The sequence below is a fragment of the Uloborus diversus genome, chromosome 8 (assembly GCF_026930045.1).
Source record: "Uloborus diversus isolate 005 chromosome 8, Udiv.v.3.1, whole genome shotgun sequence".
Lineage (NCBI taxonomy): Eukaryota > Metazoa > Arthropoda > Arachnida > Araneae > Uloboridae > Uloborus > Uloborus diversus.
The window spans coordinates 35,275,008-35,397,135 of record NC_072738.1 but is presented as its reverse complement, the minus strand read 5'-3'; the positions used below and the strand labels follow the sequence as shown (position 1 = coordinate 35,397,135).

General features: G+C 33.1%; 2 protein-coding genes across 8 annotated transcripts; both read left to right on the top strand.

Annotated features, from left to right (window-relative positions):
- Positions 1-586: 586 nt before the first annotated feature.
- On the top strand, positions 587-39,606 carry LOC129227278 (phosphatidylinositol-binding clathrin assembly protein LAP-like; the record flags this gene model as incomplete). Of its 7 annotated transcripts, none has more annotated exon segments than XM_054861806.1 (19): positions 587-689; positions 2,128-2,167; positions 2,250-2,306; positions 9,043-9,154; positions 9,531-9,637; positions 10,208-10,249; positions 10,608-10,652; positions 12,832-12,923; positions 13,327-13,432; positions 15,939-15,989; positions 19,455-19,782; positions 21,069-21,140; positions 24,350-24,391; positions 27,668-28,609; positions 30,000-30,165; positions 31,524-31,680; positions 36,055-36,165; positions 37,212-37,410; positions 38,471-39,606. In XM_054861806.1, coding segments are annotated over 18 exon segments (2,768 nt in total), but the record flags the coding sequence as incomplete, so codon positions are not given.
- A 1,332-nt stretch (positions 39,607-40,938) lies between these two features.
- On the top strand, positions 40,939-100,600 carry LOC129228021 (kelch-like protein diablo). The gene is made up of 13 exons (XM_054862648.1): positions 40,939-40,988; positions 48,224-48,287; positions 51,841-51,963; positions 57,062-57,363; positions 63,668-63,839; positions 64,754-64,940; positions 69,526-69,672; positions 72,492-72,623; positions 75,496-75,672; positions 82,660-82,806; positions 87,942-88,107; positions 92,514-92,616; positions 100,592-100,600. The coding sequence occupies exons 1-13, from the start codon at positions 40,939-40,941 to the stop codon at positions 100,598-100,600; spliced, it is 1,779 nt and encodes a 592-aa protein (XP_054718623.1).
- The last annotated feature ends 21,528 nt before the right edge of the window (positions 100,601-122,128 follow it).

Below are 122,128 nucleotides of genomic sequence, written 5' to 3'. Positions count from 1 at the left end.
CTGCTGATAATTTTTGTATCTAATATTCTGAAACAAACAATGTACATGTCATTTTTATCAAAAAAATTCTCAGAAACAAAAGGTTAAAATTTGTAGCAAAACTATTTTTTTTTCCTTCCTAACAAGAACCCTGAATCTTGGGGGGGGGGGGGGGAGGGGGGCATTTTCTTGAAAATGATTGAAAAAGAATCATTTTGTCGATACTAAAGCAAAAGTTTTTGATTGTAAGAAACTACTCAATGTATCTACACTACTTATTACACAACTGTGCATTTTCTACATGCAACCTTAACTATACTGTAATATTTATAGACACAGAATTGAAACTTAATTCAAGAGAGCAGTTTTTTCTTTTTTTTCATTTTGAGATTTTGTTTATAACTCTAATAAATTTAATTCATTAATTGGATGCATGAATTCGGTACATTCAAATACTAATAATAAGTTTTTCCATTTTCTTTTTCTTTTTTTTAAATTTAGTTTTTTATTTTACTGTTCTTTAACTTACTATTTCTTAAAACCCTATAGACTAAAATTTTCTTCGTGAGAAGGTGTTGATTTTTCTCCCATTTTTTTTTTCTTTCAGCCTATGACATGTCAACTTTCATCAGGAGGTATGCAAAATATTTAAACGAAAAAGCAGTTTCATATAGAACAGTTGCATTTGATTTTTGCAAATGTAAAAGGGGGTAAGTATATTTTAGATTTTTTTATGAATATGACCGGTATTGGGTAATAAATTAAGTAAAAAGCTTAACACTAGAATTACGGCAGTCTTTGTGTACCTAGAAATACGACGGGGGTCATTTTGATCCCCGGGGAATAAATCTGCATAGTTCCCTACATAATGTTATATATTTGAAAAAATTGGATAAAAAGAAACTTATTTATAATAATTTAAGTTTTTTTTTTTTTTTCTTTTTGAAGAATTTAGATTTTAAGGATATGAAGTATTTAAAAAAGTTCAAAATGCCTTGTGAATAACCAGTGCAGTTTCAGTTGCATTTCAGAAATTACCGACTAATGTTCTTTTTATGCAAAAAATATTGTGATTGCTTCAAGTTCTTTCAATTATTCTCAAAAAGGCATTTTTGGGCTTCTGCTCTGTTTCAGCATCAATAAATGTATTTGCATTTCTTTTTTCTCATAGTGGTCAAAATGACACTTGTAGGTATAACCCTTTAGTAAAGTAAGAAAAAATGTCAAAAAATCGCAGATTGCAGCAGTCACGTGTTTCGACGTTACAGGGAACGCCTTTTTCGATGCAAAAAGTAAAGAGCTTATGGATGAAAAGACATGCGACAAAAGCCAATAGCAGATAAGCATGCAGTTTAAAAGATAAAAATAGCAGATTAACCAAACACAAATGAGAAAATTATAAACCAATAAGGAACCAATAGGAATGCAAGCAAAGGGAAAAAAAACAAGAAATAAATAAATAGTTTTATTCTTCCATTCAGCTTTTCCTTTCTAGTGGTTCACGGTTATTGACATTTTCTTTTTGTTTTTTGCTTTGGCTCAATCTTGGTCCAATTAAATTCTTTCGGGTTTTTCTGTACCTCAGCGAGAGCTCTTGGCCTTTGCTTGCATTCCTATTGGTTCCTTATTGGTTTTTAATTGGCTAATCTGCTATTTTTATCTTTTAAGCTTCTTGCTTATCTGCTCTTGGCTTTTGTCGAATGTCTTTTCATCCATAAGCTCATTACTTTTGCATTTGAAAAAGGCGTTTCCTGTAACACCGAAACGTGTCTGCTGTAATCTGCAGTTAGTGCTTTTTTGAGGTTTTTCTTACTTTACTGTTCAGCCCAAAGGTATTTATCTTACCTTTAGTTTAAGTTTGAAAAAAAAAGTTTTTAAGCTTTATATTTTAATAACACAGCAGAATGATTTAGGAAAAGTCGAGGAATGATTAGATTTTTTATGAAAATGTAGAGGAGCAGTTAACAAAAAAAGATAATTTAGAGTCAAAATGACCCTTTCCATAAGTCTAGTGATAATATACACAGTTTAAATGTTGATATTCTTTAATTATAGCTCAAACAGAATGAGAATAAAAATGCAACAGTAATTTTTTTTTTTAATTTACTATTTAAATATAAAACTAATATATATTTGGTGAATTTCCAGGAAGGAAGATGGAATTCTCAGACAAATGAATACAGAACAGGCAAGTATTTTAGCTCTTTGTTTTTATTAAATGCTAAAAGCAAATATTTTTCTTCACCATTAAAAATATTTTCTTTTTTTAGTTATTAAAAACATTACCAGCACTTCAAGCACAGTTAGACTCCTTGCTAGAATTTGATGTAAGTTTTAATTTTGTTTCAAATCCATTTTTGTGCTAATGAATACATTTCAACCTCTTAGATATGAAGCTTTTTTTAAATTTTAAATATTTCCAGTTTTTTTGTCCAAAACATAACTTTAAAATAAAAGAATTTTTTGATGTCTTGAATTCAAATTTTGTTTTTGCAATCATGAGTGTCACGCGTGCAAGACCTTCCGTCTCAGGACAGATTTCCGTCTTGGACAAATTTCCGAGACGGAGGTCGGGACGGAAAGAAATTCGATGACTTTCTTTCAGTTTTTACTTTAAAAAGAAAAATTGAGTGTTTGAAAAATATGCTTTAATTACTGGGCCGTTCCATAACCACGAATTTACATAGACATCTCTCGGTTTTCCGCCATGGGCTTGTTCTTTTTGCAACGTGCTTTTGAAGGAGTGGCTTTTCGACTCGCGCCGTTTGATTTTTTTTAGGTAAAGCTGTTATTTCCAACTCACTGCATTGCATACCGAGGAGTTGCTCGCTATTCTCCCTGATTTTTCAAAATAATCGGCTCTAATTGAAAATTTAGCCTTTTCTCATGCTATTTTCGATCATTCTTTGGTTTTTTTTCATTTGCGGGGTTTTTTTTTTTGCAAACTTTACACGCATAAATGAAAATTATGTACGCTCTTAAAATGTCTTAAGAGTTGAATCTGAATCACCAATTGAGAGTGATTGCTGACAAAATGATATGTTTTCGCCACAGTAAAGGACGACCACATACCAGGTAAAACGGAAACGATCGGGGATTTTGAAGATTTCAATGAAGATGGGAATTTTCGAAATAATCGAGGGGAAATTTCAAGTTGGTTGGAAACACCGATGGGCAACCGTTCCTGCATCTTTGACAAAGACTTTAGGAATCACTAAATTCCAATGTCATTGAATCTAACACTCGCAAGAATGGAAATATGGGAGGGGGGGAGAGAGAGAGAGAGAGAAAGGAAAGGAGAAAAATAACGGCAACACGAATTTGCGAAAAAACGCTGCTCTTGCAAAGAGGGTAATCAGTTCGCAAATTATCCCACGATACTGAGGTTTTAAAACGTTGCTATCTTGGCCAATCTAAGAGGGGGGGGGGGTGTTACTCAAGGGTTACAGTATAAAGTATCGAAAAACTGAATTAAAAGCCATTTTTGAACCTAAGAGTGGTTTGATATTTCTCCTCTGCAAACTCTTAAAAATTTAAAAGTCAAAGCTTTAGTCTGTCTTTAATGATGTAAAAGGGGGGAGGGGGAGGCTTAAAAAAAAATCAAAAATTGGAGTCTTCAAACTTTGGTGAATTTATGAGAGATGGTTTTGGTGTAACATGAAAATGTTTTGTAGTTGATGTATTAACCCTTAGTAGCCTGATTTATGAAAGTGATTTATTTTTCATATTACTGTGTTTGCTTGAGGGTCTAGATGAAGGGAAAAATAGCTAAAAAAATCACAATATTTATTTTACAATATTTACAATACACAATATTTTGTATTCAACAAAACTTTTAGTAAAATGTGTTTACTTGTTCACTTTGCCGCGCGAGTAATATGTCATAGATAAAATAAAACAATAATGACATTTGATTTTTTTTTAATTTTCGTTGGAAAGAATATTATACAACAGTAAAATACGTACAGCCAACCTATAAAAAAAACTAATAGTAATGTGAACATTCGGTTTAAAAGATTGGTATCAAAAAAGATTGATATCAAAATTGAAACTCTAGGTTATTAAGGGTTAAAAACTATTTGAGGCTATAATTAAATGGACTTGAGTGAAATGGCATTTTGGACCCTCTCCCGAAAAGTGTTTGTAATTGAAGTCTTAAAACTTTTAGGCTGTCTTTGGCAATGTCAAGAGGGTGGGAAGGGGCTCTCTTTAGGCGAAATTCCGACACTGGGCGTCTTAAAAGAGCAACTTTAGACCGTCTTGGGCAGTGGCGGATCCAGCCGATTGTTTTGGGAGGGGCCATCCGAAATTTTTGAACAAACTCCCCAGGACCAAATTTAGCTCCATGCCGCCCCTAGGCAAATTTGAAATCTGCCGCCCCCTCCCCCCCTAAAAGAAGCAAAATATCCTTGACTCAAAAAAAAAAAAAACTTACAAAAGCGTTCGCCAGATTCAAACTGTCAAACTTATGAAGAAATGATGGCGTTTCACATTCTGAGGAGTCCCGATGATATGACCACAGTGATCTCCCAAAAAAATTTTTTATTCGGCAAATTTTGCTGACGATTCGGCAAATACCATGATTGAAAAACATTTGACTTTCATAAGATGTGTGAAAGTAATCATTATTAAATTACAAGAAAAAATTGTCTCTGTGGAAAATGAAAGAATGCTAATATTTTACTTTCAAGAATAACAATTTAATTCAAAAAATGTGTATCATAATAGCAAATTTGCAGTCCTTGAAAAATTTGCCGCTCTAGGCAGCTGCCTACTCTGCTTATTGGGAAGTTGAGCCCTGATAACTCCCCAGAAATTTTATTAAAATGAAGTTTTAAAAACTCAATTTTCGGGGTATCGAGACATTAGATAAGGGGGTGGATTTATGAATCTCCCTCGAAATGTTTCAAAATTTAAATTTCCGAGTAATTTTTGAAAATTAGGAAACTAAAAACGTATTTTGTCTATTTTTGATGATGTACGGAGAAAGGTCGGGTTCGGGCGCTGGCCCCAAAATACTTTTTGAAAATAACGCTAAGAAACCAAAATATTCTGCATTATACATTGAGAAGTTAGAAAAGGAGGGTTGCTCTTCTAGCTCTTCAGCTGTCCAGCCTAAAAATGCACCTTTAGGTAATGTTTGCTTACATTAAAGGAAGTGTGAAGGTGCTTAGAATCCTTCCTTCCTGGAAATGTTTTGCCTTTGAGGGTCTAAAAAATTCGATTTTTAACTATATTTATACATATTTTAGAAGGGGATGGAAGATTCGTGATCTCCTCTAAAAAACCCCCTTTTAAAGCTATCATCACGATATAAACTAGGGAGGGAGAGGGTCCTATCAATACTCGTTTGTAATTGAAGTCCAAAAAAAATTCATTTAAGTTGCTTTTAAGCAATTTAAGTGATAAGGGCTGGATAAGCTAGTTTTCGTTGACATTTTTTTCCAAATAAAAGACTTAAAATGCAATTTTTTGCTACATATCAAGGTTCTCTCCTAATTTCGAAATCCATAAAAACGAAAATTTAGGCTCTCTTTGGTCTTGTGAACAATAGGTATACTCTGAGAACCGCAGCATTTAGAGAGCGTCCAAGTGTATGTAGTTGGAATCAAGAAATGATGTAAAAGATGGAGAAAAATTTTGGAAATAAAAATTTTGATTTGAGGATAGAGATATAATTTATCTCCCAATTAAGGCCTATACTTCTTTTTCAGTAAAATACATGTGTTAAATTTTGTTATCTTCTCATAATATTTTATTTTCCTTAAAAAAATTCCTACAATCACGAGGCTTCGGGAGGGGCCATGGCCCCCTTCTAGATCCGCCCCTGGTCTTGGGGTTCAGGGTTCCCTTTTCCCAAAAAATATTCAAAGCTGAAGTATTCAGAACTCAGTTTTAGGTAATCTTTAAAAGACTTAAGAAGAGGGAATTCGAAGGTTTTCTCTCAATAAGTTTTAGAATTTAAATTCTTAAATCTTTGGTGATGAAAATGGGAAACTGCAAATTTAAGTCAAATTTAGTGAACTTAGGGGAAGGAGTTCGGGGGGGCAGGGGTCTCTCTCCCCGAAAATTTCTCCGTGCTGAAGTATCAAAATGCTATTTTGGCTATTTTTGAGTGAGTTAAGAGTTAGGGAATTCAGGGGTCTTTCTCGAAACATTTTCGAAATTGTAGTCTTAAAACTTTGGGTTGTCTTTGGCGATGTGTGGAGGGGAATTGCTCTCTCAATAGAAAAATAAAGCTTAAACAAAAACTTACACTGCGTTTAGTAAACACAATGGGGGAGGGGGGTATTCCGCACCCCAGCTCGAAACAGCAGAAACGAAATATTTTCGTTTCTGAAATTTTGAGAGCTTTGTTTTGGGCTATTTTTGGATGACTTAAGGGGGAATGGTGTAGGAAGGTTCTTTCAAGAAGTTTCCAAAATTAAAGGATTAAAACTTTTAGGCTGTCATAAGTCATGTTTATAGGTAAGAGGGGTACTATTCCCCTACAAAACAATTTAGAAACTGAAGCCTTAAAAGTTGAAATTTAGGACATTTGTGGTGAACTCAGAGGAAGGGTTTTGGGAGTTCTCTTCCGAAAATGTTTTGATGCTGAAAATTTAAAGCGCTACTTTAGACTATATTTGAGTGCCTGAAGAGGGATGTGATTCGGAAACCCTGCCTGGGGTTAGGATTCAGTTCCCCTATTTCTTTTTTTAATTAATGAATATTGGAAAGGATACCTTGTTTAAAAAATATATCTACTTCACTGAAGCGATTTTTATTGCTAATTTCACCACCTGCTATCTTATAAAAGAATTCTTTTTCAAATGAAGACACTGTGGGGGAAAAGTGCCAATTCATTATCATTAGTCGGCCATACCCTTCCCCCACCTTTCCTTCATTTCTGGATTGTTGGCGCTACCTTATGTAGACATTCTGATCAGAACTGATTTATGTTGCAAAAGTGAAAACCTTGTGTCCTAAGCAATTTTATTGCTACAATAAAAATGTTTACGATCGGCAAAAACGAATGGTGTGGCGCTGCGAACGCTTTTAACCCTAAAGTTATCCAACATCGTCTAAAATTGCGTTTTTGGAACTTCAATTTCGAAATATTGCCGAAGGGGGGTTCCTGAACTCCATCCCTTCCATAGTGCATTCAAAGAGCGTATAAACATTATGAAAGATGGAGAACAATTTCATTTTTAAAACTTCGATTTCTGAGAGAGTCCAGAGAACCCCCCCCCCCCCTTTCTCTAATATTTTTGAAGGTTGCCCAATATTGTTATTCTGGGACTATCAGTTTAAAATAATTGATGTAAGAGTCCCTGAACCCCCTCCTTTCCCGAAACTTTACCAAAATGGCCTACCATAGCGTTTTTTGGACTTCAATTCAAAAAAATTTCTGGGGAGAGTCCCCCGGACCCCCCCCCCCCCTCCACTTATTGCCGGATTTTAGATTTTTTGGAATTATGTCAAAATGCTTAAATATTAGAATTTAAAGGATTAAAATTTAAATAAAACACAGATTCCAAAATTGGCATTGTTAAAACCTACAACATTAATACACATAAATTTTTCCTTAAGCCGGCAGGCGGGGGGGCCGAAAATATTTTCTGTCTTGAACACATCACCAAACTTGCACCCATGATGAGTGTGTATGCGTGTTTGAAGGGAATAGACGCCACCGCTCAGGAGTGGTTCTGCTCGAAGGGACCGGTAGACGTAGTTCGCAGAGTTAAGTTTTATACTTAAGTTAAGTCTTGAATAAACGAAAACTATTTGTAACCATGATGACGCCAATTTGTCTTTTTAGTAAATACAGTCAACTCTCAATAACTTGAAGTCCCAAGGGTAGGCTCAGTGGCGCAGCGAAGAGGATTTTTGGGGGTGAAAACACCCCCCAGAGCCATTGGTTTTACTAAAAATGAGAATTCTAATACAGTAGTTTATGCATATGAAAGGGCTGTTTTGATCAAACAAAAAGGTCCAGAAGATATTTTTGATCAAAAACAAGCCCTTCAGAAGGTATTTTTCGTCAAAAAATTGTTCCAGAAAGTATTTTTCATCAAAACACTCCAGGAGGTATTTTTCATCAAAAGAAACTCCTTCAGAAGGTATTTTTCATTTAAAAAAAACCTTCCACAAGGTATTTTTTCATTTAATAAAAATCCTGCAGAAGGTATTTTTTATCAGAAAAACTCTTCCACAAGGTATTTCTGGCTGTTCTAGTGACAGACTAAAACCTTCGAGTATGGGAAGTTTCCACAACAGTTTCTTTTGTTTGGGACTTGAAGAAAACTTTGAGATGAAGGAATATTAGAGTTGTAAACATCCGAGTTATCGAGATTCGACAGTATTAAAACAACGAGCTAAACTTATTCTCATAGTCATGGTAATCTGAAAAATGAGAGCAACATCAATTTGGTCAAGTGAGGAAATAAGCAATTAGTGATTGCTCCAAAAAAAAAATGCAGTTGAACCTAATTGATATGGATAATACGGATCACATTTCAGCTCTTTTTAAAAAATTTAAATTTGCATTGATACTTTAATTTGTTATAATAAGCACGTAACTATGAGTACACTAAACATATGCTGTTTATTTTGATCTATTAATAATAAAAAGTTCACCTAACCATGCTTCATTCAAAACGCCACACCTGTTTGAAGCAGAAGACAGTGGACTAATTCTTTAGAAATGACATGAAAAATAAGTTTATATTTTTTACTATAAGCAATTCTACATAATTTTTGTCATAAAAAATGGGTTGTTTTGAGATTTTTTTTTAAAGGGCCTAGCTTCTGCCGAGTTCTTTTGATTTTACAACTTTAATTTGATAGTGACTTTTCCTCAAAGAAATTAAAAACTTAGGCAAATCATTTTTAAAAAATGTAGGCTTCATATAACTGATCTCTTTATTCTTTTTGTATTTTATGCATCAAATGGAGCAATTTCGGATTTATGTTAGAAGGAAATTTGGTTTATATTCAAGTTTCTCAAATAATTAAATTTTCTCAGACATTTGTTCTGTGTAAAACGTTTTGTATGTTATTTACATTCTTTTTCTTTTCTAGTGTTCTACAAATGACTTATGTAATGGAGTCGTTAATTCCTGTTTCATGTTACTCTTTAGAGATCTCATTAGGTTATTTGCTTGTTATAATGATGGCATTATTAATCTCCTTGGTAAGTTACATTTATTGATTCTTTTAAAGGAATATTTGAGATATAAGCTTAGAGTTATCGAAATTAGACTGTATATGTAAAAATGTCTTTTTTTCTCCAAATAGATTCTAAATTATGTTGATAGCTCTAGGTAAAAAGGAAGAATCGAGGCATGCAATGATATTAAAATAAATATCTTAATGTTCGAAAAAGATAGCAGCTGGGAATTACATAGACTTATTTGTATCTCATAAGAAACAGTGTAAACAGTTATTCAAATCACAATGAATATTTGTAATATTTGAATTTAAAATATTTGCTGTTTAAAATGTTGCAGGCTTAACTAAAATATTATCAGCAACTAGATTTTTAAAAATTACTTTTGTCTCTTGTTTAGAAAAATACTTCGACATGAATAAGAAACATGCTAGAGATGCATTAGATATCTACAAGAAATTTCTAATAAGAATGGACAGGGTAGCTGAGTTCCTTAAAGTTGCTGAAGTAAGTTTCTCTTTATATATTTCTGTTTTAATTTTATTGTTGATTAATTTTAAGCTTTTTCAAATGCCATTTATTGAGAATAATATTGTATAAATGAAATAAAAACACAAAAAGCATAAACCATATTTTGGTCTCTTAAACTGCAGGGTCATGAAAGTGCTGTGTTTTTTATAACTAGAAAGCATGCACCATCGAGCATATGAAATTAAACTATTTTTCTTCCACATTTTATAGAGGTAGTGCTTTTATTCTGGATAATTTTATTCTAAATTATTAAAAATATTATTTTCGATTTGCAAGTTTTTTTTTTCTGCTTATAAAAGGGAGTGAATTATATCACCAGCATATTTCTTTTTCGGTTAGGAAGATTTCAAGTAATTTGAAAAAAAAATCCATCTTATATTTTTTTCTAATATGATTAATTTTTGGCATTTCTTGTGGGGTTTATATTTGATGTGAGAAAAGCAAAATTTGAATTTATTTTTTTAATTATTTGCTTTTACTTTATGTCCTGTTAAATCAATAAATACATGTCTGTGTAGAATTTATTTTCTTTATTTTAAATTTCAGAATATTGGAATAGATAAAGGAGAGATTCCGGACTTGACAAAGGTAATGCTAATTTATTCAAGTGTCGAGTAAAATATCACGCTTTTTAAATGCTTTATTTCCAACTCTTAGTCATGTTTCTCAAGTGCAGTTTTAATGTGTTTCTCATATTACGCGCTATGCAATCATGTACAGAAAAAGCATGAAAGTTCATTATTTTTTAGTTTCTTCTATTGTTCAATATTTGTTTGAATTTGCTGCCCATAAAATTCATACAATTTTGATCTCCTAATAACATCAAGGTAATGTTTATATGAGCCCATTTTTTAAGTAAAAAGCTATGACAATCAGATTATGCATGTTAATTGTATTTGCATGATTCTTTTTGTTATCTGGATTTGGTTTTTCAATCCTTTTTTAGTTGGCAAGTCGTTGTGGAGACCTCCCTATATTTTCTTCTAACCACGTGAGTTTTGTTTTGGTTTGATTTCTTAATTTCTCCACTTTGCTGGTTTAATTTTCTTTACTGCTTGTTTTTTTTCCCCTTGCTGAAAGCTCTCTCTCCTTTTCTTTAATTCAGCTATGCATGAAATTCGACAGGCTGGAAATTTTTGAAAATAAAATTTTGTCATTTCTATATATCTACTGTTATTTAATTTTTAATGAAAATGTATGGCGAAAAAAGAGTAGTGAGTTATTCTAAAACAGAGCAAAGATTTATTCAGCGTGTCTACAAATAGTAAGAAATTTAAAATGTCTTAACAACAATGATCATAATCGGATATTTAACATCTAAGAAAGTTGAATGAATAGTACACAAATAAATAAATTTTGTATTATCAAAGGATAATACAAAGCTTTTTAATTTGTATACTTTAGAACTATTTGTTGTGTATTTACATTCAGCTAACTAAAGATTGTTCTTTGCTTGAAAATTTTGATGTTCAAGGGAAACATGTCTGGGAAAATAAAGATGCTAAATTGCATGACGCTGATTACTCTCCTCTTAGTGTATTGGCTATACTTGTGCTCAAAATGGGATGTTTCATAATTACTGCCAGTGAACGCAACAAAATTTTTTATACTGCAGGTTTAGTTTTATATGTAATTAAATTATGTACTATACTCATGGGAAAACACTTATTTTATTAGATCCAATTCTTTTTGATTGTTATTCGGTTATGAGTCTTTATGTCATTGAAGTTTTTTACAACACCAGACATTAAAAACAAAACAAATCTTCAAAATTTTCTTCTACGCTTCTATAAACAGTGTGAAAATTTTAATTTTGGTGTTTTAGAGTAGTTTTAGAATTTATTTCAAATACAGAGAAAATATTGAAGTTTTATTTTTCTGAAATATATTTATTTCTTGCTGCATAACACTCTAATCCTTGCTGCTCTACTTTAAAAAATGCTTGCTTTTAAAAGTAGTATATGTTAAGTTTTCTCAAAGTGAGATCAATAAATGCTTTTATCATAAATTAAATTTGTTTCATTAAAAAGCAAAGGACTTATCTGATAGGGCTACTGACTCCTAATCTCCGAAAAACAATCTTATGTCTTTGTTTCAATAGCTTTGTATTCTTTAACAAACTTTTATGTTATATTGTATATATAATGGGAAATTATGACATAAAAGTGTAATTTACAATTGTGTAGTTTAAAAATTACTATCATTTATGATTCATTGTATAACTCAGCTCCACAATGTATATTTAAATTCCCCACTCATGTTTTAAGAGTTACATCTAACTGTATAAAGCTTTTTAAAAAAACTCGCCTAAAGCATGTATAGTTATCCAAAAATATGAAATTGTTATTAAATCCATTTAAAATGTACTAAAATATTGTTATACTAACACTTAAGCTAACGTAAAACCTTGTGACAAATATGGTAGAAAATAAATTGTTTTAAGTAAAGTAAAACCAGAAAAATAAAATATTTAAGAATTAAGAACATATTACTATCATATTTTTGTAATTTTTTAAGTTTCATAGAATATTACAATGTGTGGTAGGGGAAGGGGGGGGGGGGGGGGAGATTTCAGCAACTTCCAATCAATTTCTTGAATACTTCCAATCAATATTCAAGAGTAGCTTCAAGCATTAACATGTTACCGAGTTAGCAGCATGGTTCAAGTTATCCTAAATGACTGTATACCTTTTTTTAAATCCCCCTAAGAAATCCCCCCCCCTCACCCTTTTGCAACCAAATTTCATAAAAATGCTTCTAAAAATCAGATCATTTAATATAATAACATTTAAATGTATTTTCTTTTTCATTATATTTATGAAAAAATTATGTCCTTTCTAGTTGGTTGCTGTAAATTTTTAAAATAAATTCCGCTGTGATTTTCTATCGTTGAATTCTTTGTAAAACCCTTTGTAAGCTTTATGCTCTTATCCTCCCCCCCCCCCCCCAACCTCCCTAAGGTAACTGCAATAATGTTTCAGGTAACTTTTTTCCTTTACAATGCTTTTTAATACTTCTCATTTCAGAATTAAGTTTGTTAAAATATTTGTGAAATGATATATGAAATTTTGTCCAATTCATTTGTAAGTTAATTTGTTTATTTGTTTCAAATTTTCTGAATCTATTTGCATAGTATAATAAATTAATAATCAATTATTTTCAATGAAAAGGCTCCCAGTAGCCTTCTGGAAGCCTTGGAACAACATTTAGCAGCTTTAGAAGGACGAAAAGGATCGGCGTCAGCTGCTTCTGCTGCTGCTAGGTATGAAGTCTTTTAAATTACTTTTTAAGGGGTGCCTATCATTCGGCATCAGAGTGATAGTTAGCAAATATCTCCTGCATGTTAGTTAGTAATTATTCCTTTGTTGAACTAAAATGCAGTCTTATAAAATTTATATTTGAGTGATCATTATTGTGTGAAGATTATGTTATTCAACCTTTGTTCACTTTTAATTGCATGATTATGTTATTAATTTGTCCTGCATGTTATGATGCACGCATCCTGATTTTGTTTCAATTTTTTATTTTGCATGGTTTTCCTTCCCTGTTTGACATTAACTTAAACTGCACCCCGTCTGTGGTTTTGTGTAATAAAATACAATTAGAGCTACAAATTTGCAAAATGCTGTGTCTGCTTTGTCACATACGAGCAATGCGTTTGGTAGTGTTGGAGAGAACAACTCGCAGCAGCAAGAAGTAAATGGTGTCAAAGTTGATGAAAGTGTCAGGAAAGCCGTTGAAGAGGAGGCTGAAGTTATGAATCAGTTAAAGGTATTGCTTTTGAATAAATCAATATGTGAATGCATTTAAGTTGTTTTTTTACATTTTTTCTCAGTTTAACACATTTTTATGAATCTAAAGCAGAGGTTCCCCCGAAGAAATTTTATATTCTCTCAGCCCCTAATGTAATGAGGATATATGAGCTTGATGCATCAAGACATTAGCTTATGTAAATAAGATGGTTCCAGTACCTATTTTTTAAGTTGAAATGTTAGGTACTGTTATTTCAACTCCTCTAATTGACATAAATTATCTAATTAACTTATGTTAATTAGGTAAATGAAATTATCTCAAATTAAGTTTTAATAATGACTTCAGATTTTTGAACAAATTAAGGAAGGAGTTAATAAATGTATAACAAATTTTGGCTAAGATTTAAAATTTGCATAATGTGTTTCATAAATGCTATACTGGTCGTTATAATCTTCGTACAATGGCGGTGGAGGCTCGTGGACCACCCGTTGGGAATCACAGCTTTGGATTAAAAACTTGTATGCAATTATATAGCCTCTGCTATATTATCCTGCTGTATCAGAGTTTTCCTTTTACCTTATGTTTTTTTTTTTTTTTTTTTTTTTTTTTTTTTTTTTTTTTTTTTTTTTTTTTTTTAACTTATATGATACAACAAATGATTAGCTATAAGCTTTTTAAACAAGTTATACCTTTTCAGTGTCTTAAGATGAAAATTTTATAAAATGCTTTGATTCTATTTTACCAAAGTAGATCATAAAGATGGAAAACTATATATTTAGGAAAAGACATTTTTTATAAAACTTTTAAATCCATCATGGTTCTGATTTAAAAAGAAAAAAAAAAGTATTACTCAAATTCATGTTGTTGAACATAAATCTACAAGCAACTATTATATTCAATTTTTTTTTAACGTTTTTTCAGAAAAATGTCCTTGGAGAAATTTCTTATAAATTTTAAAACATATACCTATATAATTTTACTTTAATGTCCAGATCATGGTTTATTTTAAAAATAATTACTCTAGAATCGGAATTGTGCAGGCATTGATTGTTAATTATATTAAAGACTTGCAAAAAATGTATTTCGTTGTTTGAGCATTTTTTTGTAACTATGAATGTCTCGCATAATATATGACTGATACATCTCAAAGGTGTTAGAAAAATAGTGTATCAATGCTTAATTGTGTAGAAAAGGTTTTTGTAACTCTTGATTGAAAAACTTATAGGGCTTCATGTTAAATATTCATTCAATTTCTTAGAAAATTAATTTCCTATATTGTGTAGTTATTATATTTCTGTACAAGCTATATTTAAAAAAACATCAAACTGATTTCTTGTGATAAAGTACATGAAAAATTGCTGAAGATTTATGCATTATTAGGAAAGGTATTTTATTCAGTTTCTGCTTTTCCTGAAAATCTAGTTGGCAGTTATTACGAGTGAATTGTGCACTTAAAAATTTTAGCTTCTTGCTCTTGAGGAAATAATCTTCACGAAATGTGAACCTTTTACCTGTAAATTAACTATGCAGTGCAACTATCATAAAATTCTTATTTATTATGTAATCAGGTTGTGTTCTTAGTAATGATAGGCAACTTTTACAGGCATTAAATTTCTATTCTTTTAAAAAAAGAAAAAAATAAATAAATAAACCTAGTTTTTTTGGTTTGAAAAACAGAGAAAAGTTTAACTTTCCTTGTCTTTACCATTTTTTTTTAAAGCAAAATTATCTGTTAAGTTTGATCAACTATTGCTGTGTAACAATTAGATAGTTGCAGATTAAGGTTTTCTTGGATTTTAAATGTGATACGTTATGTTTGGTTTTTACTTTGTCATAATCATTTTATTTTATAAAAATAACTTGAAAATATTAAGAAATAAAACATTTTGAGACATATCAGAAGGATGCTCATTTAGTATAATATGTATATAAAACTTGACAACTTTAAAATTCCCTTAAATTAATTTAATACAAGTGTTTTTCTACTTTTGATGTCAGTAGAAAGTTAATATGCTTTTAATTATGGTTAAATGAAAAAGTTTTTATTTATGATTTATCTACTGTTATGTATGTGCAAACATTGTCATTAAATAATCCTACAATTGAAATACACTTCAGTTAATAAAATAAAAATTCCTTGTGATATTTTTGTTAAGAAATGAAGTTTTTTCTTTTAATATTTAAAAATGAAATTCAAATGTATATGTTTATATTTTATGATTTCTTGAATTTTATTCTTTTAGATTTTCTGCAGAAAAGAAATTAAATTAATGGCATTATCTGAGAAAAAAGCTTGTTCTGTTTAAAATGTTTCATTAACATGTGGATGGTCTTCTTGTTTATACTAACAGCACACAACTAATGGTTGAGGATAACTAATACCTGTTTCTTTAAAATTGTTATTTCTGAATTGCATAGTTGTAGTTAAGTAACAATAGTTTACCCTCTCTGTAGAATGTAGTTTGATGCCTCAGTAACATCATTAATTGTATTTTATATTTGCCAATTTACCTTTCTGCTCTAGTTTGACAATGATTCTCCTCTTCTGTGGGAACAGCCTGCTTGGGAAGATTCGGTCAGTATGCCGTGACCTTCTGCTGTATCTTTTTGTAGTGCATGTCAGGGGAGGCAACATTTTTTCTTGAGCTTTGGTTTCATTATACGATGATTCTTATTCTTTTCAGTGATAGTTTACATCCTTATTGTATCCGTCCCCTCCCCCCTTTTTTTCCCACTTAAAATGCAAGAAATTTTCAAAAATTTGAGAAATTAAAGGCAAATGCAGCTAGAAAATATGCTAAGGCATAACAAACCAGTTCTTGCAAATGTTCAAGGTGACCTTCCTTAGCATTCCAAAACCATCGGCAAATATATCAGCATCTGTGTATTTGCTCAGACATGATGAAACTTAACAGCTAGGGTATCTGTCTAAGAAAAATTTTCATAGAGTACATATGCATATTGCTTTGAAGCATTACCACATCCAGAATTCACGTTCTGGGGGAAGGGGTTTGGTCTTAAGTCCTTGCATGGATATAAACTATCATTGTGGGGCTAGCAATTTGTTTACATTTATTCTTTTAGAAGCCCCCCCCCTACCCCCGCCAAGCCTCTGTTGTCAAGATGAATTCAAAAAGTTAACTCTTGCTTCCAATTATGCCATGCTCTATTTCTGGCACTGTACAATATCCTACTTTTTGTACATTGTCCTTTGAATTTCAGAATCCCCCCCCCCTCCCTGTTTTTTGAATTAGTTTTTAAGACATACTGAAGTTCTTGGAAAATTTAATTGTAGCTAACTAATGCAAAATGTATTTTGTTTCTCTGGACCGATGAGTTAAGGACTTGCATTTTACTTGGCGATTTTGTTACAATGTGACAGGCATATAACTTTCCTGTTTTTTATATTTGAAGTGTCTTCAGCCTTGCTGACATATTTTCTAAAACTGAATGCAGTTTTTGTTTTGAATGAAACATGCATTTTACATTGTCGATTTTAAAAAACTGATTGTTAAGTTTTGAAAAGAAGCTCAAAGAAACAAATCTTGCTTTCCTTTATGATTAACTTATGCATGGTGTAGATTCTTGTACCTTTTCCAAAAACTTTCTTCCTACTGCTTAAAAAGCATGCTTTATTACCTGACAAATTTAGTGCGTTTCTTTTATTGGTAAATAATTCTAATGTAGGACTTAAACTTGTGCATGAGGTACTTTTTGAGGGGTGGGTATGAAATCGCAAATTCTGTTTAGGATAAAGCCATGTAGGTGTGATTCATTTTTATGCAAGATAGACTCAAAATCTAAAATATTTACTTGTAATTGGAACTTGTTTGAGTGAATATGTTTGCACATTGTTGCGGTAAATTCTACAAGACTTTGACTAATGTTTGGCATTATCCAGATGTTTTATAGGTGTTGCCACATTATATGTGCTACTAGAATATTTACAGTGCTGATAACTAAGCATCAAAATTTAAAATTTGATTTATTGATTTGCTAAAAACTTCCTATTGCTTTCTTATTCACTTATTTAATGAAGTAATCTGGAATTAATATTTAATTCCTGCATATGAAATGGACGTGGAAAAAGAAGTTTTTACAAACAGAAACTGAAGAAGAGAGACTACAGAATCATAAGATGCATGGAACATCTTTGATTCAACACATAATTAGCTGTAGATGGTATGGTGCTAAATGTTGATTACTCGACATTACTTTATGAATTACATGTTTATGCTGTAAAATCTCAAATTTATCAATCAAAAATACTATGATTTTCAAAGCATAATTTCTGTTGCATCAGGGAATAAAGATCTATTGCTGTTTGTATGCATTATTTCAATTCCAAATCCTTTCTGTATAATTTTTTAGAATGTTTAAAATGGTGTGATAGTAATTTGAAAACAAAGTTAATGTACGTTAAATATGTTTTCAAAATAATTTTTACCAGAGTTGACTTGTGCATCATGTATGCTTGAGATAATTAGTTGAACCATCTTCTAGTTAGTTCCATAGTTGCATGTTAAATAGATTGAATAATGAACTGCAAAGTTACTGAAGAAAATATAAAAACTGAAGCTCAATACATTTAGTTATTATATTTCTCAGGTAAAATTCATGAAATAAATAGCAATAAACTTGCCAAATATCTTGTTGCATTGCAAAGTTTTTAGTTTCATCATTAGCTTTATTTTTTCTGATGTTCTAACTTTAAATTAGTTTTATTACCAAAGTATGAAATTTCTTGCTGCAGTCAAAAATCCACTTGCATTAGAGATATCCCTAATTTCACTTTCATTGGCAGTTATGATAAAATGAAAAAAAAGAAAAAAATCTTTAGTTCTTGCAATAATATAAAAAATATTTTTGTGAATTGCATAATATTGCTATTTTAAATTCAGCTTTAATTTCCCAAAGCTGTCACAAATAATTTTAGAACTTGCTTTTAAAGGTAGAATTTATAAATTGATTTTTTAATCATTTAAATTTTAGACGTAGATTATTATTTTTTTTTTACTTTTTTGTATTTTTAATGTAAAATCTTAACAGTTGTGTAATCATCATTCCTTATTCAACAGTTATATTTTATCCATAGTGAAGACTCTTTAAAACAATCACTTTTGCTCCAGTAAAAATTAAGCTTGAAATTAAAGTTATCACTTAGGTTCTTACCAAACAAGTAATGTAATACTGTTAAAAATGATGAATAAAATCTTAACTTAAAATGTTTTAAGAGCTGTTAACTTCTGATGAAATTCACTTCACACCTTGTCCAAACAATATTAATGCCTTATTTTCAAAGCAAAATTGCTGTGTGGCGTTAATAAACTTATTCATGATTAAAATCTGAAAACTTTAAAAACTGGTAAGTTTGAATGTTCAAAAGCTCCAGGGCCATTCGACGAAAAAGTCAACCCTTTCTCCTGTACATGACAGTTCATATATTGCATTAAAAAGTAATAATTTTAAAGGGTAATGACGAAATTTTTTGTAGAGAATCACACAAGTTGGTAATTTGTTAAGCAGAAAAAATTTGTTCATTAATATTTGAAGTATTGTTTTAATGGAATGTATGTGGCATCACATGTGGGAAAAAATGACCATTTTTCTTGGAATGGCTCACCGACAAAGATTAAATCTATCTACTTGAATCAATTGAATTAAGAGTAACAATGCAATACCCTCAACACACCTCTAATCAGGTCCGTCATTTAGGCAATTTGGGGAAGTCAATTGATGCTCCCTCCCCCTTTCCTGATAGATTTTAAAGAGGTACTGTAGTTTCGCATTTTTTGCATACTTAGATGTTTTTTTCCAATAAAATGCATTGAAATGACGGGACTGCCTTTAATAGAGGTGGTTGCTCGGAGATGATTTGCTGCATTCTGCTACAGTAATGTGTTGTGCATGTTTAGTGGAACTGTTTTAAATTTTATGCATATCAACTTTTATTCCTTATCCCCATTTCCTATTTGAAGCTAATAATTAAATTTGCACTTGGCACATTCTCATTTTTTTGCATGTGATTTGGTTCTATCAGGAGAGGCGGTTAAAGGAAATGACCTCTAGCAATGAGATGGTATCTCCTCCTGCTGGTTCTGCCAAAACAAATCCATTTCTTTCTTCTCCATCTGAGCCCGCAAATGTCAGCGGCTCAACGCCAACCACCAATCAGAGGATAATAGATTTGTTCAACACCTCCAGCACAGAGAAAAGTTCGACAGATGGTGTGGCACCAGCCAGTGACGATTTATTATGTCTTAATAACAATCTTAGCAGTAATCCATTTGCTGATAGCTTATTTGGAAATCAAAAGCCAGCAGCATCTCCGCAGCAAGATCAAAATGCTTTTGCAGCATTTACTAATGGTAAGTTTTTTTTGAATTGTACAATGATGAACTTAGTGATCTTGGAATATATCTTGCTTTTTGACTGTGACTTGTACCTATTATTGAGATTACAATTATGTTGGGGAAAACATATCTGTACCTCAGAGCCAGAAGGAGGTAAGTCACATTATGGTAATTTTATAGGACAGAGAAACTTTTTTCTGGCACATGTAAAGGATGGGATGCATGCTCTTTTAACCCTGGTAAAAAATTGAAAAGGATTCTTTTTTAAGAATTGCATTCACATGGCTCAATGCGGAGTAGGCTTCTACATGCAATGCACTAAAAAACAGAAAATCGCAATTTTTGGACTTGCGTCAGTCTGGCTCTGAGGTACAAATATAGCATTTCTTATTTGTTGCAGGGAGGGGGGGGGGAGAGAATAAATGAATAAATTTTTAGAAAATATGCTTCATTGATACCAACAATGTCTCTAGATAGCTGTAACAACACCGAACTTGATTCCATCTGTTCATTCACAGTTCATGACTTGAGCCATTGTCATCAGAACTTTCACATCTACTCCCTGATATGAAAGGTTAAGACATGGTCTAACTTGGTCAAAATCTGTCCACACCTGTTAAAAAAAAATAATCACCAAATCTTTGGAGGCTAAGATCTGTTTGGATCCATGTAGTGTAAAAGTAGAACAATACTTTATTATCATTTTATTAAGTCTTCAACCTTCATCCAAATTGGGTTATTTGATGAATCATAATGATTCAAGTTATTCTAACTGACAGTCAAGATAAAAATCAAAAATTTAAATCTAAAATGAAGGGCAGCAATAGTCAACTCAGGAGAATTCTACTGATTACTGTTCTATTTTAAAGAATACTTCAACTTTTTTTTTCTTTGGTAAAATAAAGCGATTTCAAAAAATTAGAAAAGAAACCTCCTTTCATATTAATATTTTTTTATAACATTGCCTTCAGGGCAACTAAGCTCAGGAATATCAGTAAGATATCCAGCTGTTGCTTTGTAATATATCGTCTCAGGGCAAAAGTTAAGATATCTAAGCCCAGAATATCATTAAGATATCCTATTGTTGCTTTGATTCGAGGATATGATGTTTTAAATGTTTTTTTGTATGATGTCCTTTTATGTAACAATTATGTAATTGGGCCTTGAAAATGTTCGTCCTTGAAAGTCTTTAAGAAGTACTTAAAAGTTTTGATGAAAGGGTGGGATTCCTAAACTAAAATAACATACATTTGTCGAAGACATAATCATGCATTATTTTCAACTTAAGAATTATTTTTTAGGTTTTGGATCATCTGATGCGTTTGCTTCTGATGCTTCTTTTGCTGCAGCATTTGGTGATAGTCCAACTTCAGGTATAGTTAGTTTTTTTAATCAAAGTTGTATAAGTTGTGGGTTAAATGCTACTGGACTATTTTATTTTATATTTTTTCCAGTAAATTAAGGTATTTAAAAAATAACTTATGAGTAATTCTTTAAAAAAAGTTACTTTTCAGTCACACGCCTTTTACAGTAAAAACTTGAAAGAACAATTTAACAATGTTTTTTAATTTCATCAAATATATCTATTTAAACCTGCCAACATTTTTTAAATTATTTTTATTTTAATATATTTTGGTTTTATTTTTATATATTTCACAAGTGTCTCAAATACTAATTGTTTAAGTATATTTTCCTAATATTGTGCTTTAGTTCATTTTAGTAGGATAAGGAATTAGGTCACACAATAAATTCTCACCTCCATTACCTAAACACAAAATGTGATTTCTCATTAACACGTGGAAGTAATGAGATCACATTTTATTTTCCATGATACAAGGGAGCCCCCTTGTTTGTTTCCAGCCATAAAGAAGTTGGGAAATTTTTGTTAAAATACAAGAAAATAGATTTTGTTTTAAAAACCAGATGTGGTTATTGGGAATTCCCACGTCAGTGAACTTGAATTTCATCGATGTAAATTAATGTTAAAAAAAATGAACATGTTTTCATTGCTTAACATGTGCGGATTGTAGCAATGAAGAAAGAATTTCTTTCCCTGAAAATTGTATCCATTAGGCCGATATTAATGGAAAGTTCCTCACCTTCGTGAATCTTGCCTCCGTGACAGGTATTATCAATGTCAATATTTCTGAGGTGAAATTAAATGCTGGAGGGGAAATACATCAATTTTAGACAGTCTACCAAAATTATAAATTACCAGTATATTCTCAAATTTAATAATTTGGAAATCTTTTAATACTACACTATTTTTCAACATAAATTAGAACTAAAAGAATAACTAAAATTTTAATAACTCATTTGTTGCACAATTAACAAAATTACTACTTTGATATTAAATTGACCACTATTTTTAACACTTAAGTTTTTCTTTTTTTGTTTTATCCTTGAACAAAATGTTATTTTATTTTTGAGTAAAATAATTCGAATTTAGCTGTGCCATTGTTTATGGTTACATTTTGTAGGTAACAATTTCATATAAGAATGAAAAAAAACAAAAGGTTTTGAAATTCAAAAATATTATCGTTCAAAAGTTACACATTCTGGAGAATGACCCTTACCCTCCTTTGAAAATGGCTTTTTTTCAATAAGTTATAATCCCACTTTGTTCCTTTTTGCTTTAATAAAAGTCCTTATTCTGATTACTTTTCTTGCTGGAGAATCTGGATTTTGGAAATATCTCTGCAATCATGCATTTTTCCCCCAATTCAAACTGCTTGTTACTAAATTTAATTTATTTCATCATACTTCCATTTTTATGCAAAGCTTCTTTTATTTCTGAATATGACGATTTGTGAATTGCGTTCATTTGAAATTGGAAAATATCGCATTATGGAATCGTCAAATTTACTTTTAACTACAAAATGGATGTGATGCGCAAAAAAAAACCTTTTCATGTTTTTTCCCTACCACTAATTGTAAGAGTGTATAAAGAAATGGGTTTCTGATTAGCAGTAATATTGTATTTTGTTTACTTATAAAATATGTTAATAGTCAACAAATGGCATTCAACAATAACGTAAGGTACCTTTATAAAAATCTTTCATATATAGTTAAAAAGTAGTTTAATTCAAAAATTTCTCTCATAGATTGTACCGCTTCTTTTTCTTGGTTTAATTTCTAAAATATAAATTTTTATTTTAATGCACATCTTAGTTTCTCATTTCTGAAATTTTGATGCAAATGAATGCATTATCATTAGATGCAAGAAAACATTTTCATTTATTTTTATCTTTTTTGATTCTGTTAATGAAAACTAAGATATCTGTTGCAAACTTTTTGCCATTAAATTGCTTGCCATTTTTTTTGTCAAAGTGCCATTCAAAACGGTTCATTCAGCAAAATTTTATTGAAATTGTTCTTGAAACATAGTCTCAAAGCAAACTTATTTTCCGACGAACTTTTTTTAAATATCTTAATATTTTGCATTATATTTTGTTATGCTATGCCGAGGCTGTCCAACTAGTAACACTCTAGGTACATTTTTTGTATATTCTTTTTTATTTCTAATTTTCAAAGTATCTTAAAGCCCTGTGAATCAGATTCCTATTTTAAACCTTGCTTTATTTTTCTACATTGAGTTCTCGTAGACTTTAGTAACATTCTCGGTTTATCCCTTCCTTTTGCATTTAATGTAGTGTCATCCCTTTGCACTAGCTTTTTTTCGGCTATCAACTGCTCACTTTTTTTTTTGGGCTTTCTCTGCTTCATAATTGCTTATCAAGATGTCTTCATCAAGGATTTTCCCCTTCTATAAATAGATTTTTGTCACATGTAACACTATTTGAATTTTGGTGTTCTCTTCACTAGACCCACTGTTAGCAATATTTTTTCTTCTTCACTAGTAGAATGTTATTGTTATATTAGAATCATAACTTGATCCCCTCAAAGCAATCTCTTAATAATTTGTCCATAAATTTGTCATTGTCATGTTGGGATCGCTTCTTTTATCCTATTTGAAGCGATAACGAATAGTTCAAATTTTTCTCTTAAACAGTGTCCTGTAGTGTATGGATTGCCACTGTTTTGCATACATGTTAGGTGCATTTTGTCAATTAATGAAAAGTTTTTCTAGTAGGGCTTAGTGTGAAAAAACGTGAATTTAAAAAGGGCGATTTTCACATGAAGTACAAAAAGAATTAATTATTCAGAGCAAGATTTATGAACAGTGGAATGTAAAGGTGAGAAAAACCTACCCTTTTTCCTCCCGTGCAAAAAGCCACTCACTTTACATATTTTAAACTAAATTTTTCCAAGTTCTTTGATTGTATCTTGAGTGCAGTTATGTACTGAATCGGTGCCAATCCACAAACCAATTTTAGCTGTAGGAATATGGTTTGTGGGAGTAGTTTATTTATAACCTCCATGTAATATCAAAATGGAAGGCGCATGAAGTTGCATGTTTCATGCGATTCAAAATTTTTCTTAAAAAACAATTCGGTGATGATGATGAAGTTGGACATGCCTAAGCTATTATTGATCAATGCTAATGCTGCTATGTATGCGAATTGCTTGTGCTTTTTTTTCCCCTGCTATTTAATTATTGCATTTCCTTAATTTTCTTAAGCTAACCAAGCTGCTCCTGCTGACACTCCTATATCTTCCACAGGTATGTTGCTATTAAATTGAGTGAGTTATTTACTAATTTTAAGAAATATATATTTTAGATAAAAAATGGTAAGCATTTTATTTTTCTATTGCGACATTATTTGATGTTTTAAATGGCATGTGCATTTTTTTTAATTTATTTCATTTTTATGTATGCTAAGGTGACACAGAGTGCCCTGAAAAAGACTGACTGTTTTCAAAAGTTTATAACAGGAAAACGGTAAATGATAAAATAATTCTTGCAGAAAATTCATGTGGTGGGCCGTAAATTTTTTATCCCTGAGTTCCAAATTTTAGTTGAAAATTTTTCCAATAAATAATGCTGCAGATAGTAAGCCTAAATCCAAAAAAAAGATAGAAAATTACATCATAATTTTTCGAAAATAATGAACATAAGAACAAAACAATATTTTCAAACACTTGTTGGCTGTAATCCCATGTCGCAATCGGAGGGAAAATCGATGAATTTCAATTCTTTTTTGACTCGCAGGCTTGCATGTGCAGCGCCATCTATTGAAACATTTTTGAACAAAGATTTGGAACTCTGAGGGGAAAATATTAGTGTCCACCACATGAATTTTCTGCAAGAATTTGTTTTTTTATCATTAACCGTTCTCCTGTTATAAATTTTTGAAAACAGTCAAGTCTTTTTCAGGACACCCTGTAGTTAGTCCTTCAAACAGCAATGTATTGCTGACTAAGTGTTTCATTTGTTGAAGTTTTTTGAGTGTCATAATGGAACTTTTATCTAATGTGAATTGTCCTCAATAATTCAGAACATAATCGACATGTATTTTTTCTTGCTTTAACAGCAGGCTTTTTTTTAAATATTTTTTAGCATTAGTTTTTTGTCCTACATGTTTCTGTTAACATAAAACTACTTGCCAAGTTTTATCGGGGTTTTAATGTAGTTGAATATTTTATTTGAAATCTGCCCTTAATTTTAATCTTCTAAATATCTCAGAGTATTTATTTTGCTGGTTATATTGATTTATACACTGTCCCTATGCCGTTTATATGTGACACTTTAGAACTTCTTTAGTTCTACTGAACTTCTTTCAGAAAAATGTCACTGACAAATATTATCTGTGTACTTAATTTACTTACTTTTTGTTCACTTAAATTCTAAAAATACCAATGTTTTGAGCTTTACACCAGAGCAACTGCGCTTCCTATGCATGCTGCTGTTAGCCTTGCATTTTTGTTAGAACACAATTTAATCACAAGCATCATGTAAGTAACAAGAAGAATGTTCTAAAATATGAAAATAATTAAGAGAAAGCATTCATCTGAATTTAGTACAGATCTCATTTCATTCATTCAAGTATGAAATTAAGTACAGTGGAGTCTCAAAAATTCGAGGTAATTGGGGCTCACCTTACCTCGAATTACTGAAAACTTTGATTATCCGGAAAGTTCTTCCAGATTTACAATTTACACTACTCGGAAGATATAAAGAGGAGCACCTTTTACTTCCTTATAAAAAGAAAAGGAACTATTGTCTTCTCGAAAAATTTATCACTCAAACTTCAACATAAATTTCCTTGTAATTGCATCTAAACAAATGCTAACAAAAAATTTTCATGATCCATATGCATTTATGTAAGGCAATCAAAACATAACTGACTTCTCATTGTATTTTTATTATTAACTGTACTTAGTCAATAAGTTTTACAGCTGCAAAAGATTTTTATTTTCAGATTTTAATGAAAATAAAGTTTTTAGCTCCTAAAGAAACTTTAAGTATAAATGATGCTCCTCGAACTTTCGAGACTCCACTGTATCTGAATTTGTTTTCCAAGTAAAAAAAAAATTTTTTACTTTTTATTTTAAATTATTTTTAAAATGTGTTTTAAAACTTTTATTGCCATATGAAATGGGGTTGAAATGCACAAAGTAGAAGCAGTGTATTGTAAGTTGTAAAGTATTTTTATTTTTTGACTCAAGAGTAGTTCTTGTATCCAAATTTCTATGTAATTGAGTTTTATGAGTAAGATTTTGAATTTTAATAAAGGTCTCCTTTGTTTCAATTTGAATAACATATATAACATTTCTCTGCTTAACTAATTTTAAATTAACTTATACTAATATTCACCTTTATTAACAATATTTAATCTTTTGCATGCTTGAAATATTATAGGAGTACTGCATATAGTACCTAAATCATATTTGGATACCTAATAAATGTTCCAGTGCAGATTCAGAGGGGCATCATGGTGATCTTGATAGTCTAAAGCTGTATTTTGAAATCATATGTTTTGAAAACTTCATCCAGACCCACTATTTATGCCCAAAAATGATACTTATAACCAGGGTTGGCTGGATTAAACCCAATGGGGTTTTAAAAAAATAATTTAACCCACGTTTGAGTTTTTTTAATTTTTGAGAAGTTTTAAATAAAATAAATACTTTTACAATTTTAACTTATTTACTTTATTTTCACTACAGACAATTAGCATTAATTAAAATTTATTTTAAATAGCCTTTATTATAAATGTATTGTACTTAACTTTTAGTCAAATCTAAATACACAAATGTACTTACTTTCTTAAGTCGATTTTAAACAAGCACATCTTGCTTTTAACTATAACTGGTCAAGAAACAAGTCAAGATTCCTTGACCATGTCTGATTTTCTTATGTCTGAAGTTTGTAGGTTGTATAGTGAAAACTACACCAGCTAAAGAGCTTCCAGGTGAAGTTTTTTCTGCAAACCAACGCACGTCACAAGTCACGAAAAAACGAGAGATATTTTTTTAGAAATTAACATTATTTACAAACAGTGGAACAGAAAACAGAATAGGATGAAAAGTATTTTTTCTCATCTTAAAAAAAATGTTTGATATTTCTTGCTCTCTACAAAGAGTATTTCTGTAATTTCATTAATTAAATTGTGTATAATATTTACAGTAAGAATTATTATTAATGCTTAGCATTTTAACTTTGTTTAGGAAAACGTACTTCTTTCTGAAAAATAAACTTTTATTTAAACTAACTCCCCCCCCCAAAAAAACAATAGTTTTTAGTTTCTTTTCCGGGTTAAAAAACCTGGGTCCATGTTTTTTAACCCGGGTTTTTGCCAACCCTACTTATAACCCCCCTATTTCAGAAATGATCCCTTCTAAAACCAAAAGCTGGATCTGCCCTTGAATATGTAGACTGTCTTCTTACCGGTCAATCAACGAACGCAACATTTGATATGTCAAACGAATAATTTTTTGCAGTCCTCCTGTAAATTTTCTTTTAATCTGCCATCTAGAAAACTAATTTTCTCCTCAGCTCCAGAGAAAAACACAACTAAACTTAGTCTTCCCGTCATGGAACCCTTTGGAGGCCGCTCTACCTCGCCTTCGCCTACTGCTGAACTTATGAGGGGTGCCGGCACAACGCCGATCTTGTCCAATGTGCCAGAGGGAGGCTTCGGAGAAGCAGTGGAAACTGCCGAAGAAGCAGCTGTCCCTGCCACATCGGCCAGTGGGGAGTCGTCCGATTTCATCTGGGGCAGTGGCGCTGCAGGCTCTGCTCAAGCAGCTGTCACCACGACAACTGCGACTATGAGCGGGGACTTGTTCGGCGATCCGTTCGAACCCTCCCCTGCCACATCTACCGTTCCCACGGCTGTCGTGACACCCCTTTCAGTTCAGCCGGATAAACCACAGCAGACGGATGCGGCCGACAAGGTAGACCTGTTCGGCTTCGAGGCCAGCGAGTTGGGCGATTTCGGGGACCAGCCTCCCTTGTCCGCTCAGCCTATGGCCCCTCCCCCTTCGCCTTTCGGCGGGCTCGACATGGGATTGGGCAACTTGGGCAATGCCCCCAACCTGAGAGCGCAGGCCATCGCTAATGCGGTCGGTGTCGCCCTGCCCATGCCCGCTCAACCAAAACCTCCTTCTTCGGGTCTGGAAGACCTCAACTTTGCGATTCACCAGGCGATGCAACCAAAACCGTCTCCGGTTTTGGCCGCCTCTCCGACCATGGCGGGTGCCATTTCCGGCCCCAGGCCGGGCTACGTGGGCCAGCCCTTCCCCCCAGTTGGGCTTCCTCCGATGGGCGGTGCCACTCCTCCTCCCGCCTCTTCCCCTCTGACACGCATTGACAACCAGCCCGGTGGCGCCAGCACCCCTACCGGTCGAGCCTCCTCCACTCCTGGATATGGCACCCCTCCTTCTGGGATGAGTTCTCCTGCTAAATCTATTGCAGGCTTTGCAGCTACAATGCCAGGTGATCTAACGATCAAATGACTTCGAGCACGTAATATGTGTTTTGTTTTTCTGAAGCATCCAAATGTTGTCTGTGGAAGTTTTCTTTTTTTTCTCTTTGGTTGTTGGTTATATTACAGTTTAAGTTTTTTTTGTGTTGCATGGTATGACAAACTTTTTGTTCTGCAACTGTTTTATGTACTCTTTTGTTGTTTTCATGCATCTTAAATTATGTTTAAGGAAATCAAAAGGTTTCTTTAATTTTATTATTTAGATATTATGTGAATATATGACATTGATTATTCTTTTAAAATTTTCTACACTCTATTATTTTTAGTTTGGTCGTAATTGAAAGTGGGGTGTTTTGATAGAAACCGAATCTTTAAAGTTACAGCTAAAATTATCAGTATACTCGCAAATTTTCTGGAAAAATCATCCTTGACATTTCCTGTCCAATCAGAGGAAATAATCTAAAGCTACATGATGACAACTGATGTTTATAAATAAAAGATGAATAGTTTAAAATGAAACAAAATTAAATTTTATCAATTTAATTATTTTGTTGAAATATTTTAAAATTTGTATTCACTTTTTGTCCATTACCACAAGAAAAGAATTTTACCAACTTTGTTTTAGAAATATTTCTACTGCCCAGCAAAAGTTAAAAATATCTGTACATTTTTTTTCCTCTTGGGAAAAATTCTCATAAATGATTGATTTGTACAATTGTTTTGTACCAGTTAATTGTGCTTAAAAGTATTTTATTTAAAGATGTTTGCAATGAATGCAATCAGCAACATACTTAAGAAGTATAAAAATAAACATAATTTTTGTTTTCAGGTAGGGGGAGAGTTTAAAGCTATAGCTTTGTTAAGATAAATAGTCAACAAATACAATCCTAACCGTGAATCTCCAAATTAGCATTAATTTTTGAATGGCAGCCATTTACAGTTCAGTTGTGTTATCTTTTAGGGGAATTTTTCTATATTGCTTTGTCTAACAATTCTGTTCTCACTACATTTTCCTGTTTCTTTTCCTGAGATGGATTTAGACCAGCATGCTGTATATTTGAACTCTGATTTTCTTGTTCTTTTTAATATTAAAATTAAAAATCACTAACACAATTCCTTATTTCACTTTTGATATTTCTACCATACTTTCAGTTATGCTAGAGCTCTACATTTTCAAGCTTTTATGCAACTTATCATTTTCTATAGTATTAATATTGCTAGCACTATAGTGAAGTTTTAGAACTATGATTTGTATCTTTCATTTCTTGAAAAATTAGTTTTATGGTTTAATTTTTATTTTCATTTTTTTTTTACGTTCTTATTTCTTAGGCTAGATATCTTTTACAGATTTGCCAATTTTTCTGAAATTTTTTATTAAAAAGCTGAATATCTAAATTTCAGGTGGTTTTGATGCATTTGGTGATACTCTTCAGCCGCAAGCACCTGTTGGAAAATCAGCCCCAACTGAGAAAACTGGCTCCAGTATATTAAAGGGTGACCTGGACTCAACGTTAGCTAGTTTAGCATCTAATCTGGACATTAATGGTCCGAAACAAGCTCTGAAAAAGTATGCATTCAAGTTTCATATTCTTCATAGGGAAATAATTAGTATGGTTTAAACCCAATTAGTAGTTTGGAAGACTAGTGGCTTAAAATAGAAAATTGAGAAATCTTGACTAACAATGGATAAAATATGGAAATAAATCAATACCTTTGTTCAGAGAAGTAAAAGGAAATAGCCAATGTTTTGTAGCACAAAATTACAGATTACTGCACACACACCTTTCTAGGTTTTAAGGAACCCTTTTTCAATGGAAAAAAGTGAGCTTTTGGATGTTAAAACATCTGTATATCCAAAAGCTTGCTATCTTTAATTGAAAAGGGGCTTTGTTAACCCCAAAACAAGCAGAGGCGTGCACAGAAATTTTGGGATCCTCCACAGATTACTTTGGCGTGTCCCCTCCGTATTGTTTACCCCTATGTCCCTACATTATTTCACCCTTCATTTCAAAAATCTTGGCCCCCTTCAGACTTGGGCCCAGGCCAACAGGTGTCCCTTCTCCCCCCCCCCTCCCCCCACACACGCGCCTCTGTAAGCAAGAGTGTCAAAATCTGTATTTTTATCCCATGAAACGTTGGTTATTTCCTTTTAATAAACAAACTAGTTTATATTGATTTTTATTCCCTCCCCCCCCCATGTTTTGACGCTACGTTATGGTGATAGTTTATTTTGAATAGTTATTTTATTGTAAGGATTTAAAAAAGATTGCAATCATGCTCAAACTTACTTCAGCATTTTTAGCACAGCAAAATAAAACGTAATGAAGAGCGTTGTTTTATAAAAATATGGTCTAATGTTTTGAACATGCAAACTCATTTTCAGTCTATTTTTGCTCCATTTTTTCCTTTTTTAAGAGCTTTTATCTGCCTCATTGCAGTAGTTGAGCTAGTAAGATGACTTGAACCTGCTTAGATGGGCCCAAAGCATGTTTCTGGTTGCCATTTTTGTATTCAAATTAAATGGTTATCAAGCAACATTTATGCAAGTAGCTAAGTAAATTGTATGAATGTTAAATGAAAAGCTGGATCGTGAAACTTGAAAGCTAAAACTACAATAATACTTTGAAACTGTTGATGCTATCAGTTTTTCAAACTTCGACAGTTTGATATTAGTAAGTTGACAGAGTAGTTACATTAAAATTTTGTTCAATTTTTGAAGTGGTCACTTAAAGTTCACTGCATTGTTTCCTCCCCTCCCTTTTAATTCCACTCTCTTAAATGTAAAAAAAAATGTAATCACTAACTCTTTGAAAGGAGTGCACTTTTTTTACAAAGAAATTCAGTTTTCATGATTCCTAGCAATTCATCTGTATAACAAATTAGTGTGCGGATTTGCTATGATTTTAAATGTCCCATTGTTTCTAGGCCAAGTGGACACCAGTGGGGATCGCCAAAACCTCCTGTCAAAACTACAGGACCCGCAGGCTGGACGGCACCTGCTGCTGTAGTACCGGTGGCACAAGGGACTGCACCTTCTAATGTTGGATGGTCTGCTTCGCCTCAACATGGATTTCCCGCAATGGTAGCTATTTTTGTTCAAATTCATAACTTTTATGATGTACATTTGATTGCCAACCAGCTACTGTCAAAAAAAAAAAGTCTTACTTTCTGCTCTATTAAGGGGACGCTGGACGTTCAAAAGGAAAAAATTTTTGTCAAATTTTTGAAATTTTTATTTTTTGAATTTATTTGAATGTGAGGACAATTTTGTGAGTTTTGTTTTATTTATTATAGTATAGAGAATGACTTAAAATAAGTTTCAGTGTTGTGAAATCAATATAATTACGCAAGGGACTTTTTAAAGTTTTGTTAATTATCGTTAAGGCTATTTACATTTTTTTTTAAATAATTGGTCTTCTAATTAAAATTTTTCAATGAAATTTTATAATTAAGCTTGTACTAGTGTTTAAAGTATGTGGTTAAAATTTCATGCAAATCCATCAATAATTAAAAAAGTTTGTTTTCAAGGTCCAGTGTCCCCTTAAAGGATTCTCTAGGCCTAAGAGCCTGCCCAAAATCAAGAGCCTACTCTAGTAAAGGCTGTTTAAACTAAGAAGGGCAACAGGAAGTATGAAGTCTCCTGAGCTTCACATAAAACTGTTTTGTAGTTTTTACATTTTCCCTACTGCACTGGGACAACAATTAATATTGGGATGATTTAGATTAATAAATACCCTTGCACTGAAAAGTAAAGTAAGAAATAACAACGTCAAAAAGCACAAATTGCAGATTACTGCAGACACATGTTTCGGCGTTACAGAGAAACTCTTTTTTAAATGCAAAAAGGAATGAGCTTATGGATGAAATGACGTCCAACAAGAGCCAGATAAGCAAACGGCTTAAAAGATAAAAATAGCGGATTAACCAAACATTAATGAGAAAATTATAAACCAAAAAAGAACCAATAAGAATGCAAACAAAGGGCAATAGCTCTCTCACAGGCACGGTAAAACCAAAAGAAAGAATTCAATTGGACAAATATTAAGCCACAAAGCTAATTGCATTGTTATTTTCTTAGTTTATTGAGATAATTCTCATCCTCATATAAATAACAGCCGATGAGGAATTAACCCGCATGTTTCAACTATTAAACTCGCGCCACGGTATGATAATTTGATAATATGTTTTGGTAATGTTTGACATGCATGGAAAAGCTTTATTGTGACAAGGCTGAACTCGATCCGGCGACTTAAGTTTTACTGCTAAGACTGCCATTTTAGGAAAACGAAGGAACCAAAACAATTTGCAACTCCAATAAATTATAGGGGGCGCTGCAGCAACTGTCTAATGGCGGATGAAAAAGGTAAACAAATGCTGTAACTTAAAACTTGCTTTGAAGATTAGTGAATGACAGTAATTTATCATAGTGTTTGTAGGAAGCTTTCTTTTCTATTCTTCTGAAATTACATTACACTAAACTATCTGAAGCCTGTAATTTACCCCAAAGAAAACACGTGGAATGGAATGCTTTACCTTTTTCGGTAGTATTGTAAATCACAGCAAGGTAGCGTATTTGAGCTCTGGAGATGCGAATATACACTATCTACTGGAGTTTAGGGTTGATCCATTGGTCATAGGGTCAAAATTTCAACTATCAAAAGATCATCAAACAGGCAATTGCTTCATTCAAATGTAGAAACAATTTTCACCCGTCATACCATGATGGGCGACTTTCTAGTTTATGATATTTGTAGAAGTATGTGTAAAGAAGTTTTTTGTTAGTAGGATAGTTGTTTTAGTGTAGACTGAAAATTTTATTTTGCTGTAAGAATACAACAAAATTTATTATCTCATTACAAAAATGTATGCTACAGCATATACTCTTCTTCAACAGCAACTTTTCTTGATTTGAGTTAATTTAGTTATGTCTTTACTGAAAAATGTAGTGAGAAAGTTTTAGACACTTAACAATGTCTTAAATTAATTTTTTTGGTTTTTTAGGAATGACTTTTTTTTAATATTTTTCTTTGGAAAAGTTAGTTCTTCAGAATATGTTTCAAAGATGAGATCAGAGAATGTGGTCTACCTTATACAACATTTTAATGGTTTTTTCTGGTATACTTGTAATCAAGAGAGGAACAGTTTTAACTCGATTGTAAAATTTTATTGTTATTGCTTACTTTAACTCATAAATCATTCCATCAAAAGTTTTTCTTTACCTCCTGATTTTCTATTTTCCCATGGTTATGTTAAGTTACATCAGCATAAAAGTAACTGTAATAAGCAAATTGAAATGCCTTTATTAATAACAAGGATTGTTTACTAGAAGCACTTTGTCAGACTTTTTCTTGTAGTGGAGCAATTGAATTTATCATTGCAATCTGAAGGAATTGGTTCACTTTTGCACTGTATGTTCATAATGACAATGGTGAAAAAATGAATGTTTAGTGGTAGACATAGTTGTGCGCAGGGCTTCAAAAATGGAGTTACCACTGCACCAGGAGGTTGAAATTGCGCTTAGAAAGGCTCCCATACTTGCTTAAGGAAAATTTTCAAATATTGTGAGTATTTTTAAAGCGTATGATGTAAGAAATTAATGAACCTAAAAATGTAAAATTTTAGGCACTTTCATATTGACTTTCATTTCTATGTGCTAATGGGGGTACCATGGCAGGGGCGGATCTAGAGGGGGGCCACGGGGGCCATGGCCCCTCCCAAAACCTTGTGATTGTAGGAATTTTTTTAAGAAAAAAAAAAGAAAAAAATATTATGAGAAGATAACAATTTAACACTTGTATTTTACTGAAAAAGAAGTTTAGGCCTTAATTGGGAGAGAAATTATATCCCTATCCTCAAAACAAAACTTTTTTTTTCCAAAATTTTTCTCCATCTTTTACATCATTTCTTGATTCCAACTACAGACACTTGGACGATCTCTAAATGCTGCAGTTCTCAGAGTATACCTTTTGTTCACAAGACCAAAAAGAGCCTAAATTTTCGTTTTTATGGCTTTAATTTCGAAACTAGGAGGAGAACCCCCTTTTCCCATGCCCTTTCACGAATGCCTTGATATGTAGCAAAAAACTGCATTTTAAGTCTTTTATTTGGAAAAAGTGTCAACGGAAACTAGCTTATCCAGCCCTTATCCCTTAAGTTGCTTAAAAGCAACATAAATGAATTTTTTTTGGACTTCAATTACAAACGAGTTTTGATAGGACCTCCTCCTTCCCTAGTTTATATCGTGATGCTAGCTTTAAAAGGAGGTTTTTTGGAGGAGCTCACGAATCTTCCATCCCTTTCTAAAATATGTATAAATATAGTTAAAAATCGAATTTTTAGAGCCTCAAAGGCAAAATATTTCCAGGAAGGAAGGATTCTAAGCACCTTCACACTTCCTTTAATGTAAGCAAACATTACCTAAAGGTGCATTTTTAGGCTGGACAGCTGAAGAGCTAGAAGAGCACCCCTCCTTTTCTAACTTCTCAATGTATAATGATAGAATATTTTGGCTTCTAAGCTTTATTTTCAAAAAGTATGTTGGGTCCAGCGGCCGAAACCTGGCCTTTCTCCGTACATCATCAAAAATAGACAAAATGCGTTTTTAGTTTCCTAATTTTCAAAAATTACTCAAATTTAAATTTTGAAACATTTTCGAGGGAGATTCTTAAACCCACCCCCTCACCTAATAATATCTCGATACCCCGAAAATTGAGTTTTTAAAACTTCATTTTAATAAAATTTCTGGGGAGTTATCAGGGCCCAATTTCCCAATAGGCAGAGTAGGCAGCTGCCTAGGGTGGCAAACTTTTCAGGGGCGGCAAATTTGCTATTATAATACACATTTTTTGAATTAAATTGTTATTCTTGAATGTAAAATATTAACATTCTTTCATTTTCTACAGAGACCATTTTTTCTGGTAATTTAATAATGATTACTTTCACACATCTTATGAAATTCAAATGTTTTTCAATCATGATATTTGTCGAATCGTCAGCAAAATTTGCCGAATAAAAAATTTTGTGGGAGATCACAGTGATCGGAGCGCCTCAGAATGTGAAACGCCATCATTTCTTCATAAGTTTGACAGTTTGAATCTGGTGAACACTTTTTTACGTTTTTTTGAGTCAAGGATATTTTGCTTCTTTGGGGGGGGGGGGGGCAGATTTCAAATTTGCCTAGGGGCGGCATGGAACTAAATTCAGTCCTGGGGAGTTTGTTCAAAAATTTCGGATGGCCCCTCCCAAAACAATCGGCTGGATCCGCCACTGTACCATGGTACCCCTGGTGACCCCCGTGCACACACCTATGGTGGTAGAATAATGAACTTGAAACATTTATGCTAGTATGCATGAGTATTTGCTTACTGTTTTTGAATTTCTCGCCTGCATCATTTGAACAACTAATCGCAGTTATTATTCTTTATTAATAATGCCTTTGAAAAAAAATAATTTTTAGGGTCAGCCTGCTGCTGGTGGTCAGTGGGGAGGAGTCATGGGAGCTGGAGCTCCTGGTGTATTTCCACAAGGTGCTGCTCCTACCACAGGAATATATCAACAGCCATATATGGTACTTATATTTTATTCTGAAAGTATTTTAGTATGTTTTTTCATTTTGTCTAAATATGAAATGTGTATTCAACGTCGCTTATTTGGAACTTTGAACTGTGCAGCACTTTGTTGGAACTCAAAGTAGGTTAATTTTCTTAGTCATGAATGTATAGGATGTTATTTCTAAGTTTTACTGTTAATCAGAAAACTTCATTTCATTTGTGAGAAAATCAGTACTCAAACTGCACTCAGCTTGCAATAAACTGACATGTTTGGAGGGGAGTATTATTAAGAACTTTTTAAATGAAAACAAATAATTTCACAAAAAAGGAAAGGGGGGGGGGGGGAGAACTCGTTGGGACACCCTGCTCCTTTTTATCATCCAAATAAAATTTGAATGTGGATATTGGAGTGGATATAATATTCAGCTTCTATTGCAGCCATGATGAACCTAAAGCTCTAAGCTTTTGTGAATGTCCTGCTTATAACCTCTGTGAAAGCAGTCAAAAGGCTTATACAACATATCAGTGCCATAGTGAGAAATTTTTCATGTGGGGGAGTTCTAAGGGATACATTCATATGTGCATGGAGATGCATATGAACATGTGTTTAAATAGTTTAAGTTATTCTTGGGGGGGGGGGGGGGGGGGATAGCATCCTTGGTGTTTGCTATACCACTGCTTGTTATTAGTCTGATTTTGTGCAGGTACTCCAAAAAAAAGCACTTTCTTCATTTTTGCAATCATTTGCAGATTAGTTTTCCCTGTAAAAGGACTGTTAAAAACGGATTCAGCAAAATTATTAAACAATTATTTGCTTCTAATGCCCTGTATTTTTTTTTCATGTTATGGTACATATGAAATTGTTTTTTGTATACAGCCTAAGAGAGAGAGATTGATGGGGTGGTATTACTGTTATTCTGTAGTATTATAATTTATTTGTATGAGCATTAATAAACCTGTGCATAACTTTTATTTTTAAAATTTCTCGGGAAAAAACATATGTTTGAAATTAATGATATTATTATAATCTACTTTGAGTTCTGAAGCTTTCTTTTTCTGAAAGGCTGGAAGCATTAGACCCGGTGTTGCCCCATCGATGGTTGGGATGCCAATGGGTGCTGTTCCACCTACTAGTGTCCCAATTCAGCAACCCATGTATGGTGGTGGCTTTGTTCCTCAGGTGCCTCTTATGCCCACGGCGAGTCCTGGCATACCTGCGCAAGCAACAACAGTTAATGATCCTTTTGGTGCCCTTTGAAGAGGTAATTATTAGGAATATTTTGCATTGTTATTATTTTTTTTTAGTTTCAGGAAATAGGACTCTTCCCCGGAGCTACGTTTTTGAATTTTACTTTAAAATTTTATTTTTGTTCCACTTTGCTTCTAAAAAATATTCAGATTTATGTTAAACAAAGTTTCTAACGCCTCAAGAAATAGAGCTGGATAAAAAGGAAATGATGAGGCTGTGACCAAATCTACTTTAGCTGTAAAAAATAAAATTGTGCTAATTATTGCAAAGAAAAAAAATCTTGTAAATGGATTTTCTGTCTATGTTTAATAAAATAAAAGAGTAACAAATTATTGTTACCGAGACCTAATGTTAAGTTGATTGAATATTATATTAGACTGTTATATTATTTTTTTCATATTTGAAGATCAATAATGTTTTTTTAAAAAAAATTTTAGAGTTTCAATACTTACATGTACACATGTACTTCATGAATCCAAAAATACTGTAATGAAGTTCCCTCTTTTATTTCTAAAGTTTCACACCTGCTTTTAGAATTTGTTCGGAACAAAAATCATACAAAGTTAAACATTTCCAGTCATTTTTGAAACATGCTAATTACATTCCCTCCCCCCCCCCCCCCCCGAAGGTGGTAAAATATTTAAAAAATATATATATATGCTCTACACCTGGTGTATCTACCACATTGGCAGTTTACAAACTTTTTTCTCTCATAAGTGCCGCAATGCTTAAGCTGGAAAATATGGTATCTTCAGCTATCAGTAAATTATTTTTTTGAAAGTAGTTAGAAAATGTTAGCCCTTGAAGGGAAGTCACATCATATTGTGTCGTTAAAATTGTAGGGATTTTTTTTCTGGGATTTTAGTACCTTTTAAGGAGGAATTCATTGGGGGGGGGGGGGTACTCCTTAGCTTTTAAGAGGATGCGGCATCGCTCTTGGGGAGAATGGCGTACCCTCTGAGTTATAATGTTATGAAAGTTTTATTTTGATAAAAACAGATTAACTTAGCAAAGGTACAATCATTCAGTGCAGCAAGCATGATTACTAAAGTTTTGACCTGTTCTACTTTCAGGTTACAGCCTGATGACCTGACACGAACCGGCTAAAGAGCTTCGGCTTTAAATAAATCGTTGCCTTTATTTCTTTAGCGTTTACCACTTACTGAAATGTGATGAAGAATTATCTTGTAAAGTATGATTTGTTGCATTGTATTGTAGCTATCATTATTGTCCCTGTTATGAATGTTAGACCTCTCCCAATAATTATAAATACCTGTGAATATATATACACTATTTTGTTCCTACTGTATAGCTGCTGGCAGTGTTGTATTTTTCTGACCGACTCTGCTGTAAAACAATCTGTTTGTGGATGTTTAATGTTTATAAGGTGTAATCCATGCAATTTAGATTTTGTTGAAATTTTCTCATTTTAAATTGAATTATTTTCATAAAATTTAGCAAACTTGGACTTTTCTGAAAAGGGAAAATTTTCTCTGGTTAAATGCTAGTTGCAATATCTTGGACTCTAGTTGTGAAATTGCAAAAAAAGATTATCTTTACCGCTAGTTATCTGTTTGTTATTGGTTTATGCAGTGCCATTCCTTTACAATTTTTAAATATGTGTAATAGCCTCTTTAGGTGTGATCTCAAATGTTTTGGAAAATTATCTCTGTGTATCACTCTCTGCAACTTGCATTTATTTAGAGTATGTTTTCATCTATATACTTATAAAGACATATATGACGAAATCAGATATAGTACATATAAGTGATAGTGCATATTATATAGAATATCATTCAAAAAAGTGTAAAAACAATGTATAAGAGATCTGTGTGCAGAAAATTGTGGTGAACCAGCATGCAATAGCATCTTCTACAAAATGTAATATGATTTGTAGAGTAATATCTAGATCTTATTTTAATGTATACATATTTAAGATATTTATTTTGTTTGAATTTTTCAGATTGAATATTTATGAATAAATGCTTATGTTTGTAATTTATTAATGTAAATGAATTTGTATCTTTGTATTGATGTTTGGTTTAACATTCACTCCAAATTATCATTTGCCAAAACATGTTAAATTAAAACTACCATTCTCGCATCTTGTTTTCACATTTTTCATGTCCCAAAGATTTCATGTAATATAACTGTTTCCAATAGTAGTAAATATCTAAAGCACATGGTGGGTACATAATAAAAATATTATTTAAATATTGTGGTCTTATTTTTTTCGTAATTCTGAGTCCTATGATCATTTATGTGATTGCAAAGTTGCTTTACATTGATAACCATTATAATAATGTTACATGTTAGTTTGATTAGTTTTATTAAAGAATCAAAACACATGCTGATGTGCTTTTTGCAAATCTGTACCAAGAGAATGTGCAGTCTGAACTCCTCCCAAATTAGACGAAACGTTTTTTCAGGGTGTTGTAGCAGCACTTTTCTGTGCTTTCTCTGGAGTACTTCAAATAGTGGACACCTTCCCCACTTTTCATAAATATTTTCTTGTTATGGTCTTGGTATTTTGTGATTTTTTATATAGAAAACCTTATGGAAATGGTGCTGGCAAAAGTGACTTTCCCGGCTATATCAGAAGTAAACCATTATAATTTAGTAACTGAAAAGAATGAAGGTCATAAAACATAGTTTTACTAGTTCTAAACCTTGGTTGAGTCAAGTGTGGGAAGGAAAATTGTTAACAACATGAGTCTGTTTTAAATCTACCTACTTGCTATGCATTTCAACAGTATTCATTTAATCAAAATTATCCCTGAAAATAATTATCCAATTATCCATACCTATGACAATCCGTTACAAAAGCACAATTTGTACAGATTTCTTCTGTTTCTGGATCTATGGGCTTGGGTGCCTCCTCTTTGTCTATCACAGAACTATGTAAAACATTTGTCCGGGGCATATTTGGTACCTCCTGTGAAGCCGCGGTCGCAAGGTTATGGGGGATCTTTCACAATTGCAAAAAGGTAAAACTTCAGGGATTGGCACTCCATATTTTACAAAATTATATATGCAGTCGAACCTCGTCAATTTGAACATGCTTAAAACAAATTACTGCTAAGATAAATTGGGATTGCGATCCTCGTCCTATTGAATTTACAAATAAGACTTCGGATAAAACAAACTAAGTTTAAAACCAATTACTTTTAAAGTTCTTTTTTGAGTTCATTTCAACGATGTTCCACTGTGTAGCAAGGAAATACTATTTTATTGAGTCAGAATCGAAACACCACTGAATGAAAACAGCAAAAATACGGTTGTGTCATGGAAAATGAAATTAGCTCTACAGAAATTATGTCCGTTTTTAGGGTGGTTGAGAATCTAATTGTGTGGTATATTGTCGCATCTCTTTGATACCACAATTTCTACCACAGTTTAAGCAGAAAGATTCCTTGTTTCATCAGACCATCTTGACTTCGGACACTAAGTGAAATTTCAGATTTTTTTATTGTTGAAATTTTCTCAATTGTAGAGATCTTTCTTTTAGTTCCTACAGAAAATGCAGTCTGACTCAGATAAGATGACTTCAGAAGAACTAAAGCTTAAACACTTTCATTTGTTAGAACAGAGGTAAGAAAAGCCAGTTTGTGTTGCTGATAAATGAGATTGGTGCTGTGCCCAGGGCTGTCCAAAGGGGGGGGGGGGGCAATAGCCCCGACTGCCACAAAATGAGTGCGTGCCAGGAAGCGCCCCTCATTTTGTGTGTCACAGATGCACAGTCAGACACACAAAATAGAGAATCATTGTAATGATTCTTAGTCATTGTGATTCAGACATCAGTCTCGCACATCATAAGAGTGTTAAAGGATTTCACCTGAGCACCTTGAACTCTCCTTGCCCCTCCTATCGTTTTTCAAAAAAGAGCCGTCCAAACTTCACTTTTGGTGACTTTGGGGGGGGGGGGGGGGTATGCCTTAACGCTACTTAAGGAATCCCACTATGGCGTTTTTCAGACTTTAATATCAAAAAAAATTCCTGAGACAGCCACTAAAACTTCCCCAATTTCCTTAATGTTACCAAGATAGTCTAAAATTGTTTTTTCAGGAATTTCGACCTTGGAAGCTCCCAAACCTTCTTCCTAAAGATTGCCTAAAATTGACTTCAGTTTCGAAAAACAATTCGAGAGGAAGCTCTCGATTCCTCTATCGCAGTGGTGCCGAACCTACGACCCACAAAGCTGCTCCGTGTGGCCCGATGTTTTATTCCATGTTTCAAATCGAAAAGCATGAGAAGGACAACGTTGTAAATTTTGAGCCATATATTGATGGCTGAAAAACATGCATTAAATAAAATAAAGCTTCAAGTGATTGATAACTAGTTATTGGTTTGTAATTTTCTTTCCTGTTCCATATTTCCCCATGTTCTTTAGAGAAGAATAAAACATTTGGAAATTTCATTTCTGCTCTGGCCAGTGAGATTGATTCTATTATGAGATGCGGTCTTCGGGCAGAAAAGAAGTTGAGCCACCACTACTCTATCGTATTCTCCCTTTTCTTCCGACATTTCCAAACGTAACTTAAAAATGCGATTTTAAGACTAGTGCAGAGATATTTCTGGGGTAGAGCTGCCGGACATTAACTTCACTGAGATGTATAAAATTGCATCATTATTAAGACTTGAATTTTGAAAACTTTCCAAAGGAGACCACCAAAACCGACCTCTTTCTCTCATAACGTAACTAAAGATAGCCTATAATTGCATTTTTCAGAGTTCAATGTCGAAAAAATAGAAAATCCCTAATCCCTGAACCTTTCTCATTCTCTTAAGGTCAACACTCGACAAAGGTAGCCTAAAGTAGCGTTTTTAAAATTTTCGATTTTGGAACTTTTCTGGGAAGAACCTTAAGACTTCCAAAGACAACTTAAAGCTCAAATTCAGGAGAGAGCCCTGTCACTTTCTCTTTACGTTTCCAAAAATCTCCTAAAAATAGATTTTTGACTTATTTTGAAAGTTCCTTTGGGCAGGGGTGCCCCCCTCCCCCAAGATTAAGGGCTCACCCCCTCCCCATAAATATCGCGAAGACCCTCCCCCCAAAGCTAGAGCCCCCTGCTTAAAAATTTTAATGGCGCAGCCTATGCCATGACCGCCCCCCCCCCCCATCTGGACACCCCTGCCTCTGGTGGGAGGACTAAATCTCCATAGACTCTTTTCTACTACAAGATTGATAAAACCCACATTTTCATCACTTCCATTTCAACCATATTTCAGAGGAGATTCCCGATCCTCTCACCTCCGTTCTTCCTATGATGTTCCCGATGTCAGACTAAAATGCATTTTTAGGACTTGTAACGTTTGGTATCTATCCAGGGCCGATCCTAGGGTGTTGGCCGCCCGTGTGCAAAGACCTAATGTGCCGCCCCTCAAGAGTAATTTGCATATTTTGACTCATCTTTAACGTCCATATAAATCTTTCTTCAAATTTCTATACCAAGTTCCAATTTAAAAAAGACAGGAAAAAAAAAACAGAAGAATGATAGACTTATAAAAAGGAAGAAAAGTTTTATAGTAAGAAACTCCTTAAGTACAATTTATATCTTTGAAGAAAGTAATAGATACCAAAATTTACTAGTCTTAAAAACGCATTTTATAGTCTGTCGTCGGTGACATCAGCGGAAAGACGGAGGAGGGGGAATTACTCCGAGAAAATTATTGAAATTTGTGTATGAAAAATAGTTTTAGGTTATCTTTGGTTGTGTTCGGTTGCAAGGACAAAATAGTCGGGTATACTCAAGGTGCATGGAGAAATTTTCGAAATTGATGTCAAATATCGCAATTTTAGGAACTTTTTCGAGACTTCAGGAGATAGTAATGTTGATGTTCTTTCCTAAAATTCTTTTCAAATTGAAATCAGTTTGAAGCTATTTTTTGTGACCGTAGCGTAGGAAAGATCGGCGCTCTTCCCGAAAATTTTCCGAAACTGAAGTTTAAACACGCAAATTTTGGGTTACCTTTGTTGACGTTGAGAGGAAGGGAGATTCAATCGTCTCCCATCGAAGGTTTTCGAAATTGAAGTTTAAAACGCAAATTTAGGCTGTCTTTGGTGATGGTAGGGGATCTGGCGGCTTTCCTCCAGTAATTTCTCGGCACTATTGTTTAAAAAACCCATTTTGGGCTATATTTGAAAACGATAGGGGAAACGTGAAAATATTTCGAACCGGAATATTTTTCAGAACAAAAATTCATTATAGGCTATTTTTTAGAAGGAAGGGTTTTGTGGTTCCAAGCGGATGTTTCTAAAAGCGCAATTTTATACTGTCTTTGGTGACGTTAACAATACTGGGAAGCTTCAGTGGATCTTACGTATATTTTTCGATATTAATATCTGAAAAATATAACTATAGACTTTTGTCCACCTCTCCTCAACGATTGATGGGTATGCACTAGCGTGGTGAAAAGTTACCTAAGCCAAGCAGTTCTCCTCCGAAATTTTTTAGAAATGTAAGTCGCAAAAACGTATTTTATTCATTGTTTGATAACAATGGGACTAAGAGCGGGCGGGGGTTCAGTGTGCCCTAACGAACTGTTTTTAGAAACTGAAATCAATTTCATGCTAGTTTAGGCAGGAAGGGTTCTGTGGCTTCACGGAACCGTCTAAAAACGAAATTTTGAGGTATCGTGATTGCATTGGAGAAAAGGGGGATCCGGGTTCTTTCCCGAAAGTTTTTGAGACTAATGTCTGAAAAACGCAATTTTAGTTTGTTTTTCAGTAAATTAAGTGAGAGGTGTGGTATTAGGGGCTTCTCTAAAGACGCTAACCGAGACTGTCTTTGGTAGTAATTGCAAAAAAGTCCATCGCAAAAATTTTGAAAAAGAAATCCGAAAAATGTCATTAAGCAATTTTTGATGACATTAGGAAAGGCTGTTCTTTAAAAACATATTTTAGATTTCGGAGCCAACATTTTTAGGCTATGTTTGTTTAAGTTAAGGTGGAAGAGGTGAATCAGAGATTTAATTGGGTCCTTAAGATCGGTGGTTCAACCAGTGAAATGTTCCGAAATTCAAGTCCTAGAAACGCAATTTTAAGCCTTCTTTAGTCTCGTCAAAGAGGTCATGGCATCCTTTTGCATCTTCGTTTAAACTTACTACCCAGGGCAAGAGCCCTGTCCTCCTACCTGATCTGAAACCGAGCAGTTCATTTGGGAGTTTAATTAGAAAAAATTGCCGCCAAGTGGGAAAATTACAAAATTTTAGTTCGTCATTCATATTTATTTGACTCTCAAAGGAGCCGCAATTTTCCACTTCCTTTCCATGCATCCACGATTATTGAACACAGATTTTGGTGTTTGAAATGCTTATGATGAGAGTATCTAATCAGTATAGCTTTTTTTTATATAAGTAAAAAATGTCTTCATTGTTTAGGTCTATAAAAGCTTGGAGGGTAAACATTAGTGGCCGCCCTCGGTGCTCCTTTTAGAAGACACCCTTTCATGCTTCAGGAGGAGGCCATTTCCTTCATTTCCCCTCCCCTGTATCCATGCCTGATTACCGGTTCTGTCACAAATTTTGCAACCAAATGAAGCATGTGTGTAAAGAGTAGATATTAATGGACAATGAACCAACACAATGTTCCCAAACATTCTATTTTTCTTAAACTGTGCTATATGCTGTCGGGAAATCGACACTTACTTTGATAATTGAACATTTAAAATTCAGCATATTTATTCCACTTATTATAAGTTATCTTGTGAGAAATTTTTCAAGAATTTTTCTTGATTATAAGAACTACGTGATGCGGCCTGCGGCCGCCCCTTGCTTCGGCCGCCCTTGTGCGGTGCACACTCTGCACACCTGCTAGGATCGGCCCTGTATCTATCTTTTGTTCAAAGAAATATATTGTTAAGAGTTTTTTACCATTACAAAACTTTTTTTACGGTTTATGAATTCATTCTATTTCAATTTTCTGAATTTTATTCTTTTATTTTGTATTAAGTAAATTTCGAAATCAAAAGAAAGTAGGGAAGTGTGGCAGTTTCAAATTTTTGCCTTGCCTTGGTGCGGGGGAGAGGCAGGAGTGATAGAGGATTCAAGTGAAATTTTCGGAAGAAATGAGGAAGCTCGCCCCCCCCCCCCTCTCCCTTAAAAACTCTTGAAATATGCAAACAACAATCATTAAATAAAAAACTTCTTTTAAAAGGGGTTGTTTTTTTTTTCTTAAATTATTTTTCAGTTTTAGAATGTTGTCAGCTAAAAATTTTCGGATATTTCAGATCACTAACACTCTTCGGGAGGAGCGATGATTCTCCTTTCCCCTCCCTCAACAAAATCCTGGATCCGCGCCTGGAGCAAACAAACGGGTCAATTTCGCGGACCGTAGGTTGGGCACCACAGGTATATCTGTACCAAACTTTGGGTGAAGATATGATTTTGAGGCACAAATGTTTTTAAAATATTTAATCTCCTGAAATTTGGGGCACTTTTCAAAATTGGGGGCCCAGGCGAGGGAAAAAAACTGCAATATAAATTTGTTTGAAATTCGATTTTTAGAAAGAGTGTGATAAATACGGTTTGAGCATTTTTGGAAATGATTGTGTGTCTGTCTGAATGTCTTACTAAACGTGTATCACCAGGGATGCCCCCCCCCCCCCAAAAAAAAAGAAAAGCAATCCCTCAAAAAAAAACCTTCAATTTGCAGTGACCCCCCCCCCCCAGGTGGACTCCTCTGGTAACGCAAGAACGAGTCGAAAGAAATTTTGTGCATAAAGTGATCCCGAATGGCATTAACAGCTGATTAGCTCTTGATGCCAATAGTCACTCCTAGTGGGAATGCAGTCAATGCCGGTCCATCAGATCTAGTGAGGAGCAAGCCGAGGCCCATATAGGCGACTGGTACACCAAAAAAGTGGAGATTCAAAGGAGGTGCTGTGGAGGGCACGTAGGTGGGTAGTGGCGCTTAGCTGACTTGGTTTTAAAAAATTGGGCTGCTGAATTTAGACGTCTTACGTCAGTATTGATTAAATGACATTCTCTAAAAAATTCGAGACACGGCCTCAAAAAACGGCACGGATGGCTACAGTACAGATGGCCTCTCCCTCGTATTCAAAGCTGCAATATTAATTTTGTGAAGTACATGAGAAAAATATAAAACACAGTCTTATTAAGTTAATTCTTCTTGGACAAATGAATCGATTTTATCATTTTTTGGTTGATTATTAGTTTGTAACTCAGTATGAGGGTAAAGTTTTTTTTTTTTTTTTTGCTTTTGAAAGTGAGGGGACAGCTGTCCCCCCGAACGATCCGCGTTCTGCTGAGGGAGAAGGGGGGGGGGGTTCCTCGGGTGGCAAATTACTCTCTTCCTGTGTTTTTTCCATTGGAACTTGAAGTTCTTCGTTTTAATTTGGTGCCTCTCTCACAAGAAAATCTACATTTTCAAAGTAGTATAAGTTTCAAGAAAAAAAAAAAGAGCAGGGAGGAGGAAGCAGAAATAAATAAATGTACGCACCCCAGTTCGATTCACAGGACCGTACAGATTTGCCCCGACTCTGAAAAATCGAAAGCTTCCCTATATTAAAAATTATCACTATACCTCTCATGACTGGGCCGCTGAGAGGGCATGTCAGCCGTCGGAGATTATAAGGGCCCGGCTCGGAATCGAAGTAGAATATAAATTTGGCAAGTTTTAGGGTGGAGAGTGTGACCCGACGATCAAAAACTGACAAAGGGCTGTCGGCGACCTGCCTCATTCTCAAGAAGCAATTTCAAGAACCAGTTGATTGGTTTCAATAGAGCGAGAGCCATTATCGATTATACTGAACCAAACAATAATCAATCGGAACAAGTGCTGATCGCTCCACGGTGCATTCGAACTTTTTCTCGTTAAGTATGGAAGTTTGCATAGAAAAAAAAAAGAAACTGATGTACAGATGGATCCTAATAGGGGCTAGTAATGATTGCTTTGCGAAAGAAAAATTGGAAAAAAAAAAAGGTGCTAAAAGCTATGCAGGAGTCCTCAGTGGCTGAAGCACTTCGTTGCTCTGACTGCTACCTGCACCTCAATTTTTTATTTCCTTTTGAAACTTTTCGTAATTTTGAAACTAAGTGTTAGGATTTTACAAACAATCTAATTAAGGTTTATCTTGCTGATTATGTTTGGGTTTTTATCTACTTCGCAGAAGGCTGAAAAAAGTTTCGACTGCAGTGAGGACGCTATAGAGGGCAGATGGGACATGGGATACAAATGTGCTTTCCCACGTCTTGTGCATCGGAGTAGCGCTATTGATTTTGCAAAAATAGTCATCATTCTTTAAAAAGTGGGAAACTAATAAATAAATGCATCATAATTTCAGAAGGATCTTTAACTTTTCCGAAAAATTGTAGGAAGTGTAAGTTTAGATTACGGGAGAGGAGAAAGAACTCGAGCTCCAGAGTCTCGGTTTCCCTGTTTGTTTTCTTGAAATCTGTCGGTGCCATTAATTATGATTGGATTCTTGTTTCAATATTCATATCTTTTTTTTATAACTTATTTCCATTTCAACCATCTTGTACAATAGCAAAGCCTTTGTTTTAGGAATGCATAATTTTATTTTACTGTCCGCTAACTGTGACTGGAACTAGCGTAACATTTTTGAACTGTTAAAGAGCTTTTATAATGGAAGTAGTGACATTTGAAGTAAATAAAGAGGAATTCCATAATTTAAGCGCTTGAAGTGAACCATTGTGTTGCAAATAATAGAATCGTCAAATGAGTAGTGTGTATTGCGTAATAAAATGTACAATGTGCATTTAACCATATGCACTAAACGGGGAAGTGCGCGAGGTGATGCTATACCGAAACTAGTACATTTTAATAGTCAAGATTCGCTTTCTAGCGGGAGTTTAAGCACCCTGGATCAAGACGAATTTATCTACGTGGAGCATTCTCATGCTATTGAAGTAATTAAAAAATATAATTTTCCCGTGATTCATGCTTTATAGATAATTTATTTAATTTGCAGGATTTGTTTATGAACCACATTTTGTAGAAATTTAGAATTGTAAGAGAGACATTTCTTAGCTCGATTTCAAACAATTTTTTGGTTTTTGAACACATGTATTTTTATTTTTAGTCATTCGAAGCTATTATTCTATTTTGACTAATTTTTACCCATTTCTGCTATAAGATTCCAAATGATATTAATCTTGGGCAGCATATGTATATACAGTGGAATCAGTTTGGGGATAGTTCGATAATTGGAAATCTGGCGATCTTTCTTCATTGCATCAATTTTTGACTCCAGCGCCTGCGCAAGAGGTATTTTTCTTTGCAAATCAAAACTAAGAGATCGGAAACATGTATTCACATAGGGTTACTATAAATTAGCAGGGTTACCGAAATAAAATATTTACACCAAAAATGAGACGACCATGCCAGATTCCCAAGTATCGAAATATCCCCATCAGCTTAATTGAACCACCGGTTAATCAGACCAGCCACTTAATCAGTCCAAATCTTAAAGAACCAAAACAAATCCCATCACACAAGATTAGAGATGTACGGAGTCGCACTTTGGCTGAGTACCGAGTTTCAATTATGTTTTAAAAAGAACCAGGACACATACGTGACAAATTTTGAATAGTATAGACTTCCATGTCCAAATAATAGTTTTTAAAACAAAAATTCCAGCTGAAATTTAATTATGCATTTATTTAAAAGATTTTGTTTGTGTCGATAATTTTACAAATAAGTTATTTTTAAAATTAAAGATTAAGAAATAAATAATAGGTAGGATTAATCAAGTTGGAATTAAAACAAATTCACCAAAGATAAATAATTTTTAAAAACAAATGAAGTAACGTTAAAAGCACAAATGCGCTGGAGCACTACAGACACGAGTTTCTGCTTTCAAGGAATGTCTCTTTCATTGCATAAAACGTGAGCTAATGAGTAAAAAAAAATCCGACTTTTGTCCAATTATTTAAATCTATAACCTCACATTTTGTGCATTGCAAAAAGCATTCCTTGTAATGCCAAAACATGTGTCTGCAGTGTTCCTGCACATTTGTGCTTTTAATGTTGTTTTATTTTTTTTAGAAAGATATTTTTATGCTTCTAATAAATAATTTTGTTTGTGGCAAAAATCCATTTAATAATGTAAAAATTTCATATTTTCTGTATTTACCTTTTTTGCCCCATTTTAAAAGTTTCATTAACTTTGGGGCATTAAAATAAAAGATTCACTCCATTGAAGCATAACAAACTTCATTATTCTCAAAATGTAAATTTGACTTGTAAATGATTGCAGTATATTATATGCTTGTACTTTTTTATTAATTGTAAAATCTGCTTTGAGCAATATTCCATATTTTACAACTACTCGGTATTGGCCGAGTACCTGATCAAAATTTGGCCGAGTACAAATTTGGCCACGTCTCTACACAAGACTAATATTATTTGCTTATTGGGAAACATGACAACATGGTTACGTGAAAGCAGATTGGAAAAAATTTATAAAACTCCCGCTTGAACTGAGTTTCAAGTGGGTCAACGAACGTAGTAGTTATTGCAATAAAAATTAATAATAGTTCCTTGTAGACCCAGCAAAGATCAAAATTTTAAGTGAAATTTCTAATTTCTTCAGTTCAGTTAGCACTTTCAATAATATGAAAATTTGTTCAAAAAAGAAATTTAGTTGTAAAATATGTAATTTATATTTCATTGGAATTTTTAATGACCGATCAACACTTATTAGCACTCATTTTTTCAATCTCACATTTTTAAAAACTTCTGGTTATTGAATTGAATTAGTGTAGTTCAACTTTTAAACAGCATATACCCATTTTACCCCGGTGTATACCCATTTTATCCCAAAGCACGGGGTAAAATGGGTATACACAGGGGTAAAATAGGTATACCCCTTTACACTAAATTTAAAGTAAAAAGTTAACACAAACTATGTCCAAATTAGATCTACGATACACAATGTATAGAATATTGAACAAAAACACAATTATATTTCATGATATTTCTGCTATGGGTCACTGAAATTAAAAATACTGTTTTTTACACCCATTTTACCCCGGGTGACCCTATTAAAAAGATTGGATTCAACTGTACAGTAAACTCCCGATTATCCGCAAGTGGATTATCTGTTGGGCGGATTATCCACGAGTAATTAACCAATCAGGAACATGTCTTTTCGCAGTAAAAAAGCAAATACCAATGAGTTTTTTTTTTTTTTTGACGAAAAATTGTAAATAAACTCAGTTTTTGTTTTATTTATTTATTGTGCTTTCTTCACCGTACATACACTTGTTCTTTATTGATATTAAATACTGTTTTGCTAAAATACAAAACATTTTTACTGTACTGTATAGATTTTCACTGTTTGAAGGAAGTGTTATGCATCAATACAGTTAAGTTTTTGAGGAAAGAAAAGTTTTACCTTATTTATCTCTCTAGCCTTTTTATCCGCAATTTTTATTATCCGTGGCACTTGTGCCACCCAATTCTGCGGATAATCGGGAGTTTACTGTATAAAAAATCTTTATTAAATAAAAAATGTTGCTGGTGGTATATTAATAAAATCTAAAATATGGGGAAGAAAATGGCTTTTTACAAAGACTAAATCAATTGCATTTTAAAATTATGTTTGTGAATTTATTCAAGTCAACTGCAAATTTGAATCATGATGAGTCGTTGAAGGAAAGCTGTGATGAGATTTAAAACTTTTGACTTCAAACTTGGCACCTAGGTTTGAAAATCTAAATGTCAAATCAAAATTTTCGGTCTCAAAATGTGACTAACAGTTACTTATTTCTAACATGAGAGGCAAAGAGTGAATTCTATAAAGTGGCTGTATTCAATCTCAGGCTATGATTAGAGCAGAAATAAATATTAAATGCAACTTCTTGCATTTAATTATTTTGCTTCTTATAACCACATCCAGGGCCGTCCGAAGAGCTGACGCGCCCAGGGCAAAAGTTTCCTGTCCCCCCCTCTTATACACACAGAAAAATCAAGTTAGTTATAACGTCAATGCATAATACATACTTTTTTTTCATATTAATGAACAGAACAATCAGAGGGTCATAATACAAATTAAAACACAAGCAACGAATCTGTTCCGAATATTAGTAAAACATTAATGCCCCAAAAACTTTTAGAAAAATGGAAATGTTGAAAATCCAAACATTTATCTAGTAAAATGTCATCCCACTAGATAAAAAACTAACAATTAAAACTGAGTTGGTTATTCACATTGATCAAACTAAGAACATGAATAAATAATTTGCTGATTATAAATAGAAAATGTACTTTTATCGAAGTAAATTACATCAAAATTAAATTTCAATCTGCACTCATCCACTGATTCTTTTCAAGATTTTGTTTTTGGTTTTACTTGTACCAACTTAATACCAGCTTTCATATATGTTATAAACAAAGATGTTATTCTTTTGCATCATAATAAATCATTGTAAAAATTACCTAACTTTTTTTTTATCATAGGTGCTGTCTGGATTGAATGATCTTCGCAAGTCAAAAACATTCTGTGATGTCTCCCTTTGTGTGGAAGGGGATGCTTTCCCTTGCCACAAGGTGGTGCTTGCTTCATTCAGCTCATACTTTAAGGTATCATAGTTGTGGCTTGCAATGTTTTAAAAATAAAATCTTATACATAGAAAAGTTATAACATGAACTTTATTATTATGCCCCTGAAATATATCATTGCAAGTTTGTATCAAACCTTTCTTTTGACATTCCAGTCAAATAATTTTTTTTCCCCTTAATAAGTAATAAGTAGGGTTGCAAGTTTGTCGTTGAAAAAAGTGGCCAAAATTCGCTAGAGCATGAATGCAACAGAATATACAATGTCTGCAATAAGTCATCGTATAAATAAAAAAGTATTCAATTAAATTAGGATATGGTACTTTCTTTTTGATTTTTCATGATATTAAAGTTTTCAGTAAACCATAAAAATATCGTATTTAGTTATTTTTGTTTATGTTTCGTCAATCGTCACTTAATTCATTTTTAAGTTTGGAAAACAATCTTACAGCATCTACACTATCGTTGGAACCGAACAAAACGAATTGCTACTTCAGACGCTTTAGGATAACGATCCGTCTCCCATTTCTAAATAAGAATTCATTGCCGTCCTACACACTAGCGCAGCCAGAAATACCTTCTGGGGGGGGGGTTTCTGATCAAAAATATCTTCTGGAGGGGGTTTTCTCATGAAAAGTACCTCCTGCAGGGTTTTTTTTTTTTTTAAATCAAAAATACCTTCTGGAGGGTTTTTTTGATCAAAAATACCTTCTGGAGAGTTTTTTTTAAATCAAAAGTACCTTCTGAAATGGGTTTTTTGAACAAAAATATCTTCTGAAGGGGATTTCTTGGATCAAAAATACCTTCTGAAGGGGGTTTTTTGATCAAAACAGTCCTTTCATATGCATAAACTACTATATTAGAATTTGCATTTATCTTAAAACCAATGTCTCTGTGGGGTGTTTTCAACCCCCCCCCCCTGCTGCGGCACTAATAACTCAATGGTCAACAACATGTTAACTCATTCCTCATTTTTTTTGTAAGTATTAAAGTAGTCAATTTTTTATTCTCAAGTGACATATATAAATAATTTAACATTATTTTGCTCTTGAATTATTCTGCTAAATGTTTTGGACACATGTTTGTAATTTTGAAACTTCTGAAAAATATATACTAAATTGCTGCTAAAATGTAAGTAACAAGTTAAAAATCAAAAGAAATCTCAAATTTTGAGCAATTTTGCTCGCAAATCCTGAAACTTTGAAAAATTTGCCGATTTCAGGTAAACTCTTTAACATTTCAGAGATCCTCGGTACAGCAATCTTGCAGCCCTAGTTATGAGTTGCAAAAAGTATTTTTAAAAATCAATTATTTTGGTTTTGATCCTATTTAGAGATGAAAACAGTCGGGAAAAAAAACGGAAAATTTCCGAAAAAAAAAAAAGTTTTTCCGAAGGAACAAATTTCCACTTCGGAAAAATTGAAAAAAAAAAGAATTTTTTTAACTTTTCAGAGTTTTATGGAAATTTTCAGCAAAAAGTGATTAGAAATTTCTCACGCGTAAATTCTGATGCAACTTCCTCCCCCCTCCCGTTTTATCTTAAAATACTGTCTAACGTTAATGCAAGTTGTTGTATGACAATATAATTTGCATATAAACCAAAAAAAGTTAAATAATACTTTTTACAAAAAAGTTAACCTTAGTGAAGAATTTATTTTCCTTCTTCATAAAACAAACAAACATAGTTTTAATCACAAAACTGTTTCTGCTGACTGCGAACCAAATGTACAGGGTGCAGCAAAAAAAACCCGGGCAAGCAATTTTCCAAGAAACTTTATTAAAAATAAATAAACTAACAAAACACAAAAAAAAATAATATGAGAAGACCTTTAGCAATCATTAAATTTAATTTGTTTCAAACTAGCAGCCTTTTGCAGTAATACAGAGATACAAATGCTTATTGAAATTTTAATTCAAGGGCAGCAAGTCCTTTTATCAATCCTATTCCCTATAAAGCAATTGGTTTAGAGAGTTCAATTTTATGTGTAGTTTAGGGTAGACCTTTGACTCTAAAATAGGCCATACAGTGTAATAAACTGGATTGAGGTCGAACGAGTAGAGCGTCCACTCAAAAGATATCTTGTCAAAAACAATGCGCTTTGCACCACTCTTGTCTTTTTGGCCATATGAATCGGTGTGGAGTTAAAGGAAAATATCCGGTCTGCAACGCTGAAGTGCTCTTAGACCCACAGAAGTACAATAACTTCTAAAATGTCCTTCTGGTTCACTTTTTGATTCATTTTACGGCCCTCATCTACAAAAAAAAACTAGAGATTTTTTGTCGCTTGTACTGATTCCCATCTCAGACTAAGCCTGACTTCGGATTTCGGAGATATCTAACACTTTCTAAGGTGCTTGGAGTGTCTACCAAGGGCGTCTATATGCAAAATTTTAAGGGGGGGGGGCGACTCTGATATTTTCCCCATGGTTTAGCTGGATATTTTCCCCATGGAAACCGACTTTAGTACAGATTAGAGCTAATAAAATTTAACATTTATGATAACTAATTCATTAATGGCTGGAGAAAAAACATTTTTACATTTTTACAAAGAAAAAAGTATTAAAAGGAAGAGGAAGTTCTCATTTCCGAAGGCGGGGGGGGGGGGGGGGGGGGGGGGGGCTTGAGCTGAGCCCCCACTTTCTCTCCTATATGGGAGCTTATGGTGTCTACAGACCAAATCCTATGGTTCTGGGGGATATGAACCAGTTGAATGGTAAATCAGTGAAAGGTATCTCTTCCAGCGTAGACTTACGGGCCCGTCTCATCTACGGGCCCGTTTCTAGCATCTTTAGAGTCATATGAAGGCCTGAATTTTTGGAACTTGCAAAACTTCTGTTTGAGGTATTTTTTCCCTTAGTCGCACTTATCGGTCACAAATTCCCACAAACGACTGCTCTTGTGGAAACCTGAGGATTTCATTGAACTCACTTTTGGATGACCTGATGATTAACTGAAATGTTCACTGTTCGTTTTTGTACACTTTCTGGACATCGACTATCATTTCCAAGCCACTTGAAATGGCATGCTGTTTCAAATACTGTTAGTCGAGGCACAACAAGCAAGCGAACTGTCGTTCTACTTGGTTAAACAACTTAAAATAGCAGATATTTCGCTTAAAATTGTAAGAAAACCAAAAAATAATACATAAATTAGGTAATATATTGTAAATTATTTCCTAATAAACTGAGAAACAAAAATAAATTAGGTACTCATTAAAATGAAATTACCTTTCTTCCATTCGATGATACAATATTTGTCCGATATTTTTTTTACCGCAGCCTGTATACTGCCGTACTAAGCAAAAAAGGGGACTTTGCAGTTGGGCTCAAGCTGAGGTATTGTATTTTAAAGTGTGGCTCTTCCATATGTTTGATTCAGATGTCTTTTTTTTTTAAAGAATTTTTCAAAACAATAGCTCTTGATCAAATGACGCTAAAACATTTTATTTATTAAGTAAAATACGAAACAGAGAACAACTCGGTTATAATAACTCAAATTTGTTCAAAAGGGCTGGCAAGACTATTTTTACTACTGTGCTTAGCACGGCCGTATGAATAAACTTAAACTCCAGTTTAATTTTGGTTCAGCTTAAGAAAAACCAATTTAGTTTTGATTTGGACTTAGACTGGATTGGAAAAAATCAAAAGTCAATAGCTTTCATACTCAGACAGTAACATTCTATTATTTTTCTTCCTATATATATATATATATATATATATATATATATATATATATATATATATATATATATATTCATGTTTGAAAGTCGAAAATTTCAAAAGTTTCAAAGGCAATCTAAAATATTGTAATTGTTATGATTAGACACACATTACCCAATATTATTTGTTGTGTGACGACTTGACTTATTTTTGGGTTTGACCATGAAAGCCCTCTACTCAGTTATAAAACAAAAAGGTTTTTTTCTTCTAATTAATCTTACCTTTATGTGTATTTTTGTCAAGCAAAAAAAGAAGATGTGTGGATAGCATATATTTTTAATGCTTAACCCTTTATATGTTACAAGAAACACAGAGTTATTAAGAAACCCAAATTTTATCCATAAAGAAATCAAATTCTCCATTTTTTCCAATTTTTCCCGAAAAAACCGGTTTTTTTCCACCACTTCAAAATTTCCGGAAATTTTATATCTCTAATCCTATTGTTGTAAAACATAATTTTCTACAATTTTTTGAGCTTGCAATTTTGATAGTTTGAAACTGTTTTTGTTTTGATATGTGAATAATATAAAAAAACGCAACTCAAATCCATCAAAATCCTTAACCACAACTATTGAATCACTTCTTCACCTGGTGTATAGGCATATTTGTCTGTTAAATCAGAGACTTTAATTTTGAAGAATCATTGATAATCATAGTTGACATGCGTTAAGCTCATTCAAGCTTATTAATGACTTTTAATGAGTCACTAGAATTGAACGGCAGGTTTCAAACAAAATCTTATTAAGATTTTGTCTAGAGAAGGGGGAAAAAAAAAGAAAACGCGTAAATTTCCCAAGATACATTTGTAGCATATTATATTTTATTTTTATTTTGGAAACAATGAATTAATAATTATTTGAGATGAGTCCAGTGATGTACTCAAGGAAGGCTGTTTTCCTCCAATTTTAAACTAACCGAATTTTTTCCCTACTTTTGAGTTTTGGTGTTTTTTTTTTTTTTAATTTTAAGTACTTTTGCTGTTATGTTTGCATCTCTACCTTCTTTTCCATGTGATTATACTGCTGGGTGATTTAGATGGAGACTTAGAGATGTGATTTTTTAAAAAATAATCCAGAACTCATTTTGCAGTCATAAGTCAAACACCTTGTAATTTATCAACAATCTAGCCCAAATAAAAAAAAAAAGACTTTCTTTACTTGTGGTAAATTCTTGCTAATTTTTCTTTTTGTAGTCCTACTTATATTCCGCTTAATTGTTTAACGTTAGAATTAGGATAAATACCAAATAGATGTCTTAAGTTTCAACTCATTTGCAACAGGATGCCGTGTAGATAAAAATGTTGGTAAATGGTTTATGAAATTTGCCTTTTGTGGTTGGTGAAAAGAAGCTCCAGTACTGTATTTTGCTTTTGCCTGTGATTGTGAAATGTATTTTCTTTCAGGCCATGTTTACCAGTGAAATGGCAGAAAGTCAGCAAAAGGAGGTAACACTAAATGGAGTTGAGGCTCCCACCATGAAACTTTTGTTGGACTATGCCTATTCTTCAAGAATTCCAATCAACAAGCATAATGTTCAAGCTCTGCTCTCTGCTGCCAACCTTCTCGAAGTACTTCCTGTGAGAGATGCATGCTGTCAGTTTTTAGAGAGGCATATGGACGAAACTAACTGTTTGGGTATCCATTGTTTTGCTGAAGCTCATGCTTGTGAAGACTTGCAAGAGAAAGCCAAACAATTTGCCTTGAGGTATGTAATACTTGATGGGCTATTGTTCATTAAATAACTGAACAATTCTCACTTCCATGGTTCATTTCTCATGTAACTAGTTTTTCTCAATTCAATCTGTTTCCTGTGGCAAAAGCTCAAGAACAGGATTTCGTTTACAGTGCTCCATTCTTTATCAATCGATTTAAATATTTTGTGACTTTTCATTCTAGTCCTTGCCCATTTGCACTCAAGATCACATAACATATTTCCCTGTTCCAGGGATCAATAATATCCTTATGCAATTAACTATAAACTAATTTTTTGCTCATTTTACTTCAATTAAAAATAGTGTTCTCAATGTCACATTGCAAGATTTCATATCCATCTTTGCAGGGTTGTTTGGTTTATACCATGGTTTAAACCAAGTGGTTAAAAAAAAAAAAGTTTTTTTTTTTTTGAAAAATGTTTTTTTTTTTTTTTGGGAAAAATTTAATTGTTTCCCCCCAAATGTTTTCATAAATTTTACATATTATTGCAAAGGGTAAAATTTGGTCAATGCAAAGCTTTACAAATAAATTACAGACATAATAAATTTAGAAACTTATATTTTTTAAGGTAATGTAAGTTTGCTAAATAGTTTTTATTTTATTTTATTATTTTTTTTAATCTATGCAGCTTTCCTATAGGAACATAAATATACAAGGCGAGCAAACTAAGTTTTTCTAAAATTACATTTAAAGAAAAAGATCCAAATAGCTCTTTTATAGCTTTCTAATATCATTCTGTTTTAGTTTTTGCCTTTCTAAATTGTCCCAAATAGCCCGGTCAAAATAGACCAAAAAAAAGCGAAAGTTCGGAAAAATTCCCATAAAGCTGAAAATTGGTACAGACCTTAAGAACATCATTATACATGAAATGTCAAAAGTCCTCATCGATCCGAGTGGAGCTAAAAATTTTATGCAAGGTCAAAAGTCAAAAAATCAATTTTTCATATATATCTCTTAAACGATAATTGTTAGCGAAAAAATGGAGGTTACAAAGTTTGAAAGGTATGCAATTGTGTATAAACAAGTGGGGATTCCGAGGATGGGTCATAGGGGTCATACCTTCCACCCTAAAACTACTAAATATAGGTTAAAATGGCATTGGAGACATACTAAAAAAAAAAAAAAAATCCCTTAGACCCCCTATTTGGTACTTTGACTATGAAATTAACACAAATATAGTTAAGGACAACACTAAAGTGAGGTGTCAGAAGTCCCCATCGATCCCGGTGGAGCTAAAAATTTTATTCAAGGTCAAAGGTCAAAAACCGATTTCTCGCAACTATCTCTTAAACGGTAAGTGTTATTGTAAAAATAGGGGATACAAAGATTGAAAATTAATAGATAATTAATAAATAATTAATAGATAATTATGCACAAACGGGAGGGGATTCAGTGGATTGGTCAAGGGGTCATTCCCCCCTCTCCCTAAAGCGATAAAATGAAGTCTAAAACTGCAGTTCAAGGACTCGAAATTTCTAAAAATTCACCCTAAAATCCCAATATTTGTTCAAATATTGCACTTTGACTATGAAATTACCATAGAAATAATTAGAGACATCATTATAAACGAAATTTCAAACGTTCCCAACGAATCCCAGTGGAGCTAAACGTTTTATTCAAGGTCGAAGCTCAGAAAATCAATTTTTCACAAATATCTCTTAAACGGTAAGTGTCTTAAAATAGAGGATACAAAGTTTGAAAACTATGCATTTATGTACATACAAGCGGAGATTTAGAGGCTGTGTCTTGGTGGTCTTACCCCCCAGCCCTCTCTCCCGTAAGCAACAAAATTAAAGCTGCATTTTGATGACATATTTCGTTGTCCTTAAACCCTCTATTTGTGCCCTAAAATTACTTTGATCCCTTTCTGATATAGTTGTACTTCCAAAACCAGAAACTGGATCTGCCCTAGGTGTTAAAAAAGCCCAATATTTGTGCCCCCTCCCTCAATAAATGATAACATTCATAAGGTATCGCAGTTTTTGAAACTTGGAAATAGTACTGAAGCTCCTTTTCTTTCTTTCGAGTGACCTCGAGAAACTACACTTGACCGCTATGCCTATCCCCTCTTACGATTCACACCCCCCCTTCAAATTGAAAAGATCAAATTACATTCAGGGGAGAGTGGATGCGCTTAGATTCCTTTGTATGAGCAAAGTCAGTCGCACATGTACTCCTATTAACAGGGAGTGATTCTTTGTTGTGAAAAGTTGGGTTTATTGATACTATTTTTGATATGAATACGTACCCTTAACAAATAATTCTTCAAAGATGCCGCAAGATTGCTTCATTTGCAAAAAATCTTTGACTGACGGTGAAATTGTTACTGTTGAACGCGGACTAAAATCTATAATTGATTATAGTAGTGCAAGGAACGATGGGTTTGTTGAATACTTGAAAGACAAACAGTCGGTGGATCAGTTCATGTAATGTCGCAAAATGTACACCCGAAAGTGGGTATTGCGGCAGCTAAAAGACAACAAGAAACAGAGGCCAGTACATCTCTGAGTAGTCCACCTTGTACTAGAGTCCTATCAGGTGAGACAACATTTTGTTTTAAAAACTGTTGCTTATTTTGTGGTGATGAAGCAAATGAAGAGACTGAAAAGAAAAAACAGCAGAATATACGGCGTAGAATTTGTCAAGTTGCTACTCTTTCCTTTAAAGATAATATTCTAAAGATTGCACATAATCGTTCAGATGACGTAGCAAAAATTGTTATTGCACGCATACAATATGAATACGATTTAGTTGCTGCTGAAGCGGAGTACCATTCTAATTGCTACACTTCATTTCTAAAGCGTTCTGTAGGTCTTAAAGCAGATCGTCCTGAAAATCCCGCTGTTACTATGCCGATGACAGAAATATTTGATTATATTGAAAATGATGATGATTGTCAGTTTTCACTGTAAGAACTAAAAAATATTTGTAAAACTGAAATCCCAGATGATAAAACAATCAAAAACAGATTAAAGTTAAGGTATGGCAATAGAATGAGTATAACCGAGAAACGTGGAAGTTTAGCAATGATTTGTTTACACTCAGCACGATATACTGAACAAAGCTTGGTACGAAAATAATAAAAAAACAGCAAAAGAGGAAAGATTTAGGGTACTAAAGACTGCGGCAGAAATTATTCAAGAAGATATTCAATCTGTCGTGTGCGACACTAACAATTATCTCCCGCCATGTCAAATGTTTGAAAATATTAATAGTGACATTCCGGAGTCATTGACTTATTTTTTGGAGCAAATTATTTTAAAAAGAAAACGATCTAAATTGGAACATTTGAAATTAATATGTACTAGTGTCAGCCACTGTATTATGGCTGCTGTTCGTCCTAGATCTTTCATCTCGATATTACAATTGGGTTTTTTTTCATCGGCGATTTGGATCTAAACGTTTGATACAAATTTTCTCGTCTTTTGGTTTAAGTGCTTCGTATAATGAAACTATGGCGTATGAGGTGGCTACAGTTTTTAACCGTCAGCCACATATTTTACCACCAGAAACCGGGACATTTATTCAATACGCAGCAAACAATGCTGGTATTAACGTACACACTTTACATGGCCATAACACTCTACACATAATGGGCATAATCCAAATTATTACTCCTAGAAGTTCAGTTTGAGCAGAAGATCCTTTATCGCGAATGAAACAAATTATTTCAGCGAAAGATTTTGCAGAAAAAGCTCATGTGCCAACACAAGAGTACCACAATAATGGTGTAGTAGGATATAGTAAAATAACTGCTCAGATTTTGCTTATGAAAGTGATACAACTTCTTTCTTACTCCGGAAAATAGATTTGTTATGGTTGTATGGGAAATGGAATAATTTATCGCTATCAGGTTGGAACGGTTATATTGAAGGTTTAACAAAGAATAATATGGATTTTTCAATGTCTAGAATTTTGTTCTTACCATTTATTCACCAACCTGCAAATGACTACAATAGTATATACACTACTTTACTTTGTGCTTTGGAGAATACAAAGCATTACTTATTACTTCTGATCAACCTTTGTATGCAAAGGCTAGAGAAATTGTTGCTGCTGCACCTGAAGAATCTGATTAGGGATAATAGGTACTGAGAGGCGTCTTATATCCGTTAAATAAGGGATAATGTTGTACTTGTTTCACCATTTTCACATAATTTGAACCAGAAAGAGTTGAACTTCATATAAAAACGTCTTTTCAACATATTGTATAATTTACAAATTAATATGCGCTTTTTATAATAACAGTTATGTTTTGAAATAATTGCAAAATAAAAAAAAAACATTTTTTGACCTTTGTCCGTGCATAAAATGTTTATATTAAGTGGGATCGATGGGGATTTTTTATATTTCATTTATAATTGTGTATTTTGTGTCTCTGCCAATTTTCAGCTCTATGTGAATTTTTCCGATTTTTTTTAAGTTTTTTTTGTTTATTTTGACCTTTGACCTTCCATAAAATTTTTAGTTCAAGTGGAATCGATGGGAATTTTTCATATATCATTCACAATGATGCATTTAAAGTCTGTACCAATTTTCAGCACTGTATGAATGTTTTCAATTTAAAAAAAAAAAAATTCAATTTTGGCCTTTGACCTTGCATAAAATTTTTAGCTCCACTCGGATCAATGAGGACTTTTGACATTTCACTTATAATGATGTTCTTAAGGTCTGTACCAATTTTCAGCTTTATGGGAATTTTTCCGAACTCGAATGTCTATTTTGACCGGGCTAAAAAGCATATTTCAACCAAAATTTCACATACTACCTAATTTGCTTGATCACTTAAGATTTATTGAGATAGATTATGTACCATTGAAGTGATGCATAGTGTAAAAATATCCTAACACTAGAGACTAGAATATTTAAATGACAAAAGAAAAAAATAATTAAAGAAGTCCAAGAACACTTAGAGTAGGCATAAAATTGAGCTTATACCTGCACACTTTTTGCATCCGTGATAGACAGTGCAATCAGAGCAAGAAAAGTAAACGTATAAAATCATGAAAACAGAAAACATTCATGTAACTCTGTGCTCTTATCAAAAGAAATTCAATCCCTATATAATAAAAGAAGTCTCATGTATGGATGGTGGAAGAATCAATAAATGTCAATTTTTATGACAGGCTTCATTATTAAAATATGTTAAAAGAGTATTGTCATTTAAGTTTGTACTGAGGCTTTTAATTAATTTTTTTTCTTCGGTAAAATAATTTCATTCCTAAATTCATTAAACCAGGAAAAATAATGTCTGCAATGGAAAACACTATGATTTTCTTAAAACCTACTTGTTTTATTTCTGTAATTGTTGTCGCTGATACATTAGGTAAATAAATTACATGATTTGTAACTTTTTTTAAAATCTTAAAACAAAATAAGCGTTGATCTTTTGATTTTTAACGTTGTATAATGTGCATCCGACTTATGATTCTTGCTAGATACTGCAAAATACTTTCCATGTTTAAGAATGCGTGATTTTAATTTTACTTTTATTTTTTTTATTTATAGTAGAAAGCTATGATTATGAGGAAATTAATTTGAAAGAATTTATTCTTGGGAATTTGTAATTAATAATGTATGAACTATCACAGTAAATTATTTCTTTGATTATTTATGCTAAGACACATTTACGAATTGTATTTTTTATAATAGTTAAAGATTTTCTAACAATATTCCGCTATAGAAATCTCTAAGTATGAGGAAATAAAATTACAAGATTTTACTCTTAATTATTTAATTAATTACGAAGGAATTAGGTACAAAAATGAATATTAAACATTCCTTAACAATTAATTCATTAAATCTTCATGATTTCTCTAAAATAAAATGGTTTTTCTTACAAATAGTAACGAAAACCAAATAAACCCGGTTTAAACAAAAAAAAGAACTTTTTTTTGAAACCGGTTTTATATTAACCCTGCGTCTTTGTCACCATTTGGTGACATTGACGCAACTGCTTGACATTGACGCAACTGCATTGTGGAGGTCGCAACTGCTCTGAGGTTTCAGATTGCAAATTATAGCTGCTTAAAGCCTGAAGCGGAGGGCTATAATAATGTGCCCTGAAAGTAGTGTTATAGCAAAAAGTAATTCTCACTTGCAGTGACTTCAAACTGAAAATTTCTTCCTTCTTCTAAGTACACATAACAAGACACACATTCAAAATTGTAAAAATTAAATAATGGTTCAACAAAGCTGTTTTTTTTTATATATTTGAAGGTATAAACTTCATTTAGTATGTAACTTGATTAATCTTTCTTAAAAATTTAGTTTCATTTTTTAAACTTTTTTTATAGGTATTTTAGTGAAGTTATGAAACATGAAGAAATGCTAACATTATCTCAAAGTAAATTTATTGAACTTATTTCAAGTGATAATTTAAATGTTGAAAAAGAGGAAGTTGTTTTCCAGGCTGTGTTGTCATGGTTAAATAAGAATGTTTCCTCAAGGAGTGAAGATTTTCATCAGGTAATATGCTAATTTTTTTCAATATTTATTTCAAAATTTTATGATTTCTTTTAATTTTTGAAACTGTTTTTTATGCTAATTTTTAGCCTTGTGTTGTAATTCTTTTTTTTGTGTTCTTTGGTTTTATTCAATCTTTAAAAACTTGTATGAATTTTAATGAAAATATTTCCATTTGAAGTGTATTTTGTATCATTTTTTTCCATTGCTGTTGAAATAACCTGTTTCTCATGTTGTATATTAGGTTTCGCATCACGCAGAAGTTGTTAGAGATACATATATACATGGTAGATAATATTTTTTGGCTGGGGGGGTGTGTGTGTACCTGACTCCCCCTCCCCCATTCATATACGTGTAAACTCTTCTGGTTTTTCCAGGAATTTCCGGGATTTTGAGCATTTTACCCTATCTTCCGAATTTTATTGAAAATCTCCCATTTTTAATAAATGTTGGGGAGTGCCACTAAAGGGAACTATGACCTTTAGCGGCATAAAAATCCCATAGGTAGTTACAGCCCGGCAGATTTTGGGCAGAGGCCAAAAATTTATAGAGCACACATATATCCCACCTTCATATTTTAAGTGAATTTCGTTTTGGGATGCATGTTATCTCACCCTAGGCTTTACATCTAACAAAGGAAATGTGGGAACCCTATAGTTTTCAGAACTGATTTTAATTGTGTAAATAGTCTGAATTTGGCTGATATGAAAAAGTTCACATGAAATTGAAAATAAGTGTTCGGGTTGAACTCCAAATGCAAATTAAGCCCTGAACTATAAGCCGAAGGTTAACCTCAGAACTTTTCTTGTTCAACCGTTTCCCCTTTTGAATTATTTCACTGACATGAATAAATTCTTTTGATGTATTTTTAGTTTGACTGATTCAAAAGTTTTAACATTTAAAAATTTTGTTTTAAGGTTCTGGAACAAGTACGATTACCTCTGATAAGCCCATATTACCTAAATGACTGGGTTGCACCAGTACCAGCAGTATCTACATCTACTCAGTGTCAAAAGCTAATCGAAGAAGCGAAACTGTACAATTTGCTCCCGGATCGTAGGCAGCAGACTGCTTCTGTGAGAACTAGACCAAGGAGATCTTTTGGTGTGCATAATACAAGCTAGTATATGTGACAACAAAATGAGAAAGCTACTGCTTGTTTTTGAATAGATGTTAAAATTTTTGTCTAAAATTGAGGAAAGCTAAAATTCATAAATAATTTTTGAAGGAGAGAAATTTCAAAGTGTATGCAATTAGAAAGAATGAGCACATTTGCAAAATTATTGTTTCTTGAACTCAATATAGGTTTTATGATGATGTTTCTCACTTAATTTGGATGTTGTTAAATTGTAAGATTTTTAATGTTATTTTAATTGAGTATCTGTGAGCAGCTTTAGTGTCATGTTTAAAACATGCTACTGTTTTGTGGTAATGAGTTAAAATAAAATATTAGTATTTTTATTTCTGATAAAGTCTGATCAAAAACGATAATTATATACAATCTTTATTTGTTTATTTATTAAATTTGTAATTTGTTTAATACTACTGTTTTGAATAGTTCACACATGTGGAAAAAGATTTAAAACTTTTTTTGCTAAAAAGCTCGGTTGTGGTTTTGGATGGTACAGGTGGGTTTTTACTGTCTAAAAGTGTCTTAAATTGTCCAAAAGTATGCTAATTTAATCAATTTGTATTGACTGCAATATTAACAATGCATAAATATAAAAATTATGTAGTTATAATTAATGAATGTTTGAAAATATTTTACGAGAAAAAAACTAAATGATGTATGGTTTGGAAGTGTTAAGAAAAGAAATTTGCAACAGTGCCAAAGTAATTAATTTCAGTTCTATTTCTAACTCAAAAAAATGCTTTTAGAAGCGAAAAACAGTTTATTTTTTTAAAAATGGTTTCTGCCTAATATTTTAATGATGTTTTAACAAAAATTCTTTTTTTACATCAAAAATTTAAGAATAATAAATTGATTATAAAATTTAAATATGCATATTTTAAAACTGCACTGTTTTTATTTTTAATTAAATGCATTTTGTAACTAAAATAAATGATAAATACAGTAAACTTAATTATCCCTGGGCTGCTTATCTGCAGGCTTTCTCATTCAAAAAAAAAAAAAAAAAAGTGATTACTTGATTGTAGATAAGTGCCCCCATTTTAAACTTAAGATATGAAAGTTATATTTTTGAGCAATCATATTTCTTTCTTCCCTCTCCCTTCCAATAGCACAAAACCTTCCAAAGTCCCCAAAACCTGACTATTTGAAACCTGTTTTTTTGGGGTACACTCAGGACCCGATTGACCTCTGAAATATGGGGAATCTCGTCCTCATTTTGGGGCCCCCCACTTTTGTTTGGGAAAATTTTTATGAACATTCTATGTACATTGATACAACACTGACTAATGCTAAGTGGCCCAGCAGAATTGTGATTTAAGTTTATTCCACCTTACCGACTGACAAAAATTTTGCTTATTACATACGTTGCACATGAATTCTCAGCAAATATGGGTTTTAAATTGTTGAATCATATTTGATACTTCACAAAGGAAATTAATTGTCATACAAGTACATTGTAACAGAGTTGAATCAAATCCCACATTTGAAAATCAAGCTTGTGGCTACATTTTATCAAATGTATTTCGATAATTATTTAAATCTTTCCAACATTTTTGTTCTTTTATTTGCAATCTCTTTAAAAAACTTAGTTAAAAGCTGAAACTGTAATCGTTGAGCATGTTTTTAGGACCTAAATTTGTGCCCCCTAAAAATTCTGAGGGAAGCTCAAGCTTCCCGAGGTCTTTGGGTAGTTAGGCCTTGTCTTCTTTAGAACTAAACTAATAGTAGAAGTAATCTACTTACTTCTTTAGATCTAAACTACTTACTGATTTCCAGATCTATACTACTTGCATGCTAAATGAGTAACTAGACGAGTTTTGTTCAAAAAAATTCCCCTCCCTCTCCCTATACATTTTAGCGTAACCTAGCTTGATCAATTTAAGTGACGTTCAATTAAGTGTTTGCACGATTTGTTCCCGTATGTGTAATCTGTTTGCAATAAAGAGCAATCCTTGTTTAACTTTTACATACACTGTTATTGATTTTTAGCTATAGTTTTAGTGTATAGGACTGTTATTGCTTTCAGAGCCCAACTAACTAAAAGTGAGGCCCTAGGCCAACAATAATTTGGAGGCCCCCTGAATAACCTATAGCGGGATACGGTGGTTACTTGGTCTCCGTCGTAATTTATTTTTGGGGCCTCTTTGTCTATCCCAGAATTACGTAAATCATTAACCATCTGCATTTATGAATCCCTTCAGGGCCCCTCATAGTTGTGACATGGTAAATTCGCTAATAGCAGAATGAATAAACATTCTCCTTTAAGGAAGTTTTTGCGATTAATAAGTTATTATTATTTTTAATTATTATGCATAATTCTTTAGGAAATTTGAGGCCCCTTAGGAAGATGGAGCCCCAGACTCAGGCCTAGTTGGCCTGTGCTATAATCAGGCCCTGATTGCTTTTTTAAGCTATTACCTACACTAGTATCGGTTTTCTACATATTTTGAGGATTATCCACGGAATTATCTTATCCACAGTTACCATGCCACCTTATTTTGCAGATAATCGGGAGTTTACTGTATGGCTTGATAATTTTTATAAAAAATCATCAACAATTTCACATAGTAAATTAGTAATTTGAGATCATGAAATGGCACTACAGTCATTTCATCACTATAGCCAGGTGAAGAAAAACTACTCTAAAACCGTAAAAGCTTCTGAAAGGTTTTTTTTCCCCTTCAAATAAAAAATGATCATTTATTGCATTTAAGTCAATTACTACATTATCTTTTGAACACCCTTATTTGCACACATGCATATAAATGTACGAATTTTGGCCACTGTTATAAAAAAAATGTGTTAAATTCATGCATACTAATTGAAATTTTTAATGAAGAACTTGCAATTTCTATGATACTAGATTTAGAATCAACAGTAGAAATTTTATATGCTTTTATTATACATATAATTGAATGTTCACGTTCAACTAACTTTTAACATAAAATATTACTTTTATATATTTTGTTCTTGTTTTTTGTGTTTTTCACGAAATAACAATTTCACCAAAAACATAGTTTTTGACAGTTTTGGACACTTTTGGTTGCAAAGATTTTGGATGGGCAGGGGTAACATAAGGGTTGGGGAGGATGGTAGAAGCCACAGTAGTGTGTCCAAAACCTTGCTAACTCTGCCAAAAAGGCAAATATTGGGTTTCTTCTTCTTTTTTTTAAAGTATGGATTTAATTATATGGATTTGTTTTCAATAAAATATTTCACCCGGATTAAATTATTTCTATAAATTAAATTTATTAGTAAATAAATGGTTCTCTATTAAAAAAGTAATTTTAAAAAAGCTGAGGATTATATGTATTGAAAAAAATGGAAATTAGTTTTAAGTGCTAATGAATGTTGAGTAAACACATACAAATATAAACTTATATAATTTTTATAACTTTTACAGTTATAATTGCGACAAAATCTAATTTCCATTACAAGCTTCTTACCAAACAGGAACTAGGATATGTGGTGGTATTATAAATAAAAATACAACAAAACTCTTGATCATAATGGGCTATTATTTATAATCGGGGTTTGCCGTATATATCAGTCGATATATATCATGATACATACCCGATATTTATTTTGAAAATATCATGATATTTTCAATATTTATTTTTTCAACTACGGTATTTTTAATGTAAAAATTATATTAATCATACTAATGTTGTTCATTTATTATTAAAAGTAACCAAAAAGTTATGTACTATATTTCTAAGATGTACTAATACATCATTAATGCAGCAAAGTACTTTTATGTTTCATATTCATAAAATTATCAGCAATGTTACAATTTTAATTATATTAAAAGTGCCTAATTAAATATTACATGTTGGTCAGAAAAAAAGAAATGTCTTATGTCTGCAGTGACAGATGCATATTTTTTATGTCTGAATTGTATAACAGTGTAAAAGTATAGCTAATAGAAGAAAAATGAGTAAAACAGCTAATGCTAAATTAACTCCATTAAAATTGATAAAGGTACAAAATTAAATACTAAATATAAATTATGGAAGAAACCTTAATTTTAAGTCTTCATTTTGCAATAATAATTAAGAGTGATTTGAGGACACATTTACAATTTTAAAGACTTAAGTTTGTGCTGATTGAAAATATAGGATAAATATCAAAATATCGAATATTTTCGATATTTTGGAAAATATCATGATATTTTCGAACACTGTTTATAATTAAGTTATTATTTTTTTTATGACAATGGTTATCTGTTTAGAGCTATATTTCAATGCTTATAATTTTTCTTACTGATTATTTTTAAAAAATGTTATGTTCTGCACTTAAAACATATAACATTTTGTTTTTCTAGAAAAGTTTTTACCTCAAAAAATAATTTGTAATGTATTACTTTGAAATTTACGTTAGAATAAGTTCTTATCAGTTGTTATATGCAATTAAGTTAATTATTTTGTCAAGTAGAACATCTCTTTACTCTTGATGTTTTTCAGATTTTGTTTTTTAGTGTTTTTTTTTTGGGGTATATTTTTGTTATAAAAGATTGTTTTATTTTTCAAACTCTAATATTTAAAATTTAAATTAAAGGTATTGCTGAAGTAATAGTTGCTGTTGGTGGGGAAGATGATAAAGTTGTGCTTCGCAGCGTAGAATGCTTTGATCCTGTGAATGACAAATGGCTCACATTGTCTTGTTTGCCTTTTGCAATAAGCAAGCATGGTGTAGTTGTGACAGGTAAGTTGCTCTTCTTGAAAACGTAAATAGACCTATTTTTATGAAAATAGAAATGTAAGGTTTTTTAAAATCAAGTCACCTTGCCAAACTTTGTCACGGAATTATCCACAAAAATGATAATTCTTGAATTAAGGATAAGATTAGCTATTTTTAAATGATTTAAAACACTTGGAGAATTAAACACATAGTTGCATAGTGCATCTTAAAGCAGCAAAATAAAATTTTCAAATGTTTGAAAACTCCCCTTTTTACTTCACAACATTGCAAGATTTCTATCATTTATAATATTGTATAGCATATTGCTATGCAGGAAGTGCAGTTTTAATAACTTCAAAAACAGCTTCTAAATGGTAGCTTCAGACCCACATATTAATTGAGGCAGTGAACCGTGTACAATGTTGCCAACTTTTTGTGTGAAAAAAAAAAACTTATTTTTTTATGTGCACTTTTTTTCTTCAAACAACTTGAGATGTTTTAAAAATTGCAAGTGTAAGACAGCTATGCTCTGTTATGAATTTCGGAAAATTCGCTTGTGATGTTTTTTTATTATTGTTTTGCATTGGAAGTGTAGTACTTTCTTCTGTTTTAAATGCCCTCAACAAAAAATTGCAAGATTATGTAGCAGCAATCTTGTTGCTACAAAGTCTTATTCTTAGCAGAAGTTTTGCAATAAACTCAGCAGCTATTTTAATGACAAGGTTCAAAATGTAGGATGTACAGAAAATGTCAAAAATCTTGTAGTAAAGATCTGGGTTAGTAAATTTTTCTGGTCAGTGGCAAGTAGAAGCAAATTTATCAGTCGCCATTTCTTTTTTTCTAGCCTCCTTTTTTTTTTCTTCTTTTGCAATCCAAAAAAAAGCTAAACTAAAAAAAAAACGTTTAAATTGCTAGTAAATTGTATTTGTATAAATAAAGGTTAATGTAGCTAATTAAAGGCTTTAACATAAATTGCGTAATGTGTAATCAAGTGTCAAATTAAAAAAAAAAGAAACCATCAGGGGCACTGACTTGCAAAAATTATTGGGGGGGGGGGGGGGCTAAACGTCACCGGTGATCCAGGGGGTATATAATCCCATGGAGCCCCCCCCCCCTTTTCCAAAAAAAAGTTCGGATTTTTGAACTTTGAAAATGCCAAGGTACATATTTTCTGATTTATACAAACAAACAATATGTGGCATGGCGTTTTCAAAATCAATCTAAGAATTGGTACACAAATTTTCTGGTTCAATTAGATCATGTCACTTGTCTTCAGTGAGGGACATTTTTACAGTTCTATTTTCGTGAAGTCGTGCAGTGCCTTGGCTAGGCATTAATATAAAGTAGGACACTTGACACTTGACTTGCATGGAAGGGCACTTGACTTGCATCCCAGTGGCGCCTACCCACAAAAAATATTGGTAGGGTGGGGGAGATATTGCAGGTCTAACCCCGGGAATTTTTCTAAATTGGAGATAGAAAAGTAAGTTTCAGTTTTTTAAGCATTTTAAAGCAATATATTATCAACATTAGAATCCAGAAAACTCTACTCTCGCTAACTCGACACATGTTTTGACTTTGAAAAACGGAAAAGAAAAAAAAAACACTTGTACGGTATTTTCGTAAAAAGTTAATTTAATTTATAGTATAATAACTTTGTTTTTAGACTATTACAGAACAGTGAATATTTATCTATAAAAGGATTGAAATTATACCTAAATAAATCTTAAATTATCATTAAAAAAGAATCATAAAATATTGCTGCCGCACTTTGATTAATAAGTGAAATAACTCATTTAAACTTGCTTCGAATAAGGCTCAGAGTTCATTAAATTAAAATAATATCCCAAAGTTAATGTGTTTAATATTAGTTAATATAGTATGTAAATAGCCGGTTTTTATAGGGTCTTATACACTAAAAATATTTAAGTATTTGAAAATAACTAATGCAGTACTATAGTAATACGGTAATAAAATAGTACTAATATTTCAAAATTTTAAATCTAACATTCTGCCTGTAGTTAATTCTCTATTTTACAGAGATTTTTAAAATTGCTCTAAACACCAATATTAGGGCTGTCTTTAGAAAGGTGCAAATGTCGACCACCTGACTAGATTACTGAATTTGAAGTCGACGACTGATCGAATATTCAATTCATCCAAAATATCTCGGTGGTTATGAAGAACAGCCAAGTTGTTCAATCGCTTCTGCTCCGTTGTTGATTGGACAGACTTGATCCGCAGGTTCGCACACTGGGAAAAATTCTAAGTGCTCGCAGCACCATAACACTATCATAATCCACACCACTCGTTTTCAGTTAACCTGCTTTTTACCGTAATAATAATTATTTGTTTTAACTCATTACAGAATGTATTTTACAAGGTAACTATCTTCAAACAAGGAAAATAAAAAATACTAAGACAAATTTGAGTTTAGAAAGCATTAAACAGCTAATAATTTTCTTAAATTATTGGGAGGGGGGCTCTGCCCCTCAAAAATTTTTTTTGAGGGGGCTCGGGCCCCCTTAAGCCCCATGGGGTCGCCGCCATTGGAAACGATCATTACAAATTTTATAAGATTGGTTCTCTGCTATGGGCATTGTCAGACCACCACATTCCCAAGGCACTAGATGCTATACTACTTGTGGTGAAGATATGTTGCGAGGATGAAATTTTCAGAGATAGAAGATACTAATGATAATACAGATGGTGTTCAAAAGAATGGTGACTAGGTGGCAAGTGATGCCATTATTTTTAATTGCCAGGTTTTTTTTTTAAACCTTATCACCAGGTGGCTAATCTTGATTGTTATCTTAAAGCAAACTCAACTTGTTTGATTTTAGGTCAAAACGTTTTGTATGTAGCCGGAGGCGAATATCCTGATGGTACTGCCAGTCGATCCCTTTGGAAGTATGACCCAATTTTTGACCAGTGGCACGAAATGGCCTCTATGATGATGGAGCGTTCTGAACTAGGTTACACATTTTATATTTTCATTACTAAAATTTAATGTTGTATGGCAATAATTTGTCCTCGTATCTCTTACATATGTTTGTTACTTTAAACTACATATTTGCTTGCATTCTTTTTGTTGAGAACTTCGTGAAAGTTTTCCGGGGCTACCCTGGAATTCTGCTGACTTTTTAATGAGAAATCCTGTAACTCAGGGTTTTTTAAATTGACAAATTTAAAGAACATAAAAAAAATTTCTGCATAATTTATCACTTTATTTTAACGGACATCCAAAGTGACTATTATTAATGATATGATTCAATACTTTTGATAATGCATCAGATGTTTAGTAAAATGTGTGCTCAAATTTTTAGCATATTTTGAAATTATTTTTTAAATTAACCGTCATCAAATTTACCCAACTTCTTTTCAGTAAATTTTGCTAAAAGCAGTGGTATTATACTTATTTTCATAGGTTGGCTAGTTTTACTTATTTTCATAGGTTAGCTAGTTTAGTAAAAGCGAGAAATAATTTGAAAGTTGAGTAAACATGCTAAATATGATATTTTAGTAGAAGAAGGCTTTTGCCTCCAAATTCCTTCCTTAGTGTAACTTCATCTGTATGTAACTAATAATTGCTCCAGTATTTCTTTAATTTTGATTGTTTGTTATATAAGTACAAATAAAAAGTATATTTTTAAGTATCTTCTTGTGAATAAATGTATTGATACTCATACATCGATACTTTGCACTGTAGTACAAAGTGTATCAATCAATGTATCTTGTTAATGAAATGTTAACAGTGAATGTTTTTGTTTTAAATTCTATGTTTACGTATTTTAGCAATAAAAATTGACAGGTAAGAAAAAAATAATTTTTCTAGTTTTCTAACATACTATTTACTAATGTTAAGTTTCATTACATTGCTATTTAAAATGAATAGGTTTTTTTTATTTTGTGAATTATTTTGAGTTGGTTTGTAAAGTTTTTTTTTTTGCATGTTTTTGCTATTTTTATAATATTGAATATGTATTTTCTATTATAATGCAGTTTTTTTATTGTTAAAAAGAAATGTGAATGGAATGATGAATAAACTTTCATATTTTTTCAAACATGACTAAAAAAAAGTTTAATAGGAATCATGTATACGTCCTATTATAATGATTTTTTAAAAAGTCATGTCAAACATCACTTATGTCATGTTTTATATATTTATAAAAACTGAATTTGTTATTTTTGTTTGATTATTATTATACATTCAGGGGCGGATACAGAAAAAACTTTTGGAGGGGGCCCTGAAATTGAATACAATGTTTCATACCAAGTTTTTATGACTTTTATTTTTAAATGCTTTTTTAAGGTTTACTTAAAGCCAGTTAATCTACTTTTAGGTACATAAATATTATGCACTAATATGCTTTGTATGTGGACGTAAAATATCTTTAACATTTCAAGCGTATTAAACTCTAAATCCAAAATATAATATCACCAAGATGCCATAAAACGAACAGTTTCAATTAGGAACAGTGTCATAATGACTATAACACGAGGGCAAGCATTTGAGTTTTTATAAATCAATTTATATTTTAAGTATAAAATAGTATGTAATTAAGAAAATCATAGCTTCGTAACATATAAGTTTTATTGAGGAATTCAGAAACTATTCCTTTTTGCAAAATTCAAAGCAGTTACTGATTAGTTCTTAAAGCCATGATACAGTTGAGGTGTTATTTTGGTACCACAAGCTGTTTTCCATTTCAATTAATATCATGGTTTTTGCAAAGAAACTAGTGAAGAAACCAGTGACTTAAATGCATTTTGCAGTTCTGGCCTCTGACTCTAGTATTACTTATTTAGAAAACAAAAATGCTTCTATTCAAAATATGGTGTGTGTGTGTTTTGTGTTCTTTTTAAAAAACTAAAAAAAAAAAAAGTTATAGAGAAATCATGTAAAAATAATAAATGAAACAGTTAAATTAATGTTTCCTTTTGGGAGGAACCCGGCCCCCTTGGACCCGCCCTAAAAAAAATCCGTTACTGTGCACATTATAAATATAACAACATACAAAACAATTTTATCACATTTATTGAAGTTTAATGAAAAGGGAAATTTACAGATTATTTGATCATACCTTTATGATTGATCTTTTTTTATAGCTTTTGCCTTTAACGTATGCAGGAAGAATTTTAGAAACTAATTATTTCAAAAAAAATTCATTTTTTCTGCATTGTGTTCAAGTCATAATGCATATGATACATGTGGCTAGCAAAAATTTACTGTGAATAGTATTAAAATAAGTTCTTTTTAGAAATCTACTCTCAGAGGTTATTACACTAGTCCTGGACTCTAAGAAGGGGAAAAACAACACTACATAAAATATCTTTCGTTATTTTATTATTTGTTTAATATTTAATAGCTTAAGTGTCTCAATAGACTATAATGTGCCAAAGGAAGTATTTTGTCATAACTTTTTTCAATGCGGAACTCAGGAGCTTGGGAGAGAGCTAGTGTCTTAGAGAATTTCTAAAGGTAGCTAGCTGCCTTATGTCTATGTATTGAATAAAAAATCAGAATTTTCTTTTTTTGTTAGAAAACTTGTGAATTTTAGGTATTATGCCCTTCTATCAAAGCAGTGACTGCAACATCAAGATTAGAACCCAGAATATTAAGAGTCAGGCTTAGTTAGATTTTCTCCAGTATTGAATGTAATTTTAGAGATGTATCAATCATATCATCTGATCTGTAGGGCTACTCATTATTATTTTTTTAATGTGTTTATTCCTAGTTTCTTGCAAATTTGATTCCATAGTATCACTTAATGTAACAAAAGATTTAAATAGTTAAGATACTTTCAATAATTCTGAAATATTTATTTCTTGTTTTATTTTTTATAGGTTTAGCTGTTCTGGATGGTTACATTTATGCTATTGGTGGTTGGGATGGCTTATCACGATTAAACAGCGTTGAGAGATACAACCCCTATAATAATACTTGGGAATATGTTACGCCAATGAAAATCTCTCTTACTAGTCCTGCAGCTGTTGGCCATGAAGGTCACTTGTATGTTACAGGTTAATGTTACTATTATCTAACTTAATTTATTTTAATTTGCCGGGCTTGTTTATCTACATTTTATATGTTAGCTGCAATTTTTGATGTTTGGTAAAAACAAAAATATGTTTGGTTTATCTGTATGAATATGTTTTTATGTTGTTGAAGTTGTGAAAAAATCGTGGAATTTCAAAAGACTAGTTCAATATCATAACTCAAAAGGGATTTTTAGTTTGAAAGTACTCAAACTGCCCTTTAAAAGTAATTTGATTGCTTCGAACCTTTTAAAAGCAACTTCCTCTTTTTAAACAACCACTCCCATAAATGACTAAATAAAATTACAAATTTTCTTTTTTATTAACCTATTCTTTGCCCCGGCCGATACAGGATCGACAGCGCAGTTTGTGTTAAAACTGCCCCGGCCGATTCAGGCTCGTCGCAAGAAAATGGTTCCTAACTGCCTTCGACGATCCTGTGTCGTCACGCCGTTTCTAGCAGTTTTTGCTTCGGCCGAATATGAGTCGGCGATCCTTCCAGGGGCAGAACCCTGTTATTGCGCTTCTCTGTTGGGTTCTGGTGCTTTTAGGGGAGCGGTAATCAAGCTCTTTTCCTTAGACAAAAGGGATGTAACTCATAGTATTTCACGAAATTTATTGTAAATTATTTTATTTTACTAAGATATTAACGGTTTGGGGTCAAAATGTCGCCACCGAAATGTCGCGGGACAAAACGTCGCGGCCAAAATGTCGCCGGTTCAAAATGTCGCTGGTCCAAAACGTCGCCGGTCCAAAATGTCGCCAGGCCAAAATATTGCCGATCCAAAATGTCGCCTGTCCAAAATGTCGCCGGTCCAAAATGTCGTCGGTCCAAAATGTCGTCGGTCCAAAATGTCGCCGGCCCAAAATGTCGTCGGTCCAAAATGTCGTCGGTCCAAAATGTCGTCGGTCCAAAATGTCGCCGGCCCAAAATGTCGTCGGTCCAAAATGTCGCCGGCCCAAAATGTCGGCGGTCCAAAATGTCGACGGGCCAAAATATTGCCGATCCAAAATATCGCCGGGCTAAAACGTTGCCTGTCCAAAATGTCGTCGGGCCAAAATGTCGCCCGGCCAAAATGTCGCCTGTCCAAAATGTTGTAGAGCCAAAATTCGTTTATTCAGTTTGTAAGAAAAATTTAAATGTACAAAATTGATGTTTAACACCAAGTTTGCAGAATAAATGGTTACTGCCTTTAATGAATGTCTCCGTTAAAAATGAGACTGGACTAACTGAGTTTCATGATAAATTCTAAAAAGATTATTCCGTTTTGATTCGCAACTCTCGGCTGTTTTTCAGAAAACAAATAGAATACAAGCGTTACGTTATCTTATTTCTTGTGACTCGCTATCTACCAACTGTAAAACGTTCTGACGACGTTCAGTTCTGAGGTTTGCTAAATTATTTTAAACTTTTCTTCAAGAATAGTGTGCGTTTGTATGTGACCGATTTTTTGGGGACATTCTACGTCAAAACCTGTTGTAAGAATTCGAACGATACCCGCAAGTACCCATATATGATTTAGGGCTGCGTGGTTTTTTGCGTCAATTCGTTCAAGATAGTGGAGTAACTGAACGTTTTCATCAATATGCGTGACTGTCATTGCTCAAAAAATGATGAACGGAATCAAATAAAATGTTAGGAAGCAGCAGGGGGACAGATTTTGGACTCAATAACACCAGAGGGTGGAGCAATCGAATGTTTTTTCCTTTCTTTTTTATTATCTGTGATTGATATATCTCAAAAAGTAATACAGTAGACCCTCGTTTTCAGCGGGTTTATTTTACGCGGTTTTGATTATACGCGGTTGAAAATTTGACACCTTTATTTTATTTACGCAGATGAGTTTCGGTTTTACGCAGATGCGGCAATGCAAACAGGTAACATTTTCCTCTCTTTCAAAACTCAAGCTCCTAAAGATTGCAGATTACACGTAACTAACTGCATTTTGGCATGCTAATAATCGAACTTGGGTCCTTGGAGACATTTTATGCGATTGGTTCCAGAGCTTTTTCCATCAGAAGTAAAGTGATTAAACTCACACAGCTCAGAACTCACTGGAAGAAAAGCTTTTAGGAGTGACAAAGGAGGTCAAAACCAACGCGGATACCGACTCCGGTGACACACAACCAAAAACGCTCACATTGAAAATTTTCGAACCATCCGTAGACAATAGGAATGATCTTTCTGATTTGTTAGTGAAAGAAGATTCTATCATGGAAATGACGCAAGTGATCATGGATGAGTTAATGCTAAGCAAAGAATTGGAGGAAAAATTCGTAATGACTACCAAAAAACTATCATAGTCAGCTCTTCTTCATAAACAGAACACGAAATTAGTTTGTTTTCTTTATGCATATTGTGCATAAAAATTGATATAAGTACACATTAAACTTATTATACAATTAGTCATCACTAGAATGAAGTATTTAATCTACCGAACCTAATTCCTATTTTGACACTAATATTAGGTCTCAATTTACCCGGTTTCGATTTACGCAGCATTTCCATGGAACATAACCCCCGCGTAAAACGAGGGTCTACTGTACAAGGGTTAAGACAAAATTTGGTCTACAGGTATATCTTAAAGGGCGAGTTGCTCATTTATTTTTGGCTTCAGTCATCCCAAAAGGATGGATCACTGAATAATTTTTATCGTTTTATGTGACTGCTATATCTCAAGAAGTAATGCGAGGATTCATACAAAAATGTAGTATACAAGTGAAATTAAACGAAAACAAGCCTTATTTTCGTTCTAAGTTGAGTTTCATAATCGTTTACATGAGTCAGTGTAATTAAATAAACAATGAAAAATATACTGAATTTATATATGAGAGGTTGAGCATGATATCAATAAAATCTAAATTAGCCGTGTATTCCTTTCATTTTTGTAGCACTTTAACTAGCGTGAGTGTTAAATAAAAACTGAGTTTGCATTCTTATATAATTTGCGTAGTAAAAATTCACTAATTAAAACAGCAATTTTTTCTGAGAGAGAAAAACTTATTTGTTTATTATTATTATTATCAATATTCTTTTCTTTCTGAATTACCAAGCTATATTAAGCTGGAACTATTACTTTTTGAAACTCATTTTAAAAATAAGTCTAGGTCAAAATTGAACTGAATAATCTCATTGATATCAGTTATTTCACCCTACATTATGAAATTTTTTCTTTTCTATTTAAAATTGGAAAGTGTGATTAGCTGACAAGCGCTACTTCGCATGCATGAAAGTATCCTCTTGAAAACCTTCAATAAAATAGCTGTTCTGAAATTGTCCCTTGATGTTCTATCGAATATATAAATTTCATGAATGTTGAGAATTGAAAATATTTGTCATCGCGTAGAGTCGTTTTTCAAAAATCTGAGTGTAAGACACCTGTTTTAGCAGTTACGGGTTTCATGGATTTCAAAAGATTTGATGGTGAACATTTCGACGTAATTTCAGAATTTTACTCATAAGAGATAGAAGTTCCCACGGCAGTTTTGATCTTACTTTAACCAACGTATATCTCACTGAAAACGTAGTTTTTTTTTAACAGTTCTTAGGGTAATGTTGATAAATCTATGAGAAAATTAAATTTCATTAAGATACTTTTCTACTTTATTTCCACCCTGGCCCGTGATTTCGAATTTTTCCAGTGAAAGGGGAGAGGGAGGATAACGGGCGTATGTATAACCAATGCAAATTTCATAAGATTGCTATACAAACCACTCCCACTTGTATATAAAAAAAAATTCAAAGTCGAGGGCCATTCCGCCTGATCCCCTAAATGACTGACCTGTCGCTACCGTAATAATATGCTAGAGTGAAGGAGTTATTTGTTTTTACTTCATTACGCCAAAAAATACAAACCGCCTATTCTCTTGCCATATTCAAATTGTGCCTCACTATTCTTTCATTCGCGTTTAGAATAGTTTAGTTTTACTTCCATACCAATTTTTGGTCTGAATCCTTGCGTTACATCTTTCTCCTTTATGTTACATCTTGAGTATTATTATTAATCAGATTAAACGAGAAAGAGAATTCCGTTGCAGCAGCCTTTCACATGTTTACGTTTGTAATAGTATACAGAAAACGTATGTTTTTCTGAAAACTATTAATTTTCTGGAATTAATCTGATGTTTACAAATTAAGACAGGAGAAAACGTTTGGAATTTTTGAAGGAACTTACTTTGAAAGGCAATTAATATTCTTTCGCAACTTTTATGCTGGAAAGCATCGACGTACATTTAAATTTTTCATACAAATTGAACTAGCGAATTTTAGGCCGTCGACATTTTGGACCGGCGACATTTTGGACCGGCGACATTTTGGACTGGCAACATTTTGGGCCGGCGACATTTTGGGACGGCCACATTTTGGACCGGCGACATTTTGGACCGCCGACATTTTGGACCGGCGACATTTTGGACCGGCAACATTTTGGGACGGCGACATTTTGTACTGCCGACATTTTGGACCGGCGACATTTTGGACTGGCGACATTTCGGGCCGGCGACATTGTGGACCGGCGACATTTTGGACTGGTGACATTTTGGGCCGGCGACATTTTGGGCCGGCGACATTTTGGCCGCGACATTTTGTCCCGCGACATTTTGGCCGCGACATTTTGGGCGTATACCGATATTAACCTTTCAATTACTCTTAGATGGGACACGTATAATGCTTCAAATAATCAGGCATTATATTTTTATCTTTTCGTGAAAGCTTTGTTTCTTAGCATTCTGGCATTCGAACTCCTGATGAACAAGTGTGAAAATATTTCCTTACACATTTACCAATATTTCTATGCCTGAATAAAGCAAAGAAACAGAAATATTTTTTTCTTGTTATCAAAAATCCACCTTCTTACCCAAGCAACCTTCATTAAATTGTTCATAATCCTCAAATTTTATAATTTATTTTACACACTATTATTTTTTTAATTATCTTACACATCTTAATTTTGTACGAGTATGTTTTTTTTTAAATATTATAATGTGTTACTACGCTTTTTAGTTATTTGTATACTATTATTATTTTTTAATATTTATTCATTTTTAAATCATGATATTTTCAAACTTAAATTATAACGTTTTATATTCGCGGCACCCTTTGATGGGTTTTTAGTGATACAGTTTTGAATATTTATATATTTTTAATTTCACAAACAAAAGTTATGACGACCGCATTGACTATAGGTAATAGATGCAAAACATAAAATATATACTACAGTACAAATGAAATGATAATATCTTGAGTTCTTTTCGCTCTACTCATACGAACTTCCTTTCTTTTTCAGATTTTATTTATTGTTTTAAAATAGCTCCAATGTTTTAATTGAACCTTTTTATGAGATTTTAAGAATAGAAACAAAATATTTGGTTTCTTTTCAATAATCAAATTGCCTTAATTAGTAAATAATCCTATGAAACTAACTAAAATTTATCCAAGTATGTTTAAAAAAAAGAAAAACAATCCGACTCGATTTCAAGCAAAATTTTATTTTTTTTTTCTTCTGCAGACATGTTCCCAAGTACAAGCAGTAAAGCTTGCTTTGAAATTCCTTTCTGATTCAAACTGTTTTGTTGTACGAAAATAATGCGGAAGGGTTGACCACAAGACACCAAGGGGGGCACCTCCTTAGGGAATCCGCCCAGGCCGATTCCTCTCTCAGCTGGGGGCTTTTAGTTGCATGCACAAAGGTATTCTTTAGGGAAATAGGGGATTAGCCGCAAGTTTTGATCTTTTGTAAGCATTTATCTTTAAAATACTTCCCACGCTTGAGCAACTGATATCTGGACACTCAGAAGGGATTTAAAAGTCATCGGAATTAGGATAAAAGAACCGACCAGTCTCTGTGTGTATAGGTAGTTTTGAAGAGCCACAATGTATCAAAAGGCACCGAAGAATACTTTTTGTCCTCTTAGAAAATCATTCCCACAGTTATAAAGCGTTTTGTCTATTCAACAGGTCCAACTCACAGGTTGGATCAATCAGTCCATTGTTTGAAGAATGCTTTGTTGAGCCATTTTGAAAGACAGATCATCTTACATTTAACAGTTCTTAAGATTTCTTAAGTGTATAAAAAGAAAAAAAAAATGATATACTGGGATAAAAGCAAAAAAAAAAAAAAAAATAATAATAATAATAATAATTCAATAAAATAATTAGTGTTATAAAAATAATTGCTTTTTGTCCTATCCTCTATCGTTTATTTTCCCGTAATGTACTGTGTAAATTTAAGGAATATTTCAGCACATATTAGCAACCTTGTATTTTATTGCACTATTTAATTCAGGGCTAAAAAACTAATAAAGCGAAGCGATTTTCGAATGCAAGCTGAACAGCAAAAACAACATTAAAATCCCGATAGCAAAATGGGGAAAAAAGTGCTATTACAACGTAGCAAAAAGCAACTCCGTTCGTTATCTGCAGCATGCGCGTTAAGGGGTTTCGGGCTGGTCATGGAATGGGTTAAATGCTGGTTTTTAGACAGTGAGACTCCACCATTTCCCTCTTGAACTATTGAGTTTTCTTCTAAAAGTGTGTTTCTAAATGCTATAGTTTTAAAATTGTAACTCCTAATTTAATAAATATAATGATAAAATGTTGTTTTGTTGTTTTTTGGATTTTAACAGTTGAAGCCTGGTTTTCTTTCTCTAAAATTAGCTCTTTTACTGTTTGGCACATTATCATTGCATTACTTTAAATCCATCAAAATACTTCTTTTACAAAAGTTTAATTGAATTTTAACGCTTTCAATATTGTAAAGATTATTCATCTTATTTTTTTCCCTAAATTAAGTAAATATTTTTTTCTTTGAAAAACTACTCTATTAAGCAAACACCTTCCCTTATGACTGATTTTATATGGCAATGAAGGTGGTCTTTTAGTAGTTTCTCTTTAATTAAAAAAAAATAGATTGTATACCTTCAAAGATCGTGTATAAATAATATTAACATATTACTTTTAAATTTGCTTCTAAGGTGGCGCTGTGTTAGAAGATGGTGATGGCATAGATTTAGTGCAACGTTACTGCCCGGTAACCAATGCTTGGGTAGACATGGCCCCAATGCTTATCGCAAGATCTGGATCAAGAGCTTGTGTAGTGAACAATTTAATTTTTGTTATAGGTAAGATAATTTATTTTAGTCAAAATTTAACTGCAAGCTGTTAAATTGATGTTTCCATTTGCGCGTCTTGCTCAAGAGTTTAAGAGCAGTTTAGTGCAATGTAACCTATTAAGGCTTTTATACCAATAAGACTTTTGTACCAATATTCATTGGCTATTTTTAGCCTTTCTTAAAGGTTTTGCAATCTTGTCAGTCATTAGAATTATGAAACATTGTAGTTTTATTATTAACATCTAGTTCTTTTTTTTTAAAAAAAGAAGTTTTTGTACAATATTAATGCAGTGTTCAAGAGTTATGCAGCGTCTTTTGGAAAGAGAGCTGTGATTTGGGCATTGTGGAATTGTATCAACCAGTTATTAACTGTCAACCAATTTATTGCAAATAAATGAGTCTTTTATTAGCTGACTCGTGCAAAGCATTTGTACTCCACAGAAGGAATTAAAAAATCAGGTTTTTAAAGGGTTTTTTTTTTTTTTTTGGACCTCAAAGTGTTTTTTCCTTAACCTTACTTGTTACTTTCCTTAACCTTACTAAGTCTACAGCTAAAGTTCTTTTTTTCTTGAAACAACGAGATTTTCACGATTGTTTTACAGCAAGGAGAGAAAGTTTCTTGCTGCCACCCATGTCGCTTGCGTTCAAGTACAGATCTTTCAACTTTCGAAAGTAATTTCATGTAAAAGGATGGGGTTTTAATTTTTTTAACTCCCTTTTTTCTTCAAGACTTTGAAAATTTTCTTCGTTTTATTCGAGAATTCGTCTAAATCCTCTTCGCGTTAAGTGATTGATTTAGCACTAATTTGTTGCGTTATCTGATGGGGAGTTCATGTTAGCGGGGTTTGACTGTGTTTAGGAAAACAATGAAAATATAAACTCTGCTTAAAATGAAGAACTGAAATTATTACTGCACTTTTTTAATTTTTGCCTGGGGTGGGAATTTATTTAGCACTTTGTTCAACAATGTTGAGCTGAGTTTTACAAAATCCTGCAATGTTTTAATTATTATAAAAGAGTTTTTTTTTATATACAGTCAAACCTCGTTAACACGAATTCGACGGGGATGCCAAAGTATTTCGTGTTAACCGAATTTTGAGTTAACCGATTTCCATGTTTACCAGATTTTGTGTAAGCAGACAAGTTTTTTGTTTTTATGACTCAGAAAATAGAACCAAATTACATGTGTACAAAAATGTGCACACAAGCATTTATATTTATAATTTAAGTAAGAAACACAAGTAATTCGAAGCAGGCAATGGCTATTAGGGGCATTTCTCTATGACAGTGCATTTTCAAACATCTGATCGAAAAACTGGATTTTCGCTGTAGTATTGGCAGGTAAAAAAACACAAATTATTGCTTTCAGACCTTAAACCTCTACATGGGCAGAACAGTTGTCTAGAATCGTACAATTTTTTCTTTTTTCATGATGGGATTTTAAATCTAGGTTTATCAGCCACTTGGTAAAGATGTCACTGTTCATTCAAGCTTTTTTACTGTAAGTGTAGTCTACAGCCATCAGAGGTCTTTTATACAGAGAGAGGCCTCAGACAAGGAGACTCTCTGTCTTGCATTTTGTTCAATTTAGCCCTTGAAAAGGTTATACAAGACTCAGGTATCAACACTAGAGGCACAATCCTGCAGAGAACTATACAGATATTGGCATATGCGGACGATATCGACATCGTTGGGCGAAAAAAACAGGATGTGATCGAGGCATTTGTTGCCCTTGAGAGCGCTGCCAAGGAATTGGGCTTGACTGTAAACGAGGAAAAAACTAAGTTTTTGGTTGCGAGCACTAGAATACAAGATGTGCAGCCGCTTAATATTGGAAACTACACTTTTGAAGGAGTCACCCAGTTTTAATACTTGGGTGCACTTATTACCAGTAAGAATGAGTTTAAAGTTGAAATCGGAAATCGAATTTTGATGGCAAATAGATGCTACTTTGGCTTAAAGAGCCAATTAAAATCTAAGGTCCTTTCCATTAATACAAAAATAAACCTATACAAAACCCTCATAAGACCGATCATTTTATACGGTAGTGAGACATGGGCATTTAATAAAACAGAGGAAAACAGACTTCTCATTTTTGAAAGAAAGATCCTTCGGGCAATTTTTGGAGCAGTAAAAGAAAATGACCCTTGGAGAAGTTTATATAACTTTGAAGTATACCGTAAATACCGACAACCCAACATCTTAAGAGTAATTAAAGCCAATAGAATCAGATGGCTGGGGCACGTATTTAGGCGTGCAGATCTGGACCTGGTTAAAAAGCTAACTTTTTCAAGGATTGAGGGTACAAGGAGAAGGGGAAGATCAGCAACAAGGTGGCTGGATAGTGTTGAGAAGGACCTTAAAATTTTGGGAGTGAACAGGTGGAGAAACCTGGCAACGTGTCGTACCGCCTGGAGGAAGCAGACGGAGAAAGCCTTGGCCTGCACCAGGCTGTTGTGCTGATGAAGAAGAAGAAGTAGTCTACAGCTAAAGTTCGTTTTTTCTTGAAACAACGAGATTTTCACGATTGTTTTACAACAAGGAGAGAAAGTTTCTTGCTGCCACCCATGTCGCTTGCGTTCAAGTACAGATCTTTCAACTTTCGAAAGTGATTTCATGTAAAAGGATGGGGTTTTAATTTTTTCAACTCCCTTTTTTCTTCAAGACTTTGAAAATTTTCTTCGTTTTATTCGAGAATTCGTCTAAATCCTCTTCGTGTTAAGTGATTGATTTAGCACTAATTTGTAGCGTTATCTGACGGGGAGTTCATGTTAGCGGGGTTTGACTGTGTTTAGAAAAACAATGAAACTATAAACTCTGCTTAAAATGAAGAACTGAAATTATTACTGCACTTTTTTTGTCATTAATTTACCCAGTAGCATATATGGGAATTTAAATTGGGAGGGTCCGAAACCTATCCAAATTTAGCTTAAAAATATTGAAATCCTATTCACATGAGTAGTTTTAAACTTATTTTGGTAGGGGCAGGGCCCAGTCGGCATTTTCTTCAACTCTTAAATATGTCCTTGAGTTTACTCCTTACTTATGCAGGAACGAGTTTTGCACTTCTGGCAATTTGAATAACATTTCTATGCTATGCATACAATTTATGGATATTTTTGAAGTTCTTGATATTAATATACTTTCAGCCCTGCTTTATCAAATGTCGTCGGTGGTAAAAAATATTAGATTAAGCAGGGAAATGTTCTTAACCTTTCTAAATTGACAACATTTTTCTTAAAACATAAGAATATTAAATCAATTGCAGCAAATTATTAATGTTATTGGTAAAAAGTTTTTTGAAATAAACTAAATGAACAGCAAAATTGTTTAATAATTATTATAATATATTACAAGTGATAATTTAAAATAAAAAAAAAGTAACTTACAGCTTGAGTTATGAAAACTTTGTTTTGGCACCTTTTTTCAGTATATTACTTTTTGAAAAATTCCATAATAATGAATTGCTTGCTCAAGTTTTTTGAATATGTTTTTGTCTTCCTTTTCCCCCTTCTTGTCTACTATGTTTTACATTTAATATTTGACAATTTATTATTATCTAAAATATGTATTTTGTTGCGTTATTTAAGTTAATTGTCCACTGAGCTAGCTTTTTACTTCCTTTTACAAAAGAGGAAGTATTGTATTCACGAAAAAATTTTCACTCCAAAATCGGCCTTAATTTCCATTTTGCTCTCCCCTAAATGAGTGTTGGTTTTCTTTTTCAACCTGACCACACGTGGATATTAGAGATGAGACGGGCTCAAGCACGGATATTCAATCGCCAATCTCCATACAAATTTAAAGCAAATAAACATTTTCCTACTGTAAAAAAAATGGAAGGAACATTTAAATCAGTTCAATCAATGTCAAATTTACTCCCTCCCCCCTCCCAAAAAATAATTAACGCTTATTTATAGTGTTTTTTTGCGATTACTATTGCAATATGTCATACAGTAATGCATTTGAAGTGGAGCATTTTAAGAAAATTTAGAAACTTCTGTTAATGAAGAACATTGGACGTAACATTTTTCATTAACAGAGAGATCATGTCAGACTGTAGAAGGCTCAGTTAAGTTTCCTTCGGGCTCGAGGGTGGGCTCGGATTTGGTTCGAGATGATATCACTCGGGCTCGGGCGGGCTCGATTACAAATTTTGGGGCCCGGGCTCTCAAAAATGACCCCGAACTCATCTCTAGTGGATATATGCCTAGGAACGTACAGACACCGGAAATATCTGTTTTGACGATCTCCAGTTAATTACGAGTTTTCTCGTGACTTATGTACGTATGTATGTGCGTATATACGTCACATAACTCAAGAGCGGAATATCCTAGAAAGTTGAAATTTGGTACGTAGACTTCTAGTGGTGTCTAGTTTTGCACCTTCCTTTTTGACTGCATTCAGATGCTCCAAAAAAGGGTCTTTTGCCCCTTTTTTGGGGGAAATCATTGTTAATTTCGATGTAAACTCAAGTGGTGTTATAATTTGGCGGACACTTGGAGATATATCGCCAGTCTTTTGGTCGCCAAGTATTGTCACCAACTTGGCGACAAATTTGGCAATTCTTAAATTTTTTTTGAATCTGATTTCAATTTGGCCAGTGTTGGTTATATTTAGAGAGTAAAGTATTGAATCACATTAAAACTGCTAATAATAAGAAAATTACATTAAATTGGAGTAAAAGGAAGTCATGTGATGCACACATCAGCTCGTTTTTTTTTTTTTTTTTGTAATGGCAAAGGTAAAAGAAATTCAATAGAATAGTGGAAATGTTTTGATGGAATATAAAGGTTGTTTTTTGCGCCCGTTGACGGCAAAAACTTACTTTATTTTTTTTCATCAATAATTGTTTTTACTTAATTTATTTCTAATTTATTCAAAATTTTTCTCAGCAGAATCATTAGCAAAAACTGATCAATATTATTCAAATATCCAAGGATATTATTAGGTTAAGTGGGGATCTTGAACATTGCGTCTAAGGGGAAATACTTGGTTCCAAGAGGTTTTATTCGAATAAGCAGGGTATTTGTTTATCCGTTACCCGATTATGCAGGGCTGACAGTATTGCATTAACCTTTCTTGTATTTTTGTTTGGTAGTTTTAAGTGAATAATCTCACGTATATAACCATATCATGTTCAGGTGGTTGGCATGCTTCAACAGAGAATACTAATAAAGTAGAATGCTATGATCCCGCTAAGAATGAATGGAAGTTTATAAAGCCCATGTTGGAGCGCCGTTATCAGCCAGGTGTGGCTGTTGTTGAAGGAAAGATCTATGTTTCCGGAGGAGAGGAAGGATGGGACAGGTAGGTGGTGAAGATGAATGTTGCAAATGTTTAAAATTCTTTTATCAGTTTTAATTTAATACAGTAACCCCAGGATATATCACGCTTGTTTGGCGACAACAAAGAGAATGCAATACACCCAGTGATGTTCCCATCAAGTTTTGTGAGGGTATACTCCAGGTAATTCATTACGTACAATTTGTGTATGTGATAATATGAAAATTTATGATGCTTGAGGGTATACGCTATATGTCTAAAAAAATGTTTGAGAGTATACAGCGTATTGGAACACCACTGAATACACCAGAAAACGCGATAAAATCAAAGTCATTAAAAACCAACAGTTCAATTAAAGTAAAAATTACTGACGTGTGCATCTACAAAAGTAATAGTTTATTATCATATAAAGATGATTTTTGACAAAAAACAAAAGAAAATTTGTGTAATAATTTTGATCTTAAACTAAGAATTTTTTAAATTTTTTTATGATGAAATATGAATTAAAAGTTGCAACTGTAACAGCAACAAATTATGTGTGGAAAATATGCCAGTTTTGTTCATCAATTAGGAAAAGAAGAAAATACTTTTTATTTTTTCCTCTGGTGTCAAATGTAAAGTAATATTTTTTAATGTATAATTTTTCGGGTGACAAAGGAAAGTCCGATATATCCAAACAAGCAACATAACGAGGAGCAATGTAACAAGTGGTTACTGTAACTCACATTTTGCTTTTAGCTATTCATAACTCATTACGCTAAAATTTTAACTATAAAAGTGAAAAAATATACAGGAAAATCCTGATTTTTTCTCTCTCCTATTTCTGGAATAATCAAACAAACAGACTTATTTTTTCATCAAGCCAAGCAAAAAAATATACAGTTTGGTGAAGCAGAAGTTTTATCAAGGATTAAAAAAAAAATCCTCCCTCCCCGGACCCCACTATTTTGGACAGAACTTGAGCACCTCCACTTATTTTCAAAACCCAGTGACAAGGTTGATGAAAAGAAGTAAAACCTAGGAAAATATGGTTGAAAAGAATCTTTAAAGCACCTCCAGTTTTGCTGAATATTGTGCAAAGAGAACAATATGCTACAAGCTGCTGTTTTGGTGTTTTCTGCATCAAAATGACAAATGTTGCTTTTTTGCAATTTTTTATTGTTTTAAAGACTGCATAAATGCCAACTTTTTGAAATTTAGGGTAAAATATACACGTCCGACCGTTATTGCTTTTTTACCAACTAGGCACCATTTAAAAAATGCATTTGAAAATCTGATTACATTTTCTTCAGTAACTCTTCCTCAATTTTGTGTGATATTCAATTGCTCAGACGTTGATAACTATGTGTTGATTGCTGTTTTCCACGCTCATTACATTGTATTTTTTGTTGATATACTCTGTATAAATATTTCAGTCCAATTGCATCCAACTTAGTTCATGCCATCACCATTTGCAAAAATCTGCTTATTTTTTACCAAGATTACCAGAGATATAGTTTATAAAGATTTTAAGAAATTACTTAGAGTGGCGTTATGTTTCAGAAATCAAAGAATTCTGTTTTTCTGGAATAAATTGGGCAAAAGTCTGAAAATGTTGAGGTATTCAAATGCTTTGGCTATTTTTAGCCTTTCTTAAAGGTTTTGCAATCTTGTCAGTCATTAGAATTATGAAACATTGTAGTTTTATTATTAACATATAGTTCTTTTTTTTTTTTTTTTTTGAAAAGAAGTTTTTGGACAATATTAATGTAGGGTTCAAGAGTAAAGCAGTGTCTTTTGGAAAGAGAGCTGTGATTTGGGCATTGTGGAATTGTTCTTCTCATTCTTATTCTTCATGTTCTAACTATAATGCTTCTATTTTTATTAAAAGAATTTAAAAAAATTAGCATGTAACATAATCAATGAATCTTGTATGTGTCACATTTTAAAATTAATCTTAAGTAAGTCTTTTGCCGGAATAAAAACTTTAATAGAATAAAATTTCAAATGCGCTTGATTCATTTTTAAAATGCCGTTAAGGTTTTGATTGTGTAATATCCAGTCTTTGTAGGGCTCATAGTCCTCCTATATCTCCTATATTTCCTATATTTTCACAATTGTCAGATATTCTCCTATATTTCCTATATTTTCTCACTAACTCCTATATTTTTTTGTTGGATGTTAAATTCTACCAAAAAATGCAGAAACCTTTGATCCATTTTTTTCTTCTTTTTCCCCTGCAACTGAGCACTCTTACATCTTTAATGTTGGCACATGTTCTAAACTTCTGTTTGATTATTTTTACTAAACATGCAAAATATAGGTGGCTTTACTTGCATCTTTTTACTTGTTTTCAATTAATTATTTTTCTTTAAGTGATTTTATTTTGTAATTTTAATAGTATAACATGTTAACTTTAAGTGTACTGCTGTAAAGATTTTGAAATCTTTTAATTTTGTCACATATGATCTTACATGTAGTTCAAATGACCGGTTGTAGCTCCAACGATTGTTTTTGAAAATGCTGTGTTCAGATTTGGTACCAATTCAATTTTAAGTACTTCAAATGTTTCAAAGCTTGTAGCTTTCTGAAAAATAACTATTTTGATGAAAAAAGTGTCATATTTATAGGATTTTGTCTGCTTTTTTCAAGTATGTACTTATTTTGTGTGTAGATTTTCCAAGATTTTCAGAAATCGGTCTTCATCTCAGAAATTTGTTTTTGTTTTTTTGGCTTTTTTTTCTGTCTACTCGGTTACGGTTACAAATTGCAGAGGACAATGGATGGTTCTATGCTCGAATAGGGCTCTTCTAACACCTCCTTTTGTTTGGCAGATTAGGTCAAATTCAACCGTTATACATGTGTGTACATATATATGAACGCACCTTAACTGTGAGTTATGGATAATGCCGCTACAGTGAGCGCCGGGTATTTGAATCAGCCACTTTAATGAATCAATTCCTCAAAAACGAAACGAAACCCAGTTTTAACGTTTAATCGAACATGCCGCTTAAATGAATCAAGGGTATGAGACTGACTATTTCTCTCTCTCTCTCCCTCACAAACGTGATCCCTTAGCGCAGTCTTTTTTTATTTACTTTCTTTTAGTAAATTTTTTTTTTTTTTTTTGCAAATAGTGAAACGAAGCTGATGCAGAGTGTTGCACACTTTTTGTAACTATTTTCTCATGATATGTCCAACAAAACCAGTGAGACGAGAGAGACATAAAGTCGACGGGACTTTTCATTGTTATAGTTTTGGCATTAAAACTATGAGGTACCAATACCGAGGACTATAGGTAGATTTGACATTGAAAAAAGAATGTCCAAATTACTTATTACCTAGTTTTAGCAACCAAGAAGAGGCGCATTTTTCGAAGCACATAAGACAAAATCTGAATTTTGTAATTGCTTTTTCATACTGTTTTGTGATAAAATTCTTTAAATAATCGGAGAATGGATATTTTTAGTTTGCTGTATATTTCTAAAAATATCTTATTTAACCAAAAATTTAATAAAGTTCTCTGAAAATGTATGTAGAATTCCACGTTAAAAAAAAGAAAAACATGCACACATAATTTTGCTTAATTGAATCAAAATTGTCTTAAACAAACATGATTCATATAAGCGACCATGGGTACAAAGATTCATTTGCTCTCACATCTGAGACTCTTCACATTGCTATAACTTCATGCATTGTAGAATTGTATTGATACTGGCATTTTGTGTGTGTGTGTGTGTTTTTTTTTTTTTTTTTTGTACAGCTCTCCAAACTTACTAGATGCTATACTTTTTTGAAATTCCCATATATTTTTCTACTAAACTCCTATATGTTTTTCCTTTTAAACTCCTATATCTTTTGCTACCACACTCCTATATCTTTTGCTATCAAACTCCTATATCTTTTGCTATCAAACTCCTATATCTTTTGCTATCAAACTCCTATATCTTTTGCTATCAAACTCCTATATCTTTTGCTATCAAACTCCTATATTTTTCCTTTTAAACTCCTATATATTTTTTTTCACTTGCTATGAGCCCTGCTTTGCTATTTTCTTTTCTTATTTTTTGTGTCAAGAAATCGTAAAATGCAGGGGGATTTATAAAAAAAAATGTCAATTTCATATTTTACGTCAACAAGCTTTGTTTTCAGGTTCAAAGATGTTCAATGTTACTTTTTCCAAAAAAAAAAAAAAAAATCTGCTAAAAAAACTTAATTTTCTTTGACACAAAGGTTGTTTCTGCTCCAAAAACTTTTACAAATCTTTTTGACTGATTGTAACCCCTGAAAGTAAGAAAATAACAAATTGCAGAGCACTTGACAGATTGCTTTAGAGTCGAGTTGTTAGGGAGGCCACGGTCCAACAGAACTGTAGTATCAGGCAGTTTGTTAGTGCCTCTGTCTATAAGTATTACAAAAATCATGCTGAAATTATCATTTAAATATTCTAGGTACCATGACACTGTTGAGTATTATGATCCTGAAGCCGATCAGTGGTTAATAGCTGGAGTTATGCAAACAGCAAGAAGTTGGTTATGTTGTGCTACTTTAAGGGTAAGCATTAAGTACCTTTTTGAAGTTAAAATATTTGAAGAGAAAGCATGTGTTATGCATGTTTTTTTCTTTCATTTTAAATTAATTTTTTTAAGTAGTCTTGTGTGATAGAAAATGCCCCAACACAATCTCATTAGCAATAACAACACTCTTATCATTAAACTTAAAAGTAATGTAAATTGAGACTCTTTTAAATTGCCTTCAACCTCAAGTAGCAGCAAGGTTGATTGTTTTCATGGTAATATATCTACATAACCACAAGGTGAATGGAAGACAATTATAATAAACTGGTGAAGGTTTTCTATTTTGATGTGTTGTTATAATTGAAAATCAGATTTTTATTTCTAGCTCTACACCACATCTAACAATCGAATTCTAAATGGTAAACATTTTTTTAAATTCTTTGGAGATAGGGGAGAACAATCATCCCTGCCTCTTAAAAACTATTTCTCAAATCATCCATTCAAGTGAAGATCCAGATGGGGAGTCAAGTCACCCTGTGCCACCCGCCGCCCCCCTCCACTTTTTATGGTTCATTTAACATTTTTATTTTCCAATTTTGGAACCAAAACTAGATATTATTAAAAAAAAAAAAAAAAAAAAAAGCAAAAGTGTCAAAATTTTCAGATTAATTTTATTTGTTTTACTTTGTATATCTGTTTACAAAACATTATTTAGCACAAGTCATAACTTTTAGTTTATGTATTCATTCTTTAGATATTAGTAAGTCAATTGTTTTACTTAGGCAAGCCATACTTGTTTCATGAAATTATTATCAAGTGTTCGTGACATCTCAAAATACTTTGAGGTTAATAATGTTGTAAGTCTAATTCATATCTAACCAGGAAACATCACGATCAAGGAAATTCAAAAAAATTCCAAATTGGTGGCATTCGAAAGAGCATTGGAAAACATGTTTATGGCACTGAAACTACGTGCCCTCGTGACCACGTTATCGAAATATGATGTCTTAAAAATTGCCGAAATTTTTAGTAAAGTCGCCAAATTTAGCGAGTTTTGTTCAGAAATGGAAGGTACGGCGCGAATTCAACATCTGCATCTGACAAGACATTTCACTTCCATATTTGGTCACCACCAAAGCGCGTGACAAATATCGCATTAATTCTTTACTCGGGGGGACTACCATGGCGCGGGGTGTCGTGGCACAGATTGCGGCATTGAAATTTTTAGGGGCTTGTGTTCCGGGATATTAACGTGCAACTGTATAGGGGAAAACGCCACAGCCCGAAATATTTGTTTTATTTTATTGTAAAAACAATGGAATTTTTTGTTATTCTTAAGACTGTTAAAAACTGATGTTTAAAACTTTTATGCTTCTGCGGGTGAAATATTTCCACTGAAAGAGTTTTTTCGATGATGAAACTGTTTTGAAAAAAATATGATAACCGTAGAGAAACGGTAAACACACTTTAAAGTCTTTTTTTTTTTTGAAAAGTCGTAAATCTGAAGTCTTCAACAGTATCTAAATACGAAGAAAACGACATTTTTAAAGATTTCAAACCATGTTCTCAAATTTAAAAAAAAAACGATTTCTGTCAGTTATTTCCAGTGTGTTTTTCGTTATGTGTATCGTTTTCAAGTTATGTGTAAACCCTCTAACAAGTCAAATAAAAAAAAACTGTATTAATTTTTATTTTGCTCGTATTTGAATTCCCTTTTAACGTGAAACATAATTGGTAAAAGTGACTTCAGTATTTTTAAAAATGACTAAATAGCATGCAATATGATGTGCATTTATGTTATAGCGACTTTCAATTGCAGTGACAGACTTTTTCGAACTACAGGGGTTGTTGTAATGAACGTCGACTATAAAATTTTTAATAAGAATCTGTTATGAAGTAATTTCTGACATCGTTAGTTTTGCTGTGCAAATTTGTGACAGTTACTATCCGTTGTTTTCATTTTTTTAATTATTATTTTTTTAGATTTTAAATTAAAAATTAAACATTTTCGCTAGCAGTGGTCAGACAATAAAACTTCATGAATGATAATACCTTTTGAAAAAATAAATAAGAGCTAGAATACTACAATCCATGATCATGTTCTTTCAACATCAAAAACTATCTATTTTATTTTCAATATGTAAGTAAGCTTTAACAAGCATGTTTTTTTTTATTTATTCATATTAATTCTCGTACATAATTATTAATTACTTACAACACATTTCATTACAAGAGTACAAACTTAAATTGGTTAAGTAAAACACACTTGAAACGCACTAAAATTCTGAAATGCATTATTATCACGATTAAATTAGTTACATTTTAATTTTACCCACACAAGTAAAGGGTTAATTCAAAACATCGTTTACGCGCTTTGCAGATGACCAGGAATGGAAATGAGAGTCTTGCTAAACGCATGCGATGAAATCACGTGGTATTTTCCATTTCTTGCCAAGTCTTTAAATTTGGCGAATTTTCGTAAGATTTCGACAGACTTTGACCCCCCATATCTCAAAAACAAAAGGACGAGGGCACACAATATTTGGGTCAAATTTTTTTCTAAAGATACTCTTTCGAATGCGACCATTTTTAACTTTTTTCATGATTACTGAACTCGTGATGTTTCCTGGTAAGTGTTCCTTCTGGGAAAATTATTGTGTACACAATTCATCAAAATCTTAAGAAAAACGTGAGTTAAGCCAATTAAAGAAAAAAAATTTGTACTTTTTTTTCCCTCTTCTTTTTTCCTTTTTTTTTTGCTGCCACTAAAAATCCTATTGCTTTTAGTTGTTGTCTTTTTTTTCCACCCCCGTCCCCACTTTTCAGTCCCAATCGCCACCTTTGATGTCACTGGTTTAAGCAATTGGGGAGATTACCTAAAGGTGCATTTTGGGGATTTATATTCGGAAAAATTCAACCTACAATAATCACAAGATTTTGCCTGATCAGACATACAACAAAATGACTTATTAAAAACATCTCAAAAAATGCTAGATATTTGCAAGCAGCTCCACTTTAAAAATTAATGCTTAATTCAACGGGACAGAGACCTGAGTCAGTGGATCATTCTTTCAGTTATATAGTGCTCATGGAACAAAAATGTTATGCATTGTCTCATGAGTTGAGTGAATTATGCTGCTAAGAAAGCTGGGGAATTTTTTTTTCAAAAATTGTCTGTGATTTTGTGTTTCCAATTTTTCTTGTGTACTGTACAGTGGGATCTTGTATATTAGGATCAATTTTGATTGTTATTTTAAAGCCAAAATTTCTGTTGAGCAAGTGAAAATTTACCTGTCTCTCTTGGACGCCACTGGTTTATGCTCTCATAGGGAAGAAGGGATTTCAGAATTTTCTCAAAATATTTCTTTTTTATCTGAGTTTCACTTATTAGCCTTACAATATGGTTATAAGCAAATTAAATGTAGGAACGTATAATTGGATTTTAAAATTGCTTGGACCAAAAAAAAAAAAAGAGAGTCATTGAGGAAATTTAAAAAACTGCAAAACAAATCTATATAAATAAAACAAAGACATGTTCCCTATACAAATCCACAGTTTTTGTCATATCTGGACCAAATTTGGCATTTAGGTACTTGGACACCCGAGACGGAACGTAGGGGGTTTTTGAAGGCCAAAAAAGAACCGAACCACTGGAATTTTAATTTTAGGACCCGAAAATGGCAATAAATGGCTCTTTCTACCCGAAATAATTATCCAATCAGTTCCATTTTAACCCATTCGAAAGCCTGCAAATAATACCTATAGAGTTCATTCATTTCCTTTGAATTTCAAAAAATAAATGCTGCAAAATCACTGGGAAAAAATTAAAAAGCAATTTTAAGCTTAATGGAACTCTATTTTCATATAAGAAAACTATCGTTTGCTCAATCTCATTTTAAATTAGCGTTCAGAAGGTTGCCACATTTTTTTTCTCGGCTGTCACTAATTTGTTTTTGTTTTGAGGTAAAAATTTCCCCTTTTGATTATTATTTGGCAGTTTATCTTCTTTCTTTTTGTTTTGTACTGCCAGCAGAAGATAATCAAGTTTTTTAGTTGTATTTATGGAAGGTTGCATTTAATTTATTGGGGAATTTTTAATTTCTTATTTTGTATCTTTAAGAATGATTATTTTAATGGGAAATTTTACAGTATTCCCCCCCCCCCCCCTCCCAATTGAAGCCTGATTGTTAAACGTGCGTCACTTCGCATAACTTTTATTTTGAGTTAGACTGTGTTTTTTTTTTTTGAATTAAATTTCTTTTTTAGGGCTGTTCAGGCAATTTGAAAGATTTTTTTTTTTTTGCATACTAAGCAAAGTTGAACTTATGATTAAAAAAAAGTTTCATTCTGATGATATTTACGACAGTTGCCATTTAATATTTCTCCTTAAAATCATGTAGCTGCCTGTGGATACAAGGACTAAGGACCGATCTTGACACTTGGAGTGTGCCTTTGCGGCGCCTAGCATAGAAAATTTCCAACTGGTAGCCGAACAAATAACCGAAAGAATTGATGAGGCTGAGGAGCATCTGCAGCTGCTGTACACTCTGCTTCAAGCTGCGTCATATCTGACTTGAGTGCAGCATCTTATGCTGTATTTATGATCCTTCATTCCACGATGCTCAACTATTTGCTTCCTCAATGCTTTAAAATCTTTTGGAAAAATATCATTTTCATCATGTTTTTGTGAATGTTTCACCTGACGTATTGCATTTATTTATTTTCAGTTCTTGGATTTAGAACATAAAAGGGTTGTATGTTTTAAATATGTTCTACCAATGCCATATCAAAAATTTTGTCCAAAGTGAGGTTCAGTCTTTTTTTTTTTGAAGGTTCGAGAATTTTCAGTCTTTAATGCGTTTAATCCGTTACATGTTAAAACCAATGCATGTATTTGTATTATTTATATATAATTAACAGAAATATTGATGCATTTATGATGTGAAGAAAGGATAGAAATTTTTTTATTTTATTCAAGTACAAATGTTTTGCACCTCAGCCACGTAAAAGAGTGACGCTTAAAATGTGTGAGAAGATAACTAACAATTTGAAAAATCAAAATTTAGATATAAGCAGGTGATTACATCCCAACTTATTTCTTGAAATAGAAAATAAAAGAAAAAACAACAGAAAATGAACAAATTCCAGGTCATCAGATACCCAAGAGCACGAAAAGAAAAAAAAAAAAAAGAAACCAAAAGTGCAAAAACCAGGCATTCAGATACATATGCTTTAGAGCAGAGGTTTCCAAGTTCGAAGTGTTCAAGAGTCACATCTGCAACCAAAGGTTCGGTGACAAGCCGCAACATAGCTGTAGCAGTGACCAAAATACTTTTTGGGGGAAAAGGGGGCGGAGTGGGCTGGAGCATTGTAATAAGTGTAAGGAGCTGAAAAAAAAGGAGAAGAAACTTCCCCAAAATACATGAAACTGAGGCAAGCCAACGACTGAGGTTGTTGGCTTGCAACCACCAAAAACAATGTCAACTTTAAACTCTATCATAGAAGAGTCGACTGTTTCATATATGAAACTCATCTGAATTTTGGGATTGCATCTTATAGTCCATTAAATACAATATTCATTAATAAACAACATTCAGAACAGATGTGGATTTTTCCAAAAAACTATTTTCCTTGCATACAAGCATGAAATTTACTGCCGCAAATAATTTTCCCAAACAGCTTTCCGGGCCGCAGAAACTAGGCACATAGGCCGCATGCCGCATGCAGTCTTTGGACTGCCAGTTAGAAACCTCTGCTCTGGAGTATAAAGTGATTTTAAAAATGGCTTAACAAAGTTTCTCCATTTTATTGAATCCCCAAAAAGCCTAAAAAACAAGCAAGCAATAGATTAGTATGCATGGCATGTATATCTGAGGGATATGTTAATATCTCTCAGGTATACATCATAATTGAAATCATTCGCTTGTTGTTCATGTCATTTGTGTATTTGTTTCTTATATGTACATATGCTCGTTTCTTGTTTCGTTTTACAACTTTTTTTCAAAAGGGAAGTATCAACACCATGACCTTTTCTTCTTTCATACACTTCCCAGTTCAGTGCCATCTTTATGAATGGGCTTACCGAGGACTCGTTATGTGCTGTGGGTTAGAGTATTTTTTTGACTGAGAGCCTAGAACATAGTTTAGACAGCTCTGCCCATGTTCTCTGTTTGTTTTTATATTGAGTTTTTATAAATGACGTGAAAGCATAGAAAAGTTATAATAGTGATATGGATAAAATTGATAGAAGTACAAATATTCATAGGAAACCAATATATTCTGACAAATTTCAATGTCTTATTTATGTTTTTTCAATTAATATTACGCTATACAAACTTCATACTTTTTTGTCATGAAATGTAATTAAATGCAATTCCAAGAAAAATGTATGTAGAATCTTCTTATTTCTTTTTTTTTCATAATGAAATTTAAAAAGAACATTCTTCCCATTGTGATACCAAAGTACTTTCATTCAGTTGTACTTCGCCAGGGAAATGAAACTGATTTCTTAATGAAAAATCTGCTCTAGTGTATATTTTGTAGTTGATGATTTTTGACAAAAACCTCACCGCTCATGTTCATTGCACAGAAAGAAAAACATATATATTGCAAAAAAAGTTTCAGTATTCTCACAAGGAAAAAAAGTAATAAAAAATAGCTCCCACACTAATTTCACATAATGCCTGGTATCATGTTAAAAAAAAAATTTAAAAAGAAAAGAAAAGATACAGAAACTAGATTACATGACTTTTTTTTCTTCTATATGTGATGGTTAAAAAAAATCTTATTGTGTTTTAATAGATGGAAATCTATGTATGCTATATGGCAGCATTCCAGGACATTAAAGGTGTGAGAAATTACATGTGCTTAGGGCAAATAATTCTTTCATAAATTATTGGCTTAGAAAGCAGATGTTTTATTTCTTGTTTTTAGCAAAAGTATAATTTAAACTACTTTTTTTTTGTTCCATGTTTATTTGCAACTATCAATCAGTCATTTATCAGCTTGATCTACCTCAAAAATTATTAGCTCAATGTTACATTTTTGACAAATCCAGTCAGTCAGCAAGCTTTCATTATGTTATGTCATAAAACTAGAAATTGTAGTTAGATTAGTTTAATTCTCACTCAAGGGCGTCCCGGCCAGTTTACTCCACTTCCTGGAAAAAAAATACATTTGATTACAAATGATCGAAAAGGCTTAAAAAGAATCAAGTGTGAAGGATTATTTAGGATAATTACTTTACCATTTGTAACACTGACTTAGAAAATTAAAACCAGATTAGTTTGTGTGGAATTTCACAACAAGATTTAAGCCAAAAAAGATTGTCTAAAAAAGTCCAATAAAATGAAAAGTATTTCTCAATAGTGTAACACTTTTTTTCCCTCATTCAAAGCGTTTTTTCTGACTAAAATAAATTATAAATATTTTTTTCTAAGAAGTGAAATGTTCAAATTGTATCTGCTTATGTCATTTTTTATTAGATCTGATTTATGTTCATAGTTAGCAACCATTTATTCATAGCATTGAGAATAAACTGCCCTACACTCCAAAAATCAGCCACAGGTGTGTACCCTTTTTAATACTTGAAATTCGGGGGGGGGGGGGGGGGACATTTTCGTGTCCCAGTTAAACATTTCAGAAATCTGGCAAGCCTATTTATAACTGAAGTGTGCTTGTCTTTAAATCTTCCCAAGTTTTTTTTTCCCATCAAACTTATCAATTAATTGATTTTACTTACAGTTAAGGTATTTTACAATGAATTGTGATGTGCTGTAAGAAAGCTAAACTTGGGTTACAGGGTCCTGCCAGTGAGAAAAAGTGGATAATTTAGCCAAAAATCGTAAATAAATGAAATGAAATGAACCTAACTTGAAACGGAAAAACTAATATTGAAATGAAATCATAATACATGTTATATAATTGTTAAATAGACAAAAATCCTATTCGTTCTCAGCTACTTGAACTGTACTTTAATTTTCAGGCAGACAACATACTTTTCTTAATTTTAGGAGGAATGATTGATATAGAAATTGGTCTCTTAAATAGTTTTACTAGTAAAAATAATTTAGTGTCTCTTTTTTACTTGTTTGAATGTATATTGATATGTATACTTATGAGACTGACATATATTTTTCTTTTGAAAAGGGCATCAACTCCTAGTAATTTGTCATTTTCAGCTCATCACTGCCATTTTGTTCAGTAAAATTCGTGTTAAACCTCACTTGAAAGCTCAGTTCAAGAAGTCAATGTGTAGTGTGCTTTAGGGTGTTTCAAAAAAAAAAAAAAAAACTTCCTTTTTTTATATATTTTTTTTTCTTACCCCTCGATTTTTTTCACACTATTTATTTATATGATGTGTGCAAAATTTCAGTTCAATCAAATAACATTTAATGGTTGTGCAACACAATCGAATTCTGGCAAAAAATTAGCAAATTGACAGATGAAGAATAGTTAATAGTGCCATTACTCAAAATAATACTACATTCAAAAGTGAATAATTTGAAATGTTTAGCAACTCTACGGGGGGGGAGGGGAGGACAAACTCCGATCAGTTTGAAAAAAAAAATCTTCTGTTTGTCATAGAGCCAATATAAGGGACAAAAAAAAAAAAAAAAAAAAAAGAAAAACACTTTGATAGTAGCCACTACAGTAGAAAGTATGTTTCAAAATGTGGAAGATTTTACACTTCTTCACTCGTCCTTATGACAGCAAAGGAATCAAATGCCCTCTCAATGTATGGCTGTAGCTACCTTGATAGTGCTGTAGGACGGAAAACTAATGAAAAAAATGTACCTAAAAACAAAGGAGAATTGACTGTCTGTAATAATATCAGTACCGAACATTTTTGAACAACTGTTGAGTGCTTCTAAACTACAGTGGGAGACAAAAATTTGCTACGGCAAATGTCACTGCATAACTATAGATAAATGAGCCCTTACTAAGCCCGTACGGCATATGTACTTAGATACTGGTATTAAAACTGGAGTATGTTTGACATTAACACTTGGTATTTTGTTTGCCAGTACCGTAATCTAAAAATTGTGCTTTCTGTCGTATTCATGCAATGCACAAGACCATCCACATTCTGTAGGCCTAATGCACAGTTTTTCAAAGATCTGAGAAATCTTAGTCAATGACAGACTGCTCTAATTTTGAACCGTGAGGGAGAAATGCTGAAGTGCTGACAGCCATTTAGAGTGATTTCATTAGAAAATTGCCGATGTCCTATGCAAGAGAAAATTATAGGTGGATGCTGCTGCTTATAATTTTTCTGAATAAAGCACCTTCTTTATTTTGGACACTTTCATTCTCCAGGTGCTATCCATGTGCCAGGGGGATGTCAAAGATTCTTTATAGCTGTGGATTTTTGGTAATCAGTCTCAACTTGCAGCAAGAGAAAACAAAGGCATTAGTATCACCTGTATCTTCATTGTAAAAGAATATATGAGAGTTTGGTTTACAGTAACCCTTCATGTGCATGCGGCTATAGTTGATTTGAAATTTCTTCAGCGTCTTGTAGCATACGAAGATAAATGCAGAAATATCAACTGTGGCCGCAGTAAACTAAATTTTTGGCATCTCAACGAGCATTTTGTAGAACTAGCTCTATTTGATTCAGATATTTGAGTGGAGGAAAACCAAAAGATGGTAAATGTTTTTCATGAAAGAGATGGTGAGGAAGAATCACTGAAGTTCGCTACATTGCAAAAGGAGGAAGGATAGTGATGAACTCAAAACTAAAACTTTTTTTGGTCCAGGAACATCAAAAGAAGTAAAGAGATTTCAAGAAAAATAAACTTAAAAATTCCTGACCTAATGAGTAAGTTATAATATATTTCATAAAAATGATTTGCTTTTAATATTTTCTCTGGATTTGTTTAGCTTTTTACATGTTTCTGTACATGATTTGCTTTTCAAATTTTATTTGTAATTGCATATTTTTTTCCATAGATATAGAAAAGGTATAAAATAAGTTTACTAGTAATTACGCCTACTAACGCATTTTTGTCAATATTACGAAATTTGATTGTGGCTGCACAACCTCTTAATATATAAATATATTTTAGCTAAATTTTACACAAATTATCTTGGTATACAGTGGCATGAAATAAGAGGGTAAGATTGAGAGAGAGAAAAAATAATCCATATATTTCTGAAGCACCTTAATGTGCATACAAATTCTATCTTTGTATGCCCTCTGTCTCTCCCCCACCCCTAACTTTTTTCAAAAATTGGGACATACAAAAATTTTTTTTTATTAAATCTTTGACTTTTCAAGGTTTAACTTTTCTTTTACTGCCATGCCAAAACTAAGTTTTCCTCTATTTTCCCCTGGAGTTTTTCAGACTTGCTGTCTTAGAGATCTGGCGGCAAAACCAACTTGAGAATGTAACCGCGAAACTTGTGTATGTTTAGAAATATAAAATTCTAAACAATGTCACAATATATTTTGTGATAAAAATATAACATTTGAAAATGTGTTCCAAGTGGTATAAAGGGAAAACATGTACATGAAGTAGCAAATGCCATATCAGGAAAATCTCTTGCAGTAGCAAAGTGAAAAATACAAGTTGTACAAAAATATTTGTTTGCTTGCTTGTAATGTACAGACATAGCCATGTAATCAAAAATATTGATTGACAAAAAGTCATTTCAAAGTAGTCTCAGATTTTGATGGGAAAATGTGTATATATATAAGTTTAAAAATCAATTTCACTCAAATTTATCATTTATAGTACAGAAAATTAAATTTTTTTTTGTCAGCAAGCTAGAGATGAAAAACACTGCTCTTAGATCTAAGCATTACTGTTAAAAATAAATAAAGACACCAAGATAGTGTTAAAAAAATTATCTCAAAGTTGAGTAATGAGAAATAATCTGTAATTTACTTCAATTCATCTACGCTCATGACACATTAATGCCGCATATATGAATTAATGTGTTGTGACACTAAGCTAAGTGTGATACATAGCTTGCTCTGGTTATTCGGAACAATCATTAATGTCTTTTGGTTCAGAAATTTTTTGCAGGAACTTGAAGTCAGAGGTGTATATAAAATAGGATACTAGGTTATGCAAAATGGCATTGAAACCATTAACTCTAAGAAGTTGACCTCCAAACTGCTTCCCTTGGTTCAGATCTAAACTTGGAGATTTGGAGATTCTTTAGCATGGATTTTTTTTTTTATAGGATACAAATAGGCCTGCCGTTTGAGCAATAAAAGGTGTTAGTTGACCCCCCCCCCCCACCTAGAAGACATAGTGTAATTATGCATTTTGCTTGTATTTTGATGCTTTTCCCCTACAAAATGCATTGAGTACATACCTTTTGCCCCTCCCTGGAAGATTTTGAAATGATGGGCCTGGATACAAATCAAAACCAATAAATGGAAGTACTTATCATAACAAACTGAAATTTCTAATACTGTACAGTGCTTTTAGAAATAATCAGAACTTTGCTGCTTCATTTTCCAAATTTGTATAGAAATATTAATCTACTCTATCATTACTTTAAATCTAGGTTTCATATGTAAATTTAACAACTTTCATTGCATAATACTGTTAAAACAAAGTAAAGAAAAGAACATGAGCCTTCAAACAAAATTGTTATAGTATGTAACTTTAGATTTTCTCCTCATGATTCTAGTATGTATGCTCAAGTTTTTCCTCACTTAAGAAGTTTGATCTTTATTTGCCAAAGATACTGCCATTCCGTTTTCTTAATGTGGAAAAAAAGGATCTAAAAAGGTTTTAAAAAAAATAATGAATAATTAAAGTTCTATTTGCAACTCCAGAGCTTAAATAAGCTACCTTGCGGTGATTAACAATACTAAAGAAAAAGGTAAAACATTCCATTCCACGTGTTCTCTTTGGAGTAAATTACAGGCTTCAGACAGCTTATGGTGTAATGTAATTTCAGAAGAATAGAAAAGAAAGCTTCCCACAAACACGATGAAAAATTACTGTCATTCACAAAGCGTCAAAGCAAGTTATAAGTTACGGCATTTGTTCGTTTTACCTTTTTCATTGGCCATTGGTGGCTACAGTGTCCCCTATAGTTTATTTGAGTTGCGAATTTCATATCTTGATTAGAAAATAAGACTAATTCTACATTGATTTTGCTCATAAGTGGTGTTTTTATTTTTAATTTTGTTCTAGCAATTTCATAAAGTTAAAATGCTACTTTTTCTGCTTTAGTTTTTATCGAATTAGATTTTCTGTTCCTCAGTTTTATTCTACCGAACAATTTGAAGCATATTATTGTAAAAAAATTCTAGAATTATGTTAATATTTTATAAGAAATATTACTTGAAGAAAATCTTTCAGATAAGTTAAATTGTAATGCAAACGAAATATAAGGTGCAAATTTAAATAATCCCATTTATATATTGTGCAATATTACATTTTATTTTGCTCTTTATTTAAATACTTAAAAATATGTCATCATTCAAAAATCGTTTTATGATGCTTTTGAAGTCAAAGTCTTGAATACTCAACTGGATAGAAAAAAAATACTGTTTTCTGCAAGTTATGAATTGTTTATGAGTTGATATGATTTTCTTTATATTCATATAAGGCGAGCATGTTATTAAAGGTGTTCTACACACACACACACACACGCATATATACTACACTATTTCTCCTTATATGATTGAGTTTAATATTGTTTACTAGACCTTCATTCTGTACTTTTGTAAGTATCATTTTATTGTCTGCTATTTATGAATAATTTTATTTAACTTGCTAGTTTTGTTCATTGTTGGAAATTTATGAAGACTTATATTATACAGAGCATTTAAAACATTTTATTGCATTATTTTTTGTGAAGACTGTTTTTTTTTTCACTAATTATTAGTACAAATGTGGCACTTAGTAGTAAAGAGGCGTAAGTGACAAAAATTAAAACTAGAAGAGAGCTAGTGCGAAGATGAGTAGAGTGACTAGAGACAGGCGCGTGCACAGAAATTTTGGGGCCCGTCACAAATCACTTTTCTGTCCCCCACCGTATTGTTTACCCCTAGATTTCACGCCTAGTTTGAAAAATATTCGCCCCCTTCAGACTCGGGCCAACAGGTGTCCCTTCTCCCCCCCCCCCTTCACCCCTGTGTAGGCCCCTGACCAGAGATGCTCGTGATACCTCTGCTGAATAGATACTACTACCGAACATGATTTAGGAAAATATTTACTTTAAGACTCTCATATTGTTTGAATTTCGCATATGTTGAATTCAAAATCTTTCTTTTGTCACTTACACTCCATCAAATAACTGTAAAGTACAAATAACTTCTAAGTGACATGCAAGAAATTTCTTCATTATTCTGCATCAGTCTTATAGTGTCCCCCCCCCCCAGATCGGAAAAAGAAAAAAAAAGAGAAGCAGGATGCTTCCAGATAAAAGAACACTTCAGTAACAGTTAAAGGGAATTTTTTCAAAAGAATTTTATAGTAGTAAATGTGCCTTTATTTTAGATAATATTCCCACACCATTTTAGCAGACTGCAAACTGAGGCTGTAAGGACCAGACAATGACTTTTGAGAACACTGGGAACGAATTTTATTTGGTGCCCCTCTTCCTGTTCACCTGTCTCGCTTATGCTATTTCTAATTCCTTCAAACCTAAATATCAATGTGCAGTAATAATATAAAAAAGAAAGATATACTCTACTCCAGTGCTTCTCAACCTTTTTTACTTTGCGGCACACTTAAAAAATTTCTAGATCAACGGGGCACATTAAATTAATTTCGCAATGGTAATATAGAAATATTTTTATCATTCACTGGTAAAGAGACAGGGGGGAGGGACTTTTTTCATATGAATAAAACAATTATAACTTATGTAGTGTATTTAAATTTATTTAGAAAGTAGAAATATTAAGAATGTATTGAAGTTGATAAACAACAAAACTTCCTATATCAGACTTTACAGAAAATTATACTTGGTATGTTTCAAAGTATTTCTGTCAAACATGTCATTAAAGTGCATACTGCAGTTAAACGATTTATCAAAAAATGTTTCAAGAAAGAAGCAAGCAAGAAATTAAAACCAAGCACCTAACTTCTGTTTGACGCTAATGAGACAATTGAGCCTGCCTTGAGGAGCAAAGCCATTTGATGTTCGGCTCTATGCTAGAAAGAGCTACACAAAGTTCTTGATCAGGTTCTTTAGAGATGATCTCTTACTATTTTTATAAGTGTGAGGGGTTAACAAGCTGAGTTCGCAAAGATATGTAGTTGAAAATGGTAGTAGCACATCAATAGCAAGACAAGAGATGGTGGGATACTCATTTTTAACCAGCAACCAAAATTCGTCCAGAAGCACTTTGCTCATCTTAAATTTAAAAGTACGGTCGTTCTCGAGGTCCATAAATTTTTCTCGCGCCTTCAAAGAAAGGTCTTTAACTGGTGCATCTGCAGATGAAGAGAATGGAACGCAAATCCAGTCATACTGTTCCATGTTAATATTCTTGAAATAGTGCTTAAACTTGTCCTGAAGTATGACTAAATGTTCTGCCACCACATTCAGCAGCTTTTCTTCCATGCCATTTCCTTTACATACCATGCTGACGGTCCGTTTGAACATGTCCAATGTGAGTCGCGATCTACTTCTTCTCTTCACAGCTGAATTTTTGATTTGAATCCGTTTAGCTTGTCCGTGCATGTAACCCAAATTGTCTTCTAGTCCTTGCATTTTCCCGATTCAGTTGGTTAAGGTGTTCAAAAATGTCAGCTATGTAAGCTAGTTTTGCCAGACAATATTTACCTTGCAACAAACTGGTGCACTGCAATTCGTTTTTTAAAATCAAAAACTGTCATACCTTGTCCCTCAATTAGAAAATTCTTGATAGTACCTTACCACATGAAAGGTAGCCAATCTCTGTATGAAGAAGTAGGGAGTGGTGATCTGCCCCCAGTTCTTCACAAAGTATGCAGAGAAAAAGCGAGAATTAAGCGGCCTCGATTTTATGAAATTAACGATTTTCACGACTTCAGCCAAAGCTGACTTCAGCTCATCTGGTAAGTTCTTTGCCATGAGAGCTTTACGATAGAGGAAACAGTGTATGGTTTTAATTTCTAGTTTGCTAAGTCTCGGAACCCAGCTTTGAGGAACTACTATAGAATGAAATGAGTATCAGAACTGGAAAAGAGGAAAACAAAAGTTAAAGCTGGGGCTAAAATTCTGGGCAGGAGGGTATGATCCCTGCCTGGTGAAGGGCGCAATACTCCCGTTTGCGAAGGATTTAGAAAAAATTCTGTATAATTAGTTTATTTCGTGGAAATTAGAATCAGTTTTCAAAAACTGAAACTAATGGGATCACAAGAAGTTTAAAAGAGGTGGGGCAGCAAATCCCGCCTCTCCCCTTGTTGGGTATGTCTTACTGCACGTGATCGACAGGATGAATTGAGAAGTTACAGAACGATACAAACGCTATTTGGTCGTAACTTTAAAATAAAATACATCAAATCTCTTTCTTTTTATATAACTACGAAAATACCGCGGCACACCGGTTCCAATGCCCTGTTCTACTCTAAAAGTATTGCAAGTTTAAGAAATCTTATCATTTTTTCATAATGAGCCACCAAAAATTTTTGAAATTAAACTTTTTTTTTTAAGTGCAAATGTAGAAAAGAAGTTAAATACTATATGGGGGGGAGGGGGAATCAGGGACTCAAGCCCCCCCCCCCTAGAAATTAGAACTTCCTTGCTTTTAGCACTTTTCTCTTTGCAAAAATGTAAGAACATTTCTTCTCCAGTCATTAATCAGGGGTGCCCACCAAGGGGAGGTCATTAATTTTTTTTTGGGGGGGGGGGTGTTTTGAGGGTTGTTTTTCTCATTTAGGGGGGATTCTTGCTTTTGGGGGGTGCACTAGGGTGGTCAAAAAAACTTTTTTTCAGCTAGAGTCCAGGGCACCCCCTATTTTTTTACACTTACTTATAGAATTATGCTGTAAAAGTTTTAGCTTCTTACTCAAATTTTAAGACGGTGCTCAATGACCCCTTAATTTAACATTAGCTGTATCATAGAAAATGCCACAAATTGAGAAATATTTAATTTCCCCAGCTGTTTTTTGTAAATAATTGTTTTATTGCAATGTATATGCACATTTCTAGTGTATATTATAATATGTAGCATTATTTTTTCTGTTCGAAGTATTTTTTTAACAGCTCTCCCCGTACTATTGAAGTTTAGCGGAGGGGTTGAGCACCCTCTTTTAGTTGAAATATGAAGCTAAAATTTTTCCCGTATATTGCTATCCACGAGTTGAAAAATATTGAGGTTGTCCCGGTACCTAGGAGAAACTTTTTTTTACATGTATTTTTGAACCACCCTAGGGTGCAGCATCCTAACCCTTAGGGAAGGTGGGCACCCCTACATCAATGATCTCATTTAAGAAGGTGTCTTGTTCCTTTCTGGGGGGGGGGGTGCTCCATAGCATATGATTGGGTATGCTATCAAATGATCGCCCTTGGGCACTCCTGCGGTTTTGTCATTACAAAAATATTTCTTGCTATGAATTATTTTCTCTTCTTACATGGGAGAAAATCAAAAACTTAATGTGGGTAAAACTTTTTTTTTCTTTAAACAATGATTTTGCTTGGATGCTGATGTAGATGTTTTACTATTTTTTGAACTTGTTTTGATGTTTATATCATACATGTATGTTTTATGTTAAAATCACTAGATTTTATAATTTTGTTATTGTACTACTGTGGATGAAAAAAGACAACCTAGTTGTAAAATTACAATTGCATTTATTTTATTGGCATGAAAGAATCATTCAGGTCTTATAAATGTTATAAATGCATAAATTTGCAAAAAATCACATTTGTACACTGTCTTATCTATAAATTGACACCTTCAGGTTGATGAAAGGGTTCCTTGTAACCATGGAACACATGTCTGCAAATTTGTGCATTTATAAGTAGTTTAATTCACTTTTAGGTTTTAGCTCAAAATTGTCAATTTATTTCATTTAAGTATTACCAGGCGTTTCAAATATGTTTAAAATCTAAATTCTTGTATTTGCAGTACCTTCATCAATATTTTCTCTCATGACGAAAGTTATGTTAATTATTGGGAAACAAACACTTGTGAGCAGGCGAGGTGTTTTGGCATATCGTAGTGGGATTAGTGTTTCATCAGCATGTATAAGTTAACTTCTCATATTTGTCAAAGGGCATTTTTTTTGTTTAAAGGCAGGGCCCGGTTAAGATATCGAGGGGCCCTAGGCCAAATACTATTTTGGGGGCCCACCTGTATTCAAACTTTGTAACTTCAGCCGTTGGCTGAAACAATTTTAGCCATAGACTAAACATATTTCAGCCATTTGGCGGCCCTAGGCCAGGGCCTAGTTGGCCTATTCAGTAATCAGGCCCTGTTTAAAGGTAATCATAGTGAAGAGATCCTGCTTGGAATGTCAGCAAACTCTGAACATTTGATTATTCCACATTTAAACTCGCCAGACCAGAAGTTTTCCCTGCAATATAAATATACTTTCACCCATCATAGCCCACAGAGAAGAACATTTATATGAAGTTGATATTTTAAAGAACAAGCGTAATTTAACTTCTATACAATATGTGAACCTCATTATCAATGGATTGATGATGCATCAAAAAAAAAAAAAAAATGTAGCACCTGATTCAGTAATTAGTTGTATCACTCCCTACAAACGAAAAAAAAAAAAGTATTAATGTTCAGTGAAAACATGAAATTTATACAATTTTCAGAAACAACCATGCATTTGTGTTGTTATAAAATTTTAAGTGTGTTAATGTACAAATGGCAAATAAAAAATTATGAACGCTTTTTATATAACTTGCTCTAGATGCATATGTGCAGAGCCGTCGCAAAGTCTAAAAAGAAAGGGTAAGCATTAAAGTGAGGGCCCCTTAATTATTTATCAAACGTATCTCAAACCCGGGGAAAAATAAGGGGTTACAGTTTTTTGCTTTATGAGGATAAAGCAAAACCCTACCAGCAAAAGCCTACGTTTAGACAATAAAGAATATAATATTCACTCCAGAGGGGGAAGGGGTGTCCGGGGGTTCCCCCTCAGAAAATTTGATAATTTAGTCTTAAAAATGCATTTTAGCTTTATATTTTTCAAAAACTTGCAATTCCACTTTTGGTGTCGTGACTCAGATGGATGACACCCGGGCGGATATCCCCCCTGCTCCCCATTCCCCTAGTGACCCCACTGCAATAAATGATTTTAACAGTCAAAATTGATTCAAATGTTTTAAAATATAATAGTAATGACATTTCACATGAAAGAAATTTCTTGAGTCAATTATTCCTTGCTACACCCAAAATCATTTTTCATTGTATTCAATACTAGTGGTACCCGCATGGCTTTGCCCGTAATAGAAAATTAAATGGTCTTTTAGTTCGCCTGTATATTTACAAATACTGTATGGTGAATTTTCTCACCAATTAGCTTGTTCCCATGTTACGGTTCCACGTTATGATAATTTCGTAATTTACTTGTCCATCTTATGATAATTTTGCTCGGGAAAATGTTCTTAAAATTGGAATAGAAAAAGAAGAACCACATCGAATTTTCGAAAAATCGCTTCGAGGTGCACAACCCCATGCTACAAACTAACTTTGTGCCAAATTTCATGAAAATCGGCCGAACGGGCTATGCGCTTCGCAGAGATCCTGACAGACAGAGAGAGATTCGGACAGAGAGACTTTCAGCTTTATTATTAGTAAAGATTTGTAGGGAATATATTTATAAAGAAATTCTAAACTTATCTATTTTAATCATCATAACCACGAATGTTCTAGAAAACTTACTTTCTACTATAGGCCATAAAAGCAACTTTATTTCTTTCTTAAAAGAAAATTGATGAATGCTTATAGTTACTTTTACCAGTAACAGCTGTTACATGCAATGGGGTAAATAGTTTTAAAAGGATTCTTGATCTTCATTGGGATTGATAAATTGACTAAGACCAGCTTAGCTGAGCCCAGAGCCAGTTGCTGGTTGTATTTTGTATTTTTTTAAATCATAATTATACGAGTTCTAGAAAGTTCACTTTAACTATAGAAGATTAAAGAAATAGCTCTATTTCTCTATTCACTCATAATTATTCCCAAAAACAAAGCCATGGAAAATATGTTTCTTAAGAAATTTTATTAGCCTTTTGAAATCGACTGTTGCTGATAACAAGATTCAGGAAAAAATCTGTTGCTAAACAGGAGGAATATACATACGTATTTGGAGAGACTTTTTTTTTTTTAAATAAAAATCTTGTGTAATTCACAAAAAAAAAAAAAAAAAAAGAAAGAACTAGCGTTACAGTGTGACAAAATTATGAAATTCTTTATATTATCATTTAACAGCTATAAGTGCAGTTGCAGTTGTGTCATCTCTTTTTGTCCAAGCCCATCGAGTGTCTTGTAATTTAGTTATTATATTTGAGTCGTTAGGCCCCAAAGGTTACGAAATGCTAGTGTAAATAGGTAACTGTATGCAATAAAAGGTAATCGGTAATGGTGGATATGGTTCAGTTCTATTTTGTTAAGAGGGGAAAATTTTAGTGGTCTTATTTTCAAATCACAGTTAAAATCTTTATAGATCTCAGGCCAGTTTAGAGAGCATTATTACACTAACAAGGTAGGCAATAATTGAATTGTTAAAATAGTTTGTTAGAGAGATCGTGGTTGAGTGTACATTTCCTATGAAAGCGCATTAGATGACAAGAATTGATTGATCCCAAGGCCTATTACTGGTTGGACTAGAGTTTATTGTATGGTATGATGAGCATTTTTGTATACAAACTAAAAACTTCCTTGTTATTTGTTGTGAAAATCCATCTGCATTTTGTCATTTCGCATGGGTTTATCAGATTCAGATTCCCTCTAAACTAACTACCTAATCTGTTATTGAAGTAATTAAACTTTTAAAAACATTTCATCAGGCTTTAACAATACCCTTATAGAACAAAAAAAGAAGGAAATAAATAAAAACGACTTCGTTCTGCTTTTTCATTTAAAATAAATAAATAATGCGTGCTTTTAATAATTACATTTAAAATAATTATTTAACCCTCCAGAATTCGCCTAAAAATGAGTGACCTGAGAACTCGCGTGTGAGAATTTCTCTCACGTAGATATGCAAAATTTTCCTCCCCCCTCCCCTTTTTTTTAAATCGTCACTTTTTTTCGTGCACCAACCATGTGACTTGGTGTTTTTTTTTAAGTCTGTTTCATGTTGTGAGGGTTTAATGAGCAAATATTCGTCATTTGAATTACGATCCGAAAATAGAGCAATTTTACGTCCACAAAAATAACTTTACTGCAAAATCAGTTTCGGAAAAAATAGAAGCAGATTTCGGACGTTGACGGATTTTAGGTCGGCGGATTTGTAGTGCTCCACTGTATCCACTGTAATAGTATTTGATAAAGTTTGCTTAGTTGGTGAAAACAACAACAAAAAAAATCTCTTGATTTTAGTATTTCGCACATGGTGCGATCCGATTGTTTTGGGAGGGGCCATCCGAAATTTTTGAACAAACTCCACATGGCCGAATTTAGCTCCATGCCGCCATTAGGCAAATCTGAAATCTGCCGCCCCCTCCCCCCCCCCCCTAAAAGAAGCAAAATTTTCTTTACTCAAAAAAACGCAAAAAGTGTTCCCCAGATTCAAACTGTCAAACTTATAAAGAAATGATGGCGTTTCACACTCTGAGGTGCCCCGATGGGGGGGGGGGGGGCGATTTTTGAGAGATCACAGTGATCTCCCAAAAATTTTTTTACTCGGCAAATACCATGATTGAAAAACATTTGACCTTCATAAGATGTGTGAAAGTAATCATTATTAAATTACAAGATGAAATTGTCTCTGTGGAAAATGAAAGAATGCTAATATTTTACTTTCAAGAATAACAATTTAATTCAAAAAATATGTTTTATAATAGCAAATATGTTGCCCCTGAAAAGTTTGCTGCCCTAGGCAGCTGCCTACTCTGCCTATTGAGAAATTGGGCCCTGAAAACTCCCCAGAAATTTTATTAAAATGAAGTTTTAAAAATTCAATTTTCGGGGTATCGAGACATCAGGTGAGGGAGTGAATTTAGGAATCTCCCTCAAAAATGTTTCAAAATTTAAATTTCCGAGTAATTTTTGAAAATTAGGAAACTAAAAACGCATTTTGTCTATTTTTGATGGTACGGAGCAAGGTCAGGTTTCGGGCTCTAGCCCCAAAATACTTTTTGAAAATAAAGCTTAGAAACCAAAATATTCTGTCATTATACATTGAGAAGTTAGAAGAGGAGGGGTGCTCTTCTAGCTCCTCAGCTGTCCGTGTGAAGGTGCTTAGAATCCTTTCTTACTGGAAATATTTTGCCTTTGAGGCTCTAAAAATTCGATTTTTAACTATATTTATACATATTTTATAAAGGGATGGAAGATTCGTGAGCTCCTCCAAAAACCTCCTTTTAAAGCTATCATCACGATATAAACTAGGGAGGGAGGGGGTTCTATCAAAAATCGTTTGTAATTGAAGTCCCAAAAAATTTCATTTAAGTTGCTTTTAAGCAAGTTAAGTGATAAGGGCTGTATAAGCTAGTTTCCGTTACATTTTTCCAAATAAAAGGCTTAAAATGCAATTTTTTGTTACCTATCAAGGAATTTGTGAAAGGGCATGGGAAAAGGGGGTTCTCTCCCTAGTTTCAAAATTAAAGCCATAAAAACGAAAATTTAGGCTTTCTTTGGTCTTGTGAACAATAGGTATACTCTGAGAACAGCAGCATTTAGAGATTGTCCAAGTGTCTGTAGTTATAATCAAGAAATGATGTAGAAAAGATGGAGAAAAATTTTGGAAATAAAAGTTTGTTTTGAGGACAGGGGTATAATTTATCTCCCAATTAAGGCCTATACATCTTTTTCTAATGAAAAAGATGTATAGGCCTTAACACTTGTGTTAAATTTTGTTATCTTCTCAAAATATTTTTTTCTTTTTTTTTCCTTAAAAAAATTCCTACAATCACAAGGCTTTGGGAGGGCCCATGGCCCCCCTCTAGATCCGCCCCTGATATGAACTGATTCTAATATTTCAGAGAAGATAAAATGTTTCCAGAGTATCTGTTGGTGTTTACAAAACAATTGTTTGCAGCTAAAGCAAATAAATAGTTATGAAAAAGTTTTTGTTTTTGTAAATAAGTTGTAAATTATTGTGAGCTCTGGAGGCGAACTTGTGGGGTATGCGACACGGGTTCATTTAATATGTTTTGAAAATATTTGATTTCAATGCTCAATTATGTTCTTAACATAAAGTAATATATTTGAATGTCTGTGAAAGTGTTTATAGATATAATCACTGAATACATATATATAGCACTATTAGGTTTGAAGAAATTAGCTTTCGTTTGAACAAATTTGTGATAAAGTAAAAAATGCCGCATCAGTGGAAGCGAAGCAATGTTGGTTGAATTTTGTTTCTTTTGTGTTTTATGAATGTTGCGTTAATTTGCTTTAAGACACAGCATTTTTGTTTTATGTGTAAATTAGTTGAATGGTTTTTTGTACATTCTCACTCTTTTAAACGTTTTACGATTTGTAAATATTTATGGAGCTTATTATATGAATTGTGATAGTATATAAATTTGTTTCATTAAAATTCTTTTCAACTGTTTTTTTTTTTTTCTTTTTTAAACTTCTACACCACTTCACAAATTTATTGTTTATCTATGATGCGCGCTGCGTGAATAGATTATTGGCATCGTTAAACTATAGTTGGGGCAAACCTAACCTGGCAGCATCGTGAAGACTGCGCGGCATTACGATGCTGCCAGGTTAGGTTTGTCCCAACCAGTGGCAGATTGGGCCGGTGGACAACCGGGTATTTACCAGGTGGGATGCATTGAGTTTTACAATTGCATAGTATAAATATTACTTTGAAATACCTATAAAACCTCGGGAAATTTGTGTTAGTGTTTTTTCTCAACGAAACAAGAATGTCTCTACTAGAAAAGTGCAGTAGAACTACTATTTTCCGAAGTCCGCCTATCCGAATCGCTTCCAGAGTTTCAGAAAAGAAGAAGCTGGAAACGTATTTCGATTTGCAAAATAATGATACTGTCTACGCGTGCCATGGGCGGATCCAGAATTGTTCAAGGAGGGAGCAGTTGATTTTTTAGCTTACCACTACTACGTTTCTAATTTACACATTCTTGGAGAGGGAGGGGGACCCTATTTTTATCAGACACAGCTGAAATATAGAGATTTATCCAAGGTGGTCCCCGAACCTATTCCTTTCGTTTACCAAATTGCCTTTTATACTTTAACTTTCGTAGTAATTCCGGTAGAATGTTTCGAAATCGACTCCCCCTAACATGACCGATGGTCGTCTAAAATAGCGCTTTTTTCGAACTTCAGTTTCGACAAATTAATGGAGAAAAGTTACTAAACCCGTTTCTTCCCCTAACTTTTTCTGAAATGTCTGCAATCGCGTCATTAAGGCTTAAACTTTGCAAAATACACGGGGGAAGGCCTTCAAATTTGTCCTCTTAACGTCACGTGACCAAAGATCGTCTGAAATACCCCTTTCGAGACTTCTAAGTTCAAAAAGTTTCTGGGAGGGAGATTTGAACCTCATTAATTTCCTTAAAGTCGTCAAAAATAGCCTACACTTGCGTTTTAGAACTTCAATTTGGAAAAATTGCAGATGCAGGGTCCCTCAAGCGCTCAAGTCCTTGATGCGTGCTATTATATTATCCTTCCCGCCGCGAAGCTAGTATAGGCAGAATACGAACATTATTGGGATGATGAGCCACCATCCCTTAGGGCAGTTCTATCATTTGCATCTAATGTGTACCACTTTTCAGAACGCTTAACATGTAAGTGTTGCATTTCATTAAATCAAAAAAAGCTTTTTTTCTTTAATTATATTTTTTTCCGCCCATTTTTAACACAAATGCACTAGTTCTATAAAAATAAGCCCCTTTTCAAAATTCCAACTATTTGAATTTTTGATTACCCGAATGGGGTCTGATTCCAACTGACCTGGATAATTGGAGTTCTATTGTATTGGGAAAAGATAAAAGATGAACTTTACAAGCTTATGGTATGGACCACATCTCCAGGGCCCAGTTAAGGTATCGAGGAGCCCCCCTGTACATTTTTGGGGCCCCCCTGTATTTAAACTTTGTAATGTCAGCCGTTGACTGAAACAATTTTAGCCATAGATTAAAAATATTTCAGCCATTTGGGGGCCCCTAAAGATCGGTGGCCCTAGGTCAGGGCCTAGTTGGCCTATTCAATAATCAGGCCCTGCACATCTCGTGTCTGGTCAATAAAGTCATAGGCCGATGAGATGACATTGTTACATTGCTGCAAAATTTCATCATTCCATTGCAGCCTCACAACGAGATATGTTGCCTCCAGTGGTTTGGTGGTGTCCGGCCGACAATGGCCTATTCGGGGTGGGGGGCACTCCCGAAATAACTTTAAAGCTACTCATTGCAAATAGGGATTTTAACATTTTCAAACACCATAATTTTTGACTTCAAGCTCTCCCGAAACAAATTCCCATGTACGCTCCTGCCATGGTTGTGTCACTGACCGCTGTAGGTCTTAAAGTGTAGTTTCCTTTAAACTAAATTTATAGAATTACAGCTGACTGATCCCATAATCAACAACAACACTCAGCTATGCACCTTGCAACTAATGGCAGGTCCGTGATTTCGAATTGTTCCGGCGGGGGGGGGGGGGGGGGCCTGATTACCGCACAGGCCAACAAAGCCTGGGGCTCCAAATTTCTCAGAGAATTATGCTTGACATTACAACTATACGAAAAATGCATCTAGGGGAAAAGGGGGCACATGTGAACAATTTTTTTTCCAATTCCTTATTTTTCATAAAAATATTATCAATTTCTCAACGCAACAGGGTTTCTATGATTGAATAAACTTTTCTTTGTGTCATGGATTTTTTTGGGATTTTTAAAAAAATTATTTCTATACTTTATGGTACTTTTAAGAAACGTTTTCAGTTGTTCACTTGTGCCCCTAGGGGCACATGTGAACAGGCATGAAGCGCATATGAACACGGGTAAAAAATGCAGGAGAAGCATAACATTTCAAAGGAAAATTCTTCAATATGAAACAGGTACCTAAATAACAAATACGTTGAAGGGTTTGTAAATTGTATACTGCGTCAGTTTCAATTGTACCGTTATTATTTCACTAAGAAAACATTTTCCTCGAATATATAACTGCGCACTATGAAATTCTGATGTCTCGTAGTTCACTCGTCGTTCTGATCACTGAATAGACTAACCAAAAACTTATATTACTCCATAATACAAAGAACTTTTTATTATGTAGGGGTTATTATATATACTATATTTTGCTTTTAAATTTCATACATTGTTTGATAATGTATTTTAAAATGATTTTGATTTTCAGTTTTTAATTAAATGAAAATATTTTGTGTCTTTTTATTTCCTGTAAGTATTATAAGACCCTAAATTATTGATTTAATTAAAAATTAAATGAATTAATTTAGTAACAAAAAATATAAAAATAATTTACATAAATAAATAAATACTTTATTATATTAATAACAGTTAACAATGAATTCACAAACTAAGCATAGGAAAATAATAATTATAAATATTTACACATTTTTTAACACTTACAATAGCCAGCAATAATAATAATATTACGGAGAGCGGCTATGAGAACTGTTCACTTGTGCCCCTAGATGTTGTGTTCACAAGTGCCCCATCGTCTACTTTAGAGTTAATTTGCCAAAATAAAGAATTTTTAATTTAATAAAGAAATTCAAACACTGTCATAAATTTACTTGAATATTCATACAATTGTACTTATTAGGTTTGGCATTGCTGTTAGTTTAAAAAATGTTTTCACGTGAAGAAAACTGAATTTTTTTTTAAACACCTGATAAAACAGAGAAGTTGCCACGACAAACACATAAAATAGCTTATTGCTCTAAATGTTTGTCGAAGAGATATAACTGGTACGGTAATCATTTGAGAATTTTTCCAGATTTTTTGCTTGAAGCGATCTTAGTAAAACACACCATGTTCATATGTGCCCTGTGTTCACATGAACCCCCTTTTTCCCCTATTTTTTAAATAATACTAAAGTATAATGACTTGTTAATTTAAAAACACTTCCTTAGAGGATAATTTTTATTCATTCTGCCAGTAGCGAATTTACCATGCCACAACTATCAAAGCCCTGAAGGGGACTCACAATGCATTCGAACGGAGCCCAAACCTGTATCAACCACTTTATTCCGCTCTAGTCTTCAGGGGAGGGGGGCCTCACTTTTAGTAAGCCGGCCCTGGGAGGGGGGGGGGTCAAGAGGTATATACTCAAATGCGAATTATGGCAAAAAAAAAAAAAAAAACACGCTTTTTAATATGTAAATAATTAATTCCTCAAGGCCAGGGGGTGTTAATTGCCCCTCCTAAGTGACGGGCTTGTGGTTGAGGAAAACATATATAGGCCTTTATTCTTCATCTTCTAACTCTGACAGCTCTAGGATGATGTTAATAATCACATGTGAATCTTTCCATTAAAAAATCGACCCGATGATTAGCCTCGAGTTCGTTGACAGACTGGATCTGATGTGTTCGGCTTTTTGATAATGTCGGTAGTTATTAGCGTTTTAAGCCCTTTAATTTGTAAAAATATTTTCTCATTCAAGCGATATTAAGTGCCAAGAGTTCTAGATCAAAAAAAATATGTAAGTACCTCTTTCTTTTTTGCCATTTACAAATGCAAATTAGATCCCTTTTGAGATCAAGGGGGAGATCTGCCAGAGTTTGATTTGAAAATTCGATACACTTTGGGTTCTCGTTTTCAAAAAAATTGGAGTAACAGATCCTAAAACTGAAGGAGTTATTGAAAAAAAAAACCTTTTAAAATGATTTAAAAAAAAAAACTTTTAAAATGATTTTTGCATGCTTATTTGAAGAGATTTTCGGGGGAGGGAGGGGGGGCGATTTACTTGAGTCCACTATCACCCCTGGATCAAGGAGGCAAGAGCGGATGCTGAGATAGTTTTTGGAGGGGGCTAAGGAAAGTAAAAAGTTCTCCCTCCCTTGAAACTCCCCCCCCCCCCTTCCTAAAATCCGCTGCTGCAAGGAGTAGTTTTGTTTTCGTATAAACTTTTGAAAGCTTCCGCCTTCCTAATATGGACAGAAGATCTTTTTGCTGTTCAGGCGAAATATTACGATATTTATTTTGCTATTCATTTATTTTTGATTAAATATGAATCAATTGAAAGGCTCAAATCAGAAATTTGGAAAATATACAAATAACCAAAAATTAAATGAATCGTGCGAATCAGTCTAATGGCAAAAGTAACAGGCTTCAAAAACTTGATTGTGTTCAGTTTTGTCAAGAGTCCAGTTTCTTTCTAAAAGAAATGCGTTGAAGAGAAGTCTCCCTAGTGGAAGAAAATATAAAGATTTTAACAAAACGTCGTTTTTTTTTTCTTTTGATAGTAAAAGAAATCCATGCATCACACTTCTCATCCTAATTTGCATCATAGTTTTCTATAAATAGTGCTGATCTTGTGACTGAAACTGAACATTTCTTGATCCGAATTTGCTTCTCTTCAAAAAATAAATAAATAAATAAAATAAATAAATAAATAAATAAAATAAAATAAATAAATAAATAAATTATATTAATTTGAATTTCTGGCATCTTGAATTCAAATTATGTTTTTCGCAATCACGAGCGTGTGTATGTGCGTGTGTGTTTGTGTAGGCGCATGTGTGCGGGTGCGTGTGTGTGTAAGTGTATGTATGCATGTGGGTGAGTGAGTGTTCTGTACGCGCGTGTGTGTGTAATCGTTCGTGTGTGTGTAGGCGTTCGTGTGTGTGTGTGTATGTAGGCATGTGTGTTTGTGTCTGTGTGCAGGCATGAGTGTGTGTAGGAGTGTGTGAAGTTGTGTGTTTGTATGTGTGTGAGCGTGAGTGTGTGTAGGACATGGACGCCTCCGACCAGGAGAAGCGGATAGCTCAGAACCGGGGGACAGCCGCGCCTGGAGGACGGCAGGTGGTGGTGCTGCAGAGGCCCTGGTCCAAGCTGAAAAAGGAACTGTAACATCAAGGACGGTCAAGTGAGAACAATAAGCAATCGTGATTGCTCAAAAAATCTGCTTTTTGAAGAAGTATCCTTTCTGCCGCCAGCTTTTTTCGAATCGAAGACTCTAAAATTCTAGGAGTCGGAGCTCGTCACTTCCCCTCCGACTCCGCAGCCCTGCTACAAAGTAGTCCTTGAGTTGCCTCACTCGTACATCATCGGTTTCGAGTTTCATATTCACCCCCCCCCCCAAACAAGTATAACCCATCAAAACATGCAAATACATTAAATAACCGAATTTAAATATTCCACGAAACGGGGCAAAATAAACACGGTCTCCTCTGCTTTTGAAGTGTTTACGCCGCTCCGAAGTGGTCTTCGGCGTCGCAAGCTTTTTGAAGAGAAACTCCTTAACCTTTCCACTGGTTTGGGAGGCTGTGTTCATTTATGCATCGAGTGCTTTGACAATGAGGCGTCTCCTTTCTCCGCAGCTTGTTAAATTCCCATTAAGAAGTTACAAATCTGTCAACATAGCGCTTCGCGTCGAAGACTAATCGGAGTAAGGATTTGGAACTGAAGTTAGCATATTCCAACTCTTCATCAGTAGATCCTAGTTGATTTGAATCTGCGGATAATCCGCATCAAAATTGAAAACTTTTTCTCTTAATGCTATTTCACACCACTAGCGCAGCCAGAAATACGTTCTGGAGGGGTTTTTTTTGATGAAAAATATCTTCCGAAGGAGATTTTTTGATCAAAAATACATTCTGAAGATTTTTTTTTTAAATCAAAACATACCCTTTCATATGCACAAACTACTGTATTATAATTTGCCTTTAGGTTAAAATTGCTCTGGGTGGGAGGGGAGTTACCCCCCCCCCCCCTTTTTCGCTGTGTCACTGTTTTACACAGATCAGTGGTGCTCAACCTACGGTCCGCGGCATGGGCGCCCATATGGAGGGGTTCAAGTGGGGGCTCAAGCCCCCTTCCCCTAGAAATTAAAACTTCTTTGCTTTTAGTACTTTTTTCTTTGAAAAAAATGCAAAAAAAAAATTCTCCTATCATTAATGAATCAGTTATTAAAAATATCAAACTTTAATAACTCTTATCTGTACCGATATCGGTTTCTATGGGGAAAATGTCTGAGACCCCTCTTAAAATTTTGCATATGGGCGCCCATGGTTCGCGGACAACATCTGGCCCGCGAAACTGATCTGTGTAGCCAGGCCCGGATATTATGTTTAGTTATCTATTTTTTTCTTTTTAAGAAATTGAACTGAAACTTGTCATGGGTTTGTAGCTCATTGAACACTTTTTCTCATCACAAAAATGCCTGTAAATTAAGATGCAGGAACTTAGATGTTTCTAAATTAATATAGTTTAAATTTCATTTTCTTTTAAAATTTTGCACTAAAAATACTTTTTGTCACTTTTATTCCATTTGTTCATTTATTATTAATGTTTCAATTTTT

What these genes read in the sequence shown, in the direction of transcription:
- LOC129228021 (XM_054862648.1), top strand. Translation starts at nt 40,939, where the DNA reads ATGACTTCAGAAGAACTAAAGCTTAAACACTTTCATTTGTTAGAACAG. An exon ending in TAGACCAAGGAGATCTTTTG is followed by an intron (nt 64,941 to 69,525) that starts GTGTGCATAATA and finishes TTTAAATTAAAG; the next exon opens with GTATTGCTGAAGTAATAGTT. An exon ending in GATGGAGCGTTCTGAACTAG is followed by an intron (nt 72,624 to 75,495) that starts GTTACACATTTT and finishes TATTTTTTATAG; the next exon opens with GTTTAGCTGTTCTGGATGGT.